General features: G+C 28.9%; 4 protein-coding genes, 1 long non-coding RNA gene and 1 other non-coding gene across 8 annotated transcripts; 2 read left to right on the plus strand and 4 right to left on the minus strand.

Annotated features, from left to right (window-relative positions):
* Nucleotides 1-27,606: 27,606 nt before the first annotated feature.
* Trnav-uac (transfer RNA valine (anticodon UAC)) lies at nucleotides 27,607-27,679 on the minus strand. The gene has a single exon. It is a non-coding gene; the product is annotated as a tRNA-Val (tRNA).
* A 10,632-nt stretch (nucleotides 27,680-38,311) lies between these two features.
* Nucleotides 38,312-74,840, minus strand: LOC129988457 (uncharacterized). Its single transcript, XM_056096687.1, has 21 exons — nucleotides 74,406-74,840; nucleotides 72,007-72,046; nucleotides 70,354-70,442; nucleotides 67,798-67,878; nucleotides 65,272-65,394; nucleotides 61,235-61,321; nucleotides 59,827-59,984; nucleotides 58,335-58,461; nucleotides 56,484-56,611; nucleotides 56,240-56,391; nucleotides 54,015-54,089; nucleotides 53,099-53,161; nucleotides 52,298-52,418; nucleotides 50,949-51,030; nucleotides 50,382-50,467; nucleotides 50,167-50,296; nucleotides 48,855-48,995; nucleotides 48,296-48,415; nucleotides 39,815-39,928; nucleotides 38,635-38,823; nucleotides 38,312-38,532 (listed from the first exon to the last, which is right to left on the minus strand). The coding sequence occupies exons 1-21, from the start codon at nucleotides 74,472-74,474 to the stop codon at nucleotides 38,389-38,391; spliced, it is 2,319 nt and encodes a 772-aa protein (XP_055952662.1). The 5' UTR covers nucleotides 74,475-74,840; the 3' UTR covers nucleotides 38,312-38,388.
* Nucleotides 74,841-75,079: 239 nt separating this feature from the next.
* On the plus strand, nucleotides 75,080-77,656 carry LOC129988807 (uncharacterized). The gene is made up of 2 exons (XR_008785686.1): nucleotides 75,080-75,202; nucleotides 76,938-77,656. It is a non-coding gene; the product is annotated as an uncharacterized LOC129988807 (long non-coding RNA).
* Nucleotides 77,657-96,258: 18,602 nt separating this feature from the next.
* Nucleotides 96,259-98,957, minus strand: LOC129989094 (uncharacterized). 3 transcript variants are annotated; one of them, XM_056097419.1, is made up of 4 exons: nucleotides 98,640-98,957; nucleotides 98,470-98,531; nucleotides 97,548-97,683; nucleotides 96,259-96,728 (listed from the first exon to the last, which is right to left on the minus strand). In XM_056097419.1, the coding sequence occupies exons 1-4, from the start codon at nucleotides 98,873-98,875 to the stop codon at nucleotides 96,719-96,721; spliced, it is 444 nt and encodes a 147-aa protein (XP_055953394.1). In that variant the 5' UTR covers nucleotides 98,876-98,957; the 3' UTR covers nucleotides 96,259-96,718. The 3 variants fall into 3 exon arrangements, 2 of the variants coding, with proteins under 2 accessions (XP_055953394.1, XP_055953393.1); XR_008785728.1 differs by lacking the exon at nucleotides 98,470-98,531; XM_056097418.1 differs by lacking the exon at nucleotides 97,548-97,683 and having other exon boundaries at nucleotides 98,378-98,531.
* A 105-nt stretch (nucleotides 98,958-99,062) lies between these two features.
* On the plus strand, nucleotides 99,063-103,341 carry LOC129988611 (uncharacterized). Its single transcript, XM_056096870.1, has 5 exons — nucleotides 99,063-99,290; nucleotides 99,743-99,865; nucleotides 100,700-100,767; nucleotides 101,108-102,224; nucleotides 102,919-103,341. Exons 1-4 carry the CDS (start codon nucleotides 99,183-99,185, stop codon nucleotides 101,991-101,993), a joined length of 1,185 nt encoding a protein of 394 aa, XP_055952845.1. The 5' UTR covers nucleotides 99,063-99,182; the 3' UTR covers nucleotides 101,994-102,224; nucleotides 102,919-103,341.
* A 6,696-nt stretch (nucleotides 103,342-110,037) lies between these two features.
* Nucleotides 110,038-124,218, minus strand: LOC129988282 (sorting nexin-11-like). The gene is made up of 7 exons (XM_056096470.1): nucleotides 124,200-124,218; nucleotides 124,040-124,084; nucleotides 123,526-123,594; nucleotides 120,440-120,540; nucleotides 120,092-120,190; nucleotides 116,911-117,054; nucleotides 110,038-114,049 (listed from the first exon to the last, which is right to left on the minus strand). The coding sequence occupies exons 2-7, from the start codon at nucleotides 124,076-124,078 to the stop codon at nucleotides 113,926-113,928; spliced, it is 576 nt and encodes a 191-aa protein (XP_055952445.1). The 5' UTR covers nucleotides 124,079-124,084; nucleotides 124,200-124,218; the 3' UTR covers nucleotides 110,038-113,925.
* Nucleotides 124,219-144,179: the final 19,961 nt, after the last annotated feature.

Consider the following 144,179-nt stretch of genomic DNA (forward strand, 5'->3'; position numbering starts at 1 on the left):
CTATGAAGTCTTCTTTTGTTTACAGTGCACCGCGTCAGATGCAATTTGAATACACTTTAAAGTCATTATTTGTACTTTTATATTTTTCCAGTTTTTAAATTTTGGTTTTGTGTAGATAATTACCATGTAAAAATTTATGCTTCTTTTTTTCAAAAATGACTAAATGTGCTATTAAAAATTGCGGAAGTGTATCCAAAAATAAGAAGTTATCTTTTCATCGACTTCCAAAAGATTCTGTTAATCGGAAAAAATGGATAAAAATTTGCAAATTCAGTGGACGTAGAAACTACCAACTAATCCAGATTTGCTCCTTGCATTTCAAAAAAAGGGATTTTCTTAATAATTCCAGGAGCTCAAGGAAACTGAAAGACAGTGCTGTGCCATCTGTTTTTAAAACTGATGATTCTCAGTCGAAAGATTACTCTCTTTATAGATCTCAAAAACGAGATATTCGCAGATATTTGATTGACACTCAAAGGCGAGTAGCAGTCAAGAGATTTCTAGACAGCTTCTTCGATCGACGGAAAGTTCTGACGTTTTTGGCAAACTTGTATAACAATCCTCCTGTAGTAGGTGATAAATATAAGTTAAAAATACAGAGAATGCGTGAGATTATTCGAAAGCTTACTCGAAAAAATAAAAGACTGACTGAACTCTATAAATATTTTAAGGATATTTCTGCAGCTAAAACTGAAATTTTAAAAAATGTATTGACTGATCATCAAAGACAACTGTATATTTTAAAAACAAAAATATAATGTTACAAATTATTAAATTGTCACTTTTTCGAAATATATTAATCATTTCACTAGTTTAGTCATACTAACTAATTTATATCATTAAACAGATCTTTTGTGTTTTTATTATGTTATTTTTTTATCAACGCAACTCCTTTGTATATTTGAATAATAAAGTTTTCTCATCAATTGTTAATTTTAATTGCTTATTATAACTTGTGATTTGTTTTAATGTGATTTTTAAACATTTTTCAGTAGCAATTTGTTTTAGTTGAATTTTTTGTTTCATTCTTATTTTTATTATAAAAAAATTGCAATCGCATTAAAATTAGAAAATGAAATATTTACTACTAAAAGGCACATTGATTGAAAATATTTATTTTGTAAATGTTAGAAAATCTATTGACTAATCTTTACTAATTTAATTTGCAAATGTTGAAGAATCAAATAATTTCTTGACACTTCTAAATTCCACAAAATAAACACAATTTAAAAATAAATGTCATTATAATAATGCACAGAAAATCTTTATAATGAAATCATTTTATCTTAATTTTTTGTTAATTTATACATTTCATTTAAATATCAGAATGAATTCTCATATCCTACTTTCAAATTGCAGACTTAATGTAGAAAAAAATAAGATTTTTGAAAAAAATGATATATGATTTGCTTATAAATATTATTTATCTTTTTATAGTTATGAACTGACAAATTTACTGATTCACTTTTTAAAAAATCTATTTTAAACATAATAAATTCTTAATATAAAAAATAGTATTAGATACAGTCAAAACGCGCGTAAAATGCACTTTTCATAATGAGCAATATGTATAACAAGCAATCTAAAATGAGGGGTAAAAAAAGGTCTTCCTTAACGAGCGATGTTTCGCAGAACGGTGGCGAGGGAAAACCTTATTATCACATGTTGGAAGTTGCACTTAGCTGAAGAAAAATCTTGCATAAACGAAATATTGGACGGATAGCGTTACTCCAAGAACGTTGGTCATAATCGACGTCAAGAGATGGGTAATATCGACATCGATGAGCTGGTAAAAAAATATAGCCAAAACTATTGAAGAGCTTATGGAGGTGCATTCTATGTCGTAAGAAAAAGTTCCAGATGAGATTTGGTCAGGAGAGGAGGATGGAATAGCGTCAGCAAAATAACAATATTTCATATAAATCAGAGAGAACTGAAAACATTGGAAATTATTGCATCATACGTTGAGAAGCATCACCCAAATAAGGCAGTGACTACCGCGCTGCAAATTTTTTCTTGTAAAAAAAACATGTATTATAAGTAATAAATGACAGTAGTATAATTTTTTTTTCTTTTTTCGGAATTCCTATTTTACATGAATTTCTATTGAAAAAATTGTTTCGCATTACGAATAAGATCCGGAAACGAATTATCCTCGTTTAGCAAGATTCCACTATATTCATCTAGAAAAAGGCAAAGTGAAGAGATAAAAATCTTTCAGTTAATTCAATGCTTGTTTTATATACTTATTTATTATTTCCATCATTTTATCACTTGGAAACTCAGAAATTATTAATACTCAGTTTAATGCATGACCTGTAATATATCTGTATACATTTTTAAAAAAATCAATAATTTCCTTTTGCTTTAAAATGTTGTGATTTTATAATACTTGACTGATTAGTTAATATAGTTTTAATATGAATGTTAATATCTCTACTAATAATAAAGACAAATGTACGTTGGCATTCTATAAGACTGATATTTGATCTCACACTATCAAGTTTAGTATAAATATATTTTGAAGTGTAAACATGTATACTTCTAATTTTTCTGAAATTTTTATTAAAATTAGTTTAAAACAGAGATTTTTCAGTTTCTTCATATATATATATATATATATATATATATATATATTTGTCTTAAAATTTTACAATGTTTTAAAAACATATTTTGCACGATTTTTAACTATAAATTTATTTTCTGCTCTGAACATTAAGTAAGAACATTTTCTTAAACATTAAGTAAGAACATTTTCTTAAACGTTAAGTAATGTCTAAGAAATTTAATTGAAATTAAATGCTACAAGTTGCCGCCAAAAGCGGATAGAAATAAATAATTTTAAAATATGTCATTTAATTTATTGTTGCTCCCATCCTGTGGGAGTAGCCTTATTTTGATTTATTTAAATTTTCGGGGTTAATGATAGTAATTGCGGTTATAACAGAGGAACGCAACTAAACCCATCCTGTTGGAGGTACGTCCCGTCATCAGCATAGAGGTATATCGCTATTCCTGTTAGTTAAAAACTCCAAATTATGTTAGGGAACAAATTACTGCTCTACAAATCTCTCTTATTATTAGCTACGCTTTTTCTGTTTGCAGTCGGCAGCGTCAAACGGTAAGATTAATTAGTCGAATTCCCTAGTATATCAGAAATAATAACATTTTAAAGAATCTCAAACTTGTAAAAACGAGGGAATATTTCCAAAAACTGGCAACAAAAATCTTTCGATATGACTGGTAGTAATTTTTTTTTTATTATTATTGAATTGATTTATAGCAATGAAATTAACCTCTCAATACAATTTTATTGAATTCTGATAGTAATTTTGAGAAGTAATAGAGTTTTTAAAAATGATGTTAACTGAGTCTTATAAACTTTCGATGATATCTCGGAAACTGTTATATATTTCTCAAAACATTTTTCATATTTCATAAAGTTACGAAATAAATGCATAAGTAACACAAATTTAATATTTTTATGAATTGTTTTAAGTTGAATGCGGAGAAAAAGTAAAGTAATATTTTTAAATTTTTGCATAGGATCAAAGCTGATATGCTAATTAGCCAGATTCCAAAAAAAATGTGTCATATCTCAAATTATTTTCAAAATATACATAAAAATTCTACAATTCGCACAGTCAATTTGCAGCATCCACTTTTTAAGAATTTGTATATTAAATTTATTTTTATTTATATATCTCCTTTTCAAGAAGCATTAGTTTTAACAGCCAATATGATGTCACAGTTAATTAAATATTAAATTTATTTTCATATCAGACGATTTTAATTTAATACAAATTTTGCTTTTTTTTTCAGACGATATAAAATTAGATTGCTGGACAAATTGATTGTGAGAATGCTTAATTAATTTTTACTCTTTACCAACAATTATCGTTTGCAAGTAAATGAAATAGAAATCCAAGAAAATTCGTGCCATTTCTTTCTATTCAGTAAAAGAAGGAAATTAATTAACATCCATTATTTAGATAATAAATAACTTAATGCTGAACACTCATTCATGAATTTTTTTTTATTGGATGGTAAGTATTTTAAAAATATTCATAAAATGATTTCCGCAGAGTTATAAAACAATCTACTTTTTACAATTGCTTTTATGAAAAAACACAGTTTTCGAAATTCTAGTTCGAGATATTGCAACATGATAGTGTATTTTTATTTAACGAAGGTTAAATGCTCGAATGCTTTTAAATTGAAACCAAGTATCGTTTTAATTTTAACATATTATTTTTTAAATTTTATTTTTCATTATTTTTAAACCCGCTAATAAATCAATGCATTCCGAATTTATTTTATTTTCTGTCGTCTGATTCATAATTCAACAGCTCTAACAAATTTTGTATCAATACTTCCTTTGGATTGTGTTAAAAAGCTTTGTAATTTCTTTATTTTATTGTTTAAAATTAAATTTTTAATATGATTTATTATATCAATTTATCATAATACATGTATGTTACTTAAAAATTGCTTATGCAGAGATTGAAATAATCTTTCATAAATGGGAAAAAAGAACTTGGATTTAGATGCATAATCATTCATTTAAATATAGAAACTCGGGGGTTTCTAACATAAAAACTAAAATTTTGTACGTTGATTTTCAAAAAAAAAAAAAAAAAAAAAAGTAAATTGCTTTTTAGAACTGAATTTTTTTTATGACAATCGAAATCAAATAACGTCAAAATGATGCACCATTTGAATGACACCTGGGAAAATTTATAATGCAAAGGGTTAAAATCAATAAAAACGGCGGAAGTGGTCTCTCAGAAATTTTTCACATACTTTCTAATAAAGGCGTTATCTTCTCTCATTGCTGCACAAAATTTGAATTTGGGAAAGGTCATGAAGCGCTATGAGTGCTCATAATTTTATTTTCATAAATCTGCAAATGGAAGCTGAGTATTTCGTAATATAATAAAGAAAACTGATGTTTTTATATTATTAACCGCATAAAATTGGTTAAGAACAGCTCATGGGATTTTTGGCGGTTTTTTTTTTTTTTTTTTTTTTTTTGGTGACTAACCGCTGGGTGTGGCTAATACATAAGTAAGAGAAAATGTTTTCATCATTGTTTTAAGTTATAGCATATACATGCATGATAAAATGCAGACCGGCAGATGATTAATTCCTTGACTTATTGGGTTCCAAATTTCATACATATTTACATTTTAGATACTAAAACTGTGAATTATGTTTTTATCTAGCCTTTTCTGTTTTGTAATTATCGTGTTAATTTGTATTCGGACAGCAAGACAGACAAACTTCATCTCAATGGATTTCGATTTGGTGTAACTTGATAAATTACACAAAATATATTTTGTTTATTTGATAAATAAATAAAATTTGACAGAAATCTACAAATTTAGTGTAAAGGCCATATGCTAAATTGCATCCGTCTAGCTCAAAGCAGTTTTGATTTATCGTGTTTACAGTCGTAAGTTCAAAATTGCATTTTTAGGATTCGGAGAGGACTGAAACAGAAATGCATCAAAATCTCGAATTCGAATTTTTTGACATTTGCAATATTTTCTCTTTGCATATTTTGTATACCAGAAAATAAAATATACTGTAAGACTGCATTTATATGTTTCTATTTATAAGTCGTTTATATTTACACGCCATTTCATCGGATTCCCGATCTGTTTGTAACCATTCTGGTAATGACATGCTTCGTTAATATGACGCAAAGTTTCAGGTATATGTGTTTTCACTTTCTCGTATATGTAGTTTACAGAAAGTATAGTAATCGTCAAAAATTTCAAATGCCAGATTTTGACGAATCTCCACATTTTAGATCTCTCGCCCTGAGTTCGAAAAATATATTTTTGGAAAATGTCCGTCTGTCTACCTGTGACAAATATAACTCAAAAACGTTTTGATCTAAACCGATGAAATTTGGTGCGCGATCTTTATACCAAATTCGTAGATTTTTATCAAATTTTGAGCAAATTCTGCTCGTAAAAAGTTTGTCTGTCCATATGCTCGAATATAATTAAACATAATTTAATAAAACAAAGGGAACTAGATAGGTAAAATACGATGCACAGAACTAACATCTATAGTCTAGACACCTATCTAATTTTGAGACAAATCCAACAGCGGATCGACCGTCTGTCGATCTGTACATTTAGAAACATGTAAACGCGATTACTTAAAGTCGCTGTGACTCAAATGCAGTACACTCCCGATTATCCGCGGAATTGGGTGGCGCGGCCGCCGCGGATAACAAAATTCGCGGATAATCCGAAAAAAGCTAAAAACGGGTATAGCAAAAGAGAAAACAGTCATTCCAACTTTGAAAAATCGTTTTATGTACAATAAAACGTAAAATAAACAGCAGGAAATGTTTAACTAACGCTTAATATTTTAGTATATCACTCAAAACTAACCTAAAATGCATTTTGTTAATGAAAACAGTAAAGTGCTTTGTACTTACGAGAGGCGCCAAGGTTACACAGAAAAATTAATACATATGTACTGTTTTAATACTGTAATGTATTACGTAATTACAAAAGCATAACTGTAAAACTGCACCTTTTTGAAAAAAAAAAACTTAGTGCGGCAGGCGCGGATAATCCGCACCGCGGATAACCCGCCCGCGGATAATCGGGAGTCTACTGTATATCAAATTCGGTATGAGATTGTGGGACTACAAGTATAGTTTTGTACCAAATTTTAATTTCAAGGAATTGGTATTAACACGTCTGAAACACAAATTCGATTTTCGGATACTATTAACTCCCTGCAAAGGATTCATCGCCAAATAACTCGCCAAGGATGACTCGACAAATCCAGTAAAAATGCTAAATTCACGCCAAAAGTTAATATTTCGTAACTATTGCATACCAATGCTTTGCAAGGTGTTCTTTGGAATAACACCTTTATTACGGGTATGCGAGAAAGCATCTGAGATGCCACTCTTCCTGTTTCTTGAAGAAGACTGATATCTCCTGAGTGTTGAGATTGCTTTTGAAAAGGACATGAATTGTGATATCGTTACAATGATATTAGGACAATCCATACAATTATCCATGGCGATCGGTCATTCAGTGTTCCCCATTCTGAGATTACCTGGGATTTACCCAAACAATAACGTGCGTTTCATGTTACAATTCTAAATACAGTTAAAAATACTTACTGCGCATTCTGGGAATCTTTCCGTTGACCAGGGTTAGAGATTTGAAGCAGATCTATTTATGTCAAGAAACCAGTAAATATTTTATTCATCGCGCTGGTTGCGTTTTTAAGTTCTCTTGTTGATACTAAACAGTCGATATCTGAATTATTCACAGCTGTTGAATTAATATAGGATATACAATTCTTTGCTGCAAAGGCTAGCGATGATGTAAATGAATATGTATGAATTATTCCTTTACACATACAATACCTCAATAATAATTTTAATTCTTCGAACTTATTTTTCGTAACACTACCGAGAAGGCAAAAAAAAAAAAAAAAAAAAAACTTAATTCGCTTCATACTGCTGTATTTAGCCCTCCCAAACAATCGGACATTAAAGTTTTTTTTTCAATTAAATGCTTATCTACATACAAAAATCAGATAAAATAAAGAATACATAATTAGCATTCTATAATTTCTATATTATATAATAACGTGCTTATATTAACTTTAAAATAACTTTAGAATTGTTGTTGAATAAATTTGAATTAGTAGTACTAATTCAATGATTCAATTGTAATAATAACCAGAGGCAATCGTCTCCCCAAAACTTTCTCGCATACTCTCTAATAAAGATGTTATCCAAGAGAGCGCCTTACACAATAGTTACGAAATATTAACCTTTGACGTGAATTTAACACTTTTACTGAATCTGCCATATTTAGTAATCTATCATGTAATGCTTGTTTTTTTTTTTTTTTTTTTTTTTTGTTGTTGTTTTGGTGATTGATCCCTCGCATGCAATTAATAGTACCCAAAATTCGACAAAATTCGATTTTATGTTTCAGACACATTTTTCTCAACCGACTGAAACAAAAATCTGACACAAAACTACACTTGTAGTCACAAAATTATATATCGCATTTGATACATTTTAATCATTGTGTTTTTGAATGATCGCGTTTACATGATTTTGAATGCACAGACGGATATTTAGCCAATCCGTAGATGGATTTGTCTCAAAATTTGATTGAATTTGACAGATGTCTACACTACAGATGTTAAATCTGTGTGCCGAATTTTATATATTTACCTCTTTTCGTTTTGCATTATTATGTTATCTTATATTCGAGCAGCTGAGCATCTTCTGAATAGCTTTTACTCAAATTTTAACAGAAATCTGAAAATTTGGTGTAAATACCGTATGCGAAATTTCAACTGTCTTGCTCAAAGAATTTCTGAGCTATCTCTGTCACAGACAAATGAATATTTTCTAAAAATGTATTTTTCGAGCTCAAGGAAGTCTAAAACGTAGAGATTCATCGAAACCTGGAGTTCAAATTTTTTGACGATTATTATATTATTAGAAAATAAAAAATGTTTGTTAAAATTTCAATTATACATCTATTCAATTATGCGCCATTTTACGCCAATCCCTTGTAAAATATAGCATAAACCGTGCTTTTCTATATATGATTTTGGAATTTGAGGGAAGAGAAAAGAGAGCCACCAAAACCTGTATTGCCTAATGGCTAATATGTAGCTTAATCTAGCTGTGAATTAGAAATTAAATTCTGCTGAAGTTGCGCCATGAATGTGGGCTTGATACTCGTCAAAGTTTTCGCACGTAAATTAAAGCTTCCTTCTTTAGTATTTTGTGTATTAGTACAATGGAGTGATGACCGGGTACATTGTATGAGATCAATGAGTTGAACCGTTTTGTTTTGTAAATAAGCTATTTTTCCGATAATTAATTGTTCAATACGATTCTTATAATATACTGATATTTGATCTGTAACTCAATTTCGGAGTTTGGAACCAGAGCATTAATGGTTTATCAAAGAATGTCTCTTTTAGAATTACTTTAGTAACAAAATTTTTTTTAACATTATGTATTATAGTATCCATAATCTTGTTACGAGAATATTCTTTGATATTTCATTTCAGATAGCAATTTTTTAAATGTGATATAATATATTTCTATCCTCACCTTTGACATCCAGGAATACATTTTTTTAAAATTTTACCCTGTTATTTGTTAATATCGGAGAACATGAATTTAATTGAGTAAGTCAAAACAAATTATAATACGCGCAAATCAAAAGATTGTATATACTACGAAGTAAAAGATAAAATGAAAATTCTACTTTGGAATTAAATGTCCAAAAGATAGCTTTTTTTTTAATCTTAATTTTAACATTGGCAAAAGCACAGCATTGATTGTTTTGATGGATGTTTGAATTTAATAATAATATTAAAAATTATTACAAATCGCGTATTACATTAAAAAAATTACTTAAAATAAAAATAAGGTACAGAAAAGAGATAAACATCATTAAAAAATTATTTTCTGAGTTTTAATATAGTGCAAAATCTATTTTTGTGAGATATTATATTGATGTCTATTTGGAAGATATAGACATCAATTTCCATTACTAAGTCATAGCTATTAATCATTTGATAATGATTAAGTTCCTTTCATTTGAACCTAATTCTTGAGTTCTTTTACAACTTCTTTTTTTTCTGATTGAATATAATTTTTGGTAAGCATTATCCATTGCATTTCTAAAAATATTTTGTAGCTTCAACAATTACCGAAGCATTGAATTAAGTGCAGTTGTAAAAATGTTCGCTGACGTAGTCTGAAACGCTCATATAGTATTGGTTTACATTTGATTGTTGTTATTCGACAACATATAATAAGAACGATTTCTGAGCCACACATGTTAAGAATTTTATGTATATAAATACTCAATAACCATATTGTTTAGTTATAGACAGTTTCGCAAACAGCCAAGACTTAAATCCTGTTGAATCTAATTCCATAAACCGAGTTACAGCGTGAAAAATTCAGATTTGGTGACAGTACCACGTTCGTAGATCGGACCAAGTCTTCATCATTTCATATTGCATAGTAGATCGAATTGCATTCTCTAGAGTTTGGGTGAAAGAGTCAACCTAGATGTTCGAATTTACATCCAGAAAAGATTTTTTATGTGATATCGAAAGGTATTTTCTTTGGGACTGGTTCTGGAATTCTGTCAATAGCATTCTAGTTGAATATATCAATAGTTGAAGTGGTTTGGTGGCATAGATTCGAATCTAGACTCGATTTTACCAAAGATTCTCCGAATGTGGGCTCTAGGGTAAATGCAATTCGTCGGCGTCTCTTTCCCCTTCTCGTTTGTAGAATGTGATGGAAGTAACATTTGCTATCATGGAAGCTGTCATCCTGATTTCTGCTATGGTTCAAAATGAAAGGAATGAATCAATCAAGGTTAAGAATCTCGTAGCTCCAAAATAGGATGTTATTTCAATTAAACTAAAACTGGATCATGCCGCAAGGGAGAGGAAACCAGAAAATATTCTTTATGAGCAACGTATCTGAAAAGATTCATCAGAAATTACTGACTGGTAGAATAACATAAAAGCCTCGAAAAGTATATGTTATTCCTTTTCACTATATTTCTTCTGTGTAGAACATTTTTCGAGTCATCAAATAATAGTAAAATGGCGGATAAAAGCATAAACATGGAAAGATTTGCGTATGATGTCTGTGTAAACGTTTTAGAAAAGTTTGGCATCTTCAAAGCACCGGATGATACGAGGAAACAAAATAAGTACTTATCTTACGATTTCTTGCCTTGGATTTCTAGATCCGTGGTGATGCATGTAATTTTGATAAGGGACAGTTTCAAAAATGTGTTGGAGGATAAATACAGAAATGACGACTCTGGTGATAAGGAGAAAATATGGAATTTTTTTGACGAGTATCTGCTTAAAAACCATGTTTTTAAAGCAAGAGATTGTACTGGAAAGATGTGCATGTCTCTCGCTCTGTGTACTGAATATATTCAGTTTGCTGCTACAAAACATTTTGCAGTATCCCTCAATAAAATCGTTATAAAATGGAACAACTTTTTTGAAAAAAATTTAATGCAAGATTTTGAAGCAGAAGGCGGTTTTATAAAAATATATTCCAATCTTAAAAGTTCTCGGATAGATCGGCTTGATGACTTGATTAAATCATGCATTTCAGAAGATCTTCTTCTTTATGGTGCCAGAGAAGGCACTGCAGAACTTGTAAGGACATGCGCAGAGAACAATGATATACCTCTAGATATTAATTTCAGTATCAAAACGACAGGTGAAGAATGCGAAACTGACAAAAAATCATCGCCAAGCGATCCTGCAAGCAGTAAAAAGCTAAAACAAGAAAAAAATGATTCAGACGATTCCAGAAGCATTTCCATGAGCGAAGTGAGCGATTCGGAAATGTCGCAGGGAACAGAAAGTGAAACGAGCAATTCTGAAATATCACAAAATAAACTTTTGGGAATTCCTCCACATGAAGAAATGCTTAGAGAAATAGATCCTTTCTTTGTTGAAAACATTCCATCCCCACCAAAACCACAAGAACATAAACCAGGGACAAGTGACCCCCAACCGTCATCATCAAAATCCCCAGAAGAGTTGACAGAAATGGTGGAGCAAATTCTTTCCAAATTAGAGGAAGATATGGACAATTTACGAACCTTGCTGTTTGAATATGGTCTCCTTTCAATGAAGTCTGGTCGAAGGGGAAGCAAGATGCGATGCAAAGACTTAAAAGGCAAGAAAACGCCAAGAGGTCCAGAAGGTTTAATCTGAATTAAGAAATACCAAAGACTGGACTTTCAAATACAAGTGACGAAGCGGAAGCAAAATAACTGGTTTGTAACTTATTTTTATGACGATAAGAGATACTGATATTTATGGAAGAGACAACTTAATGAAAACGAATCCATTCTTGGTTTTATTAATTTATAAATGTATTTTTGAATTTTAGAACTTTAAAATGCTTTGTTTTTTATCATAATAAATTTATATTTCTTTGAACTCGACATTTTGTATGGATTTACTTCTCATAATGTTCTGTAAATGTCGAAATCTTAATTCCAGAATTCCATATTTTAACCTATTCTGCTAATGGAAGATTAACTGTGAAGTTGAATCTTCTGTTAATATTTCAGCAAGACAAATATGAACGTTAAAATATTGGAATAATGCATGAAAATATATTAAATTTGGAAAGCTCAGATTGTCATGTTGATATTGTGGCATTAGGAAATTACTTTTTAATAGTTTAAAGAATACAAATATTGTTTAAATGGCAGAATATTATTGAAGCTCGTGTGTATTTAATTTCGTTCGATTTCGAAATACAAACTGCATTTTTAAAGTCCATTATTAGCATTTTAATATATACTAATCAACCACTTGCACTGGAAAGACGTGCCATGGATGCCATAATACTTTTGTCATAAAATCGGTAATTTCATTGCCGGATTGTTTGCCGAAGCATAATGTACTGAAATACAGCCTCAGTCGAAAACAAGTTTAGAAGATAATCTTTTTCCGATTACTATAAGGTATTGAATACTTTGTGTGGTCTCGTTACGAGATTTAGTGGTCTACTTTGTCAGGCGCATCTGCGAATCTTTTGTTGTCGCATATGGTAAATTTTTTTGCTCTTGCCAGTGTTTGATTTAAAAATCAGCAAAATGGTTTCCCTTAAACTTTCTGGCATATTCTCTAATAGATGTTATCCCACTCTTTTCCGCCACATAAAATTAGACACTGGACAAAACCGTGAAAGCAACGAATACTCAAATTTTTTCTAGTCTCGTATGACAATTTTGGGCTATACATTATAATGGAGAAAACTGCATTAGTAATTTAGACGCCCCTACTCCTTTTTTTCCGACCCATTGGAATTATTATTCTAGTAATAACATTGCATTTTATATTTCATTTATTTAGGTCAGCGTTTCTCAACCTTTCAGTATTCGCGGCCCAGTTTTTAATCGTAATTTTCATCGCCTCCCCCCGCTTACAATAAAATGTATACAACAATAATGTATATTGAGTATTTTGGATTCTGTTTTTAAATCATTTGTAACTGCCATATCAAGAATAAACGCGAAACGCCAGCCAAAGTTGGCGAGAAACCACATCTGTCATTTTGCCAAGTGGGCTGTAAACAGACGAAGCGAATGAAAGCGGGGAAAATTTAAACATTACATTTGAAATGGAAACCAAACAGGGAGATAACGTTAAAAGAATATGAAAGTTGAAAAATTCGTTAATGAAAGTTAACTTAGACGGGGTTAGATAAATTTAGAAAAGGAATACATTTTTTCGAATAATAAAAGAAATAAAACAGAAGCATGACTAAACAAAAGAGAAAAAAAATAAGTAATGTTTGTGGAAGGGAATCCACACGACCGATGCCTCTCGAGCATGCGGGGAGTAAATGTTTTCTCATAGGAAGAAGGAAAGCTTCGATAACGCAAGTTTCAAATCCAGCCAGTCCCATTCGAGTCGATCCTTTTATCGCTATCGAATCTATCATGAATGTGTATATTATATAAGTTTTCGTGTTAATTGCAATTCACCATATTAAATATTCACGGCAGCAGATTTATACAGACTCATGGATAAATTTTAAGCGGAAATAAGCAAGCATTAGATGATAATCAAGCATCAACAAGTACACAGACGAGCGTGGTTCCGAAAATAAAATCAAGAAAATATTCAAGAAAGTAAATGAAGAAAGAAGGCCCCTGTGTGTCATTTGCTCAAAAATGTTGGCCGTAGACAGCATGAAACTTAATAAACTTAAATGACATTTGGAAAAGCTTCATAGTGAGTACGTCAACAAACTCAGAGAATTCTTCGAATTAAAATTAAAATCAGATAAAAAGCAAAAATCATTTTTAAAAAAAACTTTGTCTGTGAATAAAAAAGTTTTAATTGCATCTTACAAAGTTCATATAAGATAGCCAAATGTAAAAATCCTCTCACCATTGGTGAAGAGCTTATTTTACCAGCAGCAATTGAGATGGTAGAAACTATGTTTGGAGACAATTTTTCAAAAAAATTGTAATCCATACCTCTTTTAAATGATACTGTTGCTCGTCGAATTGGCGATATAGCTGAAGATGTACAGTGTAAGCTTTTCTCGAAGTTGCGTAACAAATTGTGTTCAATACAGCTTGACGAAACAACAGATAATAAAGATGCTCATTTAATTTTCTATGTTCCAATTTGTGATAATATGTCAGTAGTAGAAAAACTACTTTTCTGCAAACCAATAGAACTCAAAACAACAGCGCTGGCATTATTTGCTATTTTAAATGATTTTATGAACGAGGCAAACATAGAATCAAAAATTGCATCGGAATATATACCGATGGTGCTCGTTCAATGTCCGGAAGATTCCAAGGCTTACAAGGACTTGTAAAACAAAAATCACCTCAGTGCATGATCCACAGAGAAGCTTTGGCTTCGAAAGAAATGAGTCCTGGTCTGAATATTGTGTTAAGTACGGTTGTAACCGTAGTAAATTATATAAAAATGAGTCTCTTGAAATCGAGAATCTTTTCCGCACTTTGTAAAGATATGGGTTCAATACATTCAGCGTTACTATTTTATTGCGAGGCAAGATGGTCATCATGTGGGAAATTTTTGCAACGTGTTTATGAATTAAGAGAAGAAATCGCACTTTTCCTAGAAGAAGGAAACAGACCGGAGGCCAAGAATTTTCGCGATGGTTTATTTGTGATGAAATTGAGGTACTTGATCGATATATTCGAGAAATTAAATAACTTGAATCATCAATTCCAAGGTGCAAATACATATATGTTGAATACGAGTGATAAAGTTAATGTTTTTTGTAGAAAATTGGAATTGTGGAGCAGAAATTTAAAACAAAAAATCTAACAATATTTGAAAATGTGGATGATTGTACTAAAATTTACAAGGCTGAAGAAGAACGTGTAAAAGTTGTTTTTGTAACCAGTGAAAATCATTTAGCCATGCTGGCAAAGAATTTTAAAAAGTATTTTCTTGCTGACGATAAACTGATATCAAGTTACAAGTGAGTTAGGGATCCATTTCATAAGACTCCCGAAGGACTCTCAATTGATGAGGAAGAAAAATTCATAGACCTCAAGACAAGTGGCGAAACTAAAAGACAATTTAGTAATAAATCACTATTTGAATTTTGAGCAGGAGTAAGGATGATTTTTCTGCACTAAAAACAAGGGCATTTCACATTCTGTTACTATTTTCAACATCCAACTTTTGTAAAACTGGATTTTCTGCTGTGGCTCCTTTGAAGACAAAATATAGAAACAGAACTGAGAGTAACTATTTCTAATATCACGCCTTCCTTCGAAAAATTTGCTCTGCAAGACAGCCCCAAGGAAGTGATTAATAATTATTAAATTTAGTATGTTTTGATTTAGTATGTTTTGATTTAGTAAGTAGTTTTACTTTAATAAGTTATTAAATATGTCGAAATGTTTTTTTTCTATGTGTATGTGTGCTTTCCTTTCAGTCAGTTAATCAATTTTTAAAATAATATTTTCTCTTGGATATTCTCGCGCGCCCCTTCTTGTGTGCTCGTGCCCCACAGGTTGAGAATCGCTGATTTAGGTCATTCCGTTTTTGTTATGTTTGCGTGCATGGAATGTAGACGCTCAACCCATTGATGGATTTGGTTCAGAATTTGATAATTTCATTTTACAAAATTTTATAATTTTTGCTACATTTAAGAGGCTAAACTTCGGTACTAAATTTTATTTAGCTGTTTACGCTGTTAATTATTGTGCTCATTTGTGCTTAGAGAGCCTTCCTCTGACAAATTTAGATACCTAGATAGAAGTAGTGTAAAATCTATATACCAAATTTCATTTGTCGCGAGTTTAAAGCATTTTTTATTAATCGTGTTCAGAAGACAAAATTGTTTTTCGGATTCAGTTCTATTTGAAACTTGGAGATTCATCTATATCTTTATTTATTTATTTTTGTCGATTATAATACTTTTTTTTGTATGCTTCATATGTAAGGAAGTAAAAAAATCTAATCAAATATTAAACAGCAATACATTTAACTTTAATTGTAATATGTAAGTGATTGATGTTTAAAATATGTCGATGAAAATTTTGAAATTTTTTTTTCCCGATCTAAATATAAAGGAATTCAGTAATTAAGTGCTTCATTATATGGCTACGCATAAGAATTGATAGGGAACATATAAGTTTTTATTTGCCTATGAGTTCAGAACTCTTTGCGGCTAAATTTGCGAAATCCGGACACTTGTGAAACGGAGAGTGCTGTAATATATTTGTTCATTAAATTTTAAATATTCTGAAATCAGTTTTTTTGAAAATAAAACGATTTGTATTGGAAAAATTCGACATCTGGGTTTGTATATTTATAAAGCCTTAGGCCGTTCGTTCACTATCGCTCCATTCCAAAACGCATCATTTTAGAAAATGGCCCGAATTGGCGTAGTCGCAAGATTTAAAATCCATGCTGACATTTGCCTCCTTGAGTAAGTAATTAAACATTCTATCATCTGATATATATTAGACGTTAACACTAGGGCATATTTCCGAACTCGGAACTGTGATGGCTCTATGTGGGATTGTTAAGAATATGTAGAATGGAAGAAACAGCATCCAATATAGGTTCGAACATCGTCATCGTTTCCCATAGAGCTGATATAAATGGAGGAAGCTAGTCGCTTGTTTCTAGTCTAAACAATTGTACGCAACATGAGCCAAGTCACGTGTGAGAAATCTGGCCTTTTTTGGCACCATATTGCAAATCTTGGCATACTCAAAAACTGCCGCGCAACGTTTTGTTTCCCGGCATTGGGTCCGGTCGGTTTTCATTTCCGGTTAACATTTCCTAAATAATTTATATCTTGTCCTACACCAAAGTAGGGTTGCACGCCCTCTATTAGTATCTCAGCTCTATGTCGTTTCCGAACGACTTTCTCTCTTTTTTTATTTTCAATTGAGTTTTATATACTACTAGCCGCCTCTGGCGACCAGCCGGTTCGCCAATCTTCATGTTCGTTAAAATTTTAATAATGAAATATTTTACGCAATTCCAACTTTAATAGATTCTTCATCAAAATATTTTAAAACTTCAAATTTTGATAGTCATATCATTCACTCATAATATTATAAAGGCCTTCAGTCATAACGTAATATGTATCTCTAATTTTCTGTTACCTCTCGTAGAATTTATGCTTTAAATTAAAGTGGAAAGAATTAATCTGCAATTAATATAATAATATTTTTTACTGAAACAAAGCATTTTTTTAAAATATGATTACTGACAACAGAGTCACTGAGCGTTTAAACTTTATGGACACTAAAGAATATCTTTCTTAATTTATGTAATATCTCAAGAATTTGTTAACAAAATTTTCTCAGATTCATCATGAACAGATCGATTCATTAACAATGTTTAATTTTAAATGCATCAAACACGAAGAAAATAAAATGAATCGTTTAAAATAATCGGTCGAAAACAGGTTTAAAAAAACTACTTAAAAAACGATGTACTTAAAACTATAAGCATATACAAAAAATATATATAACTAACATAAATACAATTTAATTAAAAAAGCTTGCAACTAACCTAAAAATAATTTAAATCAAGAATCATCCGTTGATAATATTGTCAACAATCAGAACACAATGCGCATGCGTGAATTTTCAACGCCAGTTACGGTAACGCAAATGCGTGAATTTTTCTACGCCAGTTGGGGTAACGCTATGCAGATTAGAAATTTTTAATTTCCTTTATTCTGTGTTATTTTAATTCAAAAGTACTTCAGAATGAATCTAAAAGATCGATTAATTAACAATTTTTAATTTTAAATGCATAAAGCATTAAGAAAATAAACAGAATCGTTTGAAATAATCGGCCGAAAAATGTTAACCCTAACCTCATGACTATTGGGGAAAAAAAAACAGAAGCCTTACTCATTTGGCGGTGGGGAAAATGGAAGATTTTTTGGCGAGAAAGTTAGTTTTTGATTAATAATTAAAATTCTAATTAAAAATTCAAAAAAAGGGGCCCCAGGTGCACATTCCCGACCTCTAAGGTATACATGTACCAAATTTGGTAGTTATAGGTCAAATGACCTGGCCTGTAGAGCGCCAACACACACACATTGAGCTTTATTTATAAGTATAGATTTAGGATAAAAACCAGTTTTCAGATGTACAACTAGTTTTTTAATAATATATATATAAATTTTAAAACGATAGTGAGGATATAATCGTATTTAAATCAAATACGATTATATCTCTTGAAATTGTTATTAAGAATTTTATTTGAATAAGATATAAATAAAAAAAATGTATACATGCATGATGCAGTTTGAAGACAATGAAGATACTTTTAATTTTGTGACGTCGTTTTATTTCATTATGAAGAAGCAAACATATGTACAAGCGACGAGCACACAGAACGACACAGAAAGGAATGTGGAAAAAGCTCTTGGTCTTATATAACCTATGATTTTGATAGGGAAATTATTTCTTTACAGTGCTAATGTATTATGAGATTTCGATAGGGATTTTCATTACACGGGTGGACAAGGTAGGGGAAACACAGGGAGATTTTAAAAAAGAATTTGCTTGATCAGCGGTATGTTATCTCTTCACGCGTAGTGTGGGAAAGTTAGATTTTAGCTGATTCAACAATTTAACAAAGCTTCTCTTGAATTAATTAAGTAGAGACAGTGGAATTGGATCACGAAATAAGAGAATATTTTAGATGGGCTAAATTAAGATGAAGTGACTATGAAAATTAATTAAATTGAAATTAGAGTTAAAATATCATTATAATTTTCCCCCCACTGCAAGGCGCGGAAGTATGTCGGGGCCCTCGACATACAGCCTTACCTTACAGTGGTGGTCAAGTAAGAAACTAAAATTTAAAAGCATATTAAAAGTGATACCCGAGTTTCCCTTACCTTTACAATAATAAAAATAATTTTGAACAAGATTATATAAAGCACAAAAAAGATAATATGATATCTGTGAATATATTTGATAAATATTCAACACCAAAAATAATAATATTAAAATATGCAATATACAAATGATTTTCTGCAGAAACTCAGTCTATTGTCTCTCAATCTGTAAGATTGTCTCTATTTGATGAGGAATGTCTCTAAAAAATGTTTGCATACACTGTCCTTTAAATAGTAGAAGGCTCACCAAAATGATCAAATTGAATGTAAAATAATGGAATAACAGATTGAACTTATATAATAGTAATATATCAACACAGTTCTAATTTTTGTATATAACACTTGAATCTGAAAATAATATGAGATTAAAAACACTCTTATAATATAAATATTCAAAAACAAATGTCATAAAAATGTGTATTTGTGAAAGAAAAACTTTAACCCACTAGTTAGCCAATTAGTGGTGAATAGTAAAACCTTGTCCACCAATTTCTAGTAGTGGGTGAAACTTAATGACCCAAAAGTAGGACATCAAGAAAAGGGGACGTAATTCTTATTCTCTCTCCACTCTCATCCAGGAATATTTATTTCCAAAGTGGAGAACAACATATCCAGGATAAAAATAGAAAGAGACAGAAATTAATTGTGAGGTTGACCGTATACTCACATCTCAATAAGACTGAGGTATTTGAATTTATGTTGTGATGGCGCCTATCACATCATCATGAAGAACAGAAAAACTAACTCTTACGAGTGGAGACAACGGGCCAACCAAAGTTAGGGATTTTATGTGAAAGAAACATGGGAAATTAAAGGATTTTTTTTTTAAATTTAAATTATTATTCATGACTTAATTTTAATTTTTCTGGTGGATAATATGTTCTTAATTTTGATACATGGACAATATCAGTAGCTTTGTTTGTTAATGCATTTGGTTTAGTTATTTCATAATTTACATCTGAAATTTTAGTAACTATTTCATATGGATCTGAAAATACTGGAGATAATTTTCTACGATTAGGGTAATTAAATTCCTCATACATTACAATGTCACCAGGTTTGAATGGAGAATCTATAAATCTAGCATCATATCTTATTTTATTTTAATCATGATATTTTATTGTATTATCTTTAGCTAATTTTCTGGGTTCTTCTACTGGAGGATAGAATTGATTTTGAGTTAAAGGAGGAGGATAAGGTAAAGTGCCAAATAACAAATATGCAGGAGGAAATTTTGTAACTGAATGAGATGTTAAATTATATTCATTGATTACTTGTTCCAAAAGTTTAGTTCAAGGAATTTTAGTAGAAGAAGAATTAACTTTGCACTTTAATTTAGTTACTATTGATTGGTTAACTCTTTCACATTTCCCATTAGTTTGTGGATGATGTGAAGATGTTAACAGATGCTTGACACTGTAATTTCTGAGGAAATGTTTGAATTTAGATGAGAAAAAATCTCTTGGACATTTTATCCCTGGTCTTATGTAACCTATGATTTTGATAGGGAAAATATTTCTTTACAGTGCTAATGTATTATGAGATTTCGATAGGGATTTTCATTACACGGGTGGACAAGGTAGGGGAAACACAGGGAGATTTTAAAAAAGAATTTGCTTGATCAGCGGTATGTTATCTCTTCACGCGTAGTGTGGGAAAGTTAGATTTTAGCTGATTCAACAATTTAACAAAGCTTCTCTTGAATTAATTAAGTAGAGACAGTGGAATTGGATCACGAAATAAGAGAATATTTTAGATGGGCTAAATTAAGATGAAGTGACTATGAAAATTAATTAAATTGAAATTAGAGTTAAAATATCATTACACACACACACACACACACACACACACACACACACACACACACACACACACATATATATATATATATATATATATATATAAGAGAGAGAGAGAGAGAGAATTTGGTATTTCTTTAATATAACTAGTAAGGGTCTAATAAAAAAACTTTCTGAGAAAACGATCTGCATGGCACTGGTATTCAATACTTACTAAATGTTAAGTTTTTAGCACTTTTACTGAATCGATAGTGCCATCTTTTGAGAGTTTTTTGGCGATTTATCTCTGGTATGGGATTAAAATTAGACGGAAATCGAATCTGTATTTTACACACGTTTTTCACCACCGATTGAAATAAAAATCTGATACAAAACTGCAATTGTAGTCATACACTCTCGTACCAAATTTGACATATTTAAGTCATTGCGTTCTCATGCTACTGAAAATAAAGACCAGCTTACGGTCAACCCACTGTTGGATTTGGCTCAAAATTTGATAGGTGTCTAAACTATGGATATTAAATCTGAGGCCAAATTTTATCGATCTAGATCTCTTCATTTTGTAGTTATTCTATTAACTTCTTTTCGAAGATTCGGACAGATAGACTTCTATAGAATAGATTTTGCTCAAAATTTGATAAAAATCTACTAATTTGTTGTAAAGACCATATACCAAATTTCATCCATCTAGCCCAAACCGTTTCAGAATTCTTTTGAAGTTATCTTTGTCACAGACAGACAGAAATTTTCCAGCTATGTGTTTTCCGAACGGAGTGGGATCTAAAACGCGGAGATTCGCCAAAATCTTGTGTTCGACTTTATTAACAACTAGCCGCCTTTGGCGACCAGCCGGTTTGCCCAATCTTAATGCTCGTTAAATTTTTAATAATTAAATATTTTATGCAATTCCTACTTTAATAGCTTCTTCATCAAAATATTTTAAAGCTTCAAATTTTGATAGCCATATAATTCATTCATAATATTATAAAGGCCTTCAGCCATAACGTAACATGTGTCTCTCTAATTTTCGGTTAGCTCCTGTAGAATTTATGCTTTAAATTAAAATGGAAATGATTAAACTGCAATTAATATAATAATATATTTTTTTTTTTTTTTTTTTTTTTACTGAAACGAAGCATTTTTTTTTTTTAAATATGAGTACTGAAAACAGAGACGCTGAGTATTTAAACCTTATGGGCACTAAAGAATATTTTTCTTAATTTATATAATATTTCAAGAAGTTTTCAACAAAATTTTCTCAGATTCATCATGAACAGATCGATAAATTAACAATGTTTAGTTTTAAATGCATTAAACACTAAAAAAAGAAACAGAATCGTTTGAAATAATCTGTCTAAAACATATTAGGCCTTCTAAACCAAGTCCGTATCCGCTGAAAATACTTGTCAACAATCAGAACACAATGCGCATGCGTGAATTTTCAACGCCAATTATGGTAACGCAGATTAGAAATTTTTAATTTCCTTTATTCTGTTTTATTTTAATTCAAAAGCGCTTCAGAATGAATCTGAAAGATCGATTAATTAACAATGTTTAATTTTAAATGCATCAAACATTAAGAAAATAAACAGAATCCTTTGAAATAATCTGCCGAAAATTTCTTAAGCCTATCCTCTTTAGCGTGGGAAAAAAAAACTGAAGCTTATTCATTTGACGGTGGGGAAATGGAAAGATTTTTTTGGCGGGAAAGTTAGTTTTTAATTAATAATTAAAATTCTAATTAAAAATTCAAAAAAGGGACCCCAGGTGCACATTCCCGACCTCCAAGGTATACATGTGCCAAATTTGGTAGCCGAACATTCTGGCCTGTAGAGCTCCAACACACACACACATTGAGCTTTATATAAGTATAGATAAATTACTAAACTTTCGCTATATTTTGTATACGAAAAAGTAAAAAGAAAATAGAAAAGAAAACATTGAAAACAAGAGAAAAAACATAAAATTTGCCAACAAAGAGATAAACGCAAATCTGGTCTAGTCTTCCAGCATTTCAAGAAAATACACTCGCATACATTAGATTGACTGATTTAAAGATTGCAACCCATATTTTGACCCTTTGAATTTAAATATATGAGAACTACAATTTTACAAGACCCGCCATAAAACGCAAGCAATAGATTCTTTTTTTAAAAAAACGTTTCTTTGTATATGAAGTATTGTAATCGTCGAAAACTTTGTACTCGAAATTTTGATGAATCTCTACGTTTCTAAACTCTTTGAGTTCGAAAAACACTTTTATAACATTATACCTGTGAACACGATAATTCAAAAGCAACTTGAACTATGAAATTTGGTATATAGACTTCAAATCAAATGCGTATAACGTTTGTATGCATATTTTGGAGAAAATACATTAAAATGTTGGACAAAATACATCAAATAAATGTCTGTTTATCAAACTACTCGAATTCAAGTGAATTCTATAATTACAAAATACTACAAACTACACATATAAAATTTTTGCACTTAAGTTTAACATTTAAAATGTAGATATCAAATTTTTTCTATATCTTTCTACCAGTTTTCGTACGTATGTAAACGCATAAACGCAATGACTTAAATCAATGAAATTCATAATGTGACATTGTGGCTATAGTTCCGTCTGAAATACTAATTTCAATCGGTTTGGGGGAAAAAAAAAAACCCTGCTCAAAATACATATTAACACGATAGATTCAATAAAAACCATAGATTCATGAGAAAATATATTTCGTAATTATTAGTCGGCATTATCATGCAAATTGTGGTCTTATTCAAGATCCACAATTTTATGAGGAAGGAGTAGGGGTGGAAAAGATAAGAGGGCGAGAAAGTTTCGGGGAGACCATTCCTGCTGAATTTCTCTCCCATTCAAAGATCGTCCTTGTTTTCCCCATATTGTTCTTTCTTTCTTTTTTTTTATCCCCTTTCTCTCATTGGTTGTTTATGAATTTCGTTTTCGCGTTTTACTGCTTTGATTAAATATATTTGGTTAATTGATTATTCATTTTCTTTTATTAGAAATCGCGCGTCTGAAAAAAATGTACGATGATAATTATCTAAAATTTTATTCAGATAATCATTTTTATATAGAGGGATCAAATATTATTAATTATTATATGTAAAAAACGTTAAACGTTGCAGGTCTTTAAAAAATGTATTTTTGCAATTTTAAATCGGCGAAAAATTGAATATAAAAAATACAAGTCGCTCTATTTAGGCATTGTTCAAAGGTCTTCAAACAAAAACATTCAGATGATTTTTGATGACATATATAGGATCCGTGATCCTTCATACCAAATGAAAATTGGCAAAATCGGTGCATGGGATATATTTGGTGAGCTTTGTTAAGTCCCCCCCCCCCACCACGCACATACATAAAGAGAGTATGTTATATACTCTCTTTATATAACATATAGTAAAGAGTGTGAGAGAGGGAGAGTGTTTATGTGATTTTTATTACTTATAATATTTTGTTTTATTTAATTATTTTATTAGTATTTTTTATTCTTTGTATATTTATTCATATAGTAAAGATTAATACTGAACATAGATGGCGTAGTATGCGCTAAACCATATGTATGTTTGGAATGTGGGGGAGGCGCACTTAAGCTTGATTTTTTTGTAAAGACTTCTCCCTGAGAGTTGGTGTGAAACTGGTGCAAGTAGGGATTGCAATACCGGACCAAAATTTCAATACCGGTACTCGGTATTTTTTAGATCTTAATACCGGGATACCGGTTTCAATACCGGTATTAGAAATTTTAGAAAAAGAAAGAAAACACAGGTGTTTCTTTGTTTTATTTGCCAGTTTTGTTAGAGAGGGTAACTATCACAAAAAATAATTTGTAACTTATAAATTATAACAGTATATAATCACAAAAAAAGTAAAGGAACATCTTATTTACTTAAATCACAAAAAAAAGTGTAAATATCACTATTGAGTCTGTGGTATTATTACAAATTTTTGAAATGTGATCTTAAAAAACATGATGCATCAATTGTACTGCCATTAAGCCTGAAAAGTAATTTTGTGTAAAAATTACCAGCTCTCGAAAACGCTCTTTCGGCATCTACGCTAGTTGGTGGTACTTTTAGCAATGCGCAATATACTTTTTCCAAGTATTTATCTCTAAATCCCTCATCTTCAAATAAATCGATTTCTCGTCGGAGGTTTTGGATAGAGCCGATTTCTGTATTATATTTTGGTTCGTTGAAATTTTTTTATTTATTACTAATTCTAATTTTTATTCAAGAGACAATTCTTTTTCACTATTGACAGTAGTGACATCATAATCTTCTATAATTGAACCAAATTCTAAATGTGGATAGGTTTGTGGGAAAAAATTTTTTAGAAACTTTACTCTAACTTAATCAGATTTGAATTGGTTATTTTCTTTTCTTCTTTTCATTTTCATTTTTAAAATCATTAGAATTATGTAAATACCACAAGTCATTTTCTATTTTGGTATGCCTTTTTTCTGTGCGATTTTTCAATGTAATATAGTTGGAATCCGAAGTTTCTATATCCGCAGTATTTGGATTCTTCGGTTCTTTATATTTTTGGTATAATACATCTATTACTCCTAATTGGATTCCATGTGCATAGCACAACTGATGATTTGCACCAATTAACTTTCCAACTTTTTTCATAATTTTTGCTGAATCAGTCGTTATGGATACAATATTTTCTTTCAGGGATAATCCATGTTTCGCTAATTTAGATTTAAGCAATTAATTAAACCATTAATTAGCTAATTAATTTCGCCCGTTAGGGAGACACAAAAACAAAAACGTATGTTATTTTTGTCATGTTGGCGATCCCTGAACATATAGTGGAGACAATTTAAAAAATTTCTAGTAAATACCGAAAAACCGGTATTTAAACTTGTGAATACCGGTATTACAAAATTGTACAAATGTCTCAAAATACCGGTATTCGGTATCCCGGTACACCGGTATTGCAATCCCTAGGTGCAAGCAGGCACCACTCGCTCTTTTGTTAGCGGAAAACAGAATCAATCATTCGTTCGCTCTTTGTCAGCGGCAAAAAGAAGTATACGTTCGTTCTTTGTTAGCGGCAATATCTATTTTAAATGTAAATATTATGTGTTTCCTTATATATGTGTGATCGTCGTCCATGTGTGTTATTATATGTGTGCGTGTATGCAAAATAAATAAGAAAAAGACAAGAAAGCATCTTTCCTTGGTTTAAATACACACACCCAGCTACAGAGAGAGAATGTACAATGAAATAATGCCTTTAAAATTTCATTCGGAAACAGATGGTAGTTGAGAGAAGGACACCATTGATTTAATATGAAATTCATATGACAGTGGTGACATTAATTTCATGTGAAATAAAAATTGGCAAAATTGGTGTAATGTTTGTAACTTGGGGGGATTTTTCTTTAGTTTTGCCAATTATATTAAATAATAGATGACAGGCAAACTGCTGTTACCAAAAGTGTCACTTATTGTTTAAAATGAAAAAAAAAAAGAAGAAAAAAAAGAGCATTCTTACAAAACAATTTATTTGGGATAGACATAAATGTTAGATACCAGCATAATCTTTATGTGAAGTAATTTAATTCAATCCCATGAACTCATTTTTTAATAAGCACATGAACCATTCATTTTTTCAAATCACATGCACAAGCTAAATTCATTTCTAAGTGATCCTGTTCGCGCACACACAGACAGACGAATTTTGTCCAGAATTGCCATTTTTCTCTACAGTTCTGGAATAGAGATAAAATGTCATCTTAACAGCAATGATATAGTGGCATTAGAATGAAGCAGCGTTTGCTTGTTGCAGTCTTAGTCATGGAAATAAAACATTTATCATCACAGACTATATACGTGTGTGTCAAAACGTCAGTTGTTTAAACTTTTCGAAATAAAATCCGATGAACAGGCGAAAATAATAATAATAATAATAATAATTCCATTATCTAGGCCTCATCGACCTTCACCGAGCAACACAAATGACGACTGTGGGTGAAAAAAAATCATTTTATTTCTCTCGGTCCATTTGCCTTGCTATGTAAACAGCTTTCTAGGTCGTTGCGTTTCTTAATTATCATATTCACAGACGGCAAACATACAAATAGATAATAGAATTATGCATTTGTATGTTTGTTATAATTTTAGAATAGATATAGTTCCAAAATATGTATTTTTTTAAAATTATTATTACTTAGGTTTTAAAACGAAGAGGTGCAGCAAAACCTTCAAGTCGAATTTTTTATTTACTATAATACTTTCTTTCTGCCTGCTTCTAAAACAAGTAAATATAATATTGAAATAAATAATTATTACCAACTTTGATTTCCTTCTTGTTTTGTTTTTCTTTATTAATTTCTAAATACATGCGTTATATTTCACTAATAGTATAAGGTGGTATTTCTTTTTGCAATAATAAGAAGCAAATAAACATTTTTTAATTATTTCTCTATGTAATTAAAGTTTATTAACTTTTCAGGACAATAATTTGTTTTGAATAAAAAATTTACAAGAGTAACAAAATGAAATTGATAAAGATATTTTATATATCAATTACTATATAAAATAATCAATAATTATCAGAATATAAATACTAGCTTTTTTTAAAAAGATAGCAAAGCTGATAAGCCATAATTATTTTTCTATGTAATTAAAGTTTATTAATTTTTCAGAATAATAATTTGTTTTGAATAAAGAATTTACAAGAGTAACAAAATGAAATTGATAAAGATATTTTATATATTGATATAATTACTATATAAAATAATCAATAATTATCAGAATATAAATACTAGCTTTTTTTAAAAAAGATAGCAAAACTGATAAGCCATCTGGTTCTGCCCGGGATCGAACCGGGGACCTTCTGCGTGTAAAGCAGACGTGATAACCACTACACTACAGAACCTACAAGCTTTTGGTTTCAGCTTGTCTACAGGACTGATAGCTCTATTCAAGTAAACATAATAGAATGCTTTCCTTATCTTTCTCAAGATTGATAGTTCCTGCAATAGATTATCTCGCGTATTTTTATTTTCTTCGATCTAGATCTTTTTTACTTTCTTACATTCGAAGTATAAAAAGAGAACGTATTGTAACCACCAAAAAATTTGAAAATGTAGAGTTTTTACAAATATCTACATTTTAGATTTCCTTGTGTCTGAAAAACACGTTTTCGGAATTATGTGTGTGTAAATTATTTTGTTATTTTTGAACGAGATAAAATTAAAATGCTTTTAAGTTGATGTAAAATTTGGTAAGTGGAAGTGACATTAAATTTAAAAAATTTCAGTGAAATTCTTCCTTGAATGAAATCTATTCACAGGAAGTAAATCCCTTCAAAAAAGTCCATCTTAGAACTAGCGAGCACGACAGTTATTAAATGTAAGGAATAAAATTAGTACAAAATTTTTGTATCAACAGTGTTAAATCATATCAAATTTCAACCATAACAAAAATCCATATCAAAGAGTTAAATGTTTGTCGTATAGCTGCATGTAGGTAAACTCAATAACTGAAAAACGCAACGACTTCGATAAATAATATTTGGTATTTCATTTTATTTATTTATTTATTTGATTTTACTACAATTGTAGTTCTACGGCAAATTCTTTTTTCAATTCGTCAAAAATGCATTCTAAGTTTTTTTATGACAAGCCTCCTTTGCCAATCAGATGATTTATCGGGATTAACGCAATTGATTCGCCAGCAAATTATTTTTTATATACAGGGTGTCTCAAAAACCTTGACAGCGACATTTATTCCTTAAATATTGATCGTAGACATATACTGTAAATTACAAAGTTGCGTAAAAAAGGTACAAAATATTATGAAATCGATTAAAATTTTCAGTGGAATAAACTTCAAAAAATACAAATTTAAATTTTTAAAATTCCCAATGAGTAAAATGTGCCCCATCCTCTAATAAGGTCATGTACAAAATTCCAGAATTTTATCATGAAAACTCTCAAAGATATGTTAAAACAAAGTTGGCGAAGGGTCAATCACAAATTAAAATGCAAATGTTTACAGCTTCAGTGCAGATGACGCGACGCAGGAATGCATCATAAGGAAATACAATATGCTTCATATCTTTAGTTTTAAACATAAATTTTCAAATCTATGCTACCTGAAAAATACTTTGAAATTTTATATCATGAATTACATATTATAACTTAAAAATAGCACAGTCAATGAACTTGTAAAAAAACTAATGTAATCTTTCCTTTATTTCTACACATTTTTAATACTTTTAAACCAATAAATAGCAAAATTATTATTTATTTATTCAATTATTACTTTCTTTGTTAATTTGTCTACGACCCCTAAAACACGAACATGCGACATGATTTTTCTTTTTTACGAACTCATATCCAAGCATCAAAAAGTGGTTTAAGTCAGCATTTATGTAGTTTCATATCTTTGAGACTTTTTGTGATAAATTGTTAAAATTTTATACATGACCTTATTAACGGATGGGGCATATTTTACTTATTGGGAATTTTTTTGTACGGGGTCCGTATAAAAATTTAAATCTTGTATTTTTTGAAGTTTAATCCCCTGAAAATTTTAATCGATTTCATAAATTTCACACCTTTTTTTTACGCAACTTTTCAATTTACAATATATGTCTATGATCAATATTTAAGAAATAAAAGCTGCGGTCAAGGTTTTTAAGGCATCCTATATATATATATATATATATATATATATATATATATATATATATATATATATATATATATATATATATATATATATATATATATATATACAGGGTGATCAAGAAATAGCAGGAGGTGTTCAGAGTCCTATAGCGTGTTATAACGAAATATAACAAAATTTGGCCACCATACACATTAAAGTATGCGGTTTCAATTTATCAAGGTAAAAAAATTAGTACAAAAAAAAAAAACGCCGATAGGAGAAATCCTGGCGCTGCGATCGAAAACTTTATTATGTAATTTGCTTATACGGGTACTTTGTTGCATGACATCGAAGATAGAAAGAAGGGTTGCGGGAATTTAAGTCATTCTGTGTTGTCACTACGTGAACGTGCCTTATTACCCATAGTTAGGCTGTTTTATCAGCAGGACGAAAATGCCAGTGCCTTCGTGAATACCAGAGGTTAAAACAGCTACGTAGAGGACCGATGACCATAACTTACTTACAAAGAATGATTGAAAGATTTGAAACAACAGGAACTCATTGTATTTCGATAATTCAAGACCGAGGACGTAAAAGTTTAAAGCAGGAACAAGTTGAAGAAGTTGCAACTGCCGTTATGGATCAGGCGATAGCTAATAAGCAGGGTACCAGTAGCGTACGTTCAATATCACGACAAACAGATATCCCTTTCTCGACGGCGCAAAAGATATTGCGTAAGATCCTGAAATTTTATCCGTATAATATAATACTCATTAACTGATGAAACTGACCTGAATCTTGGCAATTTCTGGTTGTGGCGTGGTTCTTGTTCACTTGAAAGGCGTTGTGTATCAAGGACATGTTCCTCACATTCCTACTTTAAAAGATCAAATAACGTTACATGTCAAACGAATAAATGCCGATATGATGCGAGCCACAGTCGGAAACCTCGTGTACCGCATGCAGTTATTGGAACATCAAGTTGGTAGTCAGCTTGAGCCGAATTTGTAAGTTGCTATAATAAACGTTTTTCATTGGTATTTGGTGTGTTGCTATTTACTGTTTCCATTGACAGGTATGCATTCTTTTTCCACACATTATGCGCTTGCAGGGCCAGGATTCCCCCTAACAGCGTTTCTTCGTAGTAATTTTTTTTCTTGATAAATCGAAACTGCATACTTTAATATGTAATTTAATGCCAAATTTCGTTATATTTTGTCCAGTACATAACACGCTACAAGGCTTTGAAAGCTTCGCTTTTATTCCGTCCCGTGAGGCATAATTTATGTACAAGCAAGAAGCGACGAGATACGTCAATCTACAGCACGACACAAGAGCGAAAAGAGTGACAGAAATATTTATCCCGATGATTATATACGTTGAGATTCTGATAGGGATTTCTCTACACGTGTCAATTTAGATAAGAGAATTATAGATATCTTTTAAAGAATTTATTTAGATAGACAGATCCCCCCCCCCTTCATTAGGAGCGTGAGATTTAAGCAGTTTTACAGAGCTTCAGTAAATAAAAAATATTAATTAATTAAATAATTAAATAAAATAAAAAAAGGTGGAATTAGATCAGGAAATAAGAGAACATTCTTAGAATGAATAATAAGTTAGTATGGGTTAAATTAGAAAAAAAAAATTAGGATTTAATTTAGATTTAGAGATATCATTACACACACACACACATATTATTTCAAAAGCCTTACACCATTCTGTTCATTGCACTTTGCATTTTCTTAATTTTTTATCTAGATAAAAAACGAATCAACGAATTATATAACAGGATAAATCAGCAGTATTTTAAAATGAAGGGACTTTAAATGTTTGCGCTATTACTTAATTCTGAACTATATCTTAAATACAACAAAATATACAAAAATTTATTGAAAACATGCCTCATACTGAAATCTATTGAACATGGAAAAACAAGTGGAATCTTCATATCTTGGTTGAAATATTATATATAGTAATAATAATAAGATCAATACAAATGGTTTGAGTTTCACTTCAACAATAAAACACATTGGTGTAAAATAGGCTTAAAATATTTTTAAAAATTAATAAATAATAGAAAGAAAAATTATATGAAAAAAGTCATTGGAGCCTTTGGATTTTTTTTTATTTTAAGATGATTAAAAATCATTTTTCCTCTGCAATATTTTCGGGAACTACTACAGAAAAAAAACCCTTCAAAATTTTGCTTCATTTTTAATTATTTGAAATTCTAATTAAAAAATTTTAAAAAAAACTCTCCGAGTTGCTCATTACCAAAGTGAAAAGTATATACATACCAAATTTGGTAGCTGTAAATCAAAGTGTTTGGTTTGTAAAACACATGCACCTAGGCAGATATGAACGCCTTTATTATAAGTGGAGATATTACGAAGCACAAAGCACTCATGTGTGGGACTTCCGGCACTTATGGTTTTTGCTCGAGGTCCTTAATTTTTATGCGGTGGAAGGGGGGATAAGACCTTTATTACGAAATAAAGAAACCACTTTGAGAAAGTTTCGACAAAAATACTCAAATTTGGAAATTTGAGTATTTTCGTGCACCTACTTTGCTTCAGGGCATGGCGTTATAACCTGGTTCACAGCTGCAGGTAACAACAGATCGAGTTCGATGTCGCGCACAGGCAAGAGGATCTCTTTCTTCAAATAGTCCGATTTCCTATGTTTCCTCGATAAAATTTATTATTTATCTTAATCCCCCCCAAAGCCAAAAATCACAAAAAGTTAGATCAGGTAAAAGTGGAGACCATCTTGTAGGAAATGCACGACTGTTAATGCCAACCTCAGTAAAATGATGCCGTAGCAACTGTTGAAGCATATGTTATGTGACGAGGAGCATTATTTTGTTGGAATATTGTTGTAGTGAGGCATCCACGCTGCTGGAGTTCTGGAATGACAAAAGTTTGCAACATATGCTGATAACGTGCTGCGGTTACGGAACAGGTTGTTGGTCCCTGCGGAGTAATTTACTCTAAGAAAAATGACACAATTAAAAAGGTCCGGTGGTGAATAGCATATAAACCAGTTAACAACTACGCTGCATGAAAGTACGCTTTTGTATCATGGTTTAGTTACTGGACTGCGAACCACAAGGTCCCAGGTTCTATCCTCACGCATATCAATTCACTAAAGTCCCAGTGAAGCTGATCCAAACAATAACATGCGATGAATGCAAGGGCGTTTATTCAACCTTGTGAGGATTAGCAGCCGACCAGATATGGCAGTTTTGAGTGTTCACTGTTCCGCACCTGTGAAAGTGAGCCTCGTCGGTCTATAATATTTTCCTTACCAATTCTGTACCATCTCCAACCGTGCCAAGAAAGTTAAAGCGAACGTTTCACGCACATTATTATCGGTTGGTTTTAACTCTTGCAAGCGTTGGATTTTATACGGATAGGTTTCGAATGCTATCCGCATGCATCTCCAAACTGTTATGTATGGCAACTCCAGTTGCCTTGACACGCCAGAGCACTAGAATGTCCCAGCTGTGTTCAGATTGTCTTGTTCAACGACAGAGGTTGTGACGTCTTCTATCACCTGCGGTATCCGTGTTTTGCATCCACAGCCTGATTTAACAGCAAATCTATTTGTACGTTTTCTAGAAACGTTTGACCATTCGCCGCAGATCGAAAGTTGTTTTTAAACCCATACGCAAAGATTTCTGCCCTCGGAATAAGTGAAGCGCTTTGGCAGCGTTATTGCCGTTTTGGTAAAATAACTTTAGTAGCAACGCGCACTCAGGCAAGAGAAAACCATCGTCATGGCCTAAAAGTGTTCTGAACCCTGCTTTTTATCTGTTACGAAAGATTTTTTATTCCTATTATAAAAATTTTGTTCTCCAGTGCAGCTCGCAGTAGCGAATATTCGTGTTTTCATCTAGCGAACAAAATGGGTGCGTTTGAAATGCAATAATGGAGTTTATTGCAGATACCTCATATTCTGTCCTTTATTGCTAGTGGCATGTTTCATATTCATTACCTTAAAACGATCCACAGCACCACATTTAACCTCTCGGCTGTTTTTTTAACTACTTTTTTTACTGCATCAATCAATTTCCCATTGCCTGAAATGTATATCCTCCAAATATGAAGGCGTTACGTCGACTGGTTATCATCATCGGCATCATAAATTAAAGGAGTATGACAGGTAAAGGTACATAAATTGCAAGCGGGTTTAGAGAAAGTATTCTAGACTGTACACTTTTATATTGCAACAGCAGTCGTATGCTTGCCCTTGTGGTGAAAGCTTATAAGCCAGTTAACAGCTACGCTGCACGAGCAATTGCTTTTGTATTGTGGTCATGTTACTGGGCTGCGAACCACAAGGTCCCAGGTTCTATCTTCGCTCAATTCAATTCGCCACATTGGTGACCTCGGACGTGATCCTTCAACCTTCGTACAGCTGTTGTAGCGCCATCTACCTTCAGCAACCCAAAGTCGTCAGACTCACTTGACGCAGCAACAGCATCAGCAACCACCCACCCACGCTCGCCATAACGCTTGGCGCTACCCAAATGGGTACAAGCACATTAGACTCAAAAGCTAATACATCACCACTCAACAGCCACATCATTCGACTCCCTGGAGGGAGAGTCTGTGGTGAAAGCTTATAAGCCAGTTAACAGATTCGCTACACGAGCAATTTCTTTTGTATCGTGGTCATGTTATTCGGCTGCAAACCACAAGGTTACAGGTTCTATCCTCGCTCTTAACGAACCGCCACACCCTCTACAATTCATAATATTTAAATCAAGTTCGTTTAATCTTTCCAATAGAATTTTTGCTAGTCCTTCCCCAGTCAGATCAGTTACTTCAATAAACCCTATAAATGACTCATTTATAGTTAACCGTTTCTCTTCAAAATTTACATATCTAATAATGATTGCAGTCTGTTCCTTATGGGAAATATCAGGAATACAATCCATTTGGATACTATAGTAGATGGTATCCAAATGCTTTTATATCGTGTTTAATTTTGTTAAGGACTTCATTTCCTAACGCAGAAATAATTTGTTCTTGTGACCTATGTGCTAAATGATGCACAATTCTATTTTTAGAATTAATTATTTTGTTTATATGATCCATTAGTACAGGATCGTATTTACTTAATAAATCGATTAAACTTAAAAAATGTCCATTATTAGACTTACCTATTATTTCGTGAGTTCCTTGAAGTGGAAAATTATTACGCGCTAAAAATAGAATCACATCTACAATTCTTTGAAATAGCAATTTGAGTCGTGCCGTTTCCTTACTTATATTAATTATGATTTGTTTTATCAATAGTCGAACATGAATTCAGTCGTTTTAATAATTCTTTCCAAGCAATAAACGAATTAATATGACAACGACAGCATTTGTGATCTTGGATTACATTTGACAGCTTTCTCCAGTTATTATAGCCACCTATAAACCGTGTAGTTTGGTTATTTCCTCTTCTTTTGGGAAAACAGTATACAACAAAAACAAAATACGGAGTCTTGCGTCTTAAATTAACCAGCTGCGAAGTTCACCATTTCGCATTTTTTTTAAAGTAGTAGGTAGTGGAAAATGAACTACCTCCAGCATTTTTGTGTTGCACAGGTTCGATTTTAACACAAAACATTCTGAATTTATCAGTTATAATACTTGACCATAAACCAGGATCATTTATACTCTCTTGATCATATTTGTTATTGTCATTTTCGTCATTATTTACTGATTCGGTCACATTTGTATAAACACACGATTCTTCAACAAATTTCACCGTTTCAACATTTTCATTGCTAGACTGTGAACTTTACGCTGAACTTTCTTCTCCAGTTGAAGTTTGAATTGTAATTTCTGAAGTTGAAGCAATTTCTTTGCCAGAATTACTTCATAGCCAAGAAAACAGATCTACTTGTGACTTCTTAAAGTTTAGCTTTTCTTCTTTTTTCTTTTACTGATAATTTTCTTTTTTGACACGTAGAAGGATATTTCCTTGGCGTGGACATGGTTATATCTAACAGTGTTAAGCAGTTTATAGAATGAATTATCAAATTATTATATGCTATACTATAAGCTATTACCTAGTAGGTGAAGTAAGTGATTGTAAATCTATTTATCTTATATTAACAATATTTTGCACATTTGCTCAAGACTATAATATAAACTATGAATTTCGTATATATCTAAATCGGCTGACTGCTACATTTAAACTTCTTCCTTAATTCTTTTCATTCCGGTCAAGGACGGTGAAGCAGTAATGAAATGTGCATTGCTAGGGAATTGATCGTTTAATTTATCTTTGTTTTACTTTTTGCTTCAGTAACTTAATATAAACAAACATAATAGATGCACACATAAAAAAATATTACATTAGATGCAGAAAAAAGTATATAGCTGATGATTTACAAGTCCATTTGAACATAGCCTCAGCCTCGACTTCTGTCCGCCGCTAGCGTCCAGACATCGCGTCGCTCTGTCTTAACATGTCTAAAGGGGATTTCTTTATTCATAAATCAAATTCCTCCCCTTTTATAGGTATCACTGCGACCATTGCCTAATAACGGCGTCAGTCAAAGCTCAGCCAGCCACGTGGGAACAAACTTATATACTTTCAGTACGTGTAAGCGCTATTATTGTTCAGAACACTATTTTAATTCTTAATCACGGTGGGGCCCGGGTGCATAGCACCCCCCAGATGGCTGACCCTGGGGTTGCACCTCAGAAAGAGGAGATGCTTCCGGTATGGTAGTTGGATCTAGCCACCCTGGAGGGTACACAAAGAGGTGGAAGATCTGGCTCCTGCCATTCATGACGGGATGTACTTCCTTCGGGAAGGGTTGTACCGTGGCCGGTGATGACTCTTAGAACTCAACCACAGTTCCTGCCAATGTTGCTGTTGTGGCAATCCGGTCATTCAGCTTTTCTTTATCCATGTGCCTTCGGGTGTGTCGGAGAGTCAGTGATATGACTATCGTAAGTGTAAATCATTTTTGATTACAAATATAACACCATAATGTGTGAATGATAACAAAACTCTTCAAAAAAAAAAAACCTTCAGATTTATATGCAGCGCCATGGTAACAGGCAAATTTTCATTTAGGATTTAGTTTTACTTTGGGACAAATTTCGCAATTTTAAACCACGGTCAGATGACAAGGAGCTTGACTCCCTCCTTCAAACTCCCAAAGCCTGACAAGGCAGGGGCATACGGGGCTTCGTGCTCCCAAATCGAATAGAAAATTTATTTTACGTTTCCTTCTTTAATGAAATTTTTTTAAACAAAATATTAGTACAGACTATAATATAATATTAGCATGTTTTTTTTTTTTTGTTTTTTTTTAAGATTTTAAAAGAAAATGACTTTTTTATCCCATTATTGCAGCTTTAATTCATTTAATTGAAAGAAAATAATAAATTAGTTAAAATAACATTGCTTTTTAAAGGGAAAAAAAATGTTTTTACCCTGGGCCCCAATTAGGCTAAGTCAAACCTGCTTACATGGAGGTTCTTCGGTAAAATCGGGGCTCGAACCTTGAATAGTCCGAAGTCAAGATCTTGCTACCAGATGCACTTAGAGATTTAGGTGTGCTTAAAGCATTCCTACTCGGCACCATGGTGAAGAAATATTTGTGCATTTGTACTATTTTTTTAAAAGTCAAATATGACTAAGAGAGAGAAAAGATAAAATCATATCCCGAGTGCCATTCCCCTTGTTAAATTTTTCATGATAACTGGAGATGAAATGATCACGTTATACTCAAATTGCCATTGGATACTTAAAATAATAAGGAAAAATCAACGAACTAGTCATCCAGCCCAGCCCCAATTCACAGGCCAAATTTCGCCAATTTTTGTTTCATGTGGTCGTTTGCCCCTAGATATGGCAGCATAGCCCGCCTTCCACCATTTTTCATTTTCGAGAGAAGTTTCATAAACACTGTTTCTTTATACCATTTTTTATGAAGGAAAATCATAGCAAAGCTCGCCAGATACGACCACTGAACCAGTTTCGACAATTTTTATTTCATTATGAATGCTCATGACGTACAGATATGTCATTAATGGTCGCCTATTTTCCACTATCTTGATGTTTCCAGAGTTATCTAGAAATAAAAATTTAGCCGAACTTCTAGCCTGATACATACATTTGAAATATGCAGGAAAAATCAAAAAACCAATTCCCCATCCTCAATCATTGGTCCAGACGGGTGTGAAAGATGATGATCATTAGATAGGATATCTAATGAGTTTTTTTGGGGGGGGGATTTCTTAAATACTATCTTGCATTAAGGTTAGTTATGTAGAAAAATGACGATAGAATTTCCCTGATACAGCCATTGTATCGATTCCAAAAGTTTTTACTTTAAGTGAAACTTCATGGCGTGTCATCAATGATCGCCAGTACTATCATCCTGCTACTTTAAAAAAAATCTCGCAAAATAAAAATTTGCTTAACAATGAATTGGTATCTTTAAAAAAATTAAATTTTGAAGTGGCATAAAAATTATTATTATTATTATTAAGTATGATGGAAAAAATAGCAAAATTTCATTTAATTTTCAATTAATTAAAGTTTAAATTACTGAAATACACATTTTCATTTTTCAAATAGTATCTTAGTTTAGTATTAGTTCTATTAACGTCCCATTTTAAATAAACGTTACAGATATTTTGGGATGGACCACGTAATTTTGAACCGTGGTCAGATGACGAGGACGACACCTGAGCTGACGAAACTAGTTTCAAATAATTTATGAAATTAGTGCATAAATCATGTGGACATTTGCTTTCATTATTTGAATGAGATTGCGAAATCTATGAGTTTTGCAAATAAAAAGACAAAAAATAAACAAGCAACTAATATATTGTAATTTATTCATATATTAAAAAAAAATTTTTTTTCAAAATTTTATCAATTATATTAAAGTTGATAAATGAAAATAGATATATTTGATAATGATGAGACAGATATTAATGCACTTTAAAATGGTTTCAACAGTGATAACACTGATTTACTCCCATTTGAGACATTACTGGATTGCTTTGCTTTACCATCAAAGCTGGATACCTGCTTTTCTAAAAGCTCGCTTTTGTCGTCAGATGCTAAAAAGCCTGCTTCCGGGGTCTAAAAATAATGTAATGATATCAGTTTCAATTAAAGACGAATTTCTATAAAATTGATATATTTTATGAAATCACTAAACTAAATGAATGATTTTCCACATACCTCAGAAACATATGCTTTTATACCAGGATATAACTCAGGAAATTTCGCAATTGTTTCTTGAGTTATTCTTATATCTGTAAACTGAGCCATGGTGTAAAATATAGAGAGAGCTTCCACTCTAACAATGTAGTTTTTAGTTCTTAGTGCTTCATTATATAAAACTGCAAGGCTTCCACGAACATTAGCAAACTAAAAAAAAAAAAGGAAAACCTACTGAATTGTAAAACTCCGAAAATGATGCTAGTAATAATACGTTCTCATAGGTATGCTAAATAATTCTAGCTGGGAAGCCAAAAATAAAGGCAGATTCATTTTGCACGGAGATATAAAGAAAAAAGCATTTTATTCATTTTGCTGTTTTCTCCTATATTTTTCAAACAGTTTTCAGCTATGAAGGCAAAAGAGAATGTAGTCAATAAAAATTTTCTAATTAGATGTTCCATACATAAGTTTAAAGGCAGTAAAAGTTAGAGACTGAAAATCAACTTTAAGAACGCTATTTTAAAGTTAATATCAACTTGTCTAATATTTTTTAAACCAAAATTGTCATGAGAGAAGTGCATCAAAATAAAAACATTGTGTGCATTGCCAAAAGAAATAATCTAAGGTTAGTTGGTTCTGTTCATAGCATATCTACTAGCAGCTTAGAATTTTTTTTAATGGCATTTAGTATCACTTATTATTTTTATTGTTTTTCGGTATCTTGTCACTTTTTCCTTATTTATTTTCCACATTTTATTGTTTAATATACACCAGAATTCATTATTTTAACCATTAAGCACCTAATAATGTATTTTTTTTTCTTAAATTCATTATTAATTGCTGCTTCAAACAGAATTGAAATTTAATTAAATAAATTTTAAAATAAATAAATCCTCATAATATTAAAATTAAAAATCAGAATGAAAAATACATGATTATATAAAATTTCAGAGCTCTAGTAAATAAAAAGAGAGAATAAATTATAAAATTTTTACAGAAATAAAGCACATTAAATTTTAAAAAAGTGTAAAACTGGATTTAACAAAATTTTATTAAGAACTAACCAATTAAATAGGATTCTTATACTTAAATTAATTATGTAAAAAAAAACTATTTAATTAAAAAATGTTTTAATTGAAATTAATTGATTATTGTAATGTCATAAATAATGAGCTGAAAATGATGATATATGTCTTACCAGTGGATCTTTATCATTGAATTTTTTAAAATTCAATGCTCTTAAGAATGTAAGCACAGCAATCTGTATTTCGTAAATTTCTGATTTAAACATAAGAGTAGCAAACTCAGCAAACTAAAATAAAAAAATAATAATATCATCAAATAGCAAAAATGCATAGTTTATCTGAAATACCCCATAAAAATAAATGTAATTTCTTTAAAAAGTAAATAATTAATCACAATAGAATTGTGAATTAACCCTCTGGGTGGTTTCATTTTACGTGTGAAACCTCTGAAAAGCGAGAGACACCAGACTAGCAATGTATCGTAAAAGCGCATCGGTTTTCCAAACGAGATGCACTGAAAGCGTTAGCCGAATTTTTGCTTTCCCCCAAACGTCATGTGGGGTTAAGAGTCCCTAAGGGTAGGAACAAGTTACAGCTCATTCAAGTCAAATTTTATTGCTTTCCTTTATTTTGTACGGCTACAAAAATCAGAGGGTTTCTAAGAATAGTGAATGGGAAGACTTCTGTTTCTTTTTAACCCCGATCGCTGAAATAACACTTTGCGAATCGTTGCACAGCAGAATCGTTGAACAAAAATTTCATTATATATTCGATCTCATTTCATTATATATATATATATATATATATATATATATATATATATATATATATATATATATATATATATATATATATATATATATATATATATATATATATATATATATATATATATATATATATATATATATATATATATATATATATATAAAGAGAGACAGAGCAGTCAATGTAGGATAAAATTTTCTTCATATTTCCTTATTATTCTTTTAAATAAATCATTGTAATATTTTTGTATCGAGCAATAACATTTGCAACGCGTCTAAAATTAGATTATGTCTAAAATTAGAACTAATCATAAATAGTTCTGTTAATCTGAAATGCATAAATAACAATAAAGAGCTGATGTATTATATTTTAGAAGAAATGGCATCATCTTCTATTATAATAAAACATACAATTTTTGAGTGCAAATCAGCAAATTAGTTGGACAGCTGAAAAAATATATTATTTTAGAGCCACATAATTGACTACCTAGGTATTAGTTATCCAGGCCCTGAAACATCTCGTAGCAGTTTTATCAGAATTCAATATTGTTTATAATCATTATTTTTTATTGAAAAATAATCACATCTTCGTTTTTAAATGATTCAAAATAATGAAATATACAATTTAAAACCTTATAAATTGTGCCAATGTAAATGCACATCAAATGTTTTTATTTAGAATTTATTTTTGAAGTTGTATACTGTTCTAGTGATTTTAAAGAGTTAGTGAAATTTAAAACAATCAACATTTATTCCTATTTTTTCCCTCATCTATTTCCACCATTTTGTGTTCACATTCAATGAAATTGTCATTTTCAAAAACATTCAAAGGCAGCTAAAACAAACAAACAATTCTTTTAAGATATTATGCAGGAGTATATTATTACTCATAAATTTCAATATGTTTATAACGCTTAAAATTTTCTTTAAAAAAATACAATATACATAAATGCTTTTTCTAATTTTCGTCTAATCTGAAAAACTAGTTTGATACTACATTCAAGCAGTTTTAAACTTATTAATTCAAGATATCTCCTACTGTACGATATTTAAAAATTGCACGTATCAGACACCTGGTTTTTGCAAATTTATCACCAAAATTTGATGTAAAAATGTATTTGCAAGTTTCAGAAATTCTATATTCATATATTTTCCAGCACTCAGATAAACGGAATTATAAAGAAATGCTGAAAGAAAACAAATAGTATCCACCCACAATATCATCTACAGACGTTTATTATTATTATTATTATTTTGAAATTGGGAAATCATAGAGAGCAAGCGATCATCGATGACATATCTAATGGACAAAAGTTTTAATATGAAATAAAAATTGGCAGAATCGGTTGGAGCAGCTTAAGCACCGAAAGGTTTTGGAAATAATTTTAAATTGCCGCCATGTGACGAATCTAGTGAATATATATACATATATATATATATACATACAGTAGACTCCCGATTATCCGCGGTGCGGATTATCAGCGCCTGCCGCACAAAGTTATTATTTTTTTTTTGACTGAATTTTTCAAAAAGGTGCAGTTTTACAGTTATACTTTTGTAATTACATAATATATTACAGTATTAAAACAGTACATATGTATTAATTTTTCTGTGTATCCTTGACGCCTCTCGTAAATACTAAGCACTTTTCTGTTTTCATTAACAAAATGCATTTTAGGTTAGTTTTGAGTGATATACTAAAATATTAAGCGTTAGTTAAACATTTCCTGCTGTTTATTTTACGTTTTATTGTACATAAAACGATTTTTCAAAGTTGGAATGACTGTTTCCTTTTTTGCTATACCCGTTTTTAGCTTTTTTCGGATTATCCGCGATTTTTGTTATCCGCGGCGGCCGCGCCACCCAATTCCGCGGATAATCGGGAATCTAAAGTAAGAAAAAGTTTGAAAACGAAACTAAAATGAAAACGAAACAAAACAGTTTCGCAATCGCAACTAAAATTTATTACCTATTTAAACTAAAACCAAATGAAATAAAAAATTTAAAAGAAAAATTTGTTATTACAGTAATCGATAAATCAGCAAATAATTTCTGTTTAATTTGTAAATATTATTATAAAGAACTTTTAATTAATGAATATAACTCTAATGCAACTTATATGTTAAAGAACACCGGGAAAAAGGAATTAGATAAAAGAATGCTAGCTTTCGCAAAAAAAACCAAAACTAAGACTTGCTCTCTTAACTATCCTTATTTATTCCCAACAGTTAAATTTCATAAAAATCCATTAAAATTCAGATTCGTAACCTGTAGCACTGGTAGTTATAATTACTATACGGGTAAACATTTCTTTAAATACTTAAAAAATTATCCTGGACAAAATAAAAAATGAAGACAACTTTATTATTTCTAGTAACAAAGAAATATTGGATTTTCTTAAAGATAACAACATTAATAAACTTAATACTTTTGATTTCGAAAATTTATACACTAATCTACCTCATGAAAAATTAATAAAGGTCTGCACTTTTATATATGATGAATATTTAAATGAAAATATCATTCCTAAAAATAACTGGCTTGAGTTATGTAATTTTAATATTACTGAAAATTACGTGTTTAATGGTATTAATTTTTATAAACAAGTCAAGGGCATTCCAATGGGGACAGCTTTTTCAAGTGCTTTAGCTAATATTTTCCTGCATTACTATGAGAAAAAAATAATTAAATATAATTTAATAAACGGGTGGAGATATATTGATGACCTACTTTTGATTAACTTCGACAATACTAATATTATTACTAATTGCTATCCAAAAGATTTAATTCTAAAAGATACAAATAAAAATCAACTTGAGGCTACCTTTCTGGATTTAAAAATCGAAATTGCTAATGATAAAACAATAGTTGGTATATACGATAAAAGGGATGATTTCAACTTTAAAATAACAAAACTATGTAACTACCATTCCAATCTAAACTCTAAAATTTTCAAAAATCTAATTTTCTCACAAGTTAACAGGATCAAAAGGGTTTGCAATAATAAAAATTCTTATATTGAAGCATCAAATATCCTCCTTAAAAATTTAATTAAAAATGATTTTCCTAGAAATTACTGTAATGTCAATTTTTTAATTAAACAAGGTATGGTTTGGGATTAATCCTTTGGCTTAAATAAAAATAGAACTTTACTTGCATATTGGATCACTCAATAGATGGCGCTGGGTGCCTACCTCTGTTTACATAATTTACCGTTAACTTTTTTAAAAACAGGAAATCACAATCGATTGTTTAAAGTTTCCTTGACTGTTGGATGGTATGTTCTGGCTTTTTCGTTTTTAATTTTAATTTTAATGCTGTTTTTGTTTTTTTGTTATTGTTTTTATTGTATTTTTACTTTGTTGTGGTTCTTTTTTTCTAATTTGTTATTTTGTATTTCCTTTCTGTTAAAATGGTATATCTCTTGAGCATAATTTCAGGGATTTTCGGATCACGAGGAATCATTATTAGACAAAGTCTGTATGTCCTCACAGAAAAAATCCCTTTATTTGAATCCCTGCCTGAGGGTGACCCTTGAAAAAGTCTTCAGGCCGGATTCTTTTTTTTAATATTTTTTTAATAATTTTTTTGGTTTAATTTTTATTTGATTTTTGTTTTTCCTATTAACTTGATTCTAATACTTTTGTATATATATATATATATATATATATATATATATATATATATATATATATATATATATAATATTTTTCTTGAAGGAAGGTGATGAGGGACATGCGATCTTTTATGATGTATCTATGCTTATAAGCTCTCATATAAAGCAAAGATTAATGAAATTGGTCTTGTGGTTGAAGTTGGCGCTGATTGGAATTATATATATACATGGGTGAAATTTTGAAATCATTCGGAAATCTAGTTATTAGCGGATTTGAAAGTATCCAAGGTTTGTAACATAGTCAGTAGACTTTTATATATTTATTTATTTAAAGTAAATGTTCACCACAGAAAAAAAAATCCGATTAAATAGAATTTTATACAAAAGGAACATTTTAAAAAAAATTCTTTTATCACCGAACTATGAAAATATTGTAATGTGGACTGGGAATTTAAAAGTTAAACACATTTGAGATTCTAAAAGCAATAAACACTGGATTTTAAATGTATTAAGAAACATGCATGGAAACTAAATGCAACTTTTAAAAACATTAAAAAGCAGATTAAGAATTAAAAATGTGTAATATTTAAACGTAATAACGTAGATTAAAAAATTCAGCCTTTTTTAGAAACTTGTTAAAATGTTTGGAAAATTTGCATAACAAGTATTTATTTATATAATTGACTTAAAAAACAAACAATTGTTTCTCAAATTTCAGATTAATACAGCATACTGGATATGGCTTATCCCCTTTTTTCAACCATTTAAATCCCTTTATTAACCTTTTTTGACCTCCTCTCAATTCAATAGCTAGGGTTAAAAAGGCAGAGCATGTACCCTTGGAATCATTCCATGCAAAGCATTTGGGATAACTTTTAAATTCTTTCTGTCTCGTACGGCAACGTATTGCAATTTTCATAAATTAATTGCAATTAACTTAAATGTAATCTTATCTCAAATATTAGATGAAACTGGCTGATGGGAAATCTATCTGACCGTCAATGCGTGAGCATGATACCCCAAAACAAAAGCGACTAGAGAAGTTAAATGTATCATGCAATTTTATCTAAATGTAGATTTATATTAATTTTTTTAATATAATTTGTAAAAGGATTAATTATCCGTAAGTCTGTCTATTCGTGAGTGTTTGATTAATCATTTAAAATTACAAAAAAATAGATAAATGAAATTTGGTTCTTTGCTTTGTCATCATTATTACAAATATGTATCGAATTTTTGCTCCAATCTAAAAGGATAGGAAGACGTACCTAATTTATACTTGATTCTATTCTAAAGAAATGCGGATACCGCTGCACTCATAAGCATATGCATAGGAGAAAGTAGAGAGGTAAATAATAGCATTGATCTTTACCTTGATTGCAAATCCTTAGATTGCTTTTAATAATAATAATAATAATAATAAAGTACTGATAAAATTTGTTTTCCAGTTTGGACCCCGCAACTTTTAAGGTTGATCCTGCCCCAATGTGTGCAGTTTATGAAATTTTGTTCCATAAGTAACACTCCCATAACAAAATCTGAGTGAAGTAATGTATAATCCTTTATTTTACACGAGTAAATAACAGGTTGTGATTTCAGGGCATAACTATGAATGTTACACTTTTAAATATTCAAAAATAATTTATTGTCCGTGCACCATTGAAGCATTTATTTGCATTAGAACGTCCTTAAAAACATGTAATTAAAAATCTTGCTGCACTTTGTACAAGATTCATCAAAAGCTATGTCATTTATCCACTCAGATTTTTGGCTTTAATGAAGAATTTTCATTAGCATATTAACAAAAAAAAAAAAAAAAAAAAATGCTTCAAAGTACTGTAAAATAAATATAGAATTTTTGAAATTCCTATTTTTTTTTTTAGATTTTATAAATCTATTACTTTATCTAAGAAATATATCTTCTTTGATAAATTATTGAAAAAAAAATCTTAAGATAATTTGCTATGTTAAAGACTTTTACGATGTTATCAGTCTCTTAATGTTCCTAACAAAATTATTCAAACATTTGATTCAATTTATTTTGCTATTTGCTTTCATCTACATCAAGGTATAAATACTAGTAACTAATCATTAACAACTAAACTAATATTAATAACTAACTAAATATTAAAAACTAACTAAATATTAAAAACTAAACTAATATTAATATCTTTCTGAATAGAAATAATTTTTTAAAAGATCTTTTTGTTGTTTCTTTTACGACTTTGAAAGAAATTATTTTATTCAGTTCGTTAAGGAACTTTAAAAAGGAGTCGCATTATAAAAATTCGGACACACAATTCGATATTTTTATACGACGTAAATCTGAAAAGAGAAACAATATAATAATATCCTTTATTATATTTTTGAAATTTACGACTGTTTTAAAACACAAAATTCAGTTTATCTGTTTACTTTGAACGAAGAAAAATAATTGGAGGAAGAGATTAGTGTAAAAAATATAAATTTGCATTATAAAAATAGTTGAACTAAGAATGAGAAATATATTTAACGTATTAACTATATATATAGGGCGATTTTTCAAATATATCCCTCCGAGTTCCTAATTATTAAATGCGATGTTTAATCATAAGTGAGGATAAAACTGCATTTTGAAAAATACTTTAATGGCAATTTAAATCTAAGTCCACATAGAGCATTAAGGGACACACATTTGGGGAAAAATTCATGTTCCTCTTTTCCTGAACGAGCTTTCGTTCCTCCCTAACGCAGACACCATCACAATGCCCTATGCCTAAAGCAATCTTCGGGCCCTCAGATCCAGCGACATCCATAAATGGCCGTAAAACTTCATTGTGTTGTCTCCCCTCCAATTCATCAAGATGTTCGAAACTTGTAGGGGGAAAGAAATACGTTAAAATACGTCGACACCATTTTCAGTTCAGTATGACCCCTACGTGATTTTCCGTGCAGAACCAATTTGCATCGTTCATTACCCTACGTTAAAATGCGTGCAGTGCACTTTAAAGGCATCTATGGGGCTACATCGAAATGCGTGTGGAACCCTTAGAGGGTTAAGTATGCTTTAGAATCAATGTTTCACATTTAAGATACTTATGCTATAAAGCAAGTAATAATCTTTATATGAAACTATTTACAAATTAGAAAATATATGCAAATTTGGAAAAGCATTTCCAAAATTGATAACAAATTATTTTGCATTAAAATATTTTTCATGTTTTTACTTTCATGTAAATGAAGTATACAAAGAGAAAGTATTGCAATCATCGATTGAGAATTTGATGAATCTCCTAGTTTTAGATCTCACTTAATCAAAAAAAAAAAAAAAAATTATTTGTCTATGAACACATTCATTGGAAAATGCTTGAAGATAAAAGGATGAAATTTGTTATGTAGACTTAACAGAAAATTTGTAGATTTCTGTTATATTTTGAATGAATTCAATTCACAAGAAATCTATCCGAGTTTACGTGAACATGATAACAACAAAATATAAATAAACTAGAAAGATAAAAATTGGTATACAAGTTTAACATAATAACATGTAATTTCTTAACAAATTTTGGACCAAATCTGTCAAAGGCTTGACTATCAGTTGCTCTGCACTTTTTCAGCATGTCAATATGATAACTCAAATACAAAATGATAAATAAAGGAAATCTGGAGCATGATTTTGTAATTAAAATTGTAGTTTTGTGCCAAATTTCATTCAGTTCAGGGAAAAAAAAAATAAAGAGTGCCCAAAATATACATTCAGTTTTCTTTATTGTATCAGGGAGGACACAGCACTCAAGTATGAAACTCGGAATATAAAAATCTGAGCATTTGTATTGTATACACAGCCTTGCCCAAGGTCCACAATTTTATGCAAAGCTAGGGAAGGGGAAGGTGGGCAGCACCTTTATTATAGAATATACAAGACAGTTTTAAGGAGATCACTCTTTTAGTTTCATTTATGAACTTGCCAATTAGTATATGATGAAGGGGATATGTATCGAACAGGCTATACATATTATGTGATGGCAAATATTTGAAATATGCTTGTATTTCAAATACAAAATTGATAAAAATGCAAAATTTATAAGAAATGGAAAAGAAATGAGATAAGATAGGAAAATTATGTCTTGGTAACCAATTCCGCACATTTAATTTTTCAAATACAATAATAATTATAATATAATCACACAAACACATGAAATAAAAACGAATATTTTAAAAAAAATTATGACACATTTACGAATTTCATATTTGATTGATTAAAAGATTGTAAAGAAACAGTGTTTTCTTACCCTCAAAAATTCTTGAATCTCCAATACATTTACGCAAACTGCAAATAACTCTAAAATATGACAAGCTTTTCTTACCAGCTGTTCATTATTTGTGAAATCTTGTTTTTTCAGTTCGTCTAGCTAAAGACAGAGGGAAGAAAAAAATGAGAGTGAACATCTGATTACTTTGATTTATTAAAAAATAATGTTGTTGCAAAATAAGACATTACTTGATCAGAAATATATATAAAGTATCAGGTTGATTGATTAAAACTCAATGCTAATTCAAGCAACTTAAAAAATAACTAATTACCACTTCATGTATGCATATCACACACTGAGCTGTAATTAAAATGGACACACTGCATAACCAACAATGTTATGTTGCAAAAGAATGAAGCCTTTCAAATTAAATGATTTTTTTTTTGGAATTCATTTCTTTATATAATTAGGAAGCCTGATATAAATATTTAAGGCAATTAATAAAAACCATGATAATTATTTGTGAATTGAATAAGTACTACAACTGATACAAAATTTTAAAACTGATTGATTTATGTAATATGAAATATTTACTAACCAAAGCAGAAATATTTTTATCAACATTATTTTCATTAACTTGGAAATTATTGCTGAGCTGTGGAGCACCATATCGATGCAAAATTTTATCTTGTCCATCCACAAGAACTTTAAGCTGTTCATCTTGCTCAAAAAGCCTTTCCTGAAATTAAAAAAAGTTAGTTGAATATATATTTCTTATTTAACTTTTATTATTATCAGAAATGTATGCTTTATAATATATTTCAAAGCTGTCACATTAATACCGAGAAAATAGTCTCAAAGATAAATTAGGAATAAATTTTATTCTGTTGGTACAAGCATATTGTTAACTAAAACATTGCATTCAAATTAGTTGGTTGGTTGTTCAATATTGAGTTATATCTTTTTTATAATACATTAAAATCATCACCGTCAAATTATTATCATATTATAGATATTACAATTTCTGCTTATAATATGCATAATTTTGGTAAGCAAGTTATTCAATGTGCAAACTAAAGTTGAGATCTTACTTCTTCTTTCTGTTTGCTTAAAACAGAAATATCACATTTAAAAATATTGGAAAACAATACATTGACTTTATTAGTTGCAAAATAAAATCACAATAATAGTAATAGAGATAATATAGACAATTTTCATTAATATATTTTAGAAAATGTGGCAACAAATTTTTTGTTATTTGCATTTTATTATTATTGAGACAAATGGGACTATGGGAGTTAAAATAATTGCCGGAAAAAATAAAAATTATTCAAATTTCAAATTTATTTAGTTATTAAGAGCTGAATATTACTTAAGCCCTTAAATGATTCATCTATGTCTATATGTGAATTGAATAGCTATATTTTCAAACTTATAAGAGGAAATTAAGTAATTCCTAAATGTTATAATTCAACACAAAAATTATCAGAAATCTATAAATATCTCAAGAATTTCGTATCTTAGCAATATTTAACTGAAAATTATTTCCTAAACTGAAGGTGTTTGAGATGGCTGAGTGAGACTTTTAAGAGGCTATAAAAATTTTTTGACTTTATCTAAAAATTTAATAAAACAAACAAACAAAAAAAAAACCCCTAAATCTCAAATATGAATGGAAAAAAAATTATAAAAAAAGATTCACTAAAGAAATAAACTCTATCACAGGTTGATGATAAATATTTTTAAACACCTGCACATATTTACAAAATTATTAAAATGCTATAAATCAGAACAATTTAATACTCAGTTTTATATTAACAACTAATTGAAATTTTGAGGCAGTTAATAATTATTTAAGCTTCATGATAAAGAAAAAATTAAAAACATAAGTAAAAACTTAATGTGCATACCTTAAGATTCAGAGGCAGAAATTTTATCATTCTTTTAAAAAGTAATTTGCCTACACTATTGGATGGCAAGTCTGAAAGTCTTTTAGAAAAACTTAAACATCTAGCGAATAAGTTTTCGGCAGAACTGCATCTGAAGGAGTGAAACAGAGATAGATGTAAATATTTACTGAAAAAATATTATTAAAAAAATTATTTTTAAAGGAAAAAATTCATACCTTAATCGATAAATCCACATGTCCGAAATTAAAATAGTAGCAGATATACTGGAATCTCTAAGCAAGAAATCAATCACAAAGTTTTCCTTGAAAAAAAAAAAAAGATATAAGAATAGCAATTGCATTACGGAAACAAAATAAATAACATATATTTAACCTTGAAAAAGTTTTACTTTATTTTTCTTATCAGTTTTATTCATTTCTTTGACAACTGTTGCCAGAATAAAAAATAGAACACCTTAGGTCTAGTGGAGTTTTTTAAAACATTTTTGCAAGAACTTAATGAAATGAATATGCTAGTTTTCATACTTTTTAAGGAGAGAAATAAAGGAAAAACCTTTTGGTCCAATATGCAGAAAATAAAAATAAAAATACAATTCTAAATAAAATCTTCAAACTGCAAAAATTACTGCAGTGAATAAATTCTAACATGCTAAAGAAAGAAAATATTTAGTCATATGATCTTGCGAATCAATAATTATTTACTATCATCACAATAAGATTAGACCTTTTTCTCAAAATACATCAAAAATATATGTGCAAAATATGCAATCAGAAATTACTTACCAGATTTTGTACATCAGAATCCGACATACCCTTAGAGTATTCACTTACATGAAGATAAGCATGACAATATAATGTAGCTGATCTACAGTTAAGAAAAAAAAAAAAAAAAATCTTGACTTTTTAAAAATAAGCGCACAAAGACTAAATAACAAATATCATATAAAATTTCTATTCAAATTAGAAATGGCTCTATTAGATATTTTACTTATATAAAATATCAATTTCTTTCTCAAAACCCACTGCCACCTTGATATTTTTGTTGTTGTATATTCCCATTTAAAATTTGTTAATCTTTTATAGTATATATAATTAATCACACAGAAAAGAAGCACAGGTCTTTAGTTTAAAAAAAAAAATACAAATTGGCATTTTGGGAATTAAATTATTCAATTAACTAGAGCAAATGAGAATACTTTGAGAAATCAAACACAAGAAAAAAAAATTAGTATCCTAAGAATAGCACAAAGAAAGAATGCATCATACCATATATCTTTAAATTTAAAGTATTACTTTTCTTTTAAATTTTTAGGGCATCAGAAGAATAGTGATATAAATAAGGGAAAATATAAATTGTAAGAAATCACATGTATAATTAAATCATCTTTTCTAGAAACCCGAGAAAAAAAAATTATTGCAAGTGGTAGAAACGTAAGGATAAATAATACTAGACTCTAAGGGAAAAATAATGTAAAAAAAAGTATTTTAAAATAGTTTAGTGATTTACAATTATGTTTCTGCAATGGGTGAACAGTTAACACTAAAATTGATGTTTTTATCAAAGAAATTTTTGTAAAGTTTAAAAAAAACAAATTTTAGTGGAATTATTTTAATTGATTTGTTATTTATTGATAAGGAGAAATATTCAAAGTGTTGTATTTATAAAGAAATTATAAGTATTTTTTGCTGATATATTTGATAACTTTATACTTTAATATTCTGAAATTTTAGCTGAAGATGGACTATTAGAAAATAGTTTATTTATGTATATTTTTTCTATCGCATTTGTATTTTAGTGTTTAGATTTTGGATGTGGAATAGATTAATGTGCCACACATAATTTAATTCTACAAGACAACACAAAGTTTTTATGAAAAATTCATTTGCCTGAAGTTTTATTCTTTATACAGTTTACTGAAAAACAATATGATACGAGTGAGGTATACTTTTGCAGAAATATTAGATCACAACAAATTTGTGTTTTCTCATTATCTCATTTCAAACACACTCTGTTCTCCATATGGCAATCTATGCAATAAAATTTTTACATTTACTCCAAAAAAATCAATCATTAAAATAAATCAAATTAAATAGTTCAGTGTATTTTTAAAGATTTTTACAGTGAAAGCTACCTTAGTTCCTCAAGTTCTGCTCCACTCTGTGATTGATGAAATGCTAATAAACTTTTTGATAGTTTATATAAAGACAGAGGAAGTTGTAAAGAAATAATAAGCATATCATCTCTTGGAATGTCTGTAAAATAAATAAAATAAAATAAATGATTGGGAACAGTAAAATGTAATAATCTCTATCATCAAAAACTAAAATTTAAAAAAAGCTATAAGAATGAAATACAATAAGTGGCTTTAATTAATGGGTTATGATTAGTGCATTTGCCTTGATCACTACTATTTATACTATAAATACTTTATTGAACTATTAATGTAGATTCTTAGTAATACAGTATTCCAATAATCTGATCACTCTTGTAATCTAGCATTTTGAGAGGCAAATATAAATTAATATTTATATTTCTTTTTGTTAAAATAGGTTGAATTAATTCTCCAAATCAAATTGATTCAATTTTCTTTTATTTTGGAAAGTTGCAAATGTGTTAATTGCTACCATGATGCTAGTTAGCCCATTTTAACTAATACTATGATAATCTGCAGAGCCACCTTTTCACTCATATCATTTAAAGGAGGAAGTTATTTATACTCATAACACTTTAATAATAATAAGAAAAAAAATTAGCATAAAATTGCAAGATAATTTTGTAATCAATTGAAGAACGCATAATTTTTTAATTCAACATTTTAATTTCTAACAAAAAGTTTAAAAAGTACAAAAAATGAAATTATAGCACTTTTATATAAAATAATAGGAACACAACAGAGAAAATTTTTATAAGAGAATGCAGAAATGAATCTCACTTTTTTCAAGCATTAGAAAAATACTTTGTATAACATCTTTTTTTTCTGACAGTCTATCTTGGTCTGAAAATGCAATGGTTTATGAAATCAAAAAAAATTATAATGCATTCAATAATTTGGAATGTAAACAAAACAAAAAATTATAAATGTAATATCAGAAATGGTCTAATAAAATTATCATAAAAATATATCAAATAAATAGTGCAAAAAAAAGTCATTATGAATCTATACTAATAATAAAGATGAATGTAAGTGCTTGTGTTGGCACTCTATAGGTCAGATTGTTTGACTTACAACTATCAAATCTGGCACATTTACATCTTGGAATGTGGAAATATGCACCTAAAAGCTTTTTTTAAAAATTTAGTTAATTAAAAATTAAGCACAATTATGATATTTTCCCAAGAAAACTTCTTAAAATAATAAAGCACACAAAAATTTTTTTCAATTACCTTAAAATTTTTTTAAAAAAAAGCTTTTTAATTATATCAATTTAATAATCATGTAAATTTTAGAAACTTTTTTTAAAAAATGCTTTTTTTTTTTATTTTGCTCAATTTTTTAATAGCTTGCAGCTATGAAATTCAAATCACTTTTATTGTTCTGCCAAATATTTAGTTGCACAATTTCCTTCCCCTATTAAAAGCTAATAATGAACATAAAATATGCAAACCAATTAAAATAAAAGAACTTTAATACCTGGCAACTTGCTAGAATCATGCATATATTTAAATAATTTAATTAAAATCAAATATAACCAAGAGATCTGGTGAACCAGCTGGTCATCAAAGGTGATATTACAAGAATAATAAACATTTAAGTTTTTAATCTTGTAATATATCATCTGCTTAACATAAAATAAAAATCCTTCATAAAAAAAGTGAAGAAAAAGATGTTTTGCAAATGCAACACTCACCTCCAGAAGCTAGTATAAAACTTAAAGCCGACAACTTCAACAATAAATGAGGTATTTGAAGGTCAGAAGAAACGTCTAAAATGGAATATATATATATATATAGATAAATATTATTTCTAAATGACAATGCAAATTGGAGATATTTAAATAGAACATAATCTATATCAATTAATGAGTTTTTAAAGTAATCACTACTTTACAATAAATGAGAATAAATATATATATATATATTTGTAATGATACTTTACAGCTGGAATTATCAAATTTTGCAGAGATGTTCTCTGAAGGAGGGAAATATGCACATCAGATAAATTTTTTGAAATCATAATTAATTAATATTAAATCATATTTTGACATTTTTTTTCAGTAACTGTTGAAGCATTATAGTACAAAAATAATTTTTATATATTAAAATTAACAAAAAATTGTACTTAATAATATCAATTTAACTGCAAATATTTTTTTTTTCTAAATGTAAGCAATTTTTATTAGAAACTTCTTTTTTTTTTTTTTTTGTATAATTTTCAACAACGAATTCTTCTATTATTGCCATAAAATTCAAATCATGTTTGTTTCCATCAGTTATTGAATAGCATGATTTTATTTCATTGTTAAAGCTAAGCAAGAAGGGCTCAATTTAAAATTTCATTTATTTAAAATCTATATAGTTTACAGGAAGGATAAGAAAATGAAATTACACTACCACCAAAAAAGATGCTATTTGAAATAATTTATTTAGAGATTTAAATTTTTAATAGTATTATGTTGTCATAAAATTCAACACCACTAAGAAATTTCATGTACAGGTCAGGTGCAAGGCAATTAAAATAACACTGTTTTAATACTTATCAAAATATGATACTCAAAAAAATATTTTTGAAGAAACTAAGAACTTCAAATTCTATACAAAAGATTTAATTGAAAATCAATATTCCTGGCAAATTAGCTCATCAATAAAGGCAGATAGTAATACAATAACTAAACATTACTTTTAATGCATATATTAAATTCTTAAAGTACTTTGTCCAACAAAATTTGTTGAGAACAGAAAAATCAATTCAAATTTTTCATTCCAAAATTATATTGGGAAAGGGAGGAGGAAAAACACCCTTAAGAGATACAGAAAAACTACCAACAGTTACTGATTTGCATTTTTAAAAAAGTTATTATATCAGAAAACAATCAAAATGACAATGTTTGTATCATTAATATTTATAAGAAACCAATCCACAGAAATGGAGGAGTATGTCTAATTTTTAAATTTAATTTACCATAAATTTTATTTTGCTATAAATTTATTTTATTCATCTTTTAAAAACAAAATATTTTATTGGATTCAACAACTGTAAACACTTCAACAGGATAATTTTCTTTTTGTCCAGGGGCTAAAGCAGTTAGTTACTCAAATAACACTAGAGTTGGTTTTAATGTGATCTCTCGGTTACCATAACAATGAGGTAGAACAAAACTGAAATTTTAGAGACTATAAATCTCAGAAATTTTGCAAAAGAAGTCTATTTTTTAAAAAGAAAGCTCAAAGCATCTAAAATGATAAATTTGAAGTCACTGTCACTAAGGAATTGGTCTTTATGCAATTTTTTTAAATGTTTATTGAAATAATAAAGAATAGAAATGTTTGAGGCATTAATTTTTACAAAGATTTTCTAAAGAATACCAAGTACTTTTGTATTAGAGCAATTACACAAGAGAAAATCATGAAGAGTGGGAAATACTATTACTTTTGTTACTCTTTCTGTCTAGATCTTTTCCAATGCTTATAGTACAGATCTTTATCTAAAATACTATCCAGACATAGGAGAATACAGACATTAAATTAAAGTTGTATTCTTAATAACTTTATGCATAATGATTAACCACTAACATAATAAAAAATATTTGTTAAAAATAATATTAAAGTATTAATTTCATTGATGGTCCAAGCAGCAAGGCAGCAAAGGTTTAGGATTCTATGAAATAACAAGTATTGAAATATATGTAGATATTTATTTCTAGTCTAAACTAATAATTATGATATATATATCAAAGTTGATTTTTCTGTCATTACAATTAATTTCAATATATATTTTATCTTCATTATATCTCATGAGTAAAATATTTAAATTTTGAAAAAATAAATAATAATATAATCTTTTATTAATAAGATAAATCAAACAAAATAACATTTAGAGAAAAAAAATAGATAAAAATGTTTAAACAATAATTACCTTTAGAGTTCAAAAGAAGTACAGAAGTCAGAAATGTTTTTTCAGAATAATAAAACAAGGAAAGCATGGGACTGATATTTTCAAGTAAGATATTTTTTAAGCATTTTGCCTCATTCTCTGTGGGGAATTTAAGATAACATGAAATAAGCAACCTAAAAGCAAGCAAAATATTTTGATCATTTGAGAAAATGAATTAAAGAAATTAATTAGTAGAATTAATTTCATTTCAAATAGGTCAACTTACTCATAAAGATTTAATACAAGATGAATAGTACTTTGGAGATTTTCTTTAATGAAACTTGGAAACATCTTAATAATTTTCTTTACAACATTAAGTTTAAATAAAAACATTCTGCACTCAGGAACAGGAATCTGAAATAAAATTTCCACAACAGTAATATTGGGCATTTATGCATTAATTGCATGTCAGTAATTAATCAAGTGCTTATTTATTGCAACCAATGTTTAATAGTAAAAAAAATCATTAAAGTCTAAATCTATTAACTATGTTCATCAATGAAATCTAAAGTCTGAAGATTACCAGTGGCATGTAGGTAAGCAAAAAGTTTGCCTCTAAATACAAAAAGTACCTTATTTTGTAGAGGATTGAGAACAGAGTAAAGAAAATATTTTTCTATGCCTTTATAAATTTATCAAAACTTATAAATAATGATCATAATAAATTAAGAAAATATTAAATAATACAATAAATAAAATTATCCTTTTTATAGACAATTGGTTTGTAACTTCATTTATGAATTATTTACTTTCTTGAATCAGGAAATGTTAGAGCTGCAATTATCTTTATTAAATCCTTTTTATATCACTGAATATCAATAATATAGATAATGTGTCCAAATGGTATGGGAAAAAATTATTATGATTTTTTAGAACTTGCGCCTGCCAATAAAAGAAAAAGTCACAAAGAAAAAAAGTAAAAGATAAAGTGAAGTATAAATGAAATTTTCATTATATATATATATATATATACATATACTGTCATGGTTTGGATAGATGAATTGATTAAATGAATTTTGAATTTTAAATAAGACAGCATAAACAGAAATTTATTCACAAATATTGACAGTTAATAAAACAAAAATAATTCAGTCTTCAATAGACTACAATGTTTAAACTAGCTCAATTAAACAGCATAGGAAAAATTCTTCATTATGCAAGAAATTATTCTCATCCAAGTTTAGCAGTTTTGTCATGGTCAAAAACATGATATTCTGTGCCATATTTACTCAATGAAAGCATAATAACATCTCGCCATCGATGATTGCATCAAGGCTTTTATATATGCTTAGAAGATTCCCAAATTTTCTAGATATATAAAAATTTTATGACAACAAGTAACTGAAAGTCTCATCAAGTAGTCAAAATACTTTAAATATTTAGAATTCATGACATTATAGATCCGTCCCAAATTTATTCAATAAGTGAGATTGATGAAAACAGTGTAAATAGGATTTGCATAAATTGAGATATAAGCATTTGTAAATTTTATATTATTTGAGGCAAAAAAAATAAACAAACAAAAAACATATTTAGAAGAAAAATTGTATATTAAAGATTGATGTTTTCAAATATAATGATACAAAATTGTACAGATTAAAAAAGGATTCGAATTATTTGGATGCTGATCACTTCTTAAAATTTAACAAACTTGACTGATGACTTCAAGTAAGATTTCTTCATGGAAAATTAATATATATATATTTTATTCCTTGCACTGTATTTAGAATATGTTTCTTTATTAGATTAGAGATTGTATTTAAATTTTTTATGCATCTGAAATGGAACTCTCCTAATTTTTTTAAAGCTGATCCAGCATTTCTTTTATATTTGTTTTTCATTTGATATAGCAACTCAGTATTAGGCAATGAAAGTTATTATTAAAGCGTGAAAAGCATGAGAAAGAACAAGAGCCTGTGCAACAGAAAAATTAATATATTTTTTAAAAATTTGAATTAATTAGAATAAATAATTAATTTAAAAATAGTAATAAATTGAATTTCTATTTCCATATACATTTTCTACTGTGAAATATTAGTAATTTAAGCAAAATATAATGTTAAAATTGGATGCTCACCTCCTTTTTATTGTTTATGTCAAGTCTGAATTCCTCTCCAATACTAATTATTTCAGAAAATAATCCAGTCAACATAGAATCTATCTGTAACTCAATACGTCCAATTTCTTTATATGTTTCAATTAACCTAAAAGGATTTTAAAAAATTACAAAAATACTAGTAATAATAATATTTTATATTCAAATAGGAACAAAACAATTTTGTTTGAAGAAACATATATTTAAAGAAATAATATTTTATTGCTAGCCTTCTACAAAGCACGACTTTACATCTAATCACCAAATTCAGTACAAACATATTTTAGATATTAGAAATATGCACTCTGGAATGATCTCTCACTCTCTTTTTTGAAACTTCCACTAATGTAAAATTACAGAACATTTTACCATTTTCTCAAGATAACTTTTAAAATTATTAAAGTATCAAAGTATATAGGTATTTCTAGAAAATGGAGAAGCAGAGGAAGGAGTAAGTGTACATTAATGATATATATAAAAATCATAAAAATTAGTGATATTGATACTGAAACAGTTTAAAGGATTATATTGTGGTTTTTTTCCCATTGAAAATGTGGAATGAAATAATATTTTTGAGATTTCAAAATAAAAGATTGTAGGGGGACAAGTATCAACTGATAATTTATTTACGAGTCATGAGTTTAAATATGAAATAAAAATTAGTAAAATCTGTTACAACCATTGGAGTTGTGGGAATGATTGTTTGATTTTCATAATTTTAATATAAGTTATTATGACCATACATGCATGTTCTATATCACCTTCTAAGTAACAAATAAAGTTTGCACTGTTATTATTTATGCAAAGGAAGGGAACTATCAATTTTCCAAACTACAGAAATCAATTAATTATTTAATCAATTAGAAATAAATAAAAATTTCTCGTTTTTTTCTTACAGTGACTGAGGGAGATATTATTATAGACGAAATATTTGTACATCACCTAAAAAATTCCAAGTTTTACTATTTTAGAATTTAACCATTTTATAACTGTATATTTATTTTAATTGATATTAATAAAAAAAATTGAAACACATTAAAATTAACATCAAATTTGAATTATTCCATCAACATTTCTTTTTAATTTCTGCTTTATTCTGATATATTATTTTCTAGATGTTTTCACTGGTTTCAAAATAGTAATTTAACAATGTCTAAAAGTATAAGTCAATTACTGAAACAGAGGCAAGAAAAGTAAAACTCTTGTGATTTCAAGATTTCATAATATTTATAATATTAAGTAATAAAAAAAATAAAAAATAAAAAGAGGAAAATAGAATTAAAAAAAATCAGTTTTCCAAAATACTAATAAAAATACATTTTTGAAAACTATTTTTTAAAGATTTATATATAAAATAGCAAGAAAGCATAAAGAATTTTATAAAATAAGAAAATACAAGATGGGAAATGTAATAAAAGTTCATTTAGATTTCTTTTATTTTGGAAACAAAAGAAAAACAAAGTTATGAACTTACATAATGAGTATTTTGTATAAATCCATTCCAACTCGTGAATCAAGGATAAACACTAACTCACAAAGCTTATTCAAGTCACAAATAATTGGTTTTAGAAAATGAAACTGATCCAAATGCAATTTTTGATCCAATATTCTTGAAAATTTTAGTCTAATTTCCTAAAAATTTAAAAGAAAAATTAAATATTATGTAAAAAGTACAACATTACATAAAATAAAATAAATATGATTTTTGGAATCTTTTGTAAAAGTCAATCACAAAAAAATGAGAAACTGGGAAACAGCTCCATCTGATCTCAATATTTCATTTTTCACCTGTATTTATAAAAATGTTTGGGGTATTTCTACAATGCCCAGAAAAACCTATCCTTCTTGCAATCATTAAATTTGGCACACGGGTAGTCGTAATGATAACTCTATTTACTTTGAAGTTTAAATTTTAAAATTTAAAAAAAAATGTTTTTAGTTTTTAGAAAGTTTGTTTTTAGTGTGTGGTTCATTTTATTATACTTTAGAAAGCTTTAAAAATATAATCAATTTTCTAGAAAAAGTCTAAAAGAATTAAAACTGAAATGTCTGTATATAAAATTTTGAATTTTTTGAGGTAACAAGAATGGTTGAAATACCTTTTTCTATTGAATTGAAATAAACTGCTTTTCAGATTAATCAAAATATTCACTTATACACAGGTCAAAATTTTACTTCTTTGCTGACATGTTAAAGAAAAAAAAATGACAATCAAGATTCCAATAATTTTGAAAATCATTTTTACACAAATTAAATTCTTATAGTATCACTTATAATAACTTCTAATTTCTTTTTTTCTTCAAGAAAAACACCAACATTCTTTTTTTTTAAAGTTATTTGTTTTAATTTCTGTTATCTGCAAATCAATACATAATCTTATTGTCAAGAAGAAAATCCGACATACAAAATCAATATTTTTTTTGTTTTAATTTTATTTATATACATAATTTTATTTTAATTTCTATTATTTTGGCTTTTTGATTTGGGTAATAATCATCATATTAACATGCAGTACTATGGGAATGTTGCTAGTCATTAATGTTATCAAAAGTAATTCTAAGTAAAATTTAAAGTAGCATTGATGTATTCAGGAATTAATTAATGTATGGAGATATGTCTGGCATTTAGTTATTAAATAGAATTCAATTAAATGGCCTGAAATTATTATTGATAAAATTAATTAAAAGTCATCAATATTGAACCATGAATTAAAGATTTAAAGTATTTTAAAATTTCCTTTATTTAAACTACGATCTTTCTCAAATTGGGTATTAAAGCTGTTGAGAATTTTACATAAATGAGAATAGAGCATATTTCTGCTCTAAATGAATGAAAATTATTTTTTTTGAAAGAATAATTAGAAAGCTTTTATTATTATTTACTTGTATAACATCTTGCATTTTGTTAAGAAAGGAACCCAACTGGCTTTTAAATTCCTCAAGTAAATCACCATAGATGATTTCACAATCCTGAAATAAAATTTTTATATCAAATTATTTCAGACAACTTCAATTGAATTTCAGGGTATAAATTGATAATTTTAATAATAATTTATAATTTACAAAATATAGTTATGTCTTTTACACTATTCTAAAATATTCTGAAATTACATTATTCTAAAATATTTAAAATTTGTAACTGAAAAGTTATGTATAGGAGAATAAAAAATATTTTTTTTAAAAAATGCATAATTCTTTTATTATGAAAATTCACATTTTTACTTGTCTGTCAACTAAGAAAATAAACATAATAAAGATGTAACAGATGCATAGTAACTTTGCACAAATAATTTTAAGATGAAAACAGTTGATAAGATGAAGTTTTATTGTTTTTTTTGTCTTTTATTATATTTAATGAATTTTTTAAAATAAATCTCAAACATTAAGGGCAGAAATTTTTTCAATGCCATCTATAATATAATAAATCAATGTAAAATAAATGCCATCAAAAACATAACTTGTAAAAAAAACCAAGTCTCGCAACTCAGTTCTTCTATCGTAAAAAGTTGTGAGATCCATGTAATAACCAAGTTGGTCCATTTATTCAGTCCCTACTTAAGGGTCCTTCTGTTTTAAGTTATTACGTAATTAGCTAACCTAACAACATCTTATGGTGACCATATCTATATTAAAAATCTTTTATGGTTAAATAAATAGATTGACTTGGCAATCGAATGAAAACACAATGTATCTTTACATTAAATTAGATTACATTAACATATTATATTAAATTAGATTGTTTAGTGCGATTGCCAAGTCAATCTATTTATTTAAACCATAAAAGATTTTTAATATTGATATGGTCCCCATAAGATGTTGTTAGGTTAGCTAATTATGTAATAACTTAAGACAGAAGGACCCTTAAGTAGGGACTGAATAAATGCACCAACTTGGTATTAAAAGGATCTCACAACTTTTTACGATAGAAGAACTGAGTTGCGAGACTTGGTTTTTTTTACAAGTTATGTTTTTGATGGCATCTCATTTCTTTTTGTAGATAGTCCTTTTCTTATTTTTGTATGTAGTTTTCCACTTTTTCTTTTCCGGTACTACTTCTTGAGCTTCAGCTACAGTTTTTCTCATAGCCCACTCCCTGTCTCTATGGGTTTTTCTCGTAAGCTTTGATGTTACAATTTTTGACAAGTCTGAACGGTAAATGCTTCTTTGTCTGTTGTATTCACAAATTAAGGATTCCTGCGTTTTAATACTTCCAAAGTCGACATTTATTAGATGTAAGCCGTCCAGACTTATAACTCTCGAAATTCCCAAGTAAGCTTGACCGGATGTGAATACTACAGGACCGATATTCATCAGTGCATTATTTAGATTTAGGCTCTGACTTTTGTGTATAATTATAGCATAGGGGAAACTGTTCGCGATGAACATAAGCTCTATTAATAATTTCAAATTTAATTTTGACCGGACTAAGCTCGTAAACATGTTCTTTATTAAATGTAATGTATATTTTCTTAATTATTTTTGTATTTTCCAAATCAACCTTTATTCTTTGCACTATACCGATAGAACCCTGAACTAAACCAAGACTCAAGTCAATATTTCGCCTTAACATGACTTTTGCTCCTATTTTTATAATTATGTTCTCTTCCAGGCCTGCAGTCATAGAAGCATCGTCTTCATATTTTTTTATGCATTCACGGGCTCTTTTTGTTAGGTATCTGGGGAAATTTATGCTATCTACAGCTGTAAGTTTTATTTTGGGATGTAGAAGAGATTTAAGCATTGCAGTATTTAATTGTTGACACATGTTTTTTGTAGATAATAAGCAAACGGTATCATCAGGAAGTTTCGAGAGGTGTTTAATTATTTCAATTAATCTGTTTTCATTTGAATTGGATTTGAGAGTTATTGTAAGTTCATCGTATATGAACAGTTCAGATTCGGTACACTGAGGGAACCTAATAACTTGTTAGTTTCAGCAGTTGATAGTTTTTCAAAAGGTGACTTTTCTCTTACCGGCGGACGCTGTAAGAGATCTCCGAAAACTACAAGATGTTTTTTTCCAAACTACCCATTCTGATTGTCTCTTGTGTCAAATATTTCAGATAAGCGTAAGTAAATATATGTTAAACATTGGATATCATCGACACTTCGTCTATTATAAACAACACTACTTCTTTCAAATCTGATCTCAGAAGGAGAACTTCATCAGAAAGTTGTTTGTACTTCGGCATTTGCTTGTGTTCTAAAGGCAGTTGCAATAGTCTATGTATAGTCAGCTATTCCTGTTGGAGTACTAACTGCCACTTTTTTTGTTTAAATACGCCTTAACCCAAATTTTCAGAGTTTTTATTAAAAAGTTCTTTCCAGTGCCACCAGTTCCACTCACAAAACAGCGTAAAACGTCAGCGTTATTATCGGTAGTGTCCATTTTATTTGTGATCATATCGAAGACTCTTTTTTGATCAACATTAAGTTTTGCGATCATACTTTGAAGATCAGTTTGCTTTCTTCTACCAGATTGATTTTCTGAAAGTCACCCATTGCGTTTGCAGCTTCCACAGCTTCAAATTGAATTATTTCAAATTAGATATCGTTAGAAACCTGTAATTTTGAGATTTAATTAATTTTTCCCAGCGAGAATAGTGTCATCATATGAAAGACCGTTTTACAGTAATCTGTATTGGATGCTGCCGGATGCCGAGCCAGTGAAACGAGAGCTTGGTGACAAACTTGGCGACCATTTGGCGCTTTGGCGACGAATTTGCCGACAAAATGGATAATGCTCGAAACTTCGAAAAATTTATCGATCCGTCCATTATTACATGGATATTTTAGTTTTTCCTTGATTTATACACTAAACACTAATTGTATTCTAAATTTGAAGCTTCTATGTCTGCTAGAAGTGCCTTAGAGTTTTGATGATCTGTCAGTCAGTCAGTCAATCAGTGACAAAATTCACAAACTTTGACTAGTTATAATTCTTAAACTACTGGTTCAAATTTAATGAAATTTGAAATATACCGTGTTTATATAATGCTTTCTTGGTTACTGAAAATTCAGGCTTCTAGTTTTATCCACAACGAAGTTATAGGGGGTTGAAAATGGCCTGAACTGCTTCGAGAAAAGGATAGTACGGCCGTGCCGCTTGTTTTTGCTCAACTTGGCGGGGGCACTGCCGTGCCCCCAGATAATTATTAAAATTAATGAAATACAAGTAAATAGCCATGATAACAAATGTAGGATAATTCAAAACAATTGCACCAATTGCTAATGTCTAAGAATTCTTTTAATTCAAAATTTTCTTCCTTATAAAAAAATGGCAGGACAAAAACATTCTGGACATAATATAGAAGAAAATGTGAAGTATTTTTTTAGTACAAAATAATAGCTTACAATAAACTCTCCTGGCCATCTATGCATAATCCTTGAGCAATTTTTTTACTGTGGACACATTTGCATTGATGTGCATTCAATAAACACATGTATACTTTGCATATGATTATCCAGATCTTCTGATATTACTTCATTTCATTAGTATACATTACAAATTCTGTTTTAAAGTATCTTTTTGCAAGTAATAATCAATGAACTGAATGTATGCCTAGAGAATGCTTCATATGATAGTGAAGTAAACTACAAAACAAATGCTACTCATGACTACATACGTAGAGCAGTAATTACATATTCTATTGATTTCCTTTCATATTGTGCCCAATTTTTCCTCTTCTATCCTTTGTTGTTTCCAATGAAGTTAGGTAATTTATAATCATCACCACTACTTTGAATAAATTTGTTTCTTTAAATTATTTTTAATTGCATCCTGATAAAAAAAATAGGTTGTTTAATATAATAATAAATAATGTTAGACAAAATTATCCTCTCCTCAATACAGTTTTTATTTCACTACATGAAATGAAGATTATTACAAAATAAAACACTTGAATTAAATATTTCCTTACTTTACAATGGCTATAACCTTTGTTCAGCAAAATGACAGAAGCCTGAAGCACTGACATGACCTCAGGTGTAGATTTTGTATAAGTAAAACTCTGCAGAAAAGCATCCATTATATGATTGTAGCACTATAAATGAAACATAAAAAGAAAATATTATTGTCTGCCTGGAAATAACAGTTAATAGAATCAGAATAATTCAATTTCAAGTATTATATTCGGGAACTCATAATTAAGTTACCAATTTACTTTTTCATTATAAAGTTTATTATAGTATTAGTTTGAATTTTATTTAATACAAATAAGAATATTTTATTTAAAATACAATTTAAAAAAAAAACAACCTATTAATTCATAACTTATGATTAGTTACAGCCAGGCAAATGCAAATGTGCAATAATCATTTACATAAAAAAAAAAAAAATATATGCCACTACAATAATACAAAATATTTATATTTTAAACAAAAGTCATTAGATCACACAATTCATGAAAGTCTTAACATTTTAATACTTTACAATTAATTTAATCTGCTTTGATTACAGAGAAGTACAGTTTCAGTAAAGAATGAAATTAAAGGATTTTTTTTAATTAATGTAATTTTATTTCATTACCATTTAATCTAAGGGAATAAATCAATTCTGGATCATTTTAGGGAGTATAAAGGAAAATTGTATTCGCTAACTAAGAGACTACCCCATCTCTAAACCACTTGAATCGAATTGGTCTCATCTCCTAATTTTGTTCTTCTTGATTTTATTTATTTAGCTATAATATATAGGCAAAGAAAATTATTTCAATTTAGCATGTATTGCATAAATATATCCATATACTTTCTTTCAATACTTACATATATTTCCTTCTCAATCAATTGTTCACATAAAAATATTTTACATAACAGGGGAAAATAAATCTATTGTGGAATGTTTCATTAACTGAAAATGTGGATAAAGATTAACATCTGCTTATGAAATTGCTTTATTGATGCACTCATTTAATAATAGATTTTAATTCAATTAAACGGAAAATCATTAAATGTTACTTAGTTAATTCTGTTAAAATGCAAAAAATTCAACACCTTACACTAAATATAGATAAAATGCTAAATAAAAGTATTCTTTCTTATATATAATGAGAAAGTATTGCAATCATTAAAAAAATTAAGATTTTAATAAGTCCACACACATAACTGACATTTAAAAACTATTTTTTGTATATATATGTTTGTTTGAGAGCAGGATAATTCAGAAACACTACAAACTAGATATGAAATTTGATATATGGTATTTCAATTAAAATTGTAGATTTGCTGGCTTTGTTAGATTTTGATAGAAATTTAATAAAAAAAAAAAATCTGTCTTTGTGTTAAGCCTGTGGACTAACTAAAAAATGCAACAAGCAAGATGGATGAAATTCGGCAATTTTATTTTCATTTAATTTTAAATTTATAGCAAATTTTTAACTAAATACCTCAGAGAATAGAATTTATGTCTATTTCTTTAAATGTGAAAATGGTTAATCAGAATAGTAAAAAAAGTTAAATGGGAGAATTTTTGACAAAAACTATAAATCTCTGTCACACCCATCAGTAATTAGACTGTACATCTGTATGTGAATAAGAACATTTTAAAAAAACAAGAAAATTAATTGGGATTTACTTTTGACATGATCTGATGATATTTACGATATCCAACTCCAAAGTTTTGAAACTAATAGGACAATGAGAAGAGATGCAAAATGTATATTTGATTATTTTCACTAATATGAAGTTAAATATAAAACATGTTACATTACCTAAGTATACAAAATAATTAAGGAAATACTCTCCCATTGGATTGGGTAGTGTTGCTGAAAGAATAAATTCATGCGAAATATCATTTACAGCACTTCAAGATTTTGATTTGATGAGTCATCATGTGTTTGATAAATAATGAAATAAGTGGTTTCATTTAGAATGTTGTTATAGATTTTGTAAATATGTACACAATTAATTCAGGATTAAGTCAATTTTTGAATCAAAATTTCAGAATAGATTATGAAAAAAGTAAAAATTATACCATAAAAATTATTTCACCAAGAACACAACAAAATATTTTGTACAATTGCCTATAGCATATTAAAAATTCAACCTAACAAGCAGAAAAGATATACAGAGTAAGAACACACAAGGCCATATGTATTTCATAAATATCTACAGGAAAATTCTCTCACATTTCCGATTTATTCTCTGAACTGAAGTTGTGTTTCTTCGTATTTTTCTGATTAATGAATCTTGGAAATGAATGATTAATCAGAGAAATAAATTTTGATATGGATGATTAATTTAAGAAATGTTTCTTAGATATGAATAATTAATCAACAATCAGTTTAATGAGTTTTAAATCGATTATTCTACTAGACAACTTAGATGACATAAAGCAAATACTGCATAATACTTCCTTCAATTAGTAGAAAAAAAGATAAAAAGAATTAAAATGATGCAGTATAGAGTAAATACTTTTATACTAATTGTATACTGAACAAATAAAGTACCTGTAACTTAGTTTCCTTCTCAAATTTCTCATTTCCAGTATTGTTATCAAATCTTAAAACATCATCAAACAATTCAGGAATCTGGAAATAAATAAAAAACAAGTTTTTATTTATTGCTGGTGACTATTAAGAAATATCTCTATTACTAATAAAGGAAAATGAATGTAGTTCATTGGACTTTTTAGATTTGACAATTTAACCTAAAGGTATCAAATTTGGTGTCAGAAGGCTTTGGAGAGTCAAATGTGCACCTCAAAGAGAATTTCTCTGATACAGAGAAAAAAAAAAAAAAAGAAAAAAAAAACAATAATATATAAGTGTTTGAAAACAAGTGAATTTAAAAGAATTTCCATCATTATTTGCTTTGGAATTAAATGTTGCAGTTATTATCATAATATTCCATCATTTTATTAAAAACATTCTTTAAAAAGAAACCTATTCCATATATAAATTAGTCTGAATCTTCATATTTTAATAATCAACAATGAAAATGATTTAGGTATGCTTTTAAATGAAATTTGACATTTATGTATATTGTAACCACCTTTGTCACTCACTGTTTTCACTGGGAATGTTGTTGGTGATATTTCCAATTAAATTTTATATGCATTATTTTATGTTTATGATTTCACTCAGAAAATATCTTCAAGTATCAAATATCAAAGCTGTGTAATCTTAATCACTTTACATCTGTTCTATTCATTATATATATAAACCATCTTTACAGACATCTGATGACATTGTGTTGTTATTAAAAACAGTTTGAATTTCAGTGTAACCACTGTAATCTATTGTTGAAAATTCAGCAAAGCATTTTAAAATTGAAATTTAGACAAAAATTAAATTAAAAACTATTACATTTAGACATAAAACTATTACATTTTTATCAGTAAATAGACAATATTTTTAAGGAGTTATTATGGAAAAATGCTAAAATTTCACTTAATTTTTGATCAAACTAAATTAAAAAAAAAAATGACCTAAGTGCAAATTTTTACCTTCTAAACTGAATATGTGCAAAATTTGGGAGCTTTAAGTAAACGAACTGTTTTATAAACCATATCAACACACATATTTTTCTTTATTGCCGGTAGAGATATTACATAATTTTCAACAATATTTTCCACTGTTGCACTGAAATTATCTTTGTCATTTTGTCAAATATTACCATAAAAAAAAGCTAAGGAAAAATTAATCTGCCAATTCATATAGGAAATAAGTCCCCCTGGGAGATGCCTCACAGATGGGGATGAGAAGCTTCTGGCACAATGGTTCGTTCTCTCCACCCTAATGGGTACAGAAATGGTGGTGATTCAAGTTACCCCATGTAGATGATGAGACTAGCCTTCTATGAAAGGAGTTGTATTGTAGCCGGTGATGGCCTTTAGGATGTACTTAAGTTCCCACCCATGTTGTCACGGCATAAGGCCATTCAGATCTATCCATGTACCTTTAGGTGGTTCAGAGAAGCTCTTTATAGTTACATGGAGAAATAATGTGGCAGTAATCATTTACACAACTACATCTTAAATGGCATTCAACTTCATAAGAAAGATTAATGTACACAATAAATAACACATTTGAAAAATTACAAGTCTATCACAAGTTGAAGTTTGAAATTACTACAAAAAATAAAAAATACATACAATATTAAAATGTTTAGTAAATAATTTTTTTAGATTTTAATAAACAAAAAAACATTTACCCCTCACTCCCTTCTTTTTTTACAGATAAAAGCATTTCATTTTTTTAAAAAAATATTTATATCATTATTTATAAAAAAGGATAAAATGTATGGTTTCACACTCTATCAGTCAAACTGTTTGGCCTAGTTACCAAATTTAGCATAGATATACTCAAAAGGTTAAGAAGTTGTTCCTTGAAGCAATTTTTTTAAAAAATTAACTAATATTTTAATTAAATAAAAATGAAATGAATTTTTGGCATTTTCACTTGCTAACTCTCAAAAATATTACTGCACAAAAATTATTCTTACAGCATTTCAAAATTTAAAGAATTGTATTTTTAATGAAACCAATTTCATAGTTGTACTAATTTTTCATGAATTTTGGCAGTCTAATTTCTAACAATAAATTACTTTTTTGTTTTTTGAGGATGAAAGATTTTATTTAATTTCTGTGTATTGCATGTAATAAACAGAAATTGCAGTTACAGTCCTTTGAAATTTAGATGGAAAATCATGGTTTCAATAGCACTATGTTGTTGAACTTGTCTCCTTCAGGTAGGGACGCGTATATCATAAACAGAACCAAGCATAAGACTATTAGAATTGCATAGTTTTATTGTCTATTATAATTTAATGCTTAAAAACAGTTTATTGATGAAATTATGGACATGGAATTATATTTAAGAGATTTAATTGAAATTAAATACAGTCAATAATCCTGGCAAACTAGAAAACTAATGACTAGTAAAATAATAGTCAAACTGAAAATTTTCTTTAAAAAAAAATGGTTATTGTGCTTTAATCGTATATACTAACATTAACAAGGATAAAAAATTTTAAACAAAAATGCACTACTGTTAGAAACTTACTCGTGAAACAAATTGGAAAAACAATGTACGTTCAGATTCTTCTTCATAAAAGCTCTCCAAGCATATATTGAGGAAATAATTAAAGTCAACTAAAAAAGCAACAACAGCAATATATATAGTTTAAAAATACTTTCACATACATCAAATACCAACAATACTTCCAGTTTGAGTGGAATTAGTACAAGTTTTTGTCCAAAGTGTAAATTAATGTGTCAATACAACTTTTCAAGAATTTTTTAAATTCAAAGTATTTTTTTAAATGTAAATTTCTTTTATTACTATCTCCTTTCAGTTATGAGATCCTTTTTGGTACAGTGTGCCAAAATTTATTGAGTAATCCTTTTTTTTTTTTTTTTTTTTGTATAATTACAGCTCAACTTGTTTTTCCACATTAAAAAATAGTTTATCTGAAAAGCTCTATGAATCAGAACATTAAATATTTTTTCAATAGTTACACAATCGTCAAGAAAAACATAGATCTTTTCACTCACAATAAATCAAGAAGAATGGGTTTTATCTTTAATATTACAAATAAATAATAATAATGTCCATTTTTCTTGTAAATAAATGTGAAACTATTTCATACATTTGTCATAATTATTATATATGAGCATCCATAACATATTAAAAATTATTCTTTAAAACTAAAATTAATTTTTTTTTCACATATAATGAGCCATAGTATAGAGTAAATACAAAAATACAGTCAACTTCTAACGAATTCGAAATAAATAAATAATCAAGAAACAACAATTTAAGAACAAATAGCATATTATTTTATATGTCATACAAAATAGAAACTGTTATTAAAAATGTTTGATTTAATGAGATTTTTTATGGCATTTAGTTTATTTTGAGCCATAATTTTAAACATTATAGCAATTACTTTTCATTATATTTAATTTTTAAGTCATTTACATTAATGAATGCATAAACATACTTGAAACAATGTATTAATCTTGAACATATCAAACAATGCTTAAAATAATAAATTTCATCTTTAAAAATGATGAATTTACAGCAATACATTTTCAAATGCAAATTATATATAAAAATGCATTCCTTTAAAAGCAGAGACAAAGGGAAAAATAAATTATAAAATATTTTATTCTGAAAATAAATATAGAATATTCTACATAATATTTTATCAAACTATATTTTGAATGGTCAATCTCTTATAATAATGCTTAATAATGATTGCAAAATTTTTTACATAATATAAGACATAATCTACATGACAAATGCCTTTACTTTATTTCATTTTCATCTTTTCAATGCTTTCTCATAATTCTATTTCACACACTTATAAAATTAAAATCATAGTAATTAAGATAATAAATCTTTTTTTTATTTAATTATACAAAATTTAAAAAAAAAAAAACTTTTGTAAATACAGTAAAAAGAAGAAGTAATTTTTATTTTCCTTTTTAATAAGTATTGCTCCTTAATTTGTATGTCATGACTATAAACATTACACAATCTTGATAAATACTTTTCACAAAAATCCTTACCCATTAACATATCATTCTGAAAACACTAATAAACTAGCAGTAAGTATCTACAACTGTACAAAATTTTTAAATTCTAGCACTTTTCAATCTTTATGTACATGGAACAAGTGAAATTAAATAAAAGTACAAAATAAAATCTTACCAACTTTCAAGTAAGGATTTATTTCTTGATCGAACCTTTCCTATACATCATTAAGAAAAATTTTCATTTATTTAAGTAACAACAACAAAAAAGGCTTTTTGCATAATAAACTTTGAAAATTCCCTCTAATTGAGTTTGATAATTTATCATTACATTTTGATTAACTTAATATACATTCTATTTCTAATACCAATAATAAAGAAAGTTCATCTGTCTGTCTGTTGGCAATCTACTAAACAGACTGTTTAGCTTAAAGTTAGCAAATTTCACATAGATATATTTTGGAAAGTACAAATATACATTTCAGAGGGGTTTTTTTTTGTTTTAAACTATGACTTAAATATTAATTATTTGAAAATTAAATCAAACTTTGATGTTTTTAATCATCATTTTGCCAAAAACTTTTGAAGAGATAGATAAAAAAATTATTTTTAAAAATGAATTTTATAGTACAAAGTTTTATCCTTTTAACGATATTGGTTTAAATATTGTAGGATGTTTAATCCTAATTTCTTTTTTTAATTATCATGATCTATGAAGGGCATTTAAGGAAAAAATTTTACATATCCTCTATGCAAGGAAAAAAAAAAAAAAAGAGAGACTAATAAAGGATGTATACAGGAGAAGGGAAAATACGAAGAGAAATTTAGTGGTTCATTATCAAATTTTTATTTAATGAAAAGTTCATTTTTAATGAGTCTATCTATCAATTTTAAAACTTCATAATGTCCAACTTTTCGTGAAATTTTTATATCAAATCTTTTCTCCCCTCCAAATTAAAAGCTGAACCAATCTTTCAACCATTTTAGTTAGCAGGGTTATCACACAAATCTGAAAAAAAAAATTCCTGTGTTTTTCTTGTGTATATGCAATAATAGAGGAAGTGTATGAATAGCATTCACTTGTTAATTTCAAGAGAATAACAATACCTCTCTGTAACTTTTATCAGTAGTAAAAAATAAAAAGTAACAATTCATCATTACCAGAAATAATATATTATTATTATTATTGCTTAACATTTGGCAAGACATATAAGGGCAAAAAAGATATATATATGCTCTCTAATTGAAAGTAACTCAAAATAAAAACTGGAGTGAAATAAAACACAAAATAACATTCTTACTATCATGATAAAAATTGTTTAAAGTTTACATTACAAAAAGCATTACAAAGATCCCTGCATTTTTTTTTAGCAATTCATAGAATAAGCAATAATCTCCACAACTTTTGCTGATTTTTCAGTGATTGATTTCAATTTTTTGCAACAATTTCAAAAGATGTATGCATTAATCTTTTCCCTTCCTCTCCCCCACCTCACTGAACATTTTTCTGCTTATCTACTTCGTATGCACTAATTTTGTATACTGTAGCAAATTTGTTGATATTAGAACATGCAAGATCCTCCATAAAAGTTTAGGCATCATACACAGTACTTAAATCATTAAAAAAATAATAATAATAATGTTTCACTAAACATACCCTTGCTGATACTAAACCCACTTTCCACAATCATTTTACTATATGAAATACAATAATTTTTTTATGACTTCCAAAAAAACCAGGAAACTCTTTATACCTCAAAATATTAGAATAGAAATAATCTAATGAATTTCTTTATTAAATGAACCAAACTGTTCTTTGTATTCACCATTTAGTTTTTCCATAAAAAAAAAAAAAAAAAAAAAAAATTAATTTGATTGTTGCACTTTTTGAACATGCAATCAAAATTTGTGCATTAGAATAAAGAAGCAAATTAATAATTTACTTTTTACATAACACTGCACTGTTTTTCAATAAACATGGATTTAAGCCAGATACGCACAACAAAATTTTTGGACATACAATAAAATACTTTTTTTGCATTTCCCGAATATAAAATATTCTGCTAAAAAATGTCCTTGTTCAATTTCAATAACTCCACTAGCAATCAATTAGCTGTAGTCACTATTTCAATTCTTCCAAATTAGAATGACGCATGCAGAAAAGGGATGAGATGCTGAGAAAAGTGTTGTTTAGTTTTTACAGCTATGGTGACGATCTTTTATTCTTGCAATGTTTAAAGAAATGGGCATTTTTCAGATGAAAGTAACTAAAATTTCAAAATTTCCTGTTTTATAAATGATTTTTAAATTCTCTGTGGTTTCCTCATTCCCCAAATGCCATGGCAACCTTGGTTAGGATACCATAAGTAAAATGAAAGATAAGGAAACATTAAATTAAAATAGTATTTTTTTTTTTGCTAACATAATAATTCTATATAATAAATTTATAAATGATTTCTGATTACACATGATTATCTTATAAATAATCTCTACTATCGGTTCGAGTATGGGGGAAAAAAGCAACTTTCAAATAACATAACCATACAGTTTAACAACAAAAATTTAAAAAAAGGATACAATAAATTCTGGTAAGGTGTGAGGTAAAGTGAGCTTTCGTGAAAGCACTTCTGAAGAGGAAAAATCCATTTTTATATTTTCTTTTTATAATAATCAAAGAGTTTTTTTCTACATATTTTCTGTCACTGAATAATTATATTAAAAATTTATATGTTAAATTTTCTTTATATCATAATCAAAACATTCAATTCATGATCTAATTTAACGATAAGTTAAAATTTTTTAATTTAATTTACAGTTTTTAAATTAGTGACAAATTGTTTTGAATCACAAATGTGGGAGATGTTATTAATGAATAGTAGAATGACAATTAGGAAATTTACGATACATGTATGCAAAAAGTAGTATTTTCACCAGTTAAATCCTGAATGTAAACAATGAGGAATATGTATTATATTTCGCAATTTCCCGGGTAAAACAAAAGTAGGAAACTAGTTCTAGTTTGGCTTGTTGCCATTCACATTGGCATTTTTCAGAAATGACATCATTCATTGCAAAACAAAATGATCAAATTTTGGATTTTTTTAAAAAGAAATTTTAATTCCATATTAAAATAGATGGTATTAAATTTTTCACACAAATTTATTATTTTTTACTAAATTAAAAGCTATTCTTTAGATTTACCTAAAGTTTAATTACAAATTTGCGACTAAGCGCTTGTGTTTATTTGGCAACTTGTGTGCTTTCTCTATCTTGTAGCTATCGGTTTGTTTTTATTCCATATGCTTCTCATTGATATTATTTATTTGTAAAGATTTGTCTATACTTGATGCAATATTCACCGATTATGTAAATCAGTAAGTATGTTAAAAACATCATTAAGTGAATTAAATTTTGATTTTATTTTAAATTACTTATTCATTTCGTTGATGTTCTATACTGGTGAAATTTGAAGCTGTAAAATATTTTATTTTTGTAAATGAATACTGTTTAATAAGTAATTAAATTTTTTTTCTCCCTACTTAAGTGCAGCTATGCTTATTTTGAATAGCTATCTTTCTTTTAATAAAATATAATCTTGTACTGATGTCGGAAAGAGTTTTTAAAAAATTTTCATTTTGCTGATATTTTACCAACAGATAAAATAAAATATTTTTTATTTACAAATAAATCACACTAATTAATATTTGGTCCCATTCCATTCACTATTAATTAGCTTTAGTAATATGAGTCTCCAAACTGTGACAGCTATTAAGTATATTAAAGGGGATTTTTGCATTTGCATCCCTTCAACTTAGACTTCTGCTTCGTTGTTTTTGTTTCTCCTACAGAATTTCAAACATATTTAAAGTTTTGTACTATTCTTTACAGATTTGTACAGATTGTGATTAGCCCATTTGGAAATTTGCAAAATTTATATAAAAACTAATTAGTAATAAAATTATAATTTTCAGAGACTGTTCTAGAAAAATATTGCACCTGTTTAGCAGATATGATTTTTATATCAGGTGATTCGTATTCAAGTATTTGAGGATAATTTTTCATATCACTATGGAACTTTTGAAAATTAGTTTACTATTTCAGCAATGCTGAAAAATGGTGGTGAAATCTTTCCAAGTATGATAAGTCTTATTACTTTGAAATCATAATTACAGTCATGGTAAGTAAGCCTGGGTTGTCTATAATAAGGAAGTACCAAAGAAACATCCATTATCCCACTGAATTAAAAAAAATAATAATAATAATTTTTTTTCTTTGTAAAATGATTTCCATAAATTTATAACTATATTTATTGTTTTGTTAATTATTTTATTCCTACTTTAGTAAATTATTACTGGCTCTGAATAATGAATACAAGTTATTTGGAGATTATTGGCTGTCATTTATGGTAAATAAAGGTCCCTAGATTTGATGTTCTTTGATGATGCCAAAGATTTTCAAATAGCTTTATATGTTAAGCTGCTAGAAAATTACAATAAAAAAATGCTAAAAAGGGAGGCTTTTAATTCTAGTGGTGAAAAGAATCTGGAAGAAACTGTACAGCAGCATAGCTGATTATGTATACAAAGTGTTTTTTGATTCTTGTGTATTAATCAAATGTAATTGACGAACTTGGCTAACATCATGTTATTAATGAAAATAGTCAATAAACTAACATGATATCTTTGGTAGTTAATTGCAATAAAATGTTATCTTTGGTGATTAATCCCTGGCATTTGCTTAATACACAAGTAATAGTTTAAAGCAGACTTTGGAATTCAGGTTTCTGATAAGCTTGCTTCTATTCTAATATGTAACATGCTAAGAATTATGGTATTTAGAATTGAACATAATATTTTAATAATATTTAAGGATAAGTAAAATCTAAGGCACTTGCAGATATTTATGACTCATGGGTTTTGTTGTCTAACAAATAAAAAAGTATTGCATATTAGTTCTTGCATTATATATTATTAAAATTGGTAATCTTGGGGATATCAGAAAATAAAATCCGGAGCCATAAATATCCGCAAGTATCAAATCTAAAAATGAATTGTGCAGTTTTCTTTATAAATTAAGAAATGAAATTAATTTTTTCTATTTTCTTTTCAGAATCAATTGTTGGTTGAAATATTTTCTGATAAAAATGAAACCACATGTTTGTGATGTGTGTAATAAATCATTTACGCATGTTGGAAACTTACGACAACATAATTTAACCCATACTGGTGAGAAACCTTATAGCTGCATGGTGTGTAAAAAGGCTTTTACTCACATTAGTAACCTGAGACAGCATGTACTAATCCACAGTGGAGAAAAACCGCACATATGTAATGAATGTGGCAAAGGTTTTACTCATATCAGTAATTTGCGACAACATAGTCTTACCCATTCTGGTGTTAAGCCTCATTCTTGTAATGAATGTGGTAAAAGCTTCACACATTTAAGCAATCTGCGGCAACACACCCTGACTCATTCTGGTCAAAAACCTCATGTATGCCATGAATGTAATAAAAGATTTACACATGCAAGTAATTTACGACAGCATAGTCTTTCTCACAGAACTGTCCATGCTCATCAGTGTGTGGTGTGTAAAAACTCCTTTGCATCCCTTTCTAGTCTACAGCAACACTATATGGCTCATCTGACTGAGAAGAATGATTCTGGCATAATTAATAATCATGCAAACACTGTAAATATTATTCATTTATGATCAATATTTTTGTATGCAAGATGTAAATAAGGGCATTGTTTATAGTCATTTGTCCATTTTCAAAATAAAATTGGTTTGTATTTGATGTGTAAAAAAGAAAAAAGATTTTAAAATTGAATTGATTTGTTTTGTTTCTTTATATTACTTAGAAAATTCTCCTATAGAAATCCTTTTAATCTAGGGGAAAACTTCATTATTCAAAATAAGTAAACAAATTTCTATCTAATATAAAACCAGTAGGAGTAGTTTTCTCTTTTTTTTTTTTTTTTGCTTACTCTCTAATAAAATTGTTATCCTTTCCTTTCCACTGGTTTAAAATTGTGGAATTTAGGTAAGACATGAACACCATGAGTGCTCAAATTTTTATTTTCAGAATTCAGCTCTTGTCAATTAAATACTTCTGACTACTGTAAAGAAAACAAAATATGCTTGTTGGACCAACTTTTTTTTTCTTCTAGAAATTGAAACTAAAATTGGATGCAGTGCTATAATTATATTTAATTTAAGTAATTGCAATTTTGTGTTAATGCATTCACATGCTTTTAAAAGTGCACACTCGCAGTTGATAAGTTTTGATTCAAAATTTAACATGGATCTACACTTTACATACCAAAATTGTATATCAGATTTCATTTCCTCAAGTTGTATTTCACATTTATGTGCATGTAAAGATACAATCAATTTCTTGACAGATTTGCATCAAAAGTTGTTAAGGATCTACGTTTTCAATGTCAAACCTGTGTATCAAATTTTATTTATTTATTTCTTTACCTTATACAATTGAAAATTTGATAGGAAGAACTATATAGCAAATTTCAATTTTATATCATGATCATAGACATCTCAAAAATGCCTTTTTCAGAACTCAGGGAAATCTGAAACATGGATATTTGTCAAAATATCAAGTTTAAATTTTTCGATGCTTACAATACTTTCTCTTTGAATATTTAATATATGAAAAAAATAGTGTTGATTATCTTTCAAACAAAAACACATGTAACTTTAACTAAAGTAATATATTTCATCTTTTTATTCTAAAACAAAGGAGGAAATATTAAATTTTTTGTATTTTACTTATTTCACATGCAAACAAAGTTATGCTACTATGTGTGAAAGATTTTACTAAAATAAAAAAATTGTCTCATTATCTAATCTTTGTCAAATAATGTTTATACAGATATATAAATGAAAAGTTGAGCATCATTTAGAATAATGTATGAAATTTGGTTTTAAATAGAGATTGTGTTGATTTTAAATAAAAAATATACCTTTCTTAAGCTTCATAATATAAACAGTGTGTCTTTGATGTTAAAATCAGTTCTTTATAGTTTGCCTATTGTAAATATATATACACATTTATGCAAACTTTTATGCTTATTATTTCAAGAAATGTAGATTTATTACTATTGTATGTTAAAGGATTTTATTTAGGGGGGGAAAACAATTTTATCATGTATGGTTAAAGTTTTTTAGGAAAAAAAAATTATTTTATTTATTAAATAAACAGTATTTTATTTAGGGGGGGAAATTAATCATGTATGGTTAAAATTGCATCCCTGAAAACAAACTTTACACCTGAAAAAAATTCTTCTTGTTTGTGCTTAAGGAGTAGCTTGTTGTGCTATTGCTCTTGAAAGAACTTTGGAGTGTAAAATTTTTTTTCTGCTCATTTTTTTTTTTTTTTTAACGCTTCATATACCCAAAAAGTATATGTATCTATGATAGTAATAGAAAGATTTTCCCCACAATATGTCTGAAATCTGTTACTCTCCTTATAATTTGAAGAATGTTATCTTTGAAATTTTCAAAACAAAACTGGCCATCTATCAGTAAAATCTTACCATCTACCAGAATTTTTTTAATAAGAAGAAACAGATTCATTATCAATGCATGTGTTTGTAATTATTCAGTTCCAAAAAAGAAACCAAATTTTTAAAAAAACCATTGCTGCACACTAAATTCAGTAAAAAGCATTGTGGGAATCCCACAACACCTGGTGGCAATTTATCTCACAAATAAAAGTAACATGAACTTTTACTTAAATTTATTCAGTAATTTGCATATATTATTATTATATTATACAGTACACCTTAAGAAATATGGGGAAAATTTTCTAAAGCAGTTGATAATTGTAAACTAAAAGGAATACTGAAGCATTGAGTGGAAAAAAAAACATTTGATTCAAACTGTTGAAATAGCTTTATTTCAACAGTTTTACTTAGAATAAATTCAGGCATGGAATTTTTTTTATATATATATAAATACATTTGCACTTTGAAGAATGTTTTCTGATTGTCAAATACTTTCATTTTATTGTGTTGTGAAATATATAAATATTATTTTCATTGTACACATATTTATTCTAAAGCACTAGTTAATAGTAATTTAAGAGAAATCCATTAAAAACTTAATATGATTAAACTAATCTAGATTACGCAGGGTACTTAGCATCATAAAAAGTGCTTAAATTTGAAAATCATTTTTAAGCACCTTAAAAGTGCTTAAATTTGAAAATTATTTTAAATTAAATTTAATTCACATTAAATTTGAAAATCATTTAGGTCCTTCAAAAGTGCTTAATTTTTTCGGGAAGTGCAAAGAAAAGTTTTTGAGGGTTGCCAACGCGCATTAAAATAAAATTATATATGTTTTCTTCCCACCCTCTCTTTCTACAACAATGTGCATTGTTGTTTATTGAAATTTTGAGCCCCTCAGGGGTTCACCTACTATAGGTGAGTACGGGTGTCCCAATCCCGAGGTTCCCAGGGATCTTTACTCCCTTTATGTTTCCACTCCCCTACGCCTTCTGCTATCTGCTTAATTTTTCTTTCCCTTGACGGCAAGCGAGGGAGCTCTCCATGGGAAGCTGTTGCCGCTCTGTTTGCTTCTCATGGACAGCCAAAAACCCCACGTGTTGGCCGTGCGTGGCGACCCATTAGACGGGTGGTACATTTCGGTCCCCGATGTATCAATCGGCCGGTATCCTAGGCACATGACTGGGCTGCTCAAGGGGATCAAGCGAAGGGGTCACTCCTTGGGCTTGGCGTTAAGGGTGGTCACTGTCCCCGGGAGTGACTCCCAGCGTATAGGTTCTGGTTAGCATTATGGCAAGTGCCGAGGTTGGAAAGTTTCCAGGGCCGGCAACTACCATCCCTTGTTGGGCTCCGTGGTGGGCGATGCCGCCGGACCTGAATCAATATCAATATCGTATGGGTACTAATGTTCTTAACCACAGTAATGCTTTTGTAAAATTTTTTGTTGTTTATTCAAAAAAATCATCTTTAAAATTTGTTTCACCAATTTTGATACATAAGTCTATACTTTGCGTTGTCGGCGAAGTCCAAAATATTAAAAAGCTAAATAATGGAAGCCTGCTTATAGAAGTAAAAAACAACCAACAGTTACAAAATTAAAAAAAGGGGACATAGAAGTCACTGTTTCTGCCCACCGTTTCCTTAACTATTCCAGAGGTGTCATATCTGAAAAAGAATTCCAGAGAGATCTTGAAGAGGACCTTTTAGATAATTTAAAAGATCAAAAAGTAATAGCAGTTCGCAGGATTACAATTTAAAAAAATAATCAAAATCTTCCTACCAAACATTTAATTCTGACATTCAATACTCCGGTTCTACCGAAATCTGTCAAAATAGCTTATATCAATTGCCCAGTTAAACCATACATTCCAGAACCACTCCGCTGCTTTAAATGTCAAAAATTCGGTCATTCAATTACAGCTTGCTGGGGAGATAAAGAAATTTGCGCTCGATGCTCCCTCCCGGATCACAATAGTAAAAACTGTACATCTACCACACAAAAATGTTATAACTGTCAAGGCGATCATCCATCTTACTTCCGTTCCTGCCCACGCTACAAACAAGAAAAAGAAATTCAAACCATCAAAATGACAAAAGTTATTTCCTTTTCAGAAGCACGCAAAATAGTAAGCGAAAGAACACCAAAACCAAATTTATCATATTCATCAGCGTTAAATTCAGCCGTTTCAACTTCAGAACCACGCAATTCACAAAACCAACCATTAAAAAATATAGAAACAAATACTCCTGCAATCCGCACAGCAGATCCTGACACCATAACTATAAAAAAGACCGACTACCTTGCCCTTCTGGAAATAAAAAAATCTTGGGAAGAAACTTCTTCCTCTTCTCTTAAAAAGCCAAAACGAAAAAAAGTGAAGTGAATGAAGGAAAAAATGCTCAAAGAAAAAAAGACACCCAGAACAAAAGAAACAAATAAAGCTGAAGAAAAAGAAGAACATTTTAAAATTCATCCATCTGACGATAGCATAAGTGATATGGATGAGGACAGAGTGGATTATGATCCCACTAATATTTCATCGGAATATTTTAAATCAAAATTTTTTTTAAAGCCTAAAGGTTGATGTTCTCTTACCTTCATCTTTTCTATTTACTGAAGGCAATCTCCTTTTTCCCTTGCTCTTTTTTTAATCTTTATGTCTACATTCGTCTCTTGGAACTGCCGAGGGTACATGAATAAATCTTCAGAATTGAGAAATATTATAAACAAATATAATCCTGCCTGCATTGCACTCCAGGAAACCTACCTTAAAACAGACAAACAGAACATACGGCACTACAAAAGTTTCAGCAAGCACAATATTCAAAACAGATTTTCTGGGGGCGTGGCAATTCTTGTCGCTACGGATATTCCATCAATGCAAGTAAATCTGAACACTAATTTGCAAGCTGTAGCTGTACGAATTCAGATGAAAAACTTAATAACTGTCTGTAGCCTCTATTTGCCACTTAAACAACAAATCAGTCAAACGGACCTAAATAACCTGTTTTGCCAATTACCTTCTCCATTCATTATTTTGGGAGATTTTAATGGTCATAGTCCTTTTTGGGGAAGTTCTGAATCAAATTCGCGTGGTCAGCAAATCGAACAATTTCTTGCAGATCATAATTTATGCATTTTAAATTCTGACGAAAAAACGCATTTTCATCTACCAACAAGAACTTTTCATTCTGTTGATCTTGCTATTTGCTCTCCGTCTTTATTGCCTTTTTTCATTTTAACTGTTGACAACGATCTTTATAATAGCGACCATTTTCCTTTAATTTTGACCGACAGTAGACACAATGCAGCTAGTTCTTTCCGACCATCCAAATATGTTTTAAATGCAACAAACTGGCAAAAATTCACCTCTCTGGCTAATATCAATTCAGAAATAGTTAAATCTTCCACTATTGATGAAGCTCTGAAACATATTGTCAATATTATAATTGAGGCAGCAGATAACACTATTCCAAAGAAATCTGGAGTTCGTAGGAAGCAAAACAAGCCATGGTGGGATGCTAATTGCCAACAATCATATAAAAAACAAAAAAAGGCATGGAATATTTTTCGCCGGTATCCCTCTACTGAAAATTTTATAAATTTTAAAAAATCTAGAGCAGAATCCAGAAAAATCCAACGACGTAGTAGAAGAATTTCTTGGCAAAAATTCGTTTCTGGTATCACTTCAACAATTACTAGCCATCATTTGTGGAATAAAGTTAAAAAAGCTTCAGGTGCTTCTCATTCTAATAATGTTTCAATTTTAATTGATAAAGGAAATACCATATCATCCACAAAAGATATTGCAAATTACATAGCTTCAACATTAGCTCACACGTCCAGCAGTAAAAATTATTCTCCTGCGTTTTTGAAGTACAAAGAGAAAGCAGAAAAGCAAAAACTAAATTTTAATTCTGAGACTAACCTGCCCTACAACAGCGATTTTACGTTTTTAGAGTTCCAATCGTGCCTTGCCATTGTCCACGATTCTTCTCCCGGTCCTGACAACATTAGTTACAGTATGATCAAAAACTTAACAACAGAGTCGAAAAAAAGCTTATTATATCTTTATAACCGTATCTGGAGAGAACAATATTTTCCTTCTTTTTGGCAACAAGCTATAATAATTCCTTTACTAAAACCAGGCAAAGATCCAATTAATCCATCAAATTATCGACCCATTGCTTTGACCTGTTGTCTTTGTAAATTGTTAGAAAAAATGATAAATCGAAAGCTAATTTTTTATCTGGAGACAAATAACTTACTTTAGCCTTCGCAGAGTGGATTTCGAAGAGGACGGAGCACTCTCGATAATCTTCTTGCTCTCGAATCCGACATTCGTCTAGCATTTTTACAAAGAAAGCACTTAGTTGCCATTTTTTTCGACATCGAAAAGGCATACGACCGAACTTTGAAATATGGATTTTTAAAAGATTTATATGATCTGGGACTAAGAGGAAATCTTCCTGATTTTATGAGAAATTTTTTAAAGCTTAGAAAATTCCGTGTTAAGGTGGAATCTGAACTTTCAGATTCTTTTGTACAAGAGGAAGGTGTTCCCCAAGGCAGCGTTTTAAGCGTCACTCTTTTTATTTTAAAAATAAATAACATTTTAAAACTACTTCCAATGTCTGTGAAGGGCTTTTTATATGTTGACGACCTGTATATCTCTTGTACAGGGATGCATATGAATTTTATACAAAGACAATTGCAGATCGCAATCAATAATATTACCCAATGGACGAACACTAATGGTTTTACCATCTCAACATTGAAAACGGCTGGTGTGCACTTCTGTCGGAAACGTAACCTTCACTTTGATCCTGATCTAAAACTGTATGATCAGCCAGTACCATTTTTAAATGAAATTCGCTTTCTGGACATTATCTTTGATAAAAAAAACTTACCTTTCAGTCTCATATAAAACTTTTACGTAAAAAATGTGAAAAGTCTTTAAATATTTTAAAAGTCTTATCAACTACAGCATTGGGAGCCGACAGAAATTCTATGATTAAAATATACAAGGCCGTTATACTTTCCAAGCTGGATTATGGTTCCTCAGTATACGGTTCTGCTAAGAAAAGCATTTTGCAAAAACTGAATCCTATTCACCACATATCTCTCCGTCTTTGTTCAGGTGCTTTCAGGACATCCCCTGTTAAAAGCTTGTATGTTGAAACCTGTGAACCAGCCCTTGAATTAAGAAGACAATTTTCATCTCTTAATTATTATTTTAAAATTCAATCGAACATTAATCATCCATTTTATGATTTTAAACTTCGTCCCTTTTTAGTTCGCTTGAAAGGTGCCCTAAAATCATTCATCCCTGTCTTTTTTACGAGAGTTCATAATATTCTTTTAGACCTTAATCTACTGTATCTAAATGCAACTCCTCAGCCGGAAAACACTTTTCCACCTTGAAAAATCCCTGAAGTACAATACTTAAATCCTTTTGAAACTTTTATCAAGTCTGATACACAAAATATCATTTTTCAAAAAATTTTCTCAGAACGCAGACAGCAATATCAAAATTTTATTCCAGTTTTTACAGACGGGTCAAAATCAGCTGCTCATGTCTCTTTTGCGGTTGTTTTCCCTCATACAGTTTCTTCTTTTAAACTTCACCCCTCCTGTTCAGTTTTTACTGCAGAAATAAGTGCTCTTTTATATGCTTTAGAAGAAATTTCTAATAGCCGGGACAAAAACTTTATCATCTATACGGATTCTCTGAGTGTTTTAAATTCTCTAAAATCATGTAATCCTCATCCTTTGGTTTTAAAAATCTTAGATACTTTTGATAAACTAACTTCTCGTAGTTACACTATTTGATTCTGTTGGGTACCATCCCATGTTGGAATTTTGGGCAACGAAGAGGCAGATAAGGCTGCCAAATTGGCTACTACTTCAATAGCTACTAATATTACTGTGAACGACATAAAGAAACATATTAAAAAGCTTCTATATTCTAACTGGCAAAGACAGTGGGACCTGGAGACAAACAACAAACTTCATGTTATCAAACCCCATGTGCAACCCTGGCCCTCATTAGCAAACAGAAAAGCAGATACTGTCTTAACACGATTAAGAATTGGACACACTCGATTCACCCATATTCATTTGTTGTTAGATGAACAACCACCACTGTGTTCGCGATGCCATTGTCAAATGTCTGTTCAACATATTTTGTCAGAATGCCCAAATTTCAATGATCAGCGTTTACAGTTTTTTCAAAAGTCTTGCCCTTCATTATCATCCCTGCTTGATAAGACACCTCATGTCCAAATTTTTGCTTTTTTAAAGTCCATAAAGTTTTATCCATTGATTTAAATCTTGTATACTTTTTAGCTTCTCATATTCTCTTCGATTACTGTTTTAAATGATATAATTTTACCCATTGTTTGGCGCAGTATAGTCAACATTATGGCTCTTGCGCCATAAAACCTCAAACAAACAAACAATTGAAATTTTGAGAATGTTATACCGAAGGTGCAATAGGAAATGCGTACTACGTCATACTTGTTGCGACTTCGAAAAACATTCGATCTTCAGTAGAATTCAAGGAGGGTGAAGTATTGTTTTAATTATGCCTTTAAATGTATTGTTAAAGAAAAATACCCAGATTTGTCCAACAGACGGAGAATATGAATTTGATGCCCCTAAAAGATCTAAAAACGCTTACAATGAAACATCTTTAGTTAGTTACACATTTGATCATTGTACTCTTTAATATTTCGTTTTAGATCCTTATTAAAGGGATTTAATATCCTATGTATATTGAATCCTTACTCATTGTGCAAAATCCGAATAGGATGAAATTTTAATTTGAAGCCATAGATTTTCAATGATCGTGATTTATTTAATGGTGTTTGGACCAATCTCGACAAATTTTAGTTTTTCGGTTTCTCTTTTTGTAACTCATACAGATTTATATATATTGTTTCCCATTGAAATCTCTCTACTTTTAGAGGTTTGACCTGATCGAGAAATCATTAAAGTTAGGGAAGTGAAATGTGACAGGAAGTTGTTTCTGAGATATTAGAAATAAACTAAGAACATATCTTAAAAATTTTTAATTAGGAGTTTAATTTAAAAAAAATAAAAAACAGGATTTATTTTCGCCACATCATAAAAGCATATTATTGAATAAAAAATATTTTTACATTGTTTTAAAGGTTTTTTGAATTCCAATTTCGCTTGAGTGAATGCTTTTTCTTCCTTTCTTCATTTTTTAAAATTTTAATAATTTTTGGAAAAGTCTTGAACTTAAATTGTAACAGTGATTTTTTTAAATAAAATTCAAAATAATGTTATTTCTTAATGGAATTGCTGAGTCACCTCAAACGTGTTAATGTTATGATTTTTAAAAAATGATTTCTTTGCTTTTCAAATTTTTCAAACAAGATTCAAAATTTTAAAGAAATTCATTGAATGAGATTCTTCACTTGATAAGTGTGAATTTTTAAGGCAATTCAGTATTTAGTTTCACACTAGCTTCAAAAATTACTATTTAAAAAAATGCATTAACTGTCATTTTTTTTTTTTTTTTTCATTTTACTTATAATTACAAGGCCATTTTTTGATCGTGAATTTGTTTCCATTATTTATGAAAAATAGGAATTGTGAAATTATTTTCATTTCTTTCTAAAATATATAATCACATTTTTCTTACTTTTTTAAAAGCTAAAGAAATAAAATTTTATTTATTTTTGCATAGAAGTTAAAAAGCAGGTTTTTCTGAAATTTTCGAAATGGGAAACCTTTAAAAAAGTTTTAAACATCAGAAATAAGAAGTGGCAAAACCATTTTTTTATTATTATTTTGTACTAAATTTCTATTATTATTTCTACTATTTGTATTATTTTCTACTAAAAAATTTTTTTGATCTGAAAAATTCAGTTAGAACATTGCATTGTTCTATCGTCAATTTATAGCAGTTTTGCCAATCTTATGATGGTAACCGTCCTGCTTTACTTTAGCTGTTAGCTTTATAAAGCGGGAAATAAAATGTTCTAAACTGCTAAATATGGTGAGTTAGAGCAGGAGGAAATTTTAATTTCCATCCCAGCCATATTGAATTTCATTTGTTGCAACATATATAAAAATCAAATACAAAATTTTTGTTCATGCTATGCAGATTTATCAATGTCAATGCAAATTCCAAAAAGATGTATCCATCCAAATTGACTGGTAATTTGTTAATTTGAAAAAATGTCTAAAAAGAAGCCAGATTTTTACTGTTAATCTTATAAAAGAGTAAAAAATGTAACTGATTGATTAAATCTTAATTATGATCATTTTGGTTTTTGTCAATACCAAATATGCTTTAAAATAGGCGCTTCTGCAGTGTTGCAGGAATAAATATTAAAATTATTATGTTATTGCAGAAATAACTTAAAATTTCAAAAACTACACATTTAAAATTAATTTTAAAAAATGTCAATAAAAACAAAGCTTTATTATAAAACAGAAAACATCCTATGCTTGGCATTAGGCAAAAATTAAGCAGGCTTACGTATGCATGAATGTAAAAAAGTGCTTAAAAGGTACTGCTTAATTTTTTTCACTACGCACCCTGGATTGTGTCTGTCCAGTTCCGGATGCATTTTTGAGGCAGTCAATCCTCACAAAATATTTTGTGTAGAGGATTGTGAAGGCAGCGGGAAAACATAGGAAATTTATAAATCAACTAAAAAAACAGGAAAATTTTCGCTAATTTTTTAAAATTATTTGCAATAATATTAAAATTATTAATTCGCCTGCCAATTTGGATATTACGCCAGTCTGCCAGCAAGCCCCTCCCGAAAGAAAATTAATTTTTCAGAATGCTCAATTTCGGAACGTTTCTGTGCACAAAAGTCATAACTGCCCCTCCCCGAAAAAAAAAATTGGATCGAATCCATTACTGAAATATCTGTCAGATCGACATTAAACTTTGCCTTTCCAGAATCGATCCCGAATCAATTGGGAACTCGGGTCTGCACGACATTTCAATAAGTACCTACTCATAATGGTCTGATCAGCCTCAAAGAATAATTAATGAAACTACTAAAATAAGAACTATCAATTCCGTATTTTTTAAGTAGTTAATCAAATCACTGCAAAAATAACCCCTTTCTCCTATTTAATTCTAGCTAATAAGTTAAAGGTAGTTATTATGTAAGACATTGGATGTTGAGATTGTTTGGCGGTTCATAGATTTTACCATTTGTCTGAAGGAGTTCATCATCGTACACTTCATGGTAGAAATTTATTTGAAAAATGCCTCTTAAGAGAGGAATTAGCTGTAAATTGTACAGAAAATGAAAGAATACAATGCTGGGTTGTAATTATTGGATTTTTTTTTAAGAGGAATAAATGGAGTTTTTATTTTTTCGATAATAGCATGTTCAGTTCATGATTTTGCCGTAGCATCTGAGCAAATTTTTTTTATTCGTAAGATTCTATGAATACACGGTGCAATTTCCTGGGTGATTAATTTCTCAATGAAGTGTCTTCAGTAACAAGTTCTTTGGTTTTGGGAAATCTTGAGATTTATGGTTTCCATTACATTTTGTGTATCCTGGATCTTACTGAAATTAGCAATGAATATTAAACTTTTTTTTAAAAAAAATTTGGTGGTATTTCGCTAGAAAGTCTTTGATATAAAAGAATCCTTAATAATTCACCTTCGAAAAAAGAGAATCATAACTATGATTAAATTCTCAGTTAATCATGGAGAATTATTCCAATTAGATTAAACCTATAAACTTTTCCGTGCAATGTTTTAAAATTCCCCGCATTTTGTTCATAGTATATTCTTAAACATCCTCTTGTACCTGATTTTTTGATAGTTGTTTTATTTATAAAATACGGTAAACCAACGAGCAGTGGCATCTGGGGATGTCATGGCCGAACCTTACAGCAGGTAGGATTAACGCGCACGTGATGCAATGCATAATTTTTTTTTTCAGTCTGAATTTTTGTTAAATGTGATTATTATGACAGGCCCTATTACACCAATACATTTATTAATCTTTAAAAAAATATTTTTATTTATTTATTTCGTCTATGTCTTACATTTTAAAAAGCTGCTTTAATTTTTCTGTTGACCTCGATTTATTTTTCCTTAATCGACAAAAGGTCCGAAATTATAGGACGGGACAATTTGTAACAGCACAAACGCTTTTACTGAAGACGCTTTAATTGTTTCTTACCGAAATTCTGGAGATTAATACAAAAATCTTAACAGTATTAAGTACTGAAAGCAAAGCGGAAGTTATAAAGGCGAAACTATTGGCAAAAGGGACGAAAAATCCCAAACTATTCATAATATTAAAATTAAAGTGCATTACAGTAATAGTTATTATGAATCAAATTTTCTTAAAACTTTTCTGTCTAGTCACGCTTTTAGGACATTTCATTTGACTTCAAAATTTTTTTTATATAATTTCTTTTTTTCTATAAATACATTAAAGAAAGCATTCTTTGAAAAAAAAATCATGCTTGTTATTCCTTTAGGAAGTTTATTCCATTTTTTATTCCTCCTGGCTCTTTGTTAGCTTTCTGTAACAATCTTTTATTCGTTGCCTGCGAAATTTCCTGTCAGAATAAGTGACTGCATACTGAAAATAACACATTGTATTAAAGACGGTATGATTTTTCCCCCTACATTTTCATTTTTTTTTTATCTGTATATGATCGGTCAGGTCATTACAAATATACTTATAATTTTAATTTTGCGTTCTAGAAAGTTAATGAATTCAATTTCTGTCTTTTCTAAATGAGAAATTGTGAATACAAAAATTGTTTCACAATTCTTTTATTAGAATTTTGATGAAATAAAATTAAAGAACTTGATTAAATGTTATTTACGGATTTATCTAAAATACTTTTCAATATCAGAATATTTTTATTCGGGACAGAGGATTTCTGCTTTCTGATTCCTTTTTTCATGCTTCATAGTTAAAATAATGGTGCATGTGATGATAGTCTAGAATGCTATCTTGGAAATCTTATCAGTAAGCATGGGGAAACAGAGGTAGATGGTTCTGAAAATTATCCTGAATATCCTACGATCAGGAACAAAGGACTGAGTCTTCTAAGCAGAGATGCACAATGTATTCGAGGGAAATGCTTTTTTGTTACATTCGTTTAGTTTAGTTATATTAACGTCCCGTTTGAAGCAACACTAGGGCTATTTTGGGACGGACCTAGTAATTTTGAACCGCGGTCAGATGACGAGGACGACACCTCAGCTGGCACCCCCTTCTTCACACCACACCAGCGGGAGGACGTTTGGTCAGGACGGATTTAACGTGCAACAGACCCCCTTACACGACGGTTCTTCGGTGGAATCGGGTCTCGAATCTGAAACTCTCCGGTTCCGAAGCTGAGACCTGACCACCAGGCCACCGCGGCCCTTGTTACATTCGTAGAAGACTTCTTGGAAGAGAAACCAAGAAAAAAAAAATGTCGCTATCTCTGCGATCAGAAATATGAAACTTTCGACTGAGGTTCACAAGAACATTTAAGTGTAGTCTTTTTAACATCAGCCATAAACCAAATTGACACTAGTTTAAACGTCGAAGATTCGGACTCAGTTAAAAAAATTCATTGAAATGTTGATCATTTTTCGCTCTAAAAATGTAAAATATTTCTGAAAAAAAAAAAAAAAGCAAATATGGTGCTGGCTTTTCAACAGCAAAATAAATAAATAAAAAATTTAAAAAAATAGGTTAAGAAGTAGGAGAGTTCTGTGGTGAATAGCACATGTGGCGAGCATATGACGTTACACGAGCATATGCTTTTGTATCCTGGTCATGTTACTGGACTGCGAACCACAAGGTCCCAGGTTCGTGCCATCTACCCGCAACCAAAGTAGTCAGACTAACTTGACGCAGGAACCCAAACACGCTCGCCATAACGCTTGGCGCTACTCAAATGGGTACAGGCCCATTAGACAACAGCCCAATACATCACCACTCAACAGCCATATCGTTCGTCTCACCTCCGACTCATTGGAGGGAGAGTCTGTGGTGAATAGTATATAAGACAGTTAACAACTACACTACACGAGAATATGCTTTTGTATCCTGGTTATGTTACTGGAGTGCGAACCACAAGGTACCAGGTTCTATCCTCGCACATCCCAATTCCCTACAGTTCCCAACATCTTCTAGCATTTTTCCAGGAATTGGTTTATTATGATGCTACCTACACTTTTTATAGATTAGGAAAATCAAATTCTATAGAAATGCAGAAACTGCCCATAATTTTTAGATCTATCAAATTCTTTCTGGAAAGTATTGTTCCGACAGAAGAATTATTGACTATTAGTGGCGCTTTTGGATGGGTTGGAAAATTATACAGCAGTGGAGAAGCCCGTTTTAGGGATTTGTAAATTTGAAAAAGAAAAAGATTCTTTTATGTCCTTTCTAAAATTTTCATTTTATTCATCATGTTTTCTACATGGTAATCATACGCGTCAATAGCATGTTTGGCAGTTGAAGGCCCCAGTCGGTGGCCAGTGTATACCAGTAACCTTCATCACTCTGCTGGACGTGAAGAGATCTTCACAAGTGTCAAACACTTATCCAGAGCATTTTTAATTGCAAAAGAAATGATAAAACAATAATAGTTTAGTAGTAGCGACGGTCGGGTCGCATAATCCCATTTCATGTAAGGAGAAAAATCGGGCAATATCATTGGTTCGCACCGCCGCCCATTCTGTGACGTCATGTTTGCTCTCGTTCAGATTTTCTGCTCAACTTGTATTTGATACTTCTTATAACTAGATCGCATAAACTGAATGAATTCAATTTAATTTTTTGCGGCATTGTTATATATTTTAGTTACACATAGATTGGTGTTTGCCATCTATAGTTTTTACTATAGCTTTCCATTTAATAATATTTTCCTGTTATTTAAATTAGAAAGTATTTCACTGTGTCGCAAATTTACAAAATATTATCTTAATATAAATGAAAGTCGTGTCTATGAATCTGTGTCGCACATCTCCTAAATGCCTTGGTCAATTTTAACCAACTTTACATACTGATTCTTTATGACAAGAAAAAAATGCAGTTAATTTTTCAAAATAAAAATATTATTTAATTAATTAGCAGTTAACGGACAATTTGTCTCTTTTCAGAAATAATCGGGAGAGAATCATCTTAGAAGAAATATTTTAATGTCATTGTAAAACTCAGAATTTTAAATATTAAATTAATTTCTGTGCGATGTTTTCTTCAATCGTAATTTTATTAAAAATTTAACGCGGATGATTTCAAAGTACGAGACATAAGTTGTTGATTCATTCTGTCACTATTTTTTTTTTAATTTTCTATTTCTTTTGGATTTTTTTATTGAATTTAAGTATTTCATTTAATATTATCCGAAAAGCTGCAAGAAAGAATAAAAATGTTATATCCTTCATCTTCTAACAAATCTAAATGCACAAGGATAGTCAATCATATGGAAGAAGAATAAAATGTTTGCAGGCATTATAATTTTTCAGAAATTAGATGTACATAATTATAATGCATAAATGTATTTTAATTCCAAGCAACAGCTGGTTTTCAGCTAATTAAGTAAGCTAACTAATTCGTAAAAGATAAATTGCTCATATCAAAGTAAGTTGATTAGACTTTCCATTGGGATAAATAATAGATTTATCTTTTTTCCTTCCGTTTAGAAATTTGTGTTTTTCTATATTTAAGAGTTTTCTGATATTTAGCAGTGATTTTTTTTTATACTTGTCAAAAATAACAAAATCTTAAATTCTTATACTTCTATATATCATTCATTTTAATTGTGTTCTTATTCCTCGACTGCATTTATCAATAGCCAAAGATCATGGATTATTGCAATGATTCCAATTTAATCCTGAACAGCATATTTTCTTTTAATGTTAGTTTTGAATGTCTCAAAGTTTTATAAATAAATCGAAATATAAGTAGTGCTAGGAGCAATTTAAAAACACTAATCAAATTTCTTTACCACTAAGCATTCATTCTTTTAGTAAAAAATAAAATAAAAACTATAATTAATAATATATACAAATATGAATTGCTACACAGTGTAATGTTGAAAATAAACTTATTCCCCTTTCCCTCTACTTTTTAATAGTCTGAATCTTTAAATATTCATTGCATTTAAACTATCCAAAATCATTTTAACTAGTTAAAATATCAGACACTTTGCAAATATTTAATACTTTTATTAAGTATTTTATCTATTATTAAGGTAATTAAATAGGCCATAAAATATCAATATTAGAAAAATAGAAAAAGCAAACAAAAAATTGGAGCAAAGAGATTCAAAGATTAGATACTTATAATGGGTGTCAAAATCCCAGGGTTTATTTAATTATAAATTAGACTGTATTTTAAATGGCTGTTAATATAAAATTATAGAATTCAAGCTTGGAACAAAACAAAAGCTGAGCTTCATAAATTAATGCATCATTCTAAACACCAAGAAGTAAAATAAGTATGATTTATTGAACAATAAAATGATTAAATTTATACAAAAAGTGCTTAGAATTATTACAAAAAAAAAAAAAAAATAATTGATCCAAGAATGAAAACATTATATTCTGCAAGATTTGATCCAGAAATGTATTAGATCTGTAAAAATCATTAATTTCTCAAATATATAAATCTACCCTTTGATTTGTATTAATACTTCATTTTTACTATAATATTTATGACCAACCTTTTTTTGTTGAAAAATTTATTCATAAAGAACAAATACAAATTTAACACTAGAAAAATCTTTCTGACATTTTCATATACAAAAATCAATATTACAAAAATTAAACAAATGATGTAATGCACAGGGGTGTTTGTGGGACCCCAAAAAATCCCCTGAAACTTTTACGGACTTACTACCGGCATTTTGGAGTTTCGAGAAGGTGGGGGGGGGAGAGAAATGAAAAATTACAATTATGAAGTATTGAATGACCTAATTATAAAAGTTCAATGAATTACTTTTTTTGCAAAATTAATAACCATAAATTTTCAAACATATAAACTACAACATTTTATGCAAATATTTTAAATTACCTGAATTAATTCTTTTAAAAAAATTTATCTAATTTCTGCTGCTTTTTTTTTTATTTTCTGATGTTTGTGGGCTTGTCTTTCTTTTGTGGTGAACTTCAGAATTGCAGGAAGGTTGACTTTTATTTTCCTCATTTACAGTTGAAGAAATTTCCTCGAGAACTGCACATGCAGAGGTAGAAGCAGTTTGCTTTTCTGCTAATGAAGAAGGTTTTTCAGAGACTTTTATAGGTGACTCATCTGAAATACATGTTTTTAAGTCCTCTTGATATGTTTTCCAACTTCTGTTCATATTCAGTAAGAGATCTTTGTGAATTGGATCAGTCATTGGATTTTTTGAGCCATATTTTTCACATGAGGTTTCTTTAGAAGCCATTAAATCATATTTAATAGTCTGCACTGCATCTAGGGAATCAATCTTAAGAGAGGTTTTATAGTCAGTGGCAAGTGTATCCATTAAGTTGAATGCACTTTCCACCAATGGGCCATGGAAGCAGCTAAGGCAGGCTTTGACCAATTTAGCCAATGTAGGATACTTATAATCATTTGTGAAATCATCTTTTAAATTAAAAACTTTAGACCAATATTTATCAATTGTACACTTGACTTGATTTCCACTTTCATCAGATGTGTAGAGCATTTCTTTGGTGATATCAATATCACTCTGGTATAACCTTATTTCAGCTTCTACTTTTGACTTTTCATTATCACTAAAAATATGGGACATAAAAGATGATAATTTTTCAAAAGCTAATATTGTACTGGTTTTACCTCTTAGCTCTGGATCTAATGCTGTAAAACTAATTAGATATGAATTTTTAAGGGGTAATTTCTGTTTCATATGCTGAAATTTCTAAATGAAATTCTCTTGCGTACATAAATAGAAAAATATTTCAATAAGCGAAACGAAAAATTTACACTTGCATCAATAAATGAAACGAAAATTTTACACAGCGGTGAAAAAAAAGTTGCGAAGCGATCAATGACAAATAGCTAATACGGCGAAAAATCCCCCTTCTCTACTTATTAGCGCCACGCCCGGAGAGATAAGACCTTTGAACCCAGAGTCACGTTATCGCACATCTGGTCGAACGAAGTCTCCCCCTTTTTTTTCTGCCGCGCCTACTTGCCGAAAAGAATCCAGAAGAGAATGTCCGAGAACCGGGGGAATGAGTCATAACTCGCAATAAGGAAAGAACAAAAAAGAAGTTTTTTCCCCCTTTTCACGCATTATCACTGCCTTTAGAGAAAGAAAGGAAAAGTTTTCACCACACACACTGACCTTGCGTTTTCTGCTTTAAAAGCAAACAAAATTACCCAGATCAAAATAAATAATTCATTATTATTCCTACTTCCTTTTGAACGACGATCCCCGGAAATTCCGGGGATCGAAGTTCAAAATCCCCGGAATTCCGGGGTTTCCCCGGAGCACAAACACCCCTGAATGCAATAGTGGTAAATTAGATTAAAGTTGAATGAAGCAAAAATATAGCAGTTATATATACAATTGCAATTAGAGAAAGCTATAAGAAGGAAGAAAATATTTGCATCAAGCACGTAGATTTACAAAAATAATATTATACCAAAGAAACATACATTTTTATAACACAAATTTAGAAGAAGCTACAGAGTAACTATTTAAAAACACATTCTATTTCCAGCAATTTTATAACTAATATAAATTTCAGTTAATTCTAATATTTTTGAAAGATAAAAAAGTATTTATTATACTTTTAAAGCATCAATATAAACAATGGTATCACATTAAAAAAAATTCTATGAAGACCAAAATACAACTTCATAGCAAATGACCAGAAGCAACATTTCAAACATATGTACAATATTAAGTTTAACGGCAAAATATATAATGTGAGAATAGAAATAAAAAGCTTTTCAACCCTTTAATAAATTCTAGAAATATTTTCAGCAACTTAGATACTAAATCAATATACATTTTTTTCATTGTTGACATTATCTACATACAGAAAAAAAGAAACATTTTTCACATAAGACAAATTTTACATTCCAAGTAAAAGGTATATATAAAATAGAATAAATCATTCAAAGGATTTTTAAGAAAACATTCTAATTTTTTTTAGCATTAGTTTGATTCAATTTAACATTTTCTAAGAGGTATGCTATGGTTTTTCTATGCTTCCTTTTCTTGGGAATTTGAAGCCCTTTAGATGGACGACCACATGCTACTTGTTTGCTGCCTCTCGTAATTCCAACAGCTCTGCAGTCTTCAACAGGAAAAAATCTTAAAGTCTCCGTAGTCATAAGACTGTGTTTATGAAATGGAATAATAGTGACTATTCCAGTTAATCCCCTCTGAAAAGATTTAAAATTGAATTTTGAAACTGATACACTTCTATCAAATAAATAAAGATGATTTTGATGCAAATAGTGGATTTATAGAATAAATTCCTAAAATTATTTATTTGTAAAAAATAATTGTTCAAATAATTCAATATAAGATCTGAATAAATATTAACTCTAGTTTATCTTCATTATGAAAGTCTGGTCTAAATAATTAGTTTTAATCAAAATACTGAACTTATCAAGAATTTTATTTTGTGCATTTTTTGAATGACAAATTTTTAAACACACATAATTTTTTGGGAAAAATATATTAATTAACATTTTACCCTCCAGTAGCGATAATTTGATAAAACTGTCAAATGCTGGAAATAAATATTTTCTCATGTGATATAAATAAAAGATAATAAACAATGTCTCTAACTATTTTTATAATACAGATTAAAATAACTTAAAATAATTCAGTATAAATAATTTGGATAAAGTGAAGAATAGTGTGCCCCCGAGTTTGTCGCCAATATGGTAGCCCATAGGAACGCTCTCTAGCAACCCTAATGCTGTTTTGTTTACTACTTTTTGCAATGGTTGAGTTGTACATGTACTACAACTATATTATGAAAAATGTTAAAATAAAAATATTAAAAAACATATCGATTAAAGATTTTAATTTTGTTCTTTATTATAGTTAAAAGTTTATTAAATAAAGAAAGTTAAGCTTATAATTAAAAGTTATTTTCTTTCTTTTTTTTAATGTGAAATACAAACAGATATTTTTTCTTTTGCAATTTTTAATTGTCAGTATGCACTTTAAAAAATCTCCTGCATTCTCACTTTAAAAGACAGCTGCAATGGAATTCTTCGAAGTTCTTTTGGTGTTCTAACGGTTGGTTCTCTTCATAATTTGTTATGTCGGCAATTGTGCAAGAAAGGATGTCCGGTAAATGGGATGGATGACAGTATTTTGAGCCTGCAAAATGGATGAAGGGATATAAATATATTTTATAATATATTGAAATATGTGTGTGTGTGTACATATATATTACGAGTTGATGAAGTTAGGAAAGGATACTTGTTTGAAATTTTGTATTGAGAATGGTTTGATATCGAACCGGCAGAATGGATGAAGGGTGAGTGGAATATACATTTTTTTACGAGTTGATGAAGTTGGGAAAAGAATGTTTGTTTGAAATTTTGTATGGAGAATGTTCCGATTGCTTCTTTCTCCGTTCTTTCTTTTCTTTTGGTTATGTACTGTTCCTGTTATCCACACAGTCCTTATGTTCAATGTGCTAGCGAAGCTACTAGGTTCCCGCTCCCGCCGCTAGCAAAGGCGTAGGATGTTTTTTTTTCTTTAAGTTAAAAAATTTTGCCCGGCCAGTCTGGGGGAAAACAAATAAACAACAACAACAAAAAAACAATACTTATCAGTAAACAGTCCTAATTATATGGCGGGAAATGGCAGCTGTAACTGTTCCGCGTAAGTATTTGTTTATTTTGTCTGCCATCTTTATTGGCGACTTGGCATTGTTGGCGCAGCAAGGGGCACACTAAAATTCACTTTTACCAATAATTTGACAAACTAAATTAATTGCAAATATGAATTTAATAAACTTAATTTCTGAAAACTATAAATTTTTAATCATAATTTAATTTCAACATACTCTTAGAAAATCATCTTCCTTTCTCATGCGTGTAGTATTCAGTTTTATTTTTACCTTAATAGAAGCAAGGCATTCCGCATTTTTTGAATTACCTTTCTTATTATTGTTAGATGGCACTTTATTGAAGGAGCTATACTGACAAACAAACTTTTTCCTGTAATAAAGCCAATAAAAAGCAAGCACATTATTAGAGTCCACCATGAGGTGTAAAATATATCTTGGTTAAAATTTAAAGCAAAAATTAATTTCGAAACCAACTTACCAGCAAACAAATCTTTTTCCTGAAGGGCATGATTTTCTAAAATTCCATTTAGTATTCGTAGAATTTCCAAATTCTTTCACCCATTCGTTAATATCATCCATTGATTTCAAATTGCACCTAATGGAAATGATTTCATGATTTTCGACAATTTCGTTTTCGAAATTCGAAGGCAAATTCTCGGTTGTGATATTCATACGAATTCGCTCAGAAAATTCCATTTTAGCCGAATTTTCCATTCTAGTTTTTATTCAGAAATTACGATATACAATCAATACTAGCAATACGAACCAAAATTATTTCGAAGTTCGTCTACAATGACGTCACACTCTCGTCATAACGTGAGCGGCGGTGCAAACCAATGATTTTGCTCGATTTTCTCCATACATGAAATGCGAGTTCGCAAATTGTACAGACTAAGTCTATGGTAAAGGATACCGACGTGCTCTGATTGGTCGATTTCTTTCACACAGACTTTCTATGCTGTAGTAACCCTGTTGCATTGTTGTTTACTTGTACGTACTTTTTTGCCTGTCATTTTTCAAAATGGAGAAATTAAATCTTCCAGAGAAATACAATTATAAAATAATTGAGATTGATGAGAATAGAGCTATTTTTCGCATTTCTGATCTTGTAAATAAAGAATCAGCACAGGTAGCAATTTTTCTGTGAAGTATTATTAAAATAAGACTTGAAAAATCAAGCTTTTATTTTACGGGAAATGATCGGCCAATTTTTTAATTAAATTTTCATGTTAAAATCATTATTATAAAATATTTATATGCAAATAAACTATATTTATTAAGATATTTAGATGACATTAAACAGAATCGAAATCATTATAATTCTTATTGAATATTCATGTAAAATAAAATAACACAAGGAGATATTTATTTTTTAATTTTGTATTCAAATTATTACCATAAGAGGTCTATCTGGAAATGTGCTATATTTGTTAAGATATTTAGATTCATATAGTTATTGACAATCTAATTATTAATCTTGATATTTGTTATTAACTTAATATTAAGATTTATAAATATATAAATAGTTTATACATTTCTTTTGAATACTTATTTCTTGCATTTCTGTAACACATATTTTAGAAATGGATTAAAGAATATGAACAAAGATCGGAAACAGTTTGGCGTGTTGAGAGAACACATAAATCAACTGGGCGCCTTAATATTTATAAAGGTGACTTTAGATGCCAATACAATGTGCAACAGGTAACAACTAATATTTTATATTTTATTGCTTCAAATGCATTATGTGTATTATTTTAGACACTTTATGTTTTATCATTTATATAACGACAAGGTTAGATTTAAAGTTTATTTAGCATGTGGCAAGAGACATATTTATATCTATTTAGCTACAAATATATTTAATTGTATCAAATTCCATTATAATAAGTATTTATATTATACATGTTTTGTTAAATTGTTTTACTAAGTTTTAGAGCTTCCATACTCTGTATCATATATTGAAATGTATTTTTAACTAAGGTGTGATCTAAAAGTTCATTTTGCTTAAGGCAAGACTGATATTTTTGGCTGCCTTGTTACAAAGCACTTAGCAAATATTGCATAGTTTATATGTATTTTCCTAGTATGGAAATATCTGTTCTTTTTATTCTCTTTTCAATCTTCTGACCAGTTTGATAAACAAAAGAAAATCTTTTGTGTGTGTGTGTAATTTGATCTTTATAACACACATTCCATGAATAATATCGTATTTTATGTTAAGAAAAAAATTTCAGTTCTGGCACTAATTTAACTTGAATTTAAAAGCTGTACCTGATAAGCCAGTTGCACCCAATAAAGGGTTAAGAATTGAAATAAAATATTGATTTTTTTTAATAATTTTAATAAATTTATGATCTTTAAACACATTTTAAATATTGTTCAAATAAAAAATAAAGACTAGATTGGTTTATTATTATTTAAAATTTTTAAAGCAGTACTTCATAGCTTTATAAATAATTATTTTCTTCTACTGTAATTAGACATCAACACTTAGTGCTCTCATTATTGATGATTACACTAAAACTATTTTTACAGGTATCAAAACATGTGAAAGAAAGTAAAAATATTGGATGCCCTGCAGTTCTTAAAATTACTATTCAAAGGTAAGTTTTAATTATTTACATTTGATTAATAATAATAACAAATAATATATAATCAAATATTTTTATTTAGTGTGATTGTTGGATTTATTTGTCACTTACATACTTATAAAACTAATTTAAAAAATAGATTACATTTTTCTTTATATGTATCAATATCTAATATCTTCATTTACTTATTTATTTTTCAGTATCAATAATTATTTCTTATATTTTCAATAATAATTTTTTATTTCTAATATTATTATGAATTATCATATTTTAGAAAGCTTAAATTTTCTTTGCTTTTATTTTAGATGTTTAATATATGCATGGTAAAATATTCAAATTATTTTCATTACAGGTATTTTTCACTGCCAAAACACAAAGATCCACTCCCAGAAGTTATAGAGTTTCCTGCATTATGTGAGCTTCTGTACTTGCATAATCATTTTCTTGACAGTGCTGCTGTTAAAAAGTTCAGGCCATTATCAAACCTAACGCAAAAGCGTCTGATAGAATTGTTTGAATTGGGACATACTGCAGCTACTGCAAGACAGATGTTGCAAATGGAATTGGAGCTTCAGAGTAATGAAGATTATGCAGAAGCATGCATGGACAGTTCTAAGCTACGTTCATTATCTGTCGTAAATCACTTGCTAAATAATGAATTTAGGAAAATTTATGGATCTCGAAGAGAAAGCGATATTGACAGGGAGGTTGAAAAATATATTTCCTCATACAATCAACAGCCATTCTGTAAAGCTGCTTTTTCAAAAGTAAAGAACAGTTTGGCGATTGCTGTAGTGACGCCGATAATGAAGCGAAGTATAGATTTACTTAGCAACGTTCAAGAAATGATAATGCTTGATGCATCTGGCCACATGGACAGATTAAATCATCGTGTTTATTTTTTTATTTCTCCAGGTGTAGCTGGTGGAATACCTATTGGCTGCATCATCACAAATGCAGAAGAAACTAATATTTTTCATGAAGGAGTGAAACTTCTTTGTGAGTGTTTCCCTGAGAAATGCTGTTTATTGCAAAATGGGCCACTGATTGTATTGCAAAATGGGCCACTGTCATCTAACGATCATTCATCTAATCTAAGAGATCATTCATCTAACGATATACTTTCACAATTTAATAATAATACACTTAAACATTCTTCAAATGACACGCTTTCACCTAGAAATATTGATACATTTTCACAGCTTGCAATGATAACAACATGGTTCTACCAACTATAAACACTACTTCACAGCCCATTGCAGCTACATGTCAAAACTCAGACAGTGAAACAGATGATGATGATGGTGATTATTTACAAAAATTTGATGATATAATTAATCAGATTAAATCCGGTTACAAAAATAATCCTGATGTTTTTAAGCCAGCAATAAAAAAAAATGGTGAAGAATGTTAACAAGTTTGGGAAAAACAGAAACTGGATTGGTGTCTGCCTTGCATAACTTTGGAAGGTACTTTTTTAAACTTATTTTTGTAGGCTTGTTAAGTTTACATTAGAAAATTCGCAAGATAGAAAATAAGATTTAATGTGTAACAATTTAATGTTTATATTATATTGTAGCAAATTAATTTTATTATTTTTAAAGACTAAACTTTTTTTAATCCAGTTTTGAAGTGTGTTTAGCTTTAGATTTCTTAATTGTTTGATGTTTTTCTTTTAATTTTTATTGCTGTAAAAATTGAAACTGAAAGAGTGATGCATTTACTACAATATACATTCAATACAAGAATCTAAAAATGTATTGTTAAAATTTTAGCTAAACAGTGTGTGGGTTTTTATTAATTTTATTTTAATGTTCTCTAAAGTATAATTAATGTTTATGTTATGGGTTAATACTGACAACTTTTATTACACCACATTTAAAGAGTTTAGCGAAAGAAAGTGTCAAATAGCAATTTAAAAACTTATACATTCGTCATTTATAATATGGTAGGATATTTTTCTATAGAAAATTTAATAAGAGAGTTTCAGTATGAAAAGGGGTTTTATAAGTAGCTTTCTTGTATTTTTATACATTCTAAAGCTAAATTTCTTTAATTTATTAAAATGTCATGTAGGACTTTCTTCCACTAAACTCTTCGGTTGTATAATGATGTTGGCAGAAATTTACTTAGATGTCTTCTTTTGTTTTCCCCTCCTTTTAGAAACCTTAACTACTCAAGCAGAGTTTTGAAGTGCAGCAGAACGAGAGGCAATCAAATTCCTGTTCAACCTACAGCAATTGCAAGAAGAAAATCTATTTATTCTGGTAGGAAAACTCAAGTTGGTGGAAGGCCAGTTAAACGAGCATTACCACCTGCCCTAAAAGAACATACTTATGGAATATTCTCTGAGTTACCGAAAAAACATCGAAAAACAAAACATAGTTTGACGCATTGTGTTGAAAAGAATGTATCTCTTCCAAATTAATTTATATTTATTTTATTACTATCATGCTTAATATATATATATATATATATATATATATTGTACATGCTTTAAAAATGTATTAGAACATTTTAACAGGATTTGCATGGTGTTAAAATAATTAGTATTAATATGATATAAAATTTTAATGCTATTATGGTATTAAATAGCACTTCCATGAAACTGTTGTATGTTAAATATTTTTCAGTTTATTATATATTAAAAATTAAAGAAGTTGAAAAAGTATTTACAAGTTGCTCTGTTGTATATTGAAATATTTTTAGAAGATGAATAAAACATACCTTTGAAACCAAAGAGTCCTGAATTTTTTTATTGATGTTATATGTATTCATATATATCAAACTTTTCATAAAATTATTATATATCAAACTTTTTATAAAGTAATTGTTTACATGTGCATTCTAAAACTTACTCCTATTCATTGAACTCATCCACAAACTTACTCATTCTTCTCCTGCACTTTCTTTTCCTTAGCTTTTATTATTTTCTGCAATACTTCAAACTTCTGGAATAAACTGTTTTCTAAGTACATGATTTTAAGCAGTGTATAGAAGAAATAAAAGACTAATTTTTATCATAAAAAAGCATTAAGAAGCACATAGCCTCAAAGGATTTGCATCTTCCTTTCCGGCTGAAAATTGAAGTAGTTATTTACATAAAACATAGTTTGTACTTATTTAAAATATAAAACACTAAATATTTATGATTAAAAATCTATTTAATGTAATTGGTTAGAGTTTTTAAAAAAAAAAATTTTATCCATATAATTAAATTGACTAGTCATGCCAACGGATGAAAAGTGAAGTGAAGAAGGGATTTAACACAGTGCCTGAACTTAAAAATGATAAGAACATTTTATATTAGAATATCGAGAATATTATTTTTTTTAAAATTTCAAATATAAGAAAATGAAATATATGAAGTATTTATAGTTTTTATTATTTTCTGTAAACCTGTATTTCTATATCATTTATAAATCTATCAATTAACCAAAGAGAGAAAAAGCATTAGGAAAAATGTATTCCTAATCCACAAAATCTTTCATTCTAAGAATTGTAAAAATAATCAGTATTATGCTATTATTATGAGATATTAAAAAGTAAGTCTACCATCAACATTTTATACATATGAATTATTTTTACTGAGATACAAAAAAAAAAAAAAAAAAAAAAAAAAAATCATTTTTAAAAACATAAATGGGTACAAAAGTCTTCAAACTATAATGAATGTTTTAATTTATTTGTAAAAAGAGATCATGTCCTAAATAAGTTTTTCATTTTGAGGTTTTTAGATATACTCCATAAATATAGTTCACAAAGGAGGCAAAAATAGACTTAAGTATTTAGAATATTCATGTTTGAAGTCGGCATATATTTTTTCAATAAAATAATTTATGTGAACAGTAAAATCTGTACTAAATCTATTTTGTTTTGATAGTTAGTATCTACTATTACTCCAACTGAAATTAATAAATTGCAAAATATAAAAAAATTTCCAATTAAAAAGAGTTTTTAAAAAAGTTCCTAAAAAAATAAAAATTTTATTTTTCAGTTTAAAGTACATAGCAATGATTTGACATGTTATGCCATTTTTTGTAACTTTATTAAACTGTTTTCATTGTTGAGGGAATGAAGATATATTATTTGCTCTAGATAAAATTCAAACTGTATTCGCTTGTGGAAATAGAAAAAATATTGTAAGAACTGAACTAATATATTTAAGTCACAAATACTAAAGACACATGTTTATAAAATTTTAATTGTTTGAATGTCCAAAGAAATTGTTTTCAAGTGGAGTTGGGGATATATGACTTTAGTTATTGAAAAATAAATATTAAAACAATTCTTTTTAACATCTCTTAATAAAAATTTTGGAATAATTAATAAAAGTTTTGAAAATTATATTAAATTTCTTAATATTATTTATTACTCCGAAATATATTTTTATAAAAATAAATAAAATATGTAAAATTATCCCCCTCCCCTATTTTTTACGGTTTACCTGTAATATTAATCTGAAACACATATACAGCTGAAAAGATCAAATCCTGAAACCTAAATTCAAGAAATATAAAAATTACAATTTATTAAAAATATTTTGTGTGTGTGTTTCTTTTTAATATTATTTTGATATAACAAAAAAATTAGCTATGAAATCACATATTCTGTTAAAGCTTACATATTTATACGTTTTGGACATTAAGTAATCATCTCCCCATATGTAGTTGATGGGAAAGTAACAAACGTTCAGCACCAAGTTTCAATGACTAAATAAATTATCTAATAAAGGCACGAAAATCATAGAAAAATAAGAATTATTCAATTGCTGCATCATATGTTGAGTAAATACGTTCATATAGTTATTATACTTCTGTGTATTATTAACATTAGTTACTTGTATTACTATTTTCATAAATTAGAAATAGAAACGTTTTTCACGATTGAAATAGTTTTCTATTTGGTTTGAAATAATGTTTAATTAAAAACAAATATTTAGAGAAAACAATTATATTAATAAAAATTAGATCAGGTTGATATTCACTCGTATCTTCCATAAAACTAATGAAAGGTACAAGGTGTAAGCCAAATAAGCGATAACTACACTATTATGAGTGCAAAACATTGCCAAAAAAAATGCCAAGGCTTAAACCAATCAGAGCACGTCGGTACCCTTTGCCATAGACTTAGTCTGTACAATTTGCGAGCTCGCACATGAAATAGGGTAGCTAATGGTTATATGCGGTCGGGCGGGTTGTGGTGGGAGACGGTCGTTTTGCGGTTACAGCTTAGTAGTCATCTGAATAAAATAATATTGCAAACAAACTAGAAGCGCCATCTGGAGGTGTCTCAAACGAGCCTTAGAGATGCGGAACAGGGAGGCATGAAATGCTTAAAAAAAATTTTCAATGTGAATTTTCGCTAAATAGAATTTTTATGACGGGTTCTATTATCTCAATACATTTAATGCACAGCCTAAATGGTAGGTGAGAAGCTGTAAACATATGCTATGGTTTCTCCAGTGATTGGAAACCAAATATCTAAGAAACTAAATATCAAACTAAATATATAGCTTGAATTGCTGGTACAATTACTTTATTGTTTTCGGTTGCCGACCCTTAGCGACTTGAAATTTGCATTGAATGCTTCTTGTTGCAGGAATATTCTCTCCCTGGCGGTGGGATTCCAATACAAGAAAAATCTGTTCCTCTAATGCGCACGTTATTTCCAAAACTTCTCTGCAGAGTCTCCTGCGCAGCTCTCAACTGCTCGTCCAGTCACAAAACAGTTCTTTTTTTAAAACCGAAACTGTGATTTTTAGTTTGATGATTTGCTTGCGGGAAGTATAGAATAGATAATAGGATAGATAGCTTGTAACGTCATCTATCCAAACTTTTTGAACTAAAAAAAATAAAATATTCGAGGAGAAAATAATGCTCTGTTACATAAATTTGCTGCAAAAGTTTTATTTATTTATTTTTAATACAACCGTTCTCCTTTTATGTATTTTTGAAAATCTTTGATCAACTTCAGGACGCTCTGGATAATATTGATAGCAAAACTATATATCAATTTTTTTCTTCATTTTGTCCTTTCAATTACATACGGACGGCTAGAAAAGCAAACTTCCTTTATCTTAATTTTTTTCAAACTTAGACAGAAACTAATAGTTTTGTTGCATAATCAGTATGCGAATGTTGCCTGATCTTGCTCTTATTATGACCACAAAGAATTTATTGGCAAATTATCTTTCGTCACTTTAATGTGCTTTTATTAAATTCTTCTGAAACAATTTGTATTTCCACAAAATTTGTTGGTGGATTCAAGGATTGTAAAAAGGAATGGGAATACATGGTGAAAATCAGCACCTTTAAAAAGTTAAAATACGTTATGAAAGTGGTAAAAAGTCTTTTATACTGGGAGTTTTCATCGCCGTTGTGAGATTTTGCAGTTGTCTATTGCTTTGCATACTCTTGATGGCAAAAAAATCATTTTCTAATTCTTTATGCACTAGTAAAATTATGTTTTAAATTCTTATTATGTAATTATATAATCGAAAATTAACTAAAAAAAGTAAATGATTAAAACAATCTATGTCATATCATAATAGAATCAAAAACCACTTAAAAAATATAACTTTAATGATATTTGCTTAATTTCTATTTATTGGATAGCATGGTTTCTCTTTAACAATATATAAATAAAAACATAGCCCAGTGCTGTGTTGAATTTAGAAAGTAGTGGCACTGCTGTAGAATGATTTTTTAGATATTAATGTACGGAGAGTCACTACCTTTTTGTGCACATTAAAATCGTGTTTTAAAAATGTATCAATTTATGAACATAGTAATATATTACATTATTGTACAAGAAAATCAGTAACAAACTCAACCTTGTTGTTATATTGGGATGAAATCCTCACTTCCAGATAGAAAAGTAATTTTTAAAATATAAAGGCCGGGTTTTGAATTTCTTGAAGAAGGTAAATTATATTTAATCAAAATGCAGACTGCTGGTATAATTAGAGTGTGAATCTACTCTTTAGGGCTCTCTACATGCGTTCTCTCTTGCATGCATATCTGAACTGGTCGTGTAGGATGGAGTCTTAATAATGCTTACACTGCTCGAGTGAACAGAAAATTATCTTTTAAACGTATACAAATTAAAACTTCTTACACACACACACACACACACACACACACACACAAAAAAAAAAAAAAAAGCGAAATTTTCAAAGATTACCAAATTTTAAATGTAGATAGCATTAAATTGCAATCGATTTTTTCCTTTTTTTTTTTTTTTTTGGAGTGGGGAGATTTAGCGATTTGTTGAAACATTCAGTGTTTTTTTCTTTTTTGCTTGATTGTTATTAGAGTTCATTTAAAATAGAATTAATGCAGCTTTTTTTAAAATATTCATTTTCATATTTATTTGCTTCCTGCAGTTAATTCATGTGATATTAGAATTTATTTTCAAATTTTATGACGCCTATTTCTTTAGGTTGCATAAATTATTGTGACTCTGCTGTTTTATCTATTAAAGCTACTTTTATTCTTTTAATACCTTTGTGTGTTCAGGGCTCATTTATATGCAAATACTGGAAGCCCTCATAATCGCTATTTCTTTATTTCAAAAGGAGAGTAGCGTCAAGCTGCAATTTAAATGCTTCAGTAAAATTTTGGATAATTTTTGTGATCTATAAATGATGTTCAAGAGCACCCAGCTCTGAAGATATATTAGTTGTAAAATATGTTCCTGGTTTAGAGTATTCATTGTGAGAAATTTCATTTTCCTGTTGGTTTTGTTTTCTTGTGATTATTGCCACTTTGATGTTTTGTCTTTTCCAGCTACTTTTCATGTTTTAGTACCTTCCTGTATCCAGAGCTAATTTACATGCAATTAATGTCCCACATATTTCCAATGGGGAAATGGTATTAAACTTTTAATTTAACAGAGTGCGTAGCGTCATGAAAAGAGCTTAAATTTGAAAACCCTTTTTAAGCACCTTAAAAGTGCTTAATTTTCAAAAAAGACTCCTAAAAAGTGCTTACTTTTCTCATGAAGAGGAAGAAAGATTTTCGTTTTGTTTTGTTTCCCCACAAGTTGATTATGATAATTGGAAATCATGGTCATAAAGGCTTGTTTAACGGATGTATCAAAAATGAAAACCAATAAAAGAGAAGAATTCTAAGAAGTATTCCAGGTGTTCCAGCACATATTAAGAGAACGCTTGATGATCCTTTTTGCCCTTTTCCGACTTTTTTTTTTGCTCCCTTTTTCTTCAACAATGTGCTTTGCCATTTATTAAAATACTAGAATAGTTATCTGGAAGGGGCAGTACGAAATTTGTACTATGCCATACTTATTGCGAATAAAAAAATATTCCAATTTTAATTTTTAATGTTTTACATGTTGAAGAATTTATTTAAGTTATTCCTGGAACAGTATACATTTAATCTGTTATGTGTTGTTAAAGAAGAATATGCGATATGGTCCGTGCAACGGAAAATATGAAAATAGCAGGATGAATTTGATGCGCCAAAACGATATATCGAACATGGAAAAAGCTGTTTTAAGAATACTAACATATTTGATCATCATTCTCATTAATATGTCATTTTTGAGCAATCGCTCGAACGACCTATTACAAGTATTCAACTGTACTATACTGAATTGTAATTAATCGCGTAAAATCTATTATGATGAAATTTTAAATTGATGCCTTAAATTTTCAATGATCATATTTTTCGCGGAATTTTTTGAATGTTCCCATCCATTTGACATTTTTGTTTGCTGGCCTAATCTTGTCAAATTTATTTGGATTAAGAAAAAAAGAAGCTTCTGGATCTGGTACTTAAATATATTTATAGAAATAAAAAAAGTTTTTAACAATTTTTTTCTTCGTGATTTTGGTTGTTTTTTCTTTTTTTTTTATAACTGTTAAAGAAATCCCCCCCCCAATGAAATCTGTCTTTATATATAAAGTTTTGTCCTGGGCAACGCTTAGCATAAAGCCATTGAAGTTAAGAGCATGAAATTCCGGAAGTTTTTTTTTTTTTTTTTTTGGGCGTTAGACGCACACTCAGAACGGATTTCTCAAACTTTTAATTCGAAGTTTAATTAAAAAATAGAATTTTAATGTGTTTTCACCATAATATCAAAGCATATTATCGCATAAAAATTCTTTTAATACCGTTTTAAAGGTTAAAAAAGAATAACTTTCGAATAATAAAAAATTTGTTTGGTTGAATGTAATTTTTTAAAAATAATTTCTGAGAAATTAGTTTTAGACCAAGTTTACATCAAAGATTTTTATTATTATAAAAATGATATTGCTTCTTCAAATCGTTGAATTACATTATTCCGCAGCTGTTAAAATTATATTAAAAGAATGCACAAGGTCACCCATTATGCACAACAGAATGCCATGGCTACCTCAGGAAGATCATGCGACTTCAATAGGATGAGACAATTATTGGCCATATTCGCACTGGGATCACATATTGTTCCTCTGTGGCATGTGGCATTTTCTGCACACAATGCTTGGCTTCATGTGAACGAAGCTTTACTACATACAAATGTTCTCTTAACTAAGTATTAATATCATACTAATGATTAGAAACTCTATATACATCCATTATTTTATTATCTGCAATTATATTGTTCTTGCATTACATGACAACAGAATATTGTACATTCAGAAAATAAGCAACATTTAGTAATGACAAGACTAAAGCTTTAAGGTCAGATTCCATAAAGAACAAAATTGTTTCCTGTATGGTATTCAGACTACAAAATTAACTATTTTTTAAATGTCCAGAAAATATTTAAATGTAGTTTCAGTTCAGACTGTAAAAAAAATTTCAAGATACAAAATTGAAAGTGCTAACTTTTCTTTAGCGCTTATTTATAACATATCCTTGAATACTCTTCACATCACTAACAAAATAATGATATTTAATACATTCAGAACAACAAAATTTTTGTAATGGTCCTTTCATGAAATGAAAATATATAAACACACACACACACACACACACACACACACACACACACACACACACACACACACACACACACACACACACACACACACACACACACACACACACACACACCTTAAAACAGTTGCAATTCAAAAACAGTTTTATTATATACATAAAAGACAAAAGCACCAATATATTCATGAAATTTTTGTTAAGTGTAAACAAACAAAACTATAAGAGTCTTCAATTCAAAAGATAAGAAAATAATACATGCATATTTTAACAACCGCATAGAAATGATTTTGAAGCAATTCAGACAGACTGAAAACATAGAATAAAAATAAAACCTGAAACCTTTTGCATGAAAAAATGGCTTAAAAGATACTTTGGAATGCTTTTAAAATTTATGACAAAGTAGTAAGAGACATTTTGTAAAAATTTGTGACTTCTCAATTCAACATAATTTTTCACTAATATATAATTTTAAATTAAAATATATTACAAAAGAAATTGGATAGCCAATATCAAAATCCCTTTAACATGTAAAGGGCCATGTAAGTCACTCATAACTGACACTGAAATTTCTGTTCAAAATATGTAAGTAACCAGTGACTGATAATATACTATCGTATTAAGGAAATTGAATATCACAGGTTAGACAGAAAGAACACCTAGATAGGCATGACATTTATCACATTAAATATTTACTACAAGAAAAGATAGAATGAAAGATTCAACATCAATAATCCTCATTCCATTTCAATAAAGCTATTTCAAAATCCCCATGTTTAAATTAAAACACAAGTAATGCAATTTTCACACAATTTTTTTAGACATTTAATACAAAGAAATATTTGAATGCACTTTAATATTTATAAAAAAGAAGAAATTTACAAATGTAATAGCAAATTTAAGAATAACAAAATCATTAAGGGACTTGTTTGACAATAAAGCTAAATTTTTTAAAGAATATTCGAATAAATATCATTGATATGAAACTAACAATAATAACAACACTGGGCAAATAAATATTACAAATTGTCTCTGATACTTCCAATATTACATAAAAATAGCCTACTACGTATAGCTATCCTTTGGAAAAGGAGCTAACTTTTTCAAATGACTTCTTATTTTTTTCTTAATACATAATCAGTAGCTATATTAAAAATATAAAAAAAATGTAACTAAACTCGACAAAATGAGTGTTTTATATGAAAATAGTATTTATAACTCCTTAATATACATATCACAGTCCCTTAATCAAAATTGTATAAGAATGTAATATACAAAAGACTGGTACAAAATAATTTTAATTTATGTTTTTGATATTTTACTCGATATCACACATACAAATGCTTCAGATCAATTTAATATCAACTAACAGTACGACATCATTAAAATACTGTTAATGGATATCAGTATTCAGGTTTATTACTTCAAGCTGTAATAAAGCTATATTAATTTATAGTACAAAACTATTTATTTTTTAAATTTTGCATAGAAAATATTTTTTGTCAGAAACTACTAAACTATCACACTTATGTTAGGTGATTATAAAGTTGTTCCTATAAATTTTCGTTTGATCTTTGGTAATTTTGTTCTTTTTGAATTTAATCATGAAGATAGCTGATAATAGGCAATTAAATAACAATTCTTCATACTCATTTAATAAGAATAAGATATTTCATGTACAAACTTTGAAAGCCAAGCATGTATCAGGCTGGCCATTAAAATAATCTAGTGAAAAACTTCAGATGTATCAAAAAAGATTAATAATATTCAGGAAATTTGCCTAAATTACCGAAGATCATACAAAATATAATGATGCATAGCTGATTCACACCAGTGAGTAAATTGAGAAATTATTATACCAAAATCAAAAATTATGCGTTACAAACTGGAAATTGAGGACTATATAATTGGGCAAATTATGTTTTACAATTAATACTGGCAATTGAAAATGCTGCTTCAATTCAGAGCAAAATGTTCAATGACAAAGCTAGATTCTATAATTGAGCATATCACGTCTTAAGACATTTTCAATTGTATTTAACAGATAAAATACTAAATTACAGCTATAAAGCCTAAAATTATACCAAGGATGTTAGAATAAGCTTTTTGTTCAGCCTGTAGTGAATAGATACAAAAATATGCATACATACTACATGAAGTAGTCAGTTGAACTTGCTATGCATAATGAGTGCACATAACCATAATATGGTATGATACGATATAAAATTTGTTTAGATCAGAAAATTTATAGTGATTTTGCAATCACCTTTCCTTTTAACTTGCATACCTTTTCATAGATATATACAATACTATGAATTAGGGATTTTTCTCAATGCAAATGTAATAATTGTAAAAAATTATATAATTCACCTTGCAAAAATACAAGGCAAAGAACTTAATGATGTGTATAAATGCATAACTGTGGTATAAATTTTTTCTGGGAGATTTAATGACAGAATATACATAAAACAAATACAATCATATATAGATTAATTAAAATAATAATCCTAATAGATTTAATAATATAAAAATTATATTTTTTCACCAATTTCTTTCATGGAATTTGTTTAATGATTGCTGAATGACAAATTTTTAAAATAAACAATAAATTACTGAGATTTATTTTCACAAGAAGAAAGCACTTTTACTTTCTAGATGCCAAAATTCATATAAATATTTTTTAATTAACGTTTTCACTCAAGAGTTTTTTTAGAACATTTATCAACATCTTTAGGTTTAGCTTTTGAAACATTTAGTTTCAAGTCAAGAACGGAATCCAACACAAATACAGCCAACAACAATTTATATTAGAATAATTGTTGTCAGCTGCATTTCTGAAACTGAAATAGAAAGGATGTTTATAAATTTACTGTTTCTACAAAAATGACTTTGAATTATTGTCTGCAAAGAAATGTTAATTTGAATGAAGTGATGAAAACAATAAATAGGATATCATGGACTAGAATTTGGACTTCTAAGAGAAAGGTATGAACATATAAATAGATCAATTTTCCCTTAATCAGATCGTAAGAACACATTGTAAAGAAAGAGAAGCACATTTAGAATCCATCTAATGTGTTTGAGGAATGATTAATATTCAATATTAAAATTTAGTGGTCCAAAAATTGTAGAGAACAGGCATTTAATTTTCAGCAATGGATTGTTTTCTCTCTCTCTCTCTCTTTTTATGCTGTATGAATTTCTGCAACTGTTACTTGATCACAGAAGCTTACTCTTTTGCAATTAGGTGAAGAATGAGAGTTAGCTGTACATGAAGTAGCAGGAGCAGAACAAGAGCCATCACTTTCTTCATCAGAAGACATTTTTCTGTTTCATCTTTAAGCTGAGATACACTAAATAAATATAATTATATTTATTAGAATAATTACACATTTCATACATTTTAGTCTATGCAAATCTATACTTATAATAAAGCTCAGTGTGTGTGTGTGTGTGTGTGTTGGCGCTCTACAGGCCAGACCGTTTGACCTACAGCTACCAAATTTGGTACATGTATACCTTGGAGGCTGGGAATGTGCACCTGGGGTTCCTTTTTTCGAATTTTTAATTAGAATTTTATTTATTAATTAAAAACTAACTTTCCCGCCAAAAAAATCTTTCATTTTCCCCACCGCCAACTTTTTCTCCAAAAAAATCTTCCATTTTCCTCACCGCCAAATGAGTAAGGCTTCAGTTTTATTTTTCTCCCAACAGTAATGAGGCTAGGGTTAACGTTTTTCAGCGGATTATTTCAAACGATTCTGTTTATTTTCTTAATGTTTTATGCATTTAAAATTAAACATTGTTAATTAATCCATGTTTTAGATTCATTCTGAAGTACTTTTGAATTGAAATAACACAGAATACAGGAAATTAAAAATGTATAATCTGCATAGCGTTACCCCAACTGGCGTAGAAAGATTCACGCATTTGCGTTAACGTAACTGGCAAAGAAATTTCACGCATGCGCATTGTTCTGATTGTTGTCATGACAACCACTATCAACGGATGATTTAAATTATTTTTTGGTTTGTTTCATGCTTTTGTAAGTAAATTGTATTTATGTTATATATTTTTTGTATATGCTTATAGTTTTAAGTACATCGTTTTTTAAGTAGTTTTTTTTAACCTGTTTTCAATGATTTAAATTATTTTTAGGTTAGTTGCATGCTTTTGTAATCAAATTGTATTTATGTTAGTTATATATTTTTTTGTATATGCTTATAGTTTTAAGTACATCGTTTTTTAAATAGTTTTTTTTAAACCTGTTTTAGACCGATTATTTTAAACGATTCATTTTATTTTCTTAGTGTTTGATGCATTTAAAATTAAACATTATTAATGAATCGATCTGTTCATGCTGAATCTGAGAAAATTTTGTTGACAAATTCTTGAGATATTACATAAATTAAGAAAGATATTTAGTGCCCATAAAGTTTAAACGCTCAGTGACTCTATTATCAGTAATCATATTATTAAAAAAAATGCTTTGTTTCAGTAAAAAATATTATTATATTAATTGCAGATGAATCATTTACACTTTAATTTAAAGCATAAATTCTACGAGGGGTAACAGAAAATTAGAGAGATACATATCACATTATGACTGAAGGCCTTTATAATATTATGAGTGAATTATATGACTATCAAAATTTGAAGTTTTAAAATATTTTGCTGAAGAATCTATTAAAGTTGGAATTGCATAAAATATTTAATTATTAAAATTTAACGAACATTAAGATTGGCGAACCGGCTGGTCGCCAAAGGCGGCTAGTACTATATAAGTAAATACTTCTCTTTTAAATCATTGCATACACTGAGCTTTAATTTTATACATATATAGTCAAAACATGCTTCATAAACACTTTGCATAATGAGCGATTCACGTTACAAGTAAAGCAAAATGTAAAAAAGTGACTCATTTAATGAGAGATGTTTTGCTGAATGAGTGGCAAGGAGGCACCATGACGTCACATGCTAGATTGGCTTGTATCAGTATGTATTCAGAGCTTATTAGAAGAGAATCCTTAGATTTGTGCAACAAAAATAAGCATATGAAATGAAAGGAATGCTGAAAATATGGGAAATGATTGTATCTTACACTAAGAAGCATTGCTCTGTTAATGCAGTAGCTTTGCATGTTACAAATTTGTTTAGCAATAATGTTGTCTCATTTTGGCCACATTTTGAACTATAGCCAAAAACAAAAATCTTTATAAAACATTCTAAAAAAGCCTCAACTATAAATAATTACATTATTACACTTTACATTACACTTTAAAATTGAGGCAGGTTTTTACTGCAATCAAATTCCAACCAATATTAATAGCTATGTAATTATGAGCTATTAGATAAGAATATCTATATACAAGTATGAAAGGGACATAATATGGTATTATTTACTTGACAATAAGCATAAATTAAGAATTGGAGCAACTTTAGCACCTTGCATGCATGTTAAATAAATATTTCTTTATAGATAAATTTTAAGTGTTGCTTTGGTAATTTCTATCAAATATGCATATTTAAATAGAATTCCACAATTATCAAAATACACCATATTGTTTTTTTTATGAAACGTTTTTGCATAAATTAACACCACAACTATTATAAAATGGGAGGACGATTAACAAAAGTGCTGTGGAAATTGTAAGATTATGAACAGAAAATGCTTTAAAAAAGGATTTCAACAATTTATACCTTTATGAATTTCTTTCTTACAAGTTTTAATATTTTTCCAAATGAATTTTATTTTCACATGCATATTAAATTCAAAATAATATGAAAACAGGGGAAGGGGGAGACTCCAAGGATGAGGGAAAAAACATCTAACACCCTGGAATATAAAAAAATATTCAAAGGTCATGCTGAACAGGATTTATAGGGATATAACTTGTAATTTGGATTGAAGAACTGAATATTCTGTTTTTAAGTCAAATATTTTGGAAGCACATAATTCTTTTCAGCCTCCAATTCAATGAGTCATCAATGTTAGAAGTTGAGGGTTAAAATTTAAAAAATTTGGGTGTAAGACAAAAATTGTTAGGTAATTACATTTTTATAAATATAACAAACAAAAAAGAAAACATATATAAGGACCAATTTAGAGAAAAATGATAGACAGAATTGAACTTTAATTAAATGTTGCACATAAATATTGCAAAATTTTAAAATCATCCGATTTCAATAGAGCAACTCATATATAAATACCAACCTTTCATTTACTATTCCAGGCCAATTCACGTCTACATGGCTAGATTTGCCTGAAACAATATCTTTTATTTCTGTCATAGGACAAGAACTCTGTAGGAATAAGTGTAAAGCTCTACTGGATAGAAAGATCTTCTTCGATAATAACCTAAAATAAATACAATTTTTGCATATGATATAATGCATTCAAAACTAATGTAGATATAATAGTTTTGGCTACAGTTTTGAATTGCTATTATGTACCATTCAAACATGAAAAAGAGATTAAAAATATTTACAAAATGGAGAAAACGTTTTTTTTTTTTTTTTTTTTGCATGTATGCACAGTATAAGCAGAAGTGTATGAATAAATACTCATTCTCTAGTTACAAGAGAATAACTATACCTCCCTGTGCTTTTTATTAGTAAGAAAAAAAAAGGCAAGTATGTAATAATTTAAAAACATCGTCTGAAATAATAGTATATTAAATGAATGCTTGTATTTATATAGAGAAAAAAAAACCTCTTTTATTAGTTTCTAGAATTTTTAAATATAAATTCAAATGTCAAGAGGAAAATTGATATTGATCATTTACTCTCAAATTTTAATTTTGGGCAAAATGAATGTCTTGGGCGAAATTAAAGACAAAATAGCATTCTTACTATCATGATAATATGTATTACTTAATAAAAAGCCTTATAAATGTTTTTTTTAATCAATTTACATATTTGAGCAACAATTTCTGCAAATTTTTCAGGCATCAGTTTTATTTTTTTCTTTTCTTTTAAGCAGCAGAGTTGTTTTGTGTTAATTGGATTCCTTTCTTTCCCCCCTTAACTTTTTTCTAAAGCATAATGCCTGTTTCTGTTAATTTTGTGTACTGTAGAAAATCTCTTGAGATTAGAACATTTAAGACATTTTCATAAAAATATATGGCATCAAGGATATTTCTAAGACAAATTAAAGAATTTTCTTTTAGAGTTTCAACAGTATATCCTTGTTGATAATAAATCCATTTTTCACAGTTATACTGCTATGTGACAATACAAGGATTATCTTTATGACTTCTCAAAAATCGGAAAAATCTTTTAACCTCAAAACATTAGAATAGAAATCATCTAAACAAATCTCTTCATTAAATGAATCAAGCCATTCTTTGCATTCACTTTTTAATTTTTCAGGAAAATTTCAAATTGAACCTTTTTTGAACATGTAGAAGAAATTTGTGTTTTGGAATAAAAAAAACAAATCATCATTTCCCTTTCATATAATATTATGTTGCCTTTTAATAAATGCGAATTTAAACAAGAAATAATTTTTAAAATAACATGTATTCAAATATTTTAAAAAAAAATATTAAATGTTCTGCTAAAAAGCGTTTTTTGTCAATTTCAGCAACTCTATTAGTATTAAAGCAACTGTAGTCATTATCCCAATAACAGTATGCTTTCTCAGTCTTGGAAATTGGACTGATGTATGCATAAGAAAACAGAAATGAGTAGAAAAGGAATGAGATTCCACAAAAGGTGTTGCTTAATTTTTAGAGCTATAGTGATAATCTTTTATTCTTGCAATGTTTAAAAGATTGGCATTTTTTAAATTAAATACATAAATAAAAATACTATAAGAAATTTAAAATTTCCTGTACTTTCCTGGGTTTTAAAGAACATTATAAAATTACCTACATTTTCTCTATTTTAAAAATGATTTTTAAATTCCCTATGTTTTCCCAGTGCCATGGGAACTGATTTGCAAAATCTAAATTTATTCTATAAACCTATTTAATTATATTTATATAAATCACAATCTCATTTCACAACTATCATTCACATTGATATTCTGTTGATTCATAAGACAATAGTTGCTTTCCAGAAAGATCTAACAAACCCAATTTTACAGCATTTAATATTTTAGGTCTCTTCAATCCACCATATAAGAAAAGATTTTTATATGGTATTGACTTTTTAAAACAAAACAGTTTTCTCTACCTAAGGATAAAAATAAATAATAATAAAATCTGCCCATATTTTCTGCAGATTTTTGTCATTACAATTAATACTCCCTTAATGAGTGATTCACATAATGAGCAAATTAAAATGTATACTTAACAAGTGATCTTTCACAGAACAAATGGTGAAGGGACGCAAGAAGTCACAAGTTGAATTGGCTTTTATTAATGTATGTTCGGCACTTGTTTGAAGAGATCCCTCATAGTATTTATAAGGAAGAAGTTTTGGTCAGATCATATAGTCAAACATGACTCTGATGGGCTTCAGCAAGTATCTGCGGAGCCTTAATCAAAGTGATTTTTTTCTCTGGCTAAGATTATGGGATTTGAGGTGGATATCAAGAACATTATTAAGCGGGTGAAAGAACATAACCAGAACTATCAAACAGTTTATGGATCTGTACTCTGTGTTGCAGTAAAATGCTGGGACGAAGACTTGGTCAAGAGAGAAAAAAATAATATGTGAAACAAACTTTCAATGAAATAAGAAAGATTTTGAAGGCATGAGAAATTATTGCATCTTATGTTGAGAAGCATCACCTTGATAAGACAGTATCTATGCACACTACAAATTCATTTAACAATAATGTTGTGTCTTAATTCTGGCAAATTTTGAAGCACAGTGAAAGACCAATTTCTTAAGACAATTTTCTTGTTACCAAAAAAAAAAGAAAAAAAAAAAGATGCATTATGAATAAAAAAGTAACATTACAAGAATGTGTTTGAGCATTATTTTCGGGATGGAATCCATTGTCCAACTTTGCATGGATTCCTATGAAAAACATTATTTTGCTTAATGAGCATTCCACTTTACCAGTAAGATTCAGGAATGGAATATGCTCATGAAGCATGGGTTCACTATATTAGATTAGGAACCACATGTAAAGTAAAATAATAAGATCAAATAATGCTTTTAAAACAATTTCTAACAAGGAACAGATAAAAAAAAATCCTTCAAGAACTTGATTTTGAAGAATCTGAAAGATTAGATAAAGTTATATATTTCGTACGAATTTCCCAAAATATTCTCAATATAAAAAGCTAATATGTATTTCAACAATATTTCTGAATATAATTTTTTAACAAATAAACATATTTATAATATAATACTTTGTGCATAAGAATAAGGATTTGCATTATTTATACAAAAAAGTAAACAAGAAAAATGTGTATGCATAATAAATAAATGTTATTTACTTAGCCAAAAATTCTTCTAATTTTGTTCTTCTTTGCTCCACAAAATCCATATCAAAAGTACTTTTAAAAGGAGCTTTTGGAGGCAATTCTGGTATACTTCTGCATAAGAATTAAAATAGATATTAAACAACTTAAAAATGTAAAATTAACAGAGTATATGATACAGAGCACTCAAAAACAAGAAAACGAAGCATTTTATGTATTGGAACAATAAAATTTTAAACCTAGGAAAAATTAAAAAAATATAAGAAGTATTCATTAAAATATTTAAAAATTATGTGCCAAAGTATAAATATTGAGAAGGAAATTTAAAATATTCACAAAAGCAAATTCAGTGTAATTGCTTACATATGTCGAAACTGCTTGACCAACATTGTACGCAAAGTTCTGAATTCAGAATACCTTCGACGGGTAGTGCTTTCCTCAAAAGTAAATGAAGGATCATTTGTCTTGGGGAGAAAAGAAAGAAAAAATTCCAAATTTTTCAAAAATTAATATCACAATAAATTATATACATATATAAAAGAGAAAAAATATTTAATCTCAACTAGTAATAATGAAAAATGTGTATGTGCAGTTCTACAAGATAGAATGTTTGACCAAATACTAGCACATTTGGTCTGGATGCACTCAGGTGTGTAATGTATATGTTAAAGATTTTTTTTTGTAATTTTAATTACTATTGATTAAAAACTAATAGGGATTTTAGCATTTTAAGTCACGACAATTCATGAAAATATCAATGCATAAAAATGGATTTTAATATTTGAGTGAATTTAAAATATATATAAAAAAAATTGTCCTATAAATAAGTACTTATGTATTAACTGAATGTCAATGACCAATCACCAAAGATCACATGCTAACAGTTTCTTTTATAACTGAAATTTACTATGTTTGCTACATGGTTTATATGAAAATACCTTTCAATAATACAAATTCAAATGCCAATCAATTTTTTCCCCTAAATTCAATTTTTCTATATATATATATATATATATATATATATATATATATATATATATAATTTTTAACAAATGACTTTACTATTAAAATTTATTAAACATTTAATCTTATGATTTTCTATTATTATTTATAATTATAGAAGGAAGATTTTGTTAACAATATGCACAATTTAAATGAAGAATAAAACAGTGGAGTTATAATATTATGTAAGACAATGTCAGGGTCAAATGATTAAACAGGCAAAGTAGACAAGTGCACAAGGACCTTGCAACATCATGGGATTCTAAAGCCTCGAAATGTTTTTACGACATTTTCAAAATAATTAAATTTTGCCCTGTCATTGAGTTTAGAAAGGACATGCACTCTAATATATTCAAATTAAAATCAAGCAACATTTTGGTACATTATTTCAGCGACATTCTTAATTAATTTCCTTTTTATATTATTTTGCTTTAAAATTCTTCTAAATATGCTACTTTATAACTTTTTTTATAAGCAATAAATATATTGAAAACAACTCTTTTGTAAGTGACCTGCAATTTAATGTTTTGCTATTTCAGAGAGTCAAATTTTTCAACTTAGAGCTGCTAATATGAGGATCAAATTCAAATAACTAAATCAGGCTCCAGAAGTTGAGGGTTTAGGGAAGAAAGGGCCAAGATTTGTATGCCCAAGAGCACTTAGGAGACTTAATTTGGCCTTGAATGTGTTATTAGAAGCAAGATTGCCTGTACATTTTAATAACATTATGATATCAGGTGACTTGCACTATCTCTCATTTACGCAATAAACAAAACTGATATGAGGATGTTAAAATAACATGGTTTTAATGCATATTATAATTTGATATTTAAAAATATTTCATTCATGGAATAATGAATATCAATTATACTCAAGATTTAAATTAAAATAAATTATTAATAAGTTAATTGAGCCAAATTTACCAGTTTTGGCCTTTTTCTTAGCATTACAGAAACTTAAAAATTTTAGAAGATATTGCAAGCCAACATGATAGCTGGCATTTCAAATTTTCCAGAGATAGCTAAATACAATGTACGCCATACATTTTTCATAACTAATTATCCTAAATATTATGCCTAACAAATAATATATGTATTTTTGCTGAATATATTTATTAAAAAGCAAATAAAGCTTGAAATAATTCTGATATTTATATCATAAGATACATTTATTGTTGCATAGCTAATTTTTTCATCTTTTAAGTAAGTACATTATTTTGGAAATGTCATAAACCAATATTAATGATTTCATTAGAAGGTTAGCAAAATTTTTACAAATTATTCTAGGTATTCAATCATTATGCTTTTTTTTGTATTTTTATTAAACCACAATATCACATATGAGAAATAATGTTAATAAAATTCCAATTTTTAGTAAATTTAAGGGTAATATCAAAATATGGATTAACAATTTCTTTGTGAAACATTACATATTAAGAGAGAATGCAAAAATTCAACAGGGATAATTTGAAAAATCATATACATTTTTTTCAAAACAAATTATTGGTATTAGTTTTATTAAATTAATAAGGGATTTGTCTTTTATTCCCATAATGAGTACTAGCTTCATATTTCCATTTTCAAAATCAATTAATCAAAATACAATTTTATTACAATAGAAGAATAGTTAAACTTATAATAAACACATCTGAAATGTATATAAAAACTAAGTTAAATGGATTAATTAAAGCAAAGTTGATTCTCATTCTGATATAGAATAACCAGTTAAAATTCATAGTTAAAAATCCAAAATATTGGCTTGCATATCAAAATGAAGCACATAACTAAGACTGCGAATGAAATTAACATAAACATAGAATAAGTTGCTGGATCATTATTATTATTATCATTCAAAATACAAAAAGGTCATATGTTATATAATTAAGCTATGGCATACAACTTTTTGGACGACAATACAAATTATTTAATTTAACTTACTCCATGTTTACGATTTCTCTTACAATAATTTACAATGCATGAATTTTTAAAATGACTATACTTTAAATAGAGAGCAACAATGAAGAAATAATCAATAAACACCAATCCTTATGTTTATATCATGAAAAAAGCAATAATAACACAAATTCAAAGCACTTTTAAAGAAGATTGAAGAGAATGGTTTTAAAACAAATTTAAAGAAATTAAATTTCAATAAACAAAAATATAACAATTGCAGATTATTCTAACTACGTTTTCACAAACTAAATAAAGTAAAAAAGATGTAGCAATAAAATAATATTATAGAAACTGGGAACAGTACATAAAAAGCATGTCAGGTTTAATATTAACAATATGACAAAAAGTATAAATAGAAAATTATAATTTAATTACACATTCAATAAAATATACATAGATAAAGCAAGAAATATATTTTTGAGGTTAATACACGAAACAAAATGAGAAAGATAGATAACTTATAATAGAAATATACATAAATATAAACAATACCTCAATGCTTATTTCATAATTTACATACGAGGCATATGGCTCAATCCTACTTTCGACTTTGATGAAAGACTTCAAAAATAAAAATAAAAAATCATATAAGTTTAAATTATCATAAAAGTGAATTTATTATATTAATGAATATTCAACATTCAAATCTGAATTTTTACATACAAATGTTAACTAGTTAAGTTTCACATTGCATAAACAACAACTAAGAGAAACAACTTTGATTAGTTTTATTTTATATTATTTTTATTTTTTTTTTAAGCTACAGAAATCTGTTTCATTTCAATTGTTAGCTTAAGTTCATTTATAAAACTACAGATAATTAAAATCTAGAATAATTTAACACAATTTTGTGAATGGAGTTATTGAACTTCATATTTTCTATTTAACAGATACAAATGAACATGCAAAGTCTTGCATATGGATGGATTTTTAAGTAAAAACGTAATACAAACAATTAACAATAAAAAAAATTAAACATAAATTTAAGTACACAAAATTTTGATACCTGGCAAATAGATTCATTACTTGAGACTTCCAATACCATGATGATCTAAAGAAAAAAGCACATACACACACAAAAATATTATATAAATGCAAAAACTAAATATCATAAATCTAGAAACAAATTTATGAAACTGATATTAATGCCTTTCAAACTTCATTACAATTTTTCTATTAGATTTAAATCACATGCACCCTGCCAACTAAAATCGCATGTTGTTTTGAATTGTCATAAATGAAAATAAAAGAAAGTCGTACTTCCGGTTTCGCTTTCAATACAGAGAACGAGAAAATTCGACAATAAGTAGTACACAATCCCAGTGGTTGAGCATCAACCGACTTCTGTCACAAAATTAAGTATATTTCAGATTATTCGAGAAACAAGTTTGCGTGAAAAAAACTTGAAGTATCGAGGATATATTTAGTAACAAAAGAAAGAAAATTAATGAAAAATGTTAAATCACGTGACTGACTTTCTAAAAATAGCTCGTCGGAGCACTATTAATTCATTAGAATTGCTACTCACGTGTTTGGCCTTGTGAAAGCAATGGCTATTTTTGGTAACAATAATTATATAAGCAATTTACAAGCATGATGGCTAGATATATTTTAGATTTAAGACTGCATGTTTTATATTTTGAGCTGGCATCCTGAAGAAAAACAGTATTTCGATTTGGCGCCAAATGCTGCATGGCAATTTAGATTTTTTCCCCTCCTTTTTTCTTTTTTTAAGTTTTAAGGACTGATAGTAGTTAGAATTTTTTTTTTTAGAAGTTTGGAATTTAAAGCTTTACTGAACAGATTTAACGAGAATTTCGAAAAAAAACAGAACTGCTTCAAATATTTGCGAAGAACAGTTATGAATAAACCATAGCGTTAGATAAATTCTTTGAAACGACTGAGATTCAAGATAAGCATATATCATAAATAATGAGTGAAAACAATTTTTTAAAATTTCGAATGGTATGCTTTTATTCCTTTCTTTTATACGAAATACAAAATAAAAAAGTGTTGTAATCATCATACAAAAAAAAAAAAAAAAAAAAAAAAAAATCGAATTCCAAATTTTGACGAATTTTTATTGCATTTTAGATCTCAGTAGCTCAATATTTTTATGAGCAAGACGGATGAAATATGGTACGTGACCGTTAAATTAAATTTATAGATTTCTAACAAAATTTCACCCATATTTGGAAGTTGGCTTTTTTTGAGTACAAGTAAATAAGATAACAACAAATGTAAAGGAATATATCAAAAAAAAAAAAAAAAATGGTATACAGGTTTAGCATCTGTTATGTATATCCATATCAAAGTTTGAACCAAATGTGTCGGCAAATTCATGTATTTGTCTACACATTCGCGTGCTACCAAATACGATAACTCAAAAATGTTAAGAGTTAGATAAAGTGAAAGTTGGTGTATTATCTTTTTCCTAATTGAAATTATGTATATAGTTTTAGTTTCAACTGGTCGATAAAAGGCATATTTGGTTTTCTGCAATATATTACGAAGCACAAAAGGCTCATGTGTGGGATTTTGAAAATAAAAGCCTAAGCACTCTTGAAATTCACAGCGTCACCAGATTTTTATGAAAGGGGCTGGAGGAGTTGGAGGAAGAATCTTTTATTAGAGCGTGTTCGAAAAATTTTCAGAAAAATCACTTCCACTCGAAATTCGATATTTAATCAATTTCATGGTTAAATTAATTAAATTTCCTTTTTTTATTAACATAAATAAATAAAAGAAAATAAAATCAATATCTTTACTAAGAATAATGTTTATAAACTTTTGCTTCTATCTAATATAAAATTTGAATGACAGAACACTTTTGTGCCCATCCAGGATTGAATGGCGTAAAGCCATTTAATCCTTTTAGCGGCCATTTTTTTTCTAGTCATGGTATATTAAAATATTTTTAGGATTGAAATTAATTTAAAAATTTCATTTGATAATTATAATTGATTTGATATTAATTATTTATTACAATTAATTAATTAATTAATGATTAAGTAACAAAGCAAGACACACCATTTTGTGTGAGATAAGAAACAAGCATCTAAGTTTCTGTTTTATTGAAAATTTGCCAGAACTTAAGCAAATCTATATAACTTCATACAAAGAACTGATGAATTTCGTGAGAAGCATACTTTCCCTTAAAGAATGGCATAGTACTTATTTAAATTGTGTCGAAGTTAAAGAATATTCTGTATATAAATAAGAAGTAAAATTTATAAATATATTAAATAAAAATACAACAAGTAATATAATTTTTTTTAAAGTCAATTCCTACTTTCGCAAGAATTGAACTCGCATTCTTCACCTTCACGTGAAAAATACTAAAATCCTTGCATTTTACCATTTGATCTCATTACAAACTGCTAATTTCAATTTTCATTACAAACTGCTAAAACACTATTTAAAGTATTAAAAATTAATTAAATTTAATAATTAATGAATTATTACTTGTAAAAACTGTATTAACATCAAGTGTCATCCACTACAAGTTTAAAAAAATGTATTTGAACTTGAGTGGATGAATAAAAAGTATTTTATTAACGATTGAAAATTTGAACAAGATGTATAAATATATATATATATAAAGAGTGTGAACTAATAGTAGGAATTGAAAAATTGCTAAAGAGTGTATAAATAAAAAAGTTAAAAGAGTGTATAAATCTACTTTACTTTACTTTCTTGCCATTAGTGGATACGGACAAAAAAGAGGAAGTTCCACAATAATGCAGGCTCTGTAATCTCATGTTATCAAAATCCAGCACTGATTGTAATTAGGATTAGGAAGAAAGGCGTATGCCTTAAATTGTGTCATTATTGTTGTTACAAATTTAAAACAGTTCTTTTTTTTTTCTCCCGTATATGAAATATTTAAATTGAAAATTTTATAATCGCAAAAACTTTGTCATCAAGATTTTGAAATCTCATTTGGATCTCATTTGATTTGGATCATTACAATTTATATCTGCCTGAAATCGAAAAAATTTGTTTTTGATTGTTCAGAATACATTTTTGATAGAATTTCAGTTTCATAGTTTTGAAGAATTGTCTATTCACGTATAAGTGAATACTACTGTTGGAAAATTTGGCACGCTGTCTTGTCGCCAAAATTGAACTATGTGGTTTTATTTATTTATTTATTAGTTATTATTTTGGTTATTTATTATATTTATTATTTTGGTTATTTATTATATTTATTATTTTGGTTATTTATTATATTTATTATTTATTATTTTGGTTATAATCAAGGACGGAAAGGAAGATGCCCTGGTTATGTTCATAATTTTCTCCACTGTGCCATGAGGTACAAAACGTGCCTATGTGTTAGCTTAGGAGAAAATTGAAAAAGTATACTCCCATTTTTTTTTAATTTTAAAAACTGGAATTCTTAAACACTAAATTTCTCATCAAAAATATTTCCAGTTTGCGTATCATTCCTCCTAAGGCCAGCCCTAGGCTTAATTTGTCGAAAACTAATACAAGCAGTAGGACATAAATGTCACCAAGCACACCTTGGCGACATTTAAGAATATTTGCATTGTAGTGCAGTTGAAATGCTAAAAACAGTTTTTAAATTAGATATATATGATATCAAAAAAAAGTTTCATACACTCTTTCCTCAATAAAAGAAATTTCTAATTATAAATTCCACCCTTTTTACTCTCTCGTATATGAAGTATAGATGGAGTATTGTAATCGTCAAAAAATTAGAATTGAAGATTTTGATGGATCTCCCTTTTTAAATCTTTCTTTGCCCTACCAGGCACATTTTTTACCATTATATCAGCCTCGAGGTCGATAACTCAAAAATACTTTGAACTAGATGATTGAAATTTTGTATATGGGATTACGACCAAATTTGTGGATTTTTATTAAATTTTAAACGAAATAACATTCAAAGGAAATTTGCCTGCAGCTCTTCTAGTACAAGTACACTCTGTAACGCAAAACGCAAAGAGCTAAGTAGATGAAATTTGGCTCATATATTTAGCATCTAAAATATAGATTACTATCGAACTTTAAATAAAATATGTCAAAAAGTTGCCGCGTGTCGGTCTATATTCTTGCATTCATGTAAACACAATAACTCATAAATGGAATTTTGATTTCATCAGATTGACAAAAAGATGTTCAAAATGCTTATCCGAACGATAAATTCTGTAAAAATGTTAGATTCACGCCAAAGATCTCGTAACTACCGTTCGTTAAGACAAAGCAAAATAATGCGATCTAATCCAAGGTCCCTAAATTTTTACGTTGGGAGGGAAAATAAGAACTTATTTAGAGAGTGCGCGAGAAAATTTCAAGGAGACTCTCCCACCGGCTTTTTTTAAAGAAATATTCTGTACGTCTTCTTGCGATCTCGGTTTTATATAAACAGATCTCTTTAAATTCCCCAAAAAATTTCTCCAATTTTTGGGTTTTGGCTTCGGAACCGGAGGATTTCAGGTTCGAGACCCAATTCCACCGAAAAACCGTCATGTAAGCGGGTCTGGTGCACGCTAAATCCGTCGGGGTCAAACGTCCTCCCGATGGTGTGGTATGGAATTTTGGAGAGGGGGTGCCAGCTCAGGTGTCGTCCTCGTCCTCTGAACGCGGTTCAAAATGACGAGGTCCGTCCCAAAATACCCTAGTATTCCTTTAAAACAGGAACGTTAATATAGCTAAACTAAACTAAAATTAAATGCTCCACTTTTTGGACTTTCTTATACCTTTGCTAAGATACATTATTTAATTAAAATTAGAATTTTTACTTTATTGATATTATTTAATATTTTTTGTTGCTGTAAACATTCATGAGCGGCATAAGAATACTTAATAAACAATTCTTTTTGTTGCTATGCAATATGGATTTAATTTAAAATATAGATATAGGTTAAAAGTAAAATTTTAGAGCAAAAAGTAAAATTTTAGAGCAAAAAACCTTACTTCTTGCGGGATTAAAAAGAATGAAGAGATAAAAAAAAGTCACTTGAAAGCAAAAGGCTTAGATTTAGTTAAATTATGTTGGATTTACACGTAATTTTGTAAAAGAGGGTCTCGTAATTTTTACAACATGATGAGGATTCGAGAAAGCATCGCTTTTTTCAAACTTCTGAAGTTTATTAATGCAACACTTTATGAAATACCCATCCTTTTGTCATTAACTGTTATGAGAAGCTGAACAATATAAGTACTATAAGTACCTACTATAATAATAATAATATAAGTACCTACTATAGTCTGTACAAAACAGCGATCATTGGTCTATGCACAGGCTTCTTCATAAGAAGGTATATCCCGTCATCGATGAGAAGTTAGTAACCAAACATCATCATTACTAGGTGAAATGAGAATATTCACCTGGCAATTTGGTAAAAATTTCTAATATTTGGCTTGCTTCTTCAAGTAATATTTCGTTTCTGTATCAGAGTTATCCACCTGGATGGATGTTTCTTTTATGTAAGTGGGGGACCATCCAACCCTGCTCAGGTTTACAGAGTCATTTGAGCAATAGTCACCACGATATCGACTTGGGATATCGATGATCACCACACGAATGTGTCAAAGCTACATCAACATCATCATGTTAGAATTCTAAGGGTCGTCACGGCCACAATCGAACCTCTCCCACGGGAGCCTTTTGGTACAAGATATTGTTCACTATTTCTATGATACTATTTTATGCTCTGAATACCATATAATTTCATGTAGATAATGTAAAAGTATTGCAAGACATCTAGGGCTAATAGGGAAGATGCATCCATCATCAGAGTGGATGTAATTTAACCCCACAATACTACTATACTCAAGCAGAAGTGAAAATACTTTTCTATTACTGTTAGAATTGGGATAAAAAATGGCTTTCTTAAACATCAATTTTAAAGCAGAATTTAATTTACACGATTATTAACATCATCAGCTTTTTTTGAATTGATATTCTTTATATAAATTGCTTGATGTAAAAGTTGTTAAGTAAAATCTAATCAAGTGATCAAGCATCTTCATCTAGCTTGATTTCATCTAATTAAGATAGATGAAAACAAGACAAACGAATCAAATCCAAATATTATAATATTACAATATTTCGGATTAGATGATCGATATTTAAATAGATTGTTTTGTTACATGATTACAAAAATTTAGACCCATTCTCTTTTAAGAAGAAAAAAAAATCCCTCTCTGTTAAAACATTAATGTGTTTAAGGAGTTAATAATTCATAAAAAAAATAAAAAATACACTGAGGGCGAGTTTAAAAATATGAGTAAAGATGTGGCAACAATGCTGAATTTTAACAAAATCCAAAGTATTGTTTCACTGCTGAATAACGAATTCTGCAGAAAAGAATTACTCACAAAACCGGAACATTTGAAAAGGCATTGGATTTTGAATGGAAAAGGAAGAAAAAAAAAAAAAAAAAAAAAAAAAAAAGGAAAAAAAAAGGGGGGGGGGAAGAAAATCTTTTTGAAGAAATGTTTTGAAGTAGTTCAATAAAGGCCGCAATTGCAAACTTAAATGCCTTGCAGTCCGAAAAGAATTCTGTCTTTCAGGCCTTCTCACCTCATCTTTCCATTTTAACAAACCCACCCACAACCTCGGACGAATCTGGTGGATCAACATTATGGGAAACAAAATATCCAAGTTCAAAATTAGAAATCTTGTGTGGTTCTTGCAAGACAACGAAGAATGAATCTCCCCTGACCCAAGCCCTGAATAAATTTTCGTCTCATACCTAAATCAAGTCCTTCTCCAGAATATATTAACTTCAATAAAATTCCACGATTCATACCCCCCCCTCCCACCGAACACTCCCTTTATCATCATAGTATTGTATATAATTGTTTTTTCTGTGCACCGTATGCAAACAATTTTTTTTCTCTTCTTAATAAATATCCTTTTAACCGACAGGGAATCCTAGAGATTCCAAGTCCGGAGATATTCTGTGGCGAAAGAAAGAAGTCAGAGGTACCCGATAACCTCAAAATACAAATCTATCCAATAAAATTACTTAATGCACTATAAAAAAATCTATCTAATATAAATAAAATGCATTAACAATTTGAAATTGAAATTTTTCATTTCACAACTTTGATTATTTCCCGCTTTAAACTCAGAAACTAACATATAAACCATTTTTTATCGTGGCCCAATAGCTAATTTCAAAACCGTTATAGAGGGATGGATATATAGAGTTGTAAAGATGCTTTAAATGGCGGAAAGAATTATATTTTATATTGTTTGAGTCAGTAAACATATTACTCTAAAAGTTGTGAAATATGACTACCTATACGATCCCTCTGTCTTATCAATCATACTTAGTAAGAAACACTGCCGGCATTCTAAAACATATGGCAAAAAAATTTTATCGTTTTATGATTAAAGTTGTACGAATTGGAGGCCATATAGAAATTAATATTAAGGAACAACTTAAACAGTGGGAATGCCCCCCCCCCCGACACTTTTTTCGCATATTCCTTAATAAAAGTATCACCCTCCCCTACTCACATAACAACTGTGAATCTTGGAAAGAGCTTAATTACATTGAGTGTTCTGACTCAATGAGTGTTTTGTGTCTCATCTATCTATATCTATATCTATACTTATAATAAAGCTCAATGTGTGTGTCTGTGTGTGTGTGTGTGTGTTGGCGCTCTACAGGTCAGGTCATTTGACATACAGCTATCAAATTTGGTACATGTATACCTTAGAGGTCGGGAATGTGCACCTGGGGTCCCTTTTTTTGAAATTTGAATTAGAATTTTAATTATTAATTAAAAACTAACTTTCCCGCCAAAAAAATCTTCCATTTTCCCCACCGCCAACTTTTCCGCCAAAAAAATCTTCCATTTTCGCCACCGCCAAATGAATAAGGATTCCGGGTTTTTTTTCTCCCAACAGTAATGAGGCTAGGGTTAGTATTTTTCGGCGGATTATTTGAAACGATTCTGTTTATTTTCTTAATGTTTGATGCATTTAAAATTAAACATTGTTAATTAATCGATCCTTCAGATTCATTCTGAAGTACTTTTGAATTAAAATAAAACAGAATAAAGGAAATTAAAAATTTCTAATCCGCATAGCGTTACCCCAACTGGCGTAGAAAAAAAAATCACGTATTTGCGTTACGTAACTGGCGTTGAAAATTCACGCATGCGCTTTGTGTTCTAAATTCCGCATTGTGTTGACGAATTATTATCAACGAATGCGGACTGGATTTAAATTTTTTTTAGGTTCGTTGCATGTTTTTGTAATTAAAATGTATTTATGTTAGTTATATATTTTTTGTATATGCTTATAGTTTTAAGTGCATCGTTTTTTAAGTAGTTTTTTTAAAACCTGTTTTAAACCGTCTATTTTAAACGATTCGTTTCATTTTCTTAGTGTTTGATGCATTTAAAAGTAAACATTGTTAATGAATCGATCTGCTCATGATGAATCTAAGAAAATTTTGTTGACAAATTCTTGAGATAATACGTAAATTGAAAAAGATATTCTTTAGTGTCCATAAAGTTTAAACGCTGAGTGACTCTATTTTCATTAATCAGATTATAAAAAAATTCTTTGTTTCGGTAAAAAATATTATTATATTAATTGCAGATTAATTCTTTCCACTTTAATTTAAAACATAAATTCTACGGGTGCTAACAGAAAATTAGAGAGATACATATTACGTTATGACTGAAGGCCTTTATAATATTATGAGTGAATTATATGACTATCAAAATTTGAAGTTTTAAAATATTTTGATGAAGAAGCTATTAAAGTAGGAATTGCATAAAATATTTAAATATAAAAATTTTAACGAGCATTAAGATTTGGGAACCGGTTGGTCGACAAATTCTTGAGATATTACATAAATTAAGAAACATATTTTTTAGTTCCCATAAGGTTTAAATGCTCAGTGACTCTGTTTTCGTTAATCATGTTATTAAAAAAATTAACATTTATTGACGAACACGAACACACTGATATTCACCGTTACTCTGATTAGATGTTATAAAATCTGAATAGATAAACATAAACGTGTAAACAGCTGTGCGCCGGTTTCTATGGCAACACAGCTGGAAAGGGAAAAGAAGTTTCAGAAGAAAATTCACGCATGCGCATTGTTCTGATTGTTGTCATGACAACCACTTTTAACAGATGATTTAAATTATTTTTAGGTTAGTTACATGCTTTTGTAAGTAAATTGTATTTATGTTAGTTATATATTTTTTGTATATGCTTATAGTTTTAAGTACATCGTTTTTTAAGTAGTTTTTTTTAAACCTGTTTTCAATGATTTAAATTATTTTTAGGTTAGTTGCATGCTTTTGTAATTAAATTGTATTTATGTTAGTTATATATTTTTTTGTATATGCTTATAGTTTTAAGTACATCGTTTTTAAGTAGTTTTTTTAAACCTGTTTTAGACCGATTATTTTAAACGATTCATTTTATTTTCTTAGTGTTTAATGCATTTAAAATGAAACATTGTTCATTAATCGATCTGTTCATGATGAATCTGAGAAAATTTTGTTGACAAATTCTTGAGATATTACATAAATTAAGAAAGATATTCTTTAGTGCCCATAAAGTTTAAACTCTCAGTGACTCTATTATCAGTAATCATATTATTAAAAAAAATGCTTTGTTCCAGTAAAAAATATTATTATATTAATTGCAGATGAATCATTTACACTTTAATTTAAAGCATAAATTCTACGAGGGGTAACAGAAAATGAGAGAGATACATATCACGTTATGACTGAAGGCCTTTATAATATTATGAGTGAATTATATGACTATCAAAATTTGAAGTTTTAAAATATTTTTCTGAAGAATCTATTAAAGTTGGAATTGCATAAAATATTTAATTATTAAAATTTTAACGAACATTAAGATTGGCGAACCGGCTGGTCACCAAAGGCGGCTAGTACTTATAATAAAGCTCAATGTGTGTGTGTGTGTGTGTTGGCGCTCTACAGGCCAGGTGATTTGACATACAGCTATAAAATTTGGTACATGTATACCTTAGAGGTCGGGAATGTGCACCTGGGGTCCCTTTTTTTGAAATTTTAATTAGAATTTTAATTATTAATTAAAAACTAACTTTCCCGCCAAAAAAATCTTTTATTTTCCCCACCGCCAACTTTTCCGCCAAAAAAATCTTCCATTTTCGCCACCGCCAAATGAGTAAGGCTTCAGTTTTTTTTTCTCCCAACTGTAATGAGGCTAGGGTTAACATTTGTCGGCGGATTATTTCAAACGATTTTGTTTAATTTCTTAATGTTTGATGCATTTAAAATTAAACATTGTTAATTAATCGATCCTTCAGATTCATTCTGAAGTACTTTTGAATTAAAATAAAACAGAATAAAGGAAATTAAAAATTTCTAATCCTCATAGCGTTACCCCAACTGGCGTAGAAAAAAAATCACGTATTTGCGTTACGTAACTGGCGTTGAAAATTCACGCATGCGCATTGTCTTCTGAATTCCGCATTGTGTTCACAATTATTATCAACGGATGCGGACTGGATTAAAATTTTTTTTTAGGTTCGTTGTATGCTTTTGTAATTAAAATGTATTTATGTTAGTTATATATTTTTTGTATATGCTTATAGTTTTAAGTGCATCGTTTTTTAAGTAGTTTTTTTAAAACCTGTTTTCAACCGTCTATTTTAAACGATTCGTTTCATTTTCTTAGTGTTTGATGCATTTAAAATTAAACATTGTTAATTAATCGATCTGCTCATGATTAATGTAAGGAAATTTTGTTGACAAATTCTTGAGATATTACGTAAATTAAAAAAGATATTCTTTAGTGCCCATAAAGTTTAAACGCGGAGTGACTATTTTCATTAATCAGATTATAAAAAAATGCTTTGTTTTAGTAAAAAATATTATTATATTAATTGCAGATTAATTCTTTCCACTTTAATTTAAAGCATACATTCTACGGGTGCTAACAGAAAATTAGAGAGATACATATTACGTTATGACTGAAGGCCTTTATAATATTATGCATGAATTATATGCCTATCAAAATTTGAAGTTTTAAAATATTTTGATGAAGAAGCTATTAAAGTAGGAATTGCATAAAATATTTAATTATTAAAATTTTAACGAACATTAAGATTGGCGAACCGGCTGGTCGCCAAAGGCGGCTAGTTATATAATAAAGTAAACCAATCATGTATTATGAATGCTTTTTCTTTTTGAAGGATTGAACCCGAAATTTGACTCGAGGCTATAATTTTACAATCGAAATTACAGACCGAATTTAATTTATATAAGTCGTCGGTTGTTGAGTTATAGCGCTTTCATGCATGTGAAAATACAAGAAACAGGCTTTTAATTCCATCACAGATATGAATCAAAGTTTAATAAGGATCTACACTTTAGATGTTAAAACTGTGCATGAACTTCTATCTACCCAACTCTGCGTTTTGTAGTTAGCATGCTCATTTGCATTTGAAACGGTAAACAAGCAAATTTTTAAGATCAATTTCGGCCAGAATTCGAAATAAAATCTACAAATTTGGTAAAAAGACAGCAAAACAAATATCATTTGTCTACTTAGCGCATTTTTGAGCTATCACATTCACAGACAAAAGTAATTCCAAAATATGCTTTTTGGAAACAGGAAATTTTGAAACAGGAGATTCATCAAAATATAGAATTTGATTTTTTAAAGCGATTACAGTATTTTCTTTCTGCATACTTTGTGTTCGGTAAATGTCATAATCTAAATCTGTTAATAGACATTTAGCAGACGATTCCTTTTCAGACATTTTATAACTGCTACTATTTTTATTTCAGTTAAAATATTAATAAAAGGTAAAAGCAAAAGATTTTTTTCTTTGATAAACATATTTTATCAATATTATTTCGTTTATTTTTTGTATAATAGCTTATGACCAATTATAAACCTTTTAGAATCTGGCAATGGTTTGTGATATATGCTGTTAAGTTGAAAGAATAAACGAGCCAACGGTATTCTTAAATGCTTGGAGTATTATTTTAGTTTTTAAGAATTTAAGATGCTCTGCAAGCTATAGTTTGAAGCTTAAGAAAACGGGTAGTTTTCTAGAAAGCATGCAAAACCTTGTGCACAAGAAAATGAAAAAATTAAATAAAATCCAAAAAATTAATTTAAGTGTTAACAATTTTTTGTATTAGGTATTTATATATAAGGCACATTTAAATGCATATCGAGACCAATCCGGAACATTTCTGCCACTCGAGACAAATATTAGAAATCCCATATTATTCCCACTAATTTGATCCGTCTGACTATTTTAACTTGGGGGAAATTTTTCCCATAAATATTTGAACTCCGCTATGATTCGAATCCACAATTTTGAACGGAAGGATTAGAAATTAAATTTCATCCGTTCAGATCATTACTTTTTCAAATAGGTGTCTCATACATAGCATGAAAAAAGGTTTTCCAAATTAATTATTTTTTACAAACTATCTCTTTATATTTAATCCTCCAAGACTTCTTGCATACTCTTGGCAAGGCATTAGCGTACAAGGCAATTAGCGGCAAGGCATTAGCTTCTTGCATGGCATTAGCGTACAATAATTGCGAAATATCAACTTTTGGCGTAGGTTTAGCATTTCTACTGAATCTATCGGATGATTATGGCGAGTTTTTTAATGATTAATCTCTGGCATGCGGTAAATTGAATCCGAAAATCTAATTTGTGTTTTAGAGCGTTATTCCAAGCCGATTGAAACAAAAATTTGTCACAAAACTGTACATGTAAAATCTGAGATCAAATTGAGCTTTTGAGTTATCACGCGTACATATTTTCAAAGTACAGATCTATAGATTGTCGATCCATTTTTTGATATGGTTTAAAATTTGAAAGGTGTCCAGACTATAAATGTTAATTATTTTATTGAATTTTATCTCTCTCGTTTTGTAGTTATCGTGTTAAATTATATTCAAACCACCGGGCAGACAGACTTCCCCTGAAAGGATTTTACTCAAAATTTGATAAAAATCTACAAATTTGGTGTAAAGACGATATACTAAATTTCATTTATCAAAGTGTCTTTGAGTAATCTTTGTTCAGATATTTTTCGAACTCAGAGCGGTCTAAAAAGTAAAGATTCGGAAAAATCCTGAGTTTCATTTTTTTTTTTTGATGATTACAATACTTTCTGTATACTATGTATATGTAAAAGTAAAAGTAAAAAAAAAGTTTTTTTTCCAAATTAAACGCTAACGTTTTAAAACGCTAATGTACGTTTCACAGAAATAGTTCTAATTACTCATTGTCGAATGGCAACAATCAAATTTTCAGATAAATTAAAGAACAAATCTTCAATGAACATTTTTATCACTGCATTTAATTCAATGATTCACAAATCAATGGAATTATAAAATATTATTGAAAATATTCTGGAAAAGGGTTCGTCACATCCCCTTAAGCTCCTTTAAGTTATAGGAAAGGAAATGTAATAAAATCGAGAAATAAGTGTCAGACACAAAGATTATTTGGCCGGTAAAGTGAGCTTTATTATTTCCAAATGGGTAATCGCCATAGTTTGCATATGGAATTGATGATTATATCTTTCCAGAATGGTTTTTGTTTTTGTTTTTTTGGTTTTAGGCTTTTTGATTTTTATTTCACAAAAATGGCTTTTGCATTTTAACTATCTTTTTAATGATAACCAGACCATAAAATTTTTTTATTTTAATTTTTAAAAATTTATTTTGACATAGGAACTGTAACACTATTTTTAAAGATATGAGGAAATTCAAATTCGTTTATCAAAATGCTCCATTCCATTCTTCTGCCAATATCAAAATTAAAATACAAAAATTGCTTTATTTAGACGATAACACTTCGAAGTAGGATTTCCACTTCCGCTTCTATTTCAGATTACATGCACTTTTCAATTCGCTCATGCAGTTATTTAAGCAGACAGATAAAATGAAAGTTTTCAGCATAATAATTAAAAAAAACACTTCCATATTAATAATTTTTACTGTGTAAAAGGCAATAAGCGAACAAAGCGGTCGTCAAAGACAGCGACCAATATGCAAAATGTCTATGCAGTATTCTAACTAAACTATCAAATTATTGAATTCATTTGCAATCAGTATTCAGAAATATTCATTTTTACTTTCTCGAGATTTCACGCATCTCCACGTTTTAGATCTCGCTGAGTTCGAAAAACACATTTTTGAAAAATGTCCGTCTGTCTGTTTGTGACAAAAATAATTCAAAACCGCTTTGATCTAGACGGACATTGTACGGTCTTTACACCAAATTTGAACATTTATATCAAATTTTGAGCAAAATTCGCTTAAAGGAAGTCCTTCTGTCTGGCTGTTCGAATATAATTTAACATGATAACTGCTAAACGAAGAGAGCTAGATAGATAAAATTCAGTACACGGATTCAAAATGTATAGTGCTGACACCTAAGAAATTGTGAGCCAAATCCAACAACAGGTTGACTATCTGTCGGTCTGTACTTGTAAACGTGAATGTAAACATGTAACATGAACATGTAAACGTGATTCAAAGACGCAATGATTTAAATATATCAAATTTGGTATGGAATTTTATGACTACAAGTGTAGTTTTGTGTCGCATTTTCTTTTCAATCGATTGACAAACACGCGTTTAAAAGACGAATTCGATTTTCGGATACAATGAATTGCATGCCAGGAATGAATCGCCAAAAAATGACCTTTATCAGAGAATATGTAAGAAAGTTTTGAACTCACTCACGCTTTGTTTAGCAAAAACCTTTCATACTAATAATTTTAGTTGTCTAAAAAGTCAATACATTTAGCAAACAAGATGGTAGCTGAAGGCGGCAGGTAATATAAAAGCGTCTATGCAGTACTTTACCTAAAATAGGAAATTATTGAATCCGTTTGCGATATGTATTCAGAAATATACTTTTTTACTGACAGTTGTTTTTGTTTTTATTATAACTTTATCATTGAAAAGAATAATGATATTAGTAATTTCAGAGTTGCTTTGAATTCTACAGATAAAAAGACCGAAAGATATCAAAAATTTGATGAAAACTTGATTTCCATAAAGTATGTTCACAGAAAGGAAACCCAAATGACCGCAAGCAATTCTGAAGAAGTAAGCACTTAATACCTCTTTTTAGAGTTTCTTAATTTGAACAGAGAGGTTTTATAACAGTTTGGAGACACTTCTTTCCCAGCTACATCGAGGTCTCGACCTAACCAGCTTCTGAAGGTTGCAGAACCATTGTTCAGGTGGTAATAGTTCTAAACTTGAAATTTCTTATTTATTGACCCATAACGACTCTTTTTTGTCGTAAAAAGCGAGAATCACACCGACTTTTTATTACCTTTTTCTGTATCATTGAATTGTCTTTTATAAATTCAGGAATCCCACAGTCACTTTTATAAAATTCCTGGAAGATATTTCTCAGTTAATATGTATTTTTTAACAATAATATTTATGTACTGGTGTATATGAATATTGTGTGTCGACTCATGTAAAAATCCTTCAAAACATTCCACAGACTGTAGAATCTATAATTATCAAATTTGGAATATCATTACTTTTTAGATGAAAGAAATAAAGATTTTTGGAAGAAAGAAAGATTTGATATCAAGATTGGGGTTTTTAAACTTTTAGTTGAAATTTCATTTATTTCAAAATTAATTGGTAATTAATAAAAAATAGTGGAAGTTGTCACTTCAAATTTTTTTCGCACTTTCTCTAATAAAGATATTATCCTGTTCTCCGCCTCCCTCCCTCAATGAAAATGTTGATGCCCTGCATAGCTTTGGCGAATAATAGTTACTGAATATTAAACCTTTGGCGCGAATGTAGCATTTTTACTGAATCTATAGGGTGATTCTGCTCGAGTTTTTGGCGATTTATCGCTGGTATTCGATTAATTTTATCCGAAAATCGAATTTATATTTTAGTTGCGTTTTTTCCTACCAATTGAAGCCAAAATTTGGCATAGAATTACAATCGCAATCACATAATCTCATACCAAATTTGATACATTTAATTAATTGATTTTTTGAGTTTTCGCGTTTACATTCTTGTGAAAGAATAGACCAACAGACAGTCTATTTCTTGGAGGATTTTGCATCAAATTCGGCAGGTGTCTAAAATTTAGATGTTAAATCTGTATGCCAAATTTCTTCTATCTAGCTTTCTTGGTTTTGTATTTATCGTCTTATATCCGGATCCGGGTAGCAGAGCAGACATACTTCCTCCAGTTGGATTTCTCTCAAAATTTAACTGAAATTTAAAAATTTGGAGTTAAGATCGCATACCAAATTTCATTCGTCTAGATCAAACCGTTTCTTAAGTTATCTTTGCTGCATACAGACTAGCAGACCGTTCTATAAACGGACATAATTAAAAAAAATGTATAAAATGTGTTTTTCAAATTCAGTTGAAGCCTAAAATGTAAGATTCGTCAAAATCACGAGTTTGAATTTTTTAACGACTACAGCACTTTCTTTATGCTTTATACTCGAGAAAGTAAAAATAACGGAATCATCCTAGCATACTCAATTATAAAGATTTTATCCCCCACGTATAAACTTCTGACCTTGGGCAAAGCACAAGTGCTCAGATTTTTTTTCCAGAGTCTTTCATATGAGCATTTCCATTCTTCATAGATTACTGAAGAAAGCCGATTATGTCGTTTTGGTCACCTTAATTTTCAATTAATTCAAGCAAAAATTCTACACAAAACTAAAATTTTAGATGCAGGATCAAAATTTCATTTATTTGTGAGTTTTTATTTGTGTTTTGAGTGCATTTTTGAGTTATTGCAATAACATCTATGAGAATGTGCGGATGGATAGACGATCAGCCCTTTAATGGATTTGGTTTAGAGTTTGATAGAGATTTACACTTTAGATGTAATTACGCGAAAACTAAATTTTATTCATGGTTTTGTAATTTTTATGTTCACCTGTATCCGGACAGCCAGACAGATAAATATGTTCAGTATGGATTTCATTTCAAATTTGATGCAATCGACGTATTAGGTGTAGATTACATAACGAATTTCAATAATCTTGCTGAAAACTTTTTTGTATTATCGTGTTCACAGACAGACAGACAGAAAAACATAGTTCCAAAAATGTAAAGTTTTTTTGTTTTTTTTTGTTGACTCATAAAGGTTTGAAACGTGAAATTTAATCAAAATATCGAGTTCGAATTTTTTGGGGATTATATTTCTTTCTTTTTGTCTACTTCATATAGGAGAAAGTAAAAACGTTTTTTCTTTCTTTCTTTGTTACTTTTTTTTTGAACATGGCAATGTTTTAAGGTAGCATTTCTTTCTGTAAATAGGGTGATGTAGATGATGCAAGCAGAGAGTGCAAAATCTGATATAAATTTGGAATATTGATGAGTTATGCGAGAGAAGTGATGAATATGATTGGTGAAATCTGTTCAGCTGTTGAGGCAAAAATCTGTGTTAAACTCTTTATTATTATTATTTTGCAATAATTCTGTCAAATGGAGGACGTAAGAAGGGACAGTCTAGACTGACGATGTATTTAAGGGTCATGAGCTTTTAAATTAAATAAAAATTAGAGGATTCACTAGGGCTGGGCGATGACCGAACTTCATCATCGCGATATATCATTCAACATATATCGATATATCGTAATATCATTATTTATTTATAGCTATTATAAGTTACAAACAGCATCTCTTAACATATTTACTAATCAGAACGACTCTAAATAAAAGGAAGTTCCAATTTATATAATAGAAATATTTGCTTTTTTTTCAATAAAAATAGTTAGAAAATAAAACTTCTTTAATGAAGTGTGTTAATGAAAAAGCAATGTCTGCATGTTACAATTTATAACATTGCGTCTTCCCAATATAATAATTTTTAAAATTTTACTATTTAAAAAAAAACTTCAGTTTCTTCCATTTTTCATTAAAAAAAAGTGAGCTTGAATGTTAAAATGCGAGATGCGAATAAAATTGTGGATTTTATCTGAATGAATCCGTTTTGTTTTTATTTCTGTAGATGAATATTTAACGATTAAACAAAAGACAGTCAACACACTTCTGATAACCGCAATTATTTTTCCATAATAGTGTCATTCAATTAGGGAACAGAAAACAGTTTATTACAAAATAACATGCTTAAAACAAGTTTTATAAATATGACAGTATTTATAGAAATTTAAACAAAAGTTCTATATGAAAGTTAATAAGAATGAGGAGCAACAAAAATAAACACTAACTGATAACCAAAACGAAATCGAAAGCGCAAATGAATTGTGAATATCGATTTATTATATAGCGATTCATCGATAACCATTATTCATGATCAGGATTTTGATAGATATTTTTCGAAAACTGGCATCAAAAAATCGATTTTTCAAAAATATCGATTTTTTTTCGATAAATCGAAAATTGGCACAGTCCTAGTAGTAACATAGGTTTGGTGGATTCTATTGTGGTTTGTTTTGTACGGTGAAGTTATGTGTTTGAAATTTTCTTGAGAAAGGGAGTTGGTGAAGGACAAGTGACCAGTAATAACAAATCTAGGAATCATAACTTTCATGTGAAATAGAAATTGGCGAAATAAGACTAGTGATTAAACCTAGGAATTGATTATTTTGTTTTATTAATTATTTTATACATGTAAATATGTGATTTCGCACAAAAAATCATAAAAATCCTTTAGTTCTTGATTGATCCCTTCATGAGTATGTTTTACAGAGGAATCTTATTTGATATCTGAAACTGTTTATGAATTAATAAACAATTTTTTATAGATTTCCATTGCAATTTTACGAATTTCTTCTTTAAATCCGAATAAGTAAAATAAAATAAATGAAAAACTCACAATTATTTTTTATTTGTTTGTTATTCTTGAGGGTGTATGAAAGAAAATAAACATTGTTAATATTGTTATTATACATTGTTAATATTTAACTATATTTAATTAACACAAAGTCTTCTTAGCTATTGTTATCATATCTTCACGATTTTAATATGGCATTCAGAATATCGAACAAAATCGTGATGGTATCTTACAAAGTTTTTGTTACAAAATAACCTTAAGTATTTGTCAACATTTTTTAAGTGTCTTCGTCTATATTCTTATTGGTAATTACATGTTCATTTTTAAAGCATGTTAGTTTGAACTAATAATCAATTAATTATTTTTCTAACGAGCTTTTTTGTCGAACCACGTTGCGATATAATGAAATTTGAGAACAGATATGCAATAAGAAAAATGCAGAATTTTTACTTGATTTTTATAGTAAACAACTTTTTGACCAAGATGACTGCGGTAAGCGATTTTAGTCTATACTGTTTGATACTTATTACCCTTGTATTTATATATTCAGTGAAATACTCGTAATTCTAATTTTTTTTTATCATGTGAGAACATGATGTTGTTTTGGTTAGGGGGTTTTGAAGCTCGGAATCGCGTAGACAATGAATAAAGCATAAATGGCAATTTTCATCATCATCTTTTAATCGCGCATATTCTTTTTTACCTGCTTTTACCAGTATTGCATTATTATTACGTATGCTACTTTGACTGCAGATGCTTTTTTAAAAAGTTGACGTAGAGCTATGGCATCATAGTTGTTATTTTCCTGGAATGCAATTTTTTTCTTAGGAAATTAAATAATTTAATTTTTATAATATGTTCAAAAAAAAAAAAACTTCACTCGCGTTTAATAACAGTTTTTATAAAGATTTTTTTTCTTTATGAAAGATGTTTATTGCCTTGCTTATTCGCAAGTTGAAATGTTATTGATTAGTCATTCATCATATTATACGATGGAAATTTTTTTTCCTGCAGCATTTTATTAAGTAAAATTGTATACTATACAATCTGTAGCAGATAATATGTTTAATCAGATTAATAATAGTTACTGCTTCAAAGAATGAAACTTGAAATCTGAAAAACTATTCTGAAATAACCTGGACATTTTAAGATAGATATTTTGAAATGCCTGGTAACACTACCTTTTTCGCTCTTTGCTAAAAATTTGTATTACTTAGTACAACGACTGAAAGATCTGCAGAATGAAGTTTTCCACAAATTATAGATAATTTCGAATTAATAAAGTTGGTGTTCATACATACAATAAGGATATCTGAAATTATTTTAAAATTAGAAAGCTGCTTTTTTTAG

This window comes from Argiope bruennichi, chromosome 10 (genome assembly GCF_947563725.1).
Source record: "Argiope bruennichi chromosome 10, qqArgBrue1.1, whole genome shotgun sequence".
Taxonomy (NCBI): Eukaryota; Metazoa; Arthropoda; class Arachnida; order Araneae; family Araneidae; genus Argiope; species Argiope bruennichi.

Excerpts from the sequence above, each read along its gene's own strand:
- LOC129988611 (XM_056096870.1), top strand. The coding sequence starts at position 99,183 with ATGGAGAAATTAAATCTTCCAGAGAAATACAATTATAAAATAATTGAG. Across the intron at positions 99,866-100,699 it reads GCCAATACAATGTGCAACAG|GTATCAAAACATGTGAAAGA; the intron begins GTAACAACTAAT and ends CTATTTTTACAG. Across the intron at positions 100,768-101,107 it reads CTTAAAATTACTATTCAAAG|GTATTTTTCACTGCCAAAAC; the intron begins GTAAGTTTTAAT and ends TTTTCATTACAG.
- LOC129989094 (XM_056097418.1), bottom strand. The coding sequence starts at position 98,875 with ATGGAAAATTCGGCTAAAATGGAATTTTCTGAGCGAATTCGTATGAAT. Across the intron at positions 98,532-98,639 it reads GGAAAAAGATTTGTTTGCTG|GAAAAAGTTTGTTTGTCAGT; the intron begins GTAAGTTGGTTT and ends GCTTTATTACAG. Across the intron at positions 96,729-98,377 it reads AGGAAGATGATTTTCTAAGA|AGGGGATTAACTGGAATAGT; the intron begins GTATGTTGAAAT and ends AAATCTTTTCAG.
- LOC129988282 (XM_056096470.1), bottom strand. The coding sequence starts at position 124,078 with ATGGTATTGGAAGTCTCAAGTAATGAATCTATTTGCCAG. Across the intron at positions 123,595-124,039 it reads GTAATGAATCTATTTGCCAG|TCTTTCATCAAAGTCGAAAG; the intron begins GTATCAAAATTT and ends TTATTTTTGAAG. Across the intron at positions 114,050-116,910 it reads CCTGGAATAGTAAATGAAAG|TGTATCTCAGCTTAAAGATG; the intron begins GTTGGTATTTAT and ends ATATTTATTTAG.
- LOC129988457 (XM_056096687.1), bottom strand. The coding sequence starts at position 74,474 with ATGGATTTTTCCTCTTCAGAAGTGCTTTCACGAAAGCTCACTTTACCT. Across the intron at positions 72,047-74,405 it reads ACACCTTACCAGAATTTATT|GAAAGGTTCGATCAAGAAAT; the intron begins GTATCCTTTTTT and ends AATGATGTATAG. Across the intron at positions 56,392-56,483 it reads CTTGTATTAAATCTTTATGA|GTTGCTTATTTCATGTTATC; the intron begins GTAAGTTGACCT and ends GCTTGCTTTTAG.